This window comes from Zeus faber (genome assembly GCF_960531495.2).
Source record: "Zeus faber genome assembly, chromosome: 12".
Taxonomy (NCBI): domain Eukaryota; kingdom Metazoa; phylum Chordata; class Actinopteri; order Zeiformes; family Zeidae; genus Zeus; species Zeus faber.
The window spans coordinates 5837977-5982155 of NC_137196.1; the positions used below are offsets into that span (position 1 = coordinate 5837977).

A 144179-nucleotide genomic window follows, 5' to 3' on the forward strand; every position below is an offset into this window, starting at 1 on the left:
CACTGTTACTTTTTAAAGAAATAATTCCCTCAATCTCAATGCAGAGCTGCAGTGAAAAAAAGATAGACAAGACAGATGCGTTCTGTGTTTTACTCTGAAGCCCAATGACTGGTTTACGGTAAATTGCACTATGTTGCTGCTACTTTATAACATGTCGTGAATGAGCAGGCCGCTGCTGTATGTCGCCGCTACATGTTGGAGAGGTCACAATCCGCTTGTTATCAAATACAATGTGTATTGAGATATGGAGACTTCTCTACAAAATTGACTGTAACTTGCTTAATTTTGAACCGATTTTCGTGAAATTTGCTTTGTTATAACTGTGAGAAATTGAACATGATATTGGTTACATATTGGAATTTAATTCACTTACTGGAGGCGAGCTAATCATAATTTTTAATTCACTACCATGTTTAAAGGAAGGTATTATGCGTGCATCATATTGCACTTTAATTTAACAATTGAGTATTTTATATATTTTAAGATTTTATTAATAATTGTTAATATTGAATGTTGTTTTAATTTAAGCCCATGGGCAAAAATTACTTGGTTTTAAATGTTTTACAGAATAAATAGAAAGCAAAGTTATATTGGTCTAACTTTGCTGACCGGATCTTTTTTTTTTGATCAACAAAAAATATGTATCCGGTCTGCGACTAAAAACCATGATACGATCCGAACCGTGAGTTTTATGATCCATTGCACCCCTAGTTGTCACCGCGTCATGACTCATCATTGCCCCACACAACACCAAACGGTTATGTGAAAACACTACAGAGTACCGATTGGTCACCGACAGTCGTCACTTTGTCATTCCACTGCATCATCATTGTGCGACACGGCACGCAAGGTAACATATGACAGACTCCTGAAATACAAGGAGTTTATGAAACAGTCCAAGTAGAGAAGGGAACACCACCTTCCACAACTCGTATCACAATCTGGATCACCAACGCTGAGACCTCATATATCAGCCTGTGAGAGTACAGCTCTATTCCAACACACACCACAGTGAGTAATGACAATGACAGACGGCTTCATTTGAAAAAGGAGGAGGCATTTAAGAGTCGTGACAGGGAAGAGAATAATGTGGAAAAACACATCTGTGAAGGAGGTCACATCAATTTATATTAGTCCTTCCATAGTAAGTCAAATTCCAAAGTAATGGTAGCCTACAATAAACGTTATATTTAATGGTCAAAGCCAGATTTCATTCCATTGTAACATAAGATTGTATTCCATTACACACAATTACTTTGAGAACGTCATTCTGAATTGTAGAATTTAGTCATGTTATCTTGATTTGCAGTTACTCATAACAGAAATCTTAATGTATTCTATTCAAAGTAGTCATCATTATGCGGAGTCATTATTTTGTCAAAAGATGCCACAGCATTTCCCCATCACAGACAGCAAAAAAAACTATTGCCCTAGAAATTCCAGGCATAGATATTTCTGTAGATACATATGTCTATAACAATTCTGTCCTTTCCACCTGCAAAGTGCCAATTGCCACCACCTCATAAGTATAATATACTGTATTATGTTATAAATATAAATTCATTATTTGTATTTTTTTGTAGCATTCAAAAAGTAGCCAGGGGAAGAGCTGGACTAGGAACCGTCGCAACCCCCCGTTACGACAAGGCTCGGGGAAAGGAATGGAGGCAACTAGTCCAGAACGAGGTGAGAGCAGCGGTTGAGGAGGAGAGGTCCAGCAGAGCAGTGGGAATGAGGCAGCAATGTGCCTGGACAAGATAGGAGCAAGTTGTGGAGAGGAAGATCACCGGGACTGACCTCTGGCGGGCAGAGCCACACCGCTTCAGGTTCTTAGTCCAGGCCATCTACGATGTCTTTCCCAGCCCGTCTAACCTGCAATGCTGGGGCTTAATCGATACGTCCGCGTGCTCTCTGTGTCACAGAAAGGGCAAAGGACCCTCGAGCACATCTTAAGTTGCTGCCCAAAGGCTCTATGAGAAGGCCGATATCGCTGGTGACACGACCAAGTGCTCCACCGCTGAGAGCCTTTGTGCTGCCATCACCCGCTGCCGGAAGTCCAAACCATTAAAACGGACCATCAACTTCATCAGAGCTGGAGAGAAGCCAAGTAAAACACACAGACCAACATTAGGGCTTCTCAATACCGCACAAGATTGGCAGCTCTTAGTGGATTTAGGCAGGAAGATCAAGTTGCCTCAGCATGTTGGCAAGACTACTCTAATACCTGACATTGTCTTGGTGTCAGAGGCAACAAAGCACACCATCATATTGGAGCTTACCGTGCCATGGGAGGACCGGATGGAGGAGGCCTTTGAGCGGAAGAGAAGAAGTATGAGGGCCTAGTCAGCGACTGCCACAGGCAAGGCTGGAAGGCAAGGTGCTTGCCGGTGGAGGTGGGGTGCAGAGGCTTTGCAGGGCAGTCCCTCTGTAGAGCCTACACTGCACTTGGCATCACAGGGAGAGGAGGAGAAGAGTCATCTCTACCAGCACAGAGGCTGCAGAGAAAGCCTCTAGGTGGCTCTGGATCAAGCGAGTGGATCCGTGGGAGAGTGCTGCTAGGGCACAAGCTGAAGCTTGATCAACCTCAGCTGGGTCGCCTGAGTGAGGGTATCTGATGTTTGAAACACCTGAAACACCCAATGACCTCAGGTAACATCACTGATGATGTGACCTAGCTATGCATCAGAAGATGTTTCACTACAACCGGTACTGTTAACGGTTTTGGAGAAATTAAGATGATAGATTTTCTATTTATTTAGACTATATATTACCACATTATAACCTGCAATAAGATGGAGATATTTGTCCGAGAATCATTTTCGCTATTATCAGAAGACATCTCTCCTCTCTCTCGCCATCTCTATCACCAGAGATATGGAGATATGTGCGAGGGGGGGAGTGGTTCCCCCTGCCTGGCTCTCACACACGAACGAGGAGTCGAAGGTGCATATTGTGCCCTGACCGCCCCTCTACATATGTAATGTGCAGAAAATAAAGCAGTCTTAATTCTGTTCTTAATTTGTCTTAGTTTTTGCCTCTTTAAAATAAAAAGAACCGATAAGAGTACCGGTAAAGTAACGGATTGATAAGCAGTATCGTTATGAGTACTGTTAAAATTTTAGCGATACCCATCCCTGATTGTGCCCTGTGTGTCCAAATAAAACAACTAAAAACAGTGTGCCGGGGCACGGCGATGCCTGGGGAGCCATGTAAAAATATATTTATGATTCCCCCTTTTAATCTGTTTTTTTTTTGTCAGCTTCTATTTGTCTATCTATTTGTTCGGCTATCTATTTTATCCTGTTACTGTAATGCACATTTACTAACCAAAAATAAAAACTCTCTCTCACCTGCTGCAACCTATATGGTTGTCTTTCACGAAATCATAGTCCACGCTGTAAAGAGGAGCGCTGTCTTTCAGGACTGACTTCTGGACACTGTACACATGGACACTGACTATCAAGCTCATTTTGGACTTGACATCTGCAAAAATAAATAAACAAGGGTTAAACTCGTCACTCATTCTGGTATTAAAAAATGAAATTCGTGGACTTTCAAGTACTTTTTTTAAGCACCATTTTTTTCCAACATTTCTCAACACAAAACAAATATAATAAATTTTCAATGTGATCTTTATCAATTAAAACATAATCTACTCTTATAAGTGTCCAACTTTCCAACCATGCTGGATTCAATTTACATTGCCTGGATCTGGGTGTGTCTATGTCGTAAGAGCGATTCTGGAAACATTTTTATAACATTACTTACTTAATTTAATAACAAAACCAGAGGAAATATCACAGGTCTTCAACGATAGCTTTTCTTTTTCAAGGACTTTTTAAGCACTTCAGCAGAAATGCATCTATTAGAGATGGTATTCTAGTACTTACATTTCTGAGGAAAAAATTCAAGCACTTCAAGGACCCGGTAAGAACCCTGTTCACTGGTCATCAATTTAAAAACTGATTTCCTAGGTATAACTAGTTCCTAGGTTTCCTGGCTTGCATCCAGCATTAACTTACCTTCCAACTTTTCCTCTCTGACCACAGAGACCTTGTGACTCTGAGGGAGCAGGACAGAAGTCAAAACACAAAAATATGATTCATTAACATATCGTGGAAAAGTTGGAGGATGGGGCTTGTTGTGTGTTGTGTTCCTTTGCTTACCGTGTGGCCATTTTTAACACACTTGCCAGACACGAGATACGTTGCGTTGAGCTGAGCCGAGCCCTCTTTCCTCTTGTGGTCCAGGTAATGGTAGAGCATCCTACAACATCAAAGGATAAGTGTTTTTAGGGATTCAGTAATGTCGTTATCATATTAGACATTATTATTATTGAATAAGAACATGGCTTATAATGTAGACCTACTCTTACACTTGTATGTATTACATTATTATCCTTTATTCAACCTGCACCGACTATCCCATCTCTATTCATATTTGTACCCAGAGCCAATGCTAGTAACCACATTGTGACAGACTTTTAATTTGTCATGTGCTTTGAACACATTGTGTATACTTAGTTTTTATTTTTCATGCCAATTGTCAGTACAAAAACGCACTAACCCTAGACCGATTCCTTACACCTGAAAACGTACTTTGCCAAACAAACAAATTCTTATCATGATTATATGATCTAGATAGATTTCTCGGTATCAAGGAAACTCCAAGTGTTCTTCCAAATCAAATCAATTCAAAGCAACTTTCATTACACTTACTGTTTCGCTACGTTGACATGGACACCCAAAGTGAAACTCAACCATTTATAGGTCACCTGAAAAACGTCAATCTCAGTTTAATCAACGGCTTAAATATGTTTTAACACGTGGCGGCTGGTGGTGTGTCATTTTTTTTTTCATGTGTACAACCAAAATCAACGGATAACGAAAGCCACTGTTAAGGTTATGAGTGGTCCGTTGGTAACGTCGCCAGATATATATTACATACATAGACTATTACGATACATCAAATATTACGATATTAACAGCAAATATAACAAGTAGGAACAGTCTGCGAGGCGACAGGAGGTCCTCGGACTTACGATTTTGTTGTGGTCGTTGACAAACTCATCGATGTTGTCTAAATACAGGTCGTCCATGGTCGCCGTCCGGGCGCTCGGTTGTGACGAGCCAACTGCGCGGGAAAGTGGATCTTTATTTACTTCCTGGCAGAACGTTCCGTTTCCGGGTAAGCGTCACAGCGCCCTCTAGCGACAACGAATGAGTTCAAGTCAACTCGGAAACGGTAAAAGTCCGAGTCGGTAGTGTCCACTTCCGAGCAAAATGCGTTCCGTAGCCTAGACGCCCGCCTTATGCACAGTTAAATAAAGTAAAAAAATAACTATAATTGCAAGCTTATGGATTTTTAAAGCTACAGATCTTATGTTAAAATAACATTTGAACTACAGAGTAGTACAAATCAAATTTGGTTGTGTTTTAAAATAATAATCCTTGCAAAGGGAACTTTGTTCACCGTTAACAATGTGTGTCAACATTTTGTTGTGATAATGTCAAACTCGGGCAAGAGCGATCTTCGCCAAAATTCCCACTTGGAATTAATATTTTAATGGTCGTTCCTTTGAAGAGTGTAGCCCGAGTACGCAATAAAGAATAATTTAAGTGTTGAAGTCTCCCTTTTCCCAAACCCAATACCTACTAGTATATCATTAAATACACAGATCATTAACAGACACAATGAAACCAATTTTGTTCTTGTATAACATGCATTGAAGCTCTTGTGTGACATGATGATTTTCCTATGCCACTGTTAGTTTGTGATTATTTCATGTCTTTGTTTTAACGTTGTGCCCATGTAATAGAAAAATACTGAACTCCGAGATGATGAAACATGTTGAAACTGCTGAAACAATCGCAACTTTCTTTGTGAATTATGCATATTACTACACCCTCAGCATCTGCCTATGTGACACCCTCACAATAATGGTCCATGTGACTTATGTGATAAAACTCGCCTGTAACGTAATCCAAATGGAAGGAGAAGCAGGCGCCTGAGTCAAGCCGATCGGACAGATTCTAGGACATAAGATCCATGAACAAACCACACCTGTAAAGGTGAGATTACGACAAATATAACAAGATAACGTCTGGGTCGTATTTAAGATTTCAGTGTCTAGGACACAAAAGGGCTAAAAGGTCGTTTGACATCGATTGTACCGGGGACAAGATAAACTTCCCCCTGTCAGGGTCGTTAATTTAAGTATTTAGGTAGCAAAGGTTTCAGTGTCTGCGACACGAAACGGCAAATATAATCAATACGGGGAAGCGCTGTAAGTGTTGAGCGGTAAACGGACAGACAGTATGGGAAAGTCTGGGTCAAAATAAAATGGCCACTCCGAATGGACAGGTCCAGCAAAAATTGTGATTGATAAACATGGTGGGACAGTGGTATTACAATTGGACTTCTGGGAGAAGCTTGGTTTTCCCTCGAATAGTAGTTTTAGCACAAGACAAATGGATACAGTTCAGAACTAAGTTAGAGGAATATGATTAGGTTGAAAGGTGCAAGAAACAATGCCCCGATTGGAAGATTTTTAGTACGTGGGAGAAAGAAGCGATAACAAAACAGAAGAAATGTGTCCATATATCTGCAGAACAAAATAACCTTGGCTCCGGCCAGTTTCCCAAAGTTCACCCAAGTTTAGATGGGCTGTTGCCCCTGCCGGCTATAGTGCTGGGCCCGCTGCCCCCTATACCCAATGCTCCGGTGCTGTATCCATTGATCACACCACCGCCCCTGGCACCGTCCTACAACACCTACGTCCGCGAACCCGTCCTGACTAGAGGCTGTGCAGCCCGGGAACAGCAGACAAGTAATCCAGATGACCCGGACGCCCCATTCACTGTCCAGATGCCCATGGTTATTTGTCCTGATCCCGCCGGCTCAGCCAGGGACTTCATGGATATCTCCCGCCCATACAAAACTGCGGAGGTGGGAGTGATTGTTAACAGCCCTCCAGCCCAAAGAAAAACAGCCCCAAAGACTTCATCAAGATTTTTGCGCCCTGATCCGTATGCATCAACTCACCTTCACAGAAGTGAATGTGGTTTTGCGCCACAAACCTGGCGCAGATTGGGACCGTTCCCGGGGTGATTTCCCACGGGAATTTCCTGGAGGACGGTCTGAGGGTCCAAGAGGGGGATTCACCAAACAAAATCTACACAAAAACATAAACATTGAACGGCAACATGAAAAACAGTTAATCAGGTCCAGGAAAACTGGAACATAAATTGGGCACGTGGCTTCTTCCTGTCATATTTATGGCAGTAAATTAGGGAGGAAAGAGAGGGATGCTAGCAGGAGGGTGTGGGGTGCGTTCAAAGCAGGTGTTGGTGGTGTGTGTGTGTGTGTGTGTGTGTGTGTGTGTGTGTGTGTGTGTGTGTGTGTGTGTGTGTGTGTGTGTGTGAAAGCCCCTGAGCACCCTGCCCTGCAACCACAGATGACCCCCTGCCCCAAGAGATGGTGGAAGCCTGCGGAGCAACCCCCACACCTGGATTCCAAGAGCATTACCGAGTCCTAGGGAGCATGAGGAGACCCCGCACCACTGAGGCGCACACATACAGCTCACCCCCATGTGCAGGCACAAGACGCAGCCGCAGATGCAGAACCCGGGCCGCTGGCGGCAGGTCGTGCACCGACAGATCGACACCCCGCCCGAACCATCCGAACCCGACCCGCAAGCGCCCGACCCGAGGCCCACCCCACCGCAGCCGACCAGATGCCCTACCCAGCCGCGAGCCTCGAGCGCCCATCCACATAGCCGAATGCCGAGTGTGCCCAGCGCAGGGCAGCCGAATGTTAGCCCCCCCCCTGCCGCCGCCAGCAGGCCGCCAGCAGGCAGCCAGATATATAGGCCCTCCACCACCCCCGGCACCCAGGGCACCCGCTGCAGATAGGCCACACAGATGGAGCAAAGGCTAACAGCCGGCCCCCGCACCCCAACCCACAACAGCAAGCGGCCCCCCAGGGGCCCCTGTAGCACACCAGAAACCCCCAGGCGCAAGCTGTCAGAACTTGAGCCCAGTCGACAGGGGGCCCACTCGGTCGCCCCCTGGCCAACCGTGCCCCCACACCAACCCACCAGCGACCCGCCACCCTGGAAAACCCCAGTACTCAATATGTGCTGTTGGCAATTGCAGTTAAAATTGCGGGGTTTAAGGGTACGAGTCCTCCAAGCCAGTTAGGCCTGAATCACTTGCACCTCTCCGGCCCCGCAGACCCTGGTCTGGTGGAGTGTTGTTTGGAGTAGGATTTGTGTGCAAGTGGATGTGTTCTAGGTCAATATGGTTGAAGTTAAAATTTCGGGAAGGATCAAAAGCACGTCAGGGCAGGAGCATGACAGGCAACATTGCAGCCGCCCGCCACATCCCCACCCACATAGCTCACACCCCACCTGTCCCTCAAACCCTAGACCCATCCCTAGGCTTATTGTGTGGTGTATGTACAGAGTATGAGTTTTGGCACTTGGAGAGATAGACGAAGCACACCCAGATCAACGTAGGCTTGCAGCAGGCCGGGGAGGGGACATCAGGACCCTCCCAGACCTGACCACGCCATAGCACACCTGGGTGCCTCCCGTACCCGGAGGCACCCAACCTATAGCAACCAGCCATGGTTGCCGGGCAGCTCCATGCCTCGATCAGGGCCATGGTCAGCCCCCGGCCGCTGCGCATGTGGACCAAAGAACAGAGGGCGGCAGACGGCCCTCCCACTTACAGCCTGCACCCCCCACTGACGAGCACCCTGTGTACTGAGAGCACCAGATGATAGGTATCCAGGCAGCCCGGTGCAATGATAGGAGTCCAGCATTCAGCCCCCACCGAAGGAGGTCACATGGGGAGTGCCGCGCCGAGCACACTCGGCCAAGTTAAATTCTTCGCCCGGGTCACAGGACCAGACGGAATGCCTAAATTGCCCCAGGATGATGGGCCAACCCCCCCCACAGGACGCCGAAGGACACGCAAGCCCCACCAACCGCCGTCAACCCGAGCCTCAAACCCGAGCCTCAAACCCGCAACCATGCATCAAACCAACACACACACACCAGCTGCAGGCACCACCCGGAAGTGCCCCCCATGCACGTAGACAGGCCAGCTCAACCCAGGGACAAGAGCGGACACCACCACCCGGCCCCTCTAACACCCCCGTGGGCCCCGGGACCCCCTCCCCCCATGACCACAGGACTTAGCGCCACAGATGTCCCTGCAGCCGCCAGGCACCCACCCAACTGTAGAACCCTGGTGTTGATAGCTTCTTGGTGATGTTGACCAGCATGTTTGGATAGGTGGGCAGAGCCAGATGGCAAGAAAGTAATCATCTCGAGTATTAAGGGGACAGTGAGAGCAAATGTCTTCATCCACAAAACCCATTTTGAACATTTTGTGTTCCGTGATATGAGCTCTGTGCAGAATCTTATTTTGGATGAGTTGCATTTTGGAGTTGCATATACTGTACCTTCATAGAAAAGGTGTTTTTGCAAATTACCTTCCACAGGTTGATATTGGTGGGAACAGCAAGGTCTCCTTCCCATTCCATGGTCGGTGAAGATAAAGTGTCATCTGTTTATAATAAAAGTTTGTATATTCTGGAAAAGGGATTTTTCAAATGACCTACATGATTTAAGATGTTCAATCATCGGAGTTGGTTGTTGGATGTTGTTCGTCAATTTGATTTTAGCTTTTAGAGACTGCTGTAGTAGAAGGAATTAAAGGAAGCTTTGGCCACCAATATTAAACCTTTGGATTAAGGTTGGGAAGGATATAAGCAAATAGTTTTCAAAAATGTGTTCCAGATGAGTAATTCCTTGTCTTTTCCAAGACGTGAAGGTTAACCAGAAAATCCGGGTTGTGCCAGATTGGGGTGGATTTGTATGGAGATATGTAGAGTGTGACAACTGAGTTTGAGGAATCTCCACCAGAGAGACAGAGAAAGTTGTTGCGATGAATGGGTTTTTAAAGCAATTATGTTTCCTACCTCCTATATATGAGGCCTACCAATGTCTCTTGGTAAACACATTCCTGTAAAATTTTTGTTTCCTTAAGGAACATCTCTAGTGGCGAGCAGTGAGAGGAAAAAGGTTTATTAATGACTGACATATTTTGTTTACATTAGAACGCACCATTGTGTAAGTTTCCTTTTTATTTTTTGTTTACTGTACAAATCAACCTAAATATGCACTTCAGTTCAAACTTTAATATTGAACAATTAGATAGTATACAGCTATCAGCTCTGGAAATAAAATTCTCAATCTTTTGGTACAAGTTAATGTTGTAATTTTGTTCTGCAGTACCAGGTTACATAACCATTTAATTTAAATTGAAGATGGTTTGTTAAATAGTAATATCTGAAGTTTGGGGCTGCTAGGCCTCCACAGTCTTTGTTTTTCTGTAATGTTGCTAGTTAAATTCTTGCTTTCTTGTATTTCCAATATAATTCATTGATTATTTAGTCTGGAGTATTAAACCAATGTACTGCTAGTTGGACTGGGGTCATCGACAATATAGTTTATTTTTGGTAGTGCATTCAATTTCATTGCTGCTATCCTACCAATTAGTGAGATGGGTAGGTTTCATCGAGTGAGGTCTTCTTCAATGGATTTGAGCAATGGGGTAAGGTTAAGGGTAAACAAATCTGACAGATTGGTGGAGATATCAATACCAAGGTGTAACGGGTGTGGTTAGGACCCAATTGCAGCACAAAGACAGGCAGGGATATTTGGTAATGTCCTTTATTTGTAGAGCAGACGGAAGACCGGCAGGGGGCAGGCAGGATACATCATCAGGGACAGGCAGGTTCGATAACAAGGAGTACAGACAGAAGACAGGCGGGGGGGGCAGGCAGGATACGTGGTCGGAGCGAGGCAGAGTCGGTAGCGGGTAATCAGTCCGGAGAACGCTGGAGAGTCTGGTGCAAGCAGCGAAGACAATCTGGCAATGGGTGACTGGTGAGAGAGGCATATATAGTGGTTTGATTACAGATCGGGAACAGCTGTGTGCGCAGGTGAATAGAGTTGGGCTAATGGGACAGGTAAGGAGAGGGAGGGGAAGGTAGAAGAAGGTGGAGATCATGACACAAGGTATCTAATGTTGCCCATTGTGATGGTTAAGGGAAGTTTCTGGGTTACAGGATTCCAGCCCCCCCCACCAGTGGTAAGGCCGTGGTTTTAGTCCATCTAATCAAATTTATGTTTAAAGGAAGAAGGTATCATGCGTGCCTCATACGGAACTTTAATTTAACAATTAAGTTTTGAATATTTTATATATTTTAATTCCTTGCTTTAAGGGTTTTACAGAATAAATGGAAAGCAAAGTTATATATGTCTCTCTTTATTATAATTTTTTTTTGCTGATCTGAAAAATGATCCGATCAGTGACTCAAATCCGCGATACGATCTGAACAGTGTGTTTCTGTCATGCCATTTTTTCCTGCAGTTCTGAATTTGTTTTTTGTAATCGATGAACAGCAATTTCACGCATATATACTCAAAATAATCACATGACAATTTAAAAAATATTTAAGAGTGAATGTTTTATTATGAACATGAAATTATTATGAATGAAAATCAGAATCGGCCAAAATCTGAATCAGCAGGTCAGATTTTATTTTAATCGGATATCTGGTTCGGCCAAGAAAATTGCAATCGGTGCATCTCTATTTGGTAAAGTGTTCAGTAACTTTACAAGATCATGCAAGTTAAGGGGTATATCCTAATGAGATACATTTATATAAAGTTAGCCGTAGTAGCTTGCATATGATGTGATTAGCCTCGTTAAGAGACTGCTACAGTGTGAGTAATTTAGCTGCAGTAACTCAAAACACCACGGTGACTCCCTGTTACACTATTGTGGTACTCAAAATATTTTCTCAAGGTTGGCTGGTCTGCCATTGTCATCCCATAAAAGTCATATTAATGAAGACCTGCACCCCTGCTGTGAGTCCTGCCTTGGACCGGAACACGCTGGTTGAGCACTCACCCCTCAAGCGGTGTGCCCCTTTTGCAACCTCCTTCCTCTAGCGGAGAAGCAGCGCTGGGTGGATGCTTTTGCTGCTGTGGCCAATTCGGAGGAAGATGTTCCTCCTCCCCAGGACCACTACTCCCTGAATGAAGCGCTGGAATTCTTCAGCGCTGGAATTCTTCAGCGCTGGAATTCTTCAGCGCTGGAATTCTTCAACGTGAGGTTGGACGACTTCACCCCCTAAATGGAATCTCCATTCTAGTTTGCCCCCTGCTCTCCCCCATCAGAGGGACAGGAGCCCGGATGACGACCTGCCGGGTTTAAGCTCAGCTCTCCCCCATCAGAGGGGCAGGAGCCCGGATGACGATCCGGATGACGAGGTCCCCATCTCGGCGGGGAGATGGGGATGCTCTGTGTAGGCGCCCTGCTCTGGGAGCTCCCTGGAATAATAGAGAGGGCGACTGAGTATAAAAATCTGGCTGTTCCTCTGGCCAAAGTCCCACCTCCACCGGACGGCATGGCAAGTGTCCTTGCCTCGGCCCGGATGGCCCGAGGTGACCCTTTCTGACCCTGTTTCCCTGCCATCAAGGTGTACCAGTCGGGGGCAGCGGCTGTGCCCGTGGAAGACTTTAGGGAGCATTGTTTTCTCCCATCCCTCCTTTCGATCCATGCCTGGTGTTGGTATTCGGGGTGAAAACCAACATGTTTGCGGGCAATGTTGGACCATTACATTACATTTAGCAGACGCCTTTATCCAAAGCGACTTACAATTGTTCAAACACCGACGGACGCAGCCATCAGGAGCAATTAGGAGTTTAGTGTCTTGCTCAAGGACACTACAGCATGCTAGCAGGAGGAGCCTGGGATCAAACCAGCAACCTTTAGAGCACTAGACCACCAGCTCTACCGCTTGAGCTACCATCCCTGGCAGACGGGGTTTATCATCTGAGTTTTATTGAGAGACACTGGGCGTGACGGAGGGTGAGACCCGGTCGGGCTGGATCGGGCGAACGGGTCATGGAAGGCGGAACTACCGGACCGGATGAGGCAGGACAGGACAGGGATGGTGTGGATGAGAAAGGAGGGATCCAGGTTCCGGACAGATGGACAGGAAGCCAGGCTCGACAAGGCAGGACAGGAACGCTGAGTTAGAAAAGCTGACGATCTGGCGATGAGTGGATGGAAGGCTGGGGAATAAATACTGCTGGCTTGATGAATGATGAACCTCAGGTATGTGGGACGTGCAGGAGGAAAGGGTGGCAGAGGGGACGAGGAAGGAGTTAGTGTCTGGTGACCCGTCAATGATAAATGACAAAGAGACAAACGGCTCAGAGTGCCCCCCCCCCACCGCTATGGATGAGCCCTGTTAAAGTCCCTGATGAGGGATGCATCCCAATTATGCCTACGGGGAACTAAACACCCTTCCTCCGGACCGTACCGCTCCCAGTCAATAAGATATTGCACATCCAACAGGCACCAAACTGTGAAGGGAGGGTGGTCATTGATGGCGCAGGGGGGCGGAGGGGGACTGGAGGCCACTGGCTTGATTTCGGAGACATGAAAGGTGAGGTGGACACGAAGGGATGGGGAGGCGAGGTTGGCTTGGACAGAGGGATGGGTAGGGGGCAGAGTAGGCCAGAGTTGGGTGGGTGGATGTCTTGTTCCGGGTGCAGGTGGAGCAGGCTGTGACGAAGGCCCTGGTGTCGAGGACCAGAGTAGGCTACCAGAACCATTGTCGGACGAAGGCCAACATACGAGCAATCCCAGGGTGGCAGGTGAGGCGGGATGAGTGGGCCCACTGGAGCACCTGGGAATGCAGAGAATTGGGGAAAAACAGGCAGTTAAGAGGTCCGGTACCTGGGTCAGGCTGATGTTACTGGGCCTGCGTCACCAGAGACTCGACCTCCTACGTCAGGGTGGAGATAAAGCAGGTGGGTTTCCACCCACCTGCTTGGGTCCATGGTCCGATATGGTCCAGGACCATGCTGCTTTCCTTCACCGCAAATTGGCGGGACAGGACATCAGGCTTTGTATTCTGGGAGCCTGGATGATAGGACAGGGAGAAATTGAAACCACCAAAGAACAGAGCCCACCTGGCCAGACGGGAGCTAAGTCGCTTTGCTGACTGAATGTAGGCCAAATTCTTGTGGTTCATCCAAACCACAAACGGCTGGTCCATTGCCTCCAGCCAATGCCAGCATTTCTCAAGTGACAGTTTCACTGCCAGGAGCTCCCTGTTGCCAACATTGTAATTCCTCTGTGGGGGAGTGAGCCTATGGGAAAGGAAAGCACAAGGGTGGAGCTTACCATCTGATGGCAAGCTGGGACAGCACCACTCTTACCGCTGTTTCTAAGGCGTCCACCTCCACTGTTGTCGCCTAAAAGATTTGGGGCGCAATGTTGGATTTTATCATAGTCAAAAAGATTCAGGTCAAGACCTGTAGATTATTGTGGTCAAAAAAGATTCAAGCCGAGGTCTGTGAATTATTGTCGTCGGTTAGATTTACAGTCAAGCTCTGTGCAGGCGAGAGCCTGCACCTCGGGCTCGTTAAAAAAAACGAAGTTTGAAAAAACTGGGCCTCGGCTCGGCACTCTTATCTTGCTCCGACTTTCAAACTTTAAAATCATTGGAACAAAGCAGAAGCTGATGTGTAAAAGTTGATTGTGTATCAGATAAGAGCAGACAGAGAAACAAAACTCGGAGTTGATTTCTGGAAACCTAAACTGATTTGTCCCTTGGTTCTCATATCTTTTATAGTCATGGTGAGGCGTTTGCTCGTTTACATATCTCGCCTCTTTTTGTGTCAAAAAATAATCAGAAATATATTTTGAGCTAATCGTAGTCTTGTTTCTTTGTTTTACTGTTCTCTGATGTCGCTTCTCAGCTAGCCAATCACAGTCTACATAGCCACAATTCTCCTTCTTTGAAGATGGCCTTCATTTGTAGATTTCTACCGGCAGCCAATTGTAAAAAATGGAAAGAATGATTTTTGCTGAGTCTTCAGTCAGGGCTTGTCCCTTACATGACCTTGGGAGATAGTGTCCTTTGTTGCTCATACGTGGCTCCATCTGGTGGTTTACAGAGTGTACTACTTTTCAAAGGTATTTTTAAGGGATAGTTTTATAATCAATTTGGTATTAAATTTGGTTGTTCTTGCATCGATTTTAGTATAACATATTGAGGGTTTTCAGTGGGGTGACTAGATCTAATCATACCAGGATACTAATTAAACCACAACACCACCTCAAACTGCAGGTTGATGTCTGGCTGCGCTAGGAGGGGAGCGGACATGAAGCGGCACTTGAGGTCTGCCAACGCAATCTCCGCGGTGGGGCTGCGATGTGGCTTATGTCCCGGGTAAACCACTGATTAAAGTTGATGAAGCCGAGGAAACACTGGAGTTGTTTCCTGTTGGTGGGGGTTTGCCATCTGCCACAGCAACCATCTTTCCAGGATCCATCTCCATCCTCCCGTGGCCGATGATAAAAGCCAGTAAAAACACGGAAGGAACATGGAACACACACTTCTCTGCCTTCACATACAACCTGTTCTGAAGGAGGCGTTGCTGGACCTGGAGTACGTGTAGCTCATCCTCTGTGGGGGACTGGGAAAAAATGAAAATGTCGTCGAGATACACAAAATGATTTAACATGTCCCAAAGAACATTGGTAATCAAGGCTTGGAACACCGCCGAAGCATTAGACAGACTGAAGGGTGTGACCAGGTACTCAAAGTGGCCTAAAGGGGTGTTGAAGGTGGTCTTCCACTCATCCCCTTGCAGACAGGAACTAGGTGATAAGTGTTTCGGAGATCGAGCTTAGTGAAGTGTGTTTGTCCTCTGGCTTGGTCGTGCTGACTCAAGAGGGCTCCCTGGCTCTGTACTGCACGACGGAGTCCAGGAACGTGGGACTTCCAGCAGGACAGGACAGGGACAGTGTGGACGAGGAAGGAGGGATCCAGGTCCTGGACAGGTGGACAAGAAGCCAGGCTCGACGAGGCAGGACAGGAACGTTGAGTTAGAAAAGCTGAGGAGGAAGGAGTGGCAGAGGGGACCGGTAAGGGGTAAGCGCCTCATGACCTACCCATGATAAATGACAAAGAGACAAACGGCTCCGAGTGGGCTAGAAGACTGTGGGAGTGACAGAACAAAGGCAACCAGATTTTCAGACCGGTCTCACCAATGCTCTTTTCAAGCATCAGCGGCAGCGAAAACCATTGCACTGCTGGTATATTCCATGATGAAGATGGCCGCAAACCCGAACACCTGCCCGGATAAGCAAACGGGCTCAGCAATACCGCCAGTGCTGTCCTTAATTTGTACGCCTCTGTTGCAGTCTCCAACGCCCGCATTGCAGCATGGCAGCAGATGATCCCTCGGAACGTCTGGCTGCACCTCTCCTCCTCCATCCTGGACTCCATGCCGAAGGAGAGCACCATCAAGCGAGACGGCTTGTTCAGGTCCCATCTCCAATCACTCTTGGAGCACATGCAGAGGATGTCAGAAGAGGCGGAGAAGATACGACGGCATGTGGCCCGGTTGCAGCATGAGGCACACCCTCAACGCTCTACTGGTCAATGGTTGGCTCGCCAGTACCGACAACGGCTTGCATCTGGTCCAATCCACCCCAGGAGCTGCCGAGGAAGCAAGGGAGACGCCAATGACTCTTTGCGGGAGGCTGATTGTATAAATGCGGGAAATGCTCTTTATGTACACTGTTTTGATATAGAACACAAACATCAATTGAAGAGCTGTCTTCCCACAGAAACTCAGTATGTTGCCGAGTCTGTCGTCTCAACCACAGCTGGTATAACTTCATCTCCCACACTGCGTGAGCCGGCGGCCATTAACCTTTTGGTTAATAGGCAACACGGATTCGCGGCACAAAGCGACAGGTTTCCCTGCCATTCAGTCAAATCTCCCCCACACACATTTCTCTGCAGTGATGAATCCACAAGCACTGTTAAGCCTTGTGAGGACAGCGCACACAAGGCCCTCTTGCCTGCACTCGGCATCTCCTCTCCGTAAGAGAGAGGAGTCCTCTCTCCGTGAGAGAGAGGAGTCTGTGCATAATGTGTTCAACAGAGACTTCTGCTCAGCCCTTTCGGTCCGAGCTCCCCATGGGTCGCCCTGGTGAACACTGACATGGGCAATAGTGGCAGGGGCCCTGGCCTGGCTTGTCTCAATGACAACTGCAGCACATCAAATAAATGCAAGCCCGCTCTCTTTGCATTACTCAGAGTGGCAGCGCGTATGTATACTGGACAACTAGATGGACAGGCTGATCAGCAGAGGTTACACACTGCAGTTCACCTCCCCCCCTCCCCGGTTTGACGAGATTCTGGAAATAGTCCTGTCATCCCAGGAACAGCGCCTCGCTCTTCAAACAGAGCTACTGGAACTCCTGTTAAAAAATGCAATTTCCAGGGTCCCCCAAAGGGAGACAAATCAGGGGTTTTATTCCCATTTTTTCCTTGTTCCCAAAAAGACAGGAGGAATGAGGCCCATCCTCGATCTATCGCTGTTCAACAAAGCGATATTGGAAAGGTGCTTCCACATGCTGATGATAAAACAGGTGTGGGAATGTGTTCACCAGGGAGACTGGTTCATTTCCATAGGCCTTTAAAATGCATATTTCCACGTTTCCATCATCCCAAAGCAAAGAAAATTCCTGTGCTCATTCCGAGGGGATCCAATACCAGTACAACTGTCTACTGTTCGGTTATTCCCTGGCTCCACTCACCTTTTCCAGATGTGTGGAAGCGGCTCTGCAGCAGTTATCCAGGACAGAGAAAAGCGTTGTTTTTTTTTTGGACAACCTGCTTTTGCTGGCTCGTTCCAGGGAGGAGGTGGCACTACAGACGAGGACACTGGTAACTGTTCAACAAAGCGATATTGGAAACGGACATTTGAACCTGGATTTCGCCATGAACTAGAATCAACTCCCCTCTGCCCTCCTAGTTGTTGTGTACTTGGGAGTGGAATTAAACTCTGCTGAAATGAGAGCATGCCTCTCACAACGGAGGGTGGAGGGACTGGCAGCTCTTTTCCGCCGTGTCACACCCACCAGGGTGTTGACAGCTCTCTCTGTCATGCGGCTGCTGGGAATGATGTCAGCGGGTCACATGGTGATACCCTGGGTCTGCTCCACGTGAGACGGCTACAGAGGTGTTTTATCTGTCTGCGTAATCCTTTGCCCCAGCGGAGACCCATGCTTTCCATTCCTCCCTTGGTGGCCCCTGAACTGGTACACTGGAAAAACCTGCCTGTCCTGTCAGAAGGCGTGCCTCTGGGCAGAGCCGTGTCACACATCTCAGTTTTCACAGACGCGTCTCTTACAGGATGGGGTGTCTGTCTCAGGTGATGGAACAGTGGCCAGCCCACATGTCTCCACATAAACGCACTAAAACTCCTCACAGAGTTGGAAAGTGATCCAGCATTTTGCTTTGCTGCTGCAAAATCAGCATGTTCCGATCCATATGGACAACAAAGCAATGGCAGCCTCCATAATGCTCAGAGACTCCAAGAAACTGAACAAACTGATAAAGAAGGCTAGCTCTGTGGTGAGGTCTGCTCTGGAGCCCCTAGAACTGGTTGTGGAGAGAAGGATGTTGCATAAGCTCAGAATAATGGACAACACTGCACACCCCCTACACAACCTACTGGTCAGACCTTAGTGTGTCTTCAGCCGGAGGCTCCTTCAGCTCCTCTGCAACAAGAACCGTTACAGGAGGTACTTCCTGCCCACCACAAACCTACAATTACTCTGCGCTGTGCCAGGAGAGGAAACTGCACAAGGCACACCTTTCATTAAGTTAAATTATATTTCATACTATTTATTTTTGTACGATACAGTAGTTATTTTATATGTATACTGTATGTATTTACATATACACATATGCATATGTGTGTGTATCTGTATATATGTATATATGTGTGTTTGTGTTTATATTTATGTGTATATATATTTATTTAGTAATTGATTCAAAAAACACATTTTTGTAAATTATGTTTGTTTTGTCATGTATGCTGCAACCTTGGAATTTCCCTTTGGGGATTAATAAAGTATCTTTATCTTATCTTAACTTATACACTGCCAGGGGAGAGGTGCGCTCAGCCCTGCTGTGCTGGGCGCATACACACTTACTCTCCATCAGAGTAGTGTATATTCCTGGTGTACTGAACAGGGAGGGGTCGACATTTTGTTGGGGGGGGGGGCCTCGACAGGGGCATTCATCCAGAATTGGTCACCTAGATTTGGAACTGGTTCGACAAAGCAGAGGTGGATCTGTTAGCCGCACGCGGAATCACACGGTACGCTCTCTGGTTCTCACTGAGCCTGCGAGAACATCCTCCGCTTGGAGTGGTCATATTTGCGCACTGGCCGGGGCCCTGGATGCTCCTTAATGCTTTCCCACCAGTCCCGTTGGTTCTATGGTTCCTGGGCCGAGTGCAAGAAGAACCACTAGAGGCTATTCTGAGTGCACGTCATGGTTCCCACAACTGCAGGGCTGTTAGCAGGCTGGCCTGTGGCGCAGAGACGCTCTCTCCCAAGCAGAGGTAGTGATCAGGAATTACCCAGTGATGGGCCAGTGCCTGTGGGCTTGGCCGCTGAACAGGAACACCTAGAGAGGCTGGTTTTATCTCAAGATGTTATGCGCACTTTCCAGGGCACAAGAGCTGGTTCCACCAGAGCGTCATATTCTGCCAAATGGCTAGCTTTTCAACACTGGTGTGTGGGAAAACATCCTTAGCTCCTTCAGATCGAGAGTGATATCTCTGGATTGATTCTTTCCTCCCCCTCACAACTTGGAGGAAGAAGCCAGGTCTCATCTCCTCTGCCCGATGCCTGCGCTGTCCTGCAACATTTCCAGAACCTGTTTGTGCACTACAGAGAGCGATCTTAAGGCCTCCCCCTGTCAGCACAGCGCCTGTCACACTGGCTGTGTGAGATTATTTCACAGGCATATCTCTCCTCAGGGACGGATCCCCGGAGACCATCAGGGCGTACTCCACCAGGGGAATTTCACCATCCACGGCGTTGCACGGAGGAATGTCAGTGGAAGACATTTGCTCTGTAGCTTCTTGGCCTCCCCCCTGTTCTTTCATCTCCCATTTCTCTATGACTCACTCTGTGTGTTTTGTCAGAGTGATTAATGTTTTTCTGTGTGCTCTCCCTTCTGGCTGTTGGCATTGGAGAGGCACCTGCCTCCTTCTGCGCCTTGTGGACTGTTACAGTGTGTAACCTTTGTCTCCACTCATCACAGCCAGAGGATTATTTGTTCCCAGCCCGTATTCCACCACAGAGAATTCATTATTCTGCTGTGCTGTGCCATTCAGGATCATATGGGACCTGTGGTGCGTCATTACTCATGATGCAGTGGCTGGCAATGGAGCTTGAGTGATTCTTTACTTGAGTAAGTATGGTTGTGCTTATGGTACTGGAAGGACCCAGTGAGGCATAGACTATCTTGCTCCTCCTTTAACCCACTAGTGATAGCCTTAAAGGGCAGAGCTTATACAAAATAAAATGTGAGTTACTTATTGTAACTTCACATTCTATGAGTATTAGTGCAGCCCTTAAGCTATGGGCCCCACTTACGGACGCAAGGTGCGTCCGTAAGTGGGGCCCACAGCAGGTGGCCATGGACTAAAAGATTTCAATGCTGTGCATGCGCACCACTGCAATAGCCTTAAAGGGCTGTGCTTATATTCATATAATCTTGAGTTACAATAGGTAACTTAAGTTCTTGAGTCTTGACTCTGTTTCAAGGCTGCATTTTGAAAAAGTTTTGAAAATAATTTGACTTTTCTAAGTCCAAAAAGTACACCAACCTGCTTTAACCCTTTGACAATAGAAAGATTACTTTCAGTCAACGCATTCAATTTGAAGTTCATGGTTCTGGTTTTGGTATTTACTCTGGTCTGGTCTTGATTTCAACTCACTGTCTCAAAGATTCTGCCTTAACATGATTTTTACTGACTATCTCAGTAAAAATGCTCTTGCTATAAAAAGATGGCGAACACCTTGAAAAAGGGCTCGTAGCGGAATCTCCCTTTCCACCCAGAATTGTTTGGCAAGTATGTTAGATATAACATCGTCACAGAGCCATTGAGCATGTCAGGGAAAAACAAAGACTTTGTTTCTATTCAAAGACAAATAAACCTCTTGAATCTTGAATCTTGAATCTTATTGTTTTTTTTTGCTTCTGATAAAATACAATAATTTTATAATAATAACAAATGACAAGAAATTGCTGAACTTAAATTAGAAGTATTTAATCTTTTATTGTCTGCATTGTCTCTGCACTACACTTATTTAAAATAAAAAATGTATCAACCAAATTTAATGTCCACGGATTATCCAAAAACTAAAAAATAAATTAATTAATAAGGAATGAAGTAATTTAAAAAAATAATTGGCATAATATTAAAGTCTGGTCAGAAATTGAGACTGTCCCTGTTTCAGAAGTGCAGGATTTATTGTTTACAATTAAAGTATTCACACAAAAACATCCAGTTTTTACTAAATTTAGTCCCATAGCAACGGAAAGCAATGGGGAGCTGGTGTGATCCGGCACAGGACATTGGAGATCCAAGGGGGTTTTTGTTTGTAACAGGACGGAACGGGACTGTTCCTTAACACAGGTGTGTTTAAAAATGTCTTTTCATGCAAGTTAGGAAACACACTCAAATTAATAGATCTAAAATAAAAACACCGGAGGGAATATCTGGAGGGGGAAAACAACTCCAATCAAATTCTTAGAGTTAGGCTGACATTTTACCTCAAATGCGGATATTACAAACCCCAATTCCAATTAAGTTGGGACATTGTGTAAAATGTAAATAAAAACAGAATACAATGATTTGCAAATCCTTTTTAACCTATATTCAATCGAATACACTACAAAGACAAGATATTTTATGTTCAAACTAATAAATGTTATGGTTTTTTGCAAATATTCACTCATTTTGAATTTGATGCCTGCAGCACATCCCAAAAAAGCTGGGACAGGGGCATGTTTACCACTGTGTTACATCACCTTTCCTTTTAACAACACTCAATAAGCATTTGGGAACTGAGGACACTTATTGTTAAGCTTTGTAGGTGGAATTCTTTCCCATTCTGGCTTGATATACGACTTCAGTTGCTCAACAGTCCGGGGTCTCTGTTGTCGAATTTCGCGTTCCATAATGCGCCGCACATTTTCAATGGGAGACAGGTCTGGACTGCAGGCAGGCCAGTCTAGTACCTGCACTCTTTTACTACGAAGCCACGCTGTTGTAACACATGCAGAATGTGGCTTGGCATTGTCTTGCTGAAATAAGCAGGACGTCCCTGAAAAAGACGTTGCTTGGATGGCAGCATATGTTGCTCCAAAACCTGTATGTACCTTTCAGCATTAATGGTGCCTTCACAGGTGTGCAAGTTACCCATGCCACGGGCACTAACACACCCCTATACCAACACAGATGCTGGCTTTTGAACTTTGCGCTGATAACAATCTGGTCCTTTTACTTTTTGGCCCAGAGGACACGACATCCATGATTTCCAAAAACAGTTTGAAATGTGGACTCCTCAGACCACACCACACTTTTCTACTTTGCGTCAGTCCATCTCAGATGAGCTCAAGCCCAGAGAATCTGGCGGCGTTTCTGAGTCTTTGCATGGTAGTGTTTTAACTTGCACTCGTAGATGTAGCGACGAACTGTGTTTTCCGAAGTGCTCCTTAGCCCACGTGGTAATATCCTTTACAGAATGATGTCGGTTTTTAATGCTGAGGGATCGAAGTTCATGGGCATTCAATGTAGGTTTTCAGCCTTTCCGCTTACGTGCAGAGATTTCTCCAGATTCTCTGAATCCTTTGATGATATTATGGACTGTAGATGACGAAATCTCTAGATCCTTGCAATTGTATGTTGAGAAATGTTGTTCTTAAACTATTGGACTATTTGCTCACGCAGTTGTTTACAAAGTGGTGAACCTCGCCCCATCCTTGCTTGTGAATGACTGAGCCTTTCAGGGATGCTCCTTTTATACCCAATCATGACACTCACCTGTTTCCAATCAGTGAGTACCTCCTCTCCTAACCTACAATTACTTAGCACTACATAGCAGTATTTATTGTTACACTAATGTCTCTGTCGCAATGTAGCTTTAATGTTATTCTCCCTTGTAAGTCGCTTTGGATAAAAGCGTCTGCTAAATGACTAAATGTAAATGTGCAATTAACCTGTTCACCTGTGGAATGTTCCAAGCAGGTCTTTTTTGAGCATTCCTCAAGTTTCCCAGTCTTTTGTTGCCCCTGTCCAAGCTTTTTTGGGACATGTTGCAGACATCAAATTCAAAATGAGTGAATATTTGCAAAAAACAAATTTTTTTATCAGTTTGAACATTAAATAGCTTGTCTTTGTAGTGTATCCAATTGAATCAAGGTTGAAAAGGATTTGCAAATCATTGTATTCTGTTTTTATTTACGTTTTACACAACGTCCCAACTTCATTGGAATTGCAGTTTGTCGTATTAGTAACAGCAGCCCTGCTGTTTTCTTTCCAGATTGGTCGAGGAGGCTCTGTACTTGCCATCTTTAATGAGCTAAAACCATAACAAACTTGAGCGCATGAAACAGTGAAGACAGTGAGTGAGAGGAGGCGGGGCTATGTGGACGCTGTAACAGTGTGTGTGTGACTCACTGTATGAGAGAAGGGAGAGCAAGAAAGCGCAGCTGCTACTGGTATATCGATAGTGCAGAAAATTAGTATTGAAATGGTTTTAGAATCAATATGTATAGAAACATAAATATTTTTGACAACACTACTCTGCAGATGTTTTTTTTGCCGATGCTGATTATCTCAAAATGTGCAAATATCGGCCCAATTAATCGGCCGACCGATTGGTCGACCCCTAATTGATAGTAGTCTATAATTTTAGAAAAGGGCAATATTGCTTTTCACCCTGTTTATTTGGGCTTTTTGCTACCTCTGGAGGTTATATTTCCCCCCAGTGTTTTTGTTATTTATCTGAGTGATTGCAAATAAAATATTTAATGAAGTTCATTATTAAATATCAAATTTGAATAGCAATTGTGACTCACCGCAGCAAAACCTGCATTGTCGCACATTTCTAAAATCGCCAGGAGCAGCCAAATAAGTTGAAAAAACCTCTCTAGAAGGAAAATGAGATTTTTCCAGATTTGTGATTCGTTCCTTTGTGGGGTTTTTTTTTTATCTCTCAATGTATTTTCAAAACCCAGTTTGATTTATAGACAGTAGAAAAATGTTACACCGTGGAGTAAAATTTTCCTGTTAGATCACATGGGAAAACACAGTTCACTTAAGGAGATGCTTTGGCCATTCAAGATGAAGTAGTAATTCCTGCATACCTGTATGTTGAAATCCTTGTGTGATATTGCTTCAACATCCATCCAATGCCAGTGAAATGAAGTCCACCTCTCTATGGCTCATCTCCCTGTATTTACTCAAAACACACACACACACACACACACACACACACACACACACACACACACACACACACACACACACACACACACACACACACACACACGCACGCCTGTACAGGATGGTTAATTAGGTGTATATGCATCTAGTTATGATGCCAGTTGGCTCCTGGCTCTCTTCGTCTGTCAACCAACACTAGGTAATAAACCAATAATGATGATTATCTCCATATTTTTTTCCTCGATGTCTAAATAAAATAGACTATCAATGCGATAAAATAAATCCACAGATCTGTTCCATTTCCGCATTCGGCAAGTTGCAATTAATAGGCAGTCAGTTTTTCCAAACCGTACAAATGGGAGTATAATCTGTATGCTATCGTCTTTTTGGCCTCCTTCCGCCGATGCAGCTGCAAGAGCAAGAACAGCACCTCACTGTCCTTGGTGTGTCAAGACTAATCTTGAACACGTATAAATCTGTGACATCAAAGTGACCATGACCCTGACCCCCTGAAAATAAACTGTTCGACTCAGAGAGCTGCTCCTGAGCACATCTCTGACCTGACCCTTGTACAAGTAAAACACAGCGTCTGTCTGCCTCTTAAATAAAACCACTGACTGACAAACTGCAGATTAAAGTGACCCTTTAATTTCTGTAACAGTTTGACCCAAAGTAGACAGTAAATATTCATTGTGGTGTAAAATATGTCAACGAAACGTCCCAACAAAGACGAACAACACTGCACTTTATTATTCATTTAGACCTAGTAGTCATATTAATATTGTTTTTGATTTTATCAAAATTTTATTTCAGTAAAATGTTAACTAAAGCAGCTGTACTTCTTGTTCACAAACGGAAATTATTTGATTTCAAGTAGTAATATTCAGAAATGTTATACATTTATTTTTAAAACAGTGTTTATTGACAGGACTTATTTTATTTTGGTTATTCAACAAAAATATTCGCTGTAACCGCTTTGCAGTGGCGGCGCTGGGCTAGGGCTTGCAGGTGCTATAGCTCTCAGGATTTTGCATAGCACCGGCGCAGCCTCCCCAAAGTAATACCCTCCGGTGTCTTGAGAGACTCTTCAAACAAGCAAAATCAACTTTGTAGCGTTTTCATGTTACCGTATTAATCATAATGACTGAACCTCTTCCCAAGAGTCAGATAAGGAGTGTCACTCCATAGAGAACACTGGATTAAATGACTAGACGAGGTGCTACACTAATCTGTCAATTTACTAATGGGCTGATTAAGGCAAGAGAGGCGGATCCCTGCCATGTCCCGACATGCGGTTATTAATCACAGGAGAACACATTTTAACTTTTTTTTCTTAATAAAGGGATCTATATGATGGTGTGTTACGTATAGACACCACATATGTTTTTTCCTTCGGCCATGCCTGCAATTCTTGGAGCAGTGCAATTGTTCTGACAGGAGCTAGGAGGTACCCAAACGCACGACAGAGATGGGAGGCATACAGGGGGGTTAGAAAAAGGATGTTTATTAGACAACACTGTCGAGAAGGCCGGAGGGACCTGGTCGGGTAGGGATGGAGCAGGGCAAGGCAGGGATGATGACCGGGCAGGAGGGGTCCAGGATCCGGGTGGAGAGACGGGGAGACGGGCTGGATAGGCTTGGTTGAGGAGACAAATAGGTTAGGGCAAGCTGAAACAAGGAGACATCCACTAGGAACTTGCCAGTAGCAGTACAAGTTGGATAAGCTATTTGACGGTCTGGCAATGAGTGACTGGGGAACTGATGAATAAATTCTGTGTGGGTGATGAAGGTAATTGATCCCACGTGTGTGAAATTGGTCTAAGGGAGGAGGCGTGGATGGGTCAGGAGCCTGGCCTCTAGTGACACTGGGAGGCCATGGGCCTAACAGTAGCCCCCTAGTAGGCGGACAACCCTCCAACTACCGAAGTACCACAGGCCCCTCCTCAGGTGACGCACATTCAGCAGGCGCTGGACTGTGTAGGCGGGATGGTCCACTGGCTTGAGCTGGGAATGAACTCTGAACCAGGACTGGGACTCGACGATGGAACCGACTCTACGACCTGGCCTCATGGCAGATGAGCAAGGCGGCTCCGGAGGGTGACCAGAGGACCGGGTCTCAGGGCAGAGCCGTGCTGGACCTCGGATGAGGCGGCGGGCGGCTTGGGGCCTGGAACGGCTCAACCTCGGGGGAGGCAGCGGAGCCGGGCTGGACCTCGGGGGAGGCGGCCGGCAGGTCGGGGACTGGGACCGGCTCAACCTCAGGGGAGGTGGCTGGTGGCTCGGGGACTGGGACCCTAGACCCCGGAGTGGGGGGAGGCGGAGGACACGTAATTTCTACTGATTGAAGGCCAACATACGACAGAGTCAGGATTCGACTCCCAAAAGGTCGCGGGTAGCCGCAGGAAAGCAGGCTCCTCCCCTTCCAACATGCTGAAGTCATGGTAGGTGAACGGCAAGAGGGGCCGCGGCGACTGGGGAGTGCAGGGCCGCAGCGACCGGGAGCCAGAGGAGCTGGCGGCGACTGGGGAGCTGGCGGAATCTGAAGGCTATTGACGACTGCCGAGATGGTCCGCGATGTCCGGGAGGGCCTGGTCTTGCTGATCTAGCAACACTCCTTGCTCCCGGAGTGTGCGGTGGATGCCCTCTGTGTCGGCTGGGTCCATGTTTTCTGGCCAGACGTACTGTTACGACTGGAGCTAGGAGGGACCCAAACACACGACACAGAGATGGGAGGCAGACAAAGGATGTTTATTAGACAACACCATGGAGATGGCCGGAGGGATCCGGTCAGGTAGGGATGGAGCAGGGCAAGGAAGGGATGATTACCGGGCAGCAGGGGTCCGGGATCTGGGTGGAGAGACGGGGAGCGGGGCTGGATGGAGAGGGACGGACAGGCTTGGTCGAGGAGAGTAACAGGTTAGGGCAAGACGAAACAAGGAGACATTAACTAGGAACAAAGCGTTAGGAACTTGGAACTTGCCAGTAGCAGTACAACTTGGGTAAGCTAGTTGACGGTCTGGCAATGAGTGACTGGGGAGCTCGAGAATAAATACTGTGTGGGTGACGAAGGTAATTGATCCCAGGTGTGTGAAATTGCCTAAAGGGAGGAGCCACGGATGGGTCAAGAGTGGTCTCTAGTGGCACTGGGAGGCCGTGGGCCTAACAGCAATGTTCTGGATAGGTATCTTGCTTAATCCAGAAACAATACAGAAAATCTTTTCATGGATAGGATAAAACCTGTTCCTTTTAGTTAAAGAACCCACATCTCTACAATCGATCATAGAAGGTTTGTTCCTTGTTCCTTAGACACATGTAATATAAAAGATAAGATAAACCTTTATTAGTCCCACAACGGGGAAATTTACATTGTTCCAGCAGCAAAAAGGGGACTGCAGAAAATAGAGAGCATATCAAGTACACACTATAAACAATATAAAATATATAGAAACACAACAAATAAAAAAATCAATAGGTTTAATAGGTGAATAGGTTTAATTTCTTTATTTTGTAGGGAGTGTTGGGCGGCCATTTTGCGACACCCATGCATGGGGCCCATAGAATATCGAATGACACACCGGGACTGATGATTGTGAAAAGTTTTGTGAGTTTTTGAGTATCTTAAGGCCCCCAAAAAGCAGACTTAAAAAGCCTGAAGAACAAGAAGAAGAATCGAAAGAATAAACGGAGCAATAACAATAGGGTCTTTCTATGTTGTTTCACAAACCCATAAAGGGATCAATTCCTAAGGTCAAGGAGGAGTTAAATGTTGGGTCGGATCAGTGGACAAAACAGTGATGTTTTCAGCTTGGGAATGATTTTTATATTCTGGAAAAAAGCACACACATTGTTTCAGCCTCATATTCTGTTTAGCGCTGCTTGCTGTGAATGCTTCAGTCACTCGGAGGAACTCACACTGAGCCCCAATAAACCCTTGAGTTTCAGGCCCACGTCTCAAACTCTGAACAGTTGGACCTTGTGGGCACCACTATAGGTGATGGATGGCGCCATCACTATTCAGGGTCTCCCTCCATCGTGAACTCTGTGCTGTGGGCGCTGTGGGTTATTTCTGATAAATGGTGAACTGGGCAATGCAGATGGGTGGGCTGGAGGAGAGGAGAGTGCTTTATCTCTCCTTTTCCCCTCTTTCTCTTTGTCTTTCTCCCCTGTAGAGCTGGGACAGATGTCAGCACAGAAATCCGTCAGCATTCTGTCCACAACATATCTGTGGTGATTAAACATGTAGGATGGCGCTTGAACTTAAAAATGACACTGTTATTTCAGAAAAATGGTAAACGTCTAGCTGGATGCATGGGTGGATTGGATGGATGAATGGATGGATGGATGGATGGATGGATGAATGGATGGATGGATGGAATGACAGATGGATGATAGGATAATAGATTGATGATTGGTGGTTAGATAAATGGGATGATAAATACATTGTTGTATGGGTGGACGGATAAACGGATGGATGGATGGATGGATGGATGGTTAATGCACAGGTGGGTAAATAGATTGATGTATGGGCGGATGGATGGATGGATTGAGTCATAAATGGTTGGATGGATGTATATAACAATGGATGAATGGATGGGATGATAGATTAGTCGACGGATTGATAAATTGGACAATAGATTTATGGATGGTGGATGGGTAAATAGATGGGATGGATCGATATAATGATTAATGAATGGATGGGATGATAGATTGATCGTTGATGGATGAATTGATAAATGGGATGATGAATGGATGTGTGGATGGAAAAATAGATGGATGGATAGAAGAGTTGATAAATGATGGATGGATAGATCAATTCTGATATGGAATAATTCATGGATGGTGGGTAGATGGGTAAATGGATGGATGGGTTAATTGATGGACAGATGATGGATGGATTTGAGGCGAGCTGTTTGACTAACTTAACCTCCCTCTTCACTCATTGATTTTTTACTATCTGTTTTATCTTGCGTCGTAGCACTTACTCACATTTTAGTCTCCTATATACCAACAGTGATGAACGATTTATTTGATGGGTGTCATGGAAGGTTTTTTACTAGGATTAAATAATCCATAATCCTTTCCTCAAAGATCAAGACAACAGCGACCTTCCAGTTTGTAAAGTTTCCGCTCCGGGATGACAAATGGGAAAGCAGCATTACATTTAAGTTTAAAGGTAACTTCATTAAAGATTTGAGGGACATTTTGTGTTGGCAGTAGCAGAACTGTTTGGGTAAAAAAAAATCAATCAATCATTCAAGTCAATCAACGTGGATTTATATAGTTGCAATTCACAGAAAATATCCTGCGTGTGTATGAGTGATCCAACGATATGTCAATATCCACATTCCACAAATATGTATTTTTTATTTGTGCCACATCAGGACACAATGGCAATGTGGCTAGAACAACAGAGGATGGGATTGGTTAAAAAACAAATTCAATTACAGTATTAATGTCCTGGAGATGCCAGATGCCAGATAGCTGGAAACCTCTAGCCTAACAGTCTGCACCTCAATAAAACCCTCCACGTGTATCTTCCATCCTCACCGAATGGTGAAGGATGGAAGAATCAAGAATCAAGAATCAAGAAATACTTAGCTCTTGAATTATATTTCCCTTTTCCCATATGTTGCTCCTCCCTTGATTAGTGCATGCCAGGTTTGGTGTGTGTAGGAGGCTAATATTCCACTCATCGCTCTCAATTACTTTGAAGTGCTGTTTGAGTGGTGGAGTTGAGCGGTTGGGGTATTCAGCAGGTATTGGGTATTTACCTCTTAGCTGTCTGTGCATGTGTGTGTCTGTGTGTGTGTGCGTCTGTGTGCTCTCCACAGGATGCCATCTCTTAAATGCCGAACTGTCCACTAAGGGAAACCTAATGTTCTGGCTTCCCTCTGCTCTCTCTAGAAACTGTCAGTTGCTGCCTGTCTTCCGTCTGCTCTACAAATAAAAGACATTACCAAATATCCCTGCCTGTCTTTGTGCTGCAATTGGGTCCTAACCACACCCGTTACAGCTTTTCATGTTGAGGGCTCTCAAAAATATGTGTCTGCCATAAGCTGGTCTCAATTTAATGCAATCTCCAAAGGCAGATTGACTATAAAAGCTCAAACCATTTTACTTATGACTTCTAAAAAGTTGAAAATATTTTTTTAAGGAAATGCAATGTTGAACCTGTAACATATGAAAATGTGATCTAACAGTGCAAAATACATATTTATACTTTCACCATCACAGGAAAAAAAAACCCTCAGGAACATATGATATATTTAGACTGGCAGCCCGATAGTCTCTTAGAACAAACAATGGATGGTAAAGCAATATGGACAGTGTCGCATCAATGGGATGGAATATACAGTATATGCACAGATGAATATACAAAGGTTTACCATGGTTCTTGTTTAAACTAAACAAAACCTCAATGTAGGTTGGAGAACTTCTTTGAACCTTCTCAGCACTCTCTGTAAGTAAAAGAAAGACCTGACGGAGAAAGTTCTGCTGTGGAGAAGATGAAGAGGCGCACTGTTGACAGAGTAACGTAAACTAGGGCCTTGTTGTAAATAGAGAGGCCAGGTAGGCCAGCAGCGACTGAATGTGAATCATAGTAGTAATTGGTTCTTGTCTCTGCGATTGAGAACAACATCCATTAGCAGAAAGGGCTTAGCCATGGCTAAATACCCTTCAAAGGTAGCCGAGGTGCATAACAGAGAAACCTTTCGAATTAATATCTTGCTCTGTCTGTCTGTGTGTTACGTGCGTCTATCTGAGTGAGGATACTTTTATATCTGTCTGTGTGTGTGTGTGTGTGCGCGCGCACTTAGGTCTTCTTGTTTGACAGTGAAAGACTAATTAAACATTCACAACATTATGTGTAATATGATTTAACTTCCACAGTGGCCCAACACCACTCTCCAAACACCCGTACCAAGCATCACGGTCCGTGAAGCATGACAGATCTCCTGCGTCTCTACCGGCTTAAACTTGTTTAATTAATGAACCGCTCTCTTCGGCACGAGGGACGCCATTCACATCTCCCAATAGGACACCATCGCACCAAAGGACGTGATTATAAAAATCATTTAACCAGGGGAACAGCCTAAAGGCATAATTTTTGTTTGATATCCTGACTCAATCTGATGTTTTCTGATTTCTGATAACTTTCAATAAATCTGTATTTCACATGAACCCAACCATGATATAGATGAGATTGATTCCTCTGCAGCGATCCCTTCAGTTATGGGAAGTAAAGAGGGCCAAGCTCGAGCTATATTATCTGTGGACCTATATTCTCTATATGCCTCAAAGGGCTGTACATCATCTTAAAATATTAGTAAATAGAAATACAATAAGCCAAGACATTCAATCTCTGTAGCATAGATGCATAAAGACACACACACACACACACACACACACACACACACACACACACACACACACACACACACACACACACACACACACACACACACACACACACACACACACACACACACACACACACACCAGTGGCTCAAGGAGAGAAAACCCAATGGTTCTTCAGATCTTTTTGTTAATCCTTGGAAGCGTCCTGAAGCCTGCATTTTGGGATAAGAGTGGTCTCACTGGTGCTTTTAGGGCACCAAGAGGTAACAGAGAAGATGGTGCAAGGCCATTTAATATTTTGCATGTCAGCGGTAGTCCCCTAAAATCTGCCCTGGCATGGATTTGGGAGTCAATGCAAGGAGGTCAAGAGAGGGGTAATGTGTAATGTGTCTTTCTAATTTATTTTAGTCCCACTGAGAATTCCAGCGGCCACATTATGCACATCCTGCCGTCTGTCCAATGCGAGCACCACATTTGGATAAGCCAGGAAAGCAGGCATTGCCATAATCAACTCCAGAGGAGAGAAATAAATGGGACAAGCATTTAGGCATCTCCCATAGCAATAATTGGACATATGTTTAAGGTGAAAGGCAGACTTAACTCATGTTATTAATATGCTTATCAAAGGAAAGGTCAGGAAGCCAACGTGATACCGAGATTTTTTTAATTCACCACGGCTGCCTTTGACTTCTTGCGTATGCCCTAGCTATGCATTCTTGCTGGGAAAGGCAGACCAAACCACCAACAAGGGAAACAGCATACTGTCTAGAATAAACAGTGCACACAGAGGGAGGGGAGTCTTTTATATAATGGGCTTTATGTTCAGTAATCAATACACTTAGACAAGTATTCATGGGGCTGTACTGCCAATGCTAGTGTGTGTCCCACTATAACCCAGATCTGAACGCTCTATTTCTCACTAATAAGTTATAAAACAACCCTAATTGTTACTTTTTTACAGCTGCTACTTTCGTAAGCTGCCCAACCTTTCAGTCTCAAAATGTCTCTCATATCCACCAGACCACTTTTGCAACCATTTTAAAAAGTATGGAAAAAAAAATTATTCAGCCAAATGTTTTTTTTTGGTTGTTTTCCTGAAACATTTTGTTTGTTTATTCGTTGGTTCTTTGGTTCATTCTATTTGCTCCCTCTCCTTCTCAATCTAATATTCGGTTCCATATTGCGGTATTGGACGGTTCATGGAGCTGTAGAGAGGAGGGCTTTGGGGCTATTTTACAACCAAAATTGTAATGTTAACCTAATTAATAACCTACTTAATAACCGTTAACTCGATCTGTCCTAATGGCGGTTAGAATGAACATGTAATTCAATTGAAGACTTCATTACCTGATATTTATGAACATATTGGAACTTCCATTAGTTTTATCCGGCAAATAGTTGCCACGGACACATGATTAGTCGTGTCCCCAATGACCACTGACACCGCAATTATCCAGTCGCCACTGCCACCTAAAAAAAGAAAATCTCCATTTCGCTCTCCATTACCACCTGTTGGGGGCCAAACATAACGCTAAATTCATTCTTCCAGTGATTAAGTAGAGGCATTAAAGTCCTTCACTTGGGTCTTTTACTTTACTCGCCCCCCTGCTGGGGTGTGATCTAGAGACCATTAAAACTCCTTTCAAAGTGAGTTCCCCAACAGGAGCTGAACTGCTCAGCATCCAGAACGCGGCCTTTTGACGGTGCTCCAACTCTGATCGGCATCAGCAGCACAAGGGTTAAACGGTGGAAGGAACATCGCCAGCGCAGCACCAATGTACGTGGCAAGAATAACCATGGGTTGGAAAATAATAATACAGTGGCTGGAAAAATAATTAAAATAATCACAATAAACAATATTAACTGATTCCCAAAATAAACAAACCAAAGAACATGGAAATGACAGATTGGTTTCTTTGCCTGACATAACAGAGTCTTCTGTCAGTATCAGGATCGCTTTAATGGGCCAAATGTACAGTGCGCTCATCATGAAATACAATAGAATATACAAATTATGCTCTACACTATGTACCGGTGTAGTTTAGTTTCTTGATGGGTGTGATGTGCTGAAGAATGAAGGAGTGACCGCTGACACTGACTTGAATAAAATAATAGTTTTATTACACAAATCAGCATCAAACCAGACTTGCCATGGATGTCCTGGGAGAGACCCGAGCCAGATGGAATCTCTCCCAAGTGACGCTCAGCATTCGCTTTTAAAGCTTTACAGAGATAACATACCACATCTGGTTCCAACGCATAGGTGCCTGCTCAGCCTATGTCCTGTCATAAATCGAAACTTTTCCTCCTCTGGTCGAGCTGGAGGAATAAACAAAATTCCTCTCCCATAGGACCTCTAAACAGAACCTTGACGTTCTCGTTCTTGAGCAATAAATCTAATAATAACATAGTTAATATTATGACTGCACTATATCTCAGCTTTGGGAGCTCAGTGACCTATTCACCTCAAACCTTCCAGACACCTCACCAGATAAAGATAATTTTACAAGTAATTTGAGTTCAATAATAATGAATAAATATACAAACAAACAAACAAACAAAATATGCTGAAAGGAGTTATCTTTTGGAAAAAAATAAATAAAACTAGCAGTCGGAATAGTTGCAAAGTTCACAAGCGGCACACTACTCCTTGTAAGATAAAAAATGCTCTCTCAAGTTTGCAAAAAAATAAAAAATAAAACAGAGACAAATGAGACACGCTGTCAGTAATAATAGTTAATTAATTCCATAAATGAATTTAATTATCAACACAAATTTCTTTGAAACAAATGCGTTTCAGTTATCCTTGGAAATGCTCCTGCTTAATTGCAAATCCCACAAAGATATCACAGAATTATTGAATGCACGTCCATTTCCGATATGCTTTATTTAATATATTTCAGAAAGTTTTTATTTTAAACGGTAAATTGAAACTGATATTATTAAGGATCCTGGACTGGAACCCTATTTTTTTTCCTCAGGTTTTTATTATTAGTTTTCTACTTGGCACGTTTACGGCTAAAAGTGCCTGGTGCAAAGCAACCACCGAACCTACGGGCAAGAATTGTGGGCAACCCAGACAGTTTGTGCTTCAAGTTTTATCCAAAGCGATCTATATTTGGAGCAGGAATCTGTAAAAAACTGTTGCTGACATACAGGAAGTAGCCCAACGTTGGTGGAGCGGGGTGAGCTGGGGTGGTGGAGCTGGCTGGGGTTGGGGAAGTGGGGCGCTTTGTGACATTATCATCCAATTTGTTATGTGACCCACCGCAGCAAAACTCGCTGTCTTGCGCATTTCTAAAATTGCCAGGAGCAGCCAAATAAGTTGAAAAAACCTTTCTTGAAGGAAAATCAGATTTTCCCAGATTCGTGTTCCTTTATGTTTTTTTTATCTCTCAACAGATTTTCTAAACCGAGTTTGATTTATAAATAGTAGAAAAATGTTAAACCATGGAGTTAAATATTCCTGTAAGATTACATGGGGAAACACAGTTCACTTACCGAGACCCTGAATAGCGCTGAACAACGCCGATTGATCATTTCCTTTAAAGTAACCATCCAGGTGAAGATTATTCCTCTATATTCCATGTGATGTGAAGTCACAATGTGAAAGCGTTTTGATAGAATTCAACCTTTTAATCGTACTACTTTTACACACACACCGAGACATCATTGTGGAGGGGGCGTGTACCAACGTCTACCATCGAAGAAGAAATCCTAACATCACTTCCGTAAACAAGACGAGAATCCTTCGGTTTCACTTGTCTGTGAAAGCTCTGTGTTGTTATGGATTACGAGAAGCGGGTGGAGGAAGATCTAAAACATATCGCAGACCTTAATCTGACGAGTGCGATGGATCCAAGTCAGTGTCAAGCAGCGCGTACTGGACTTAATTTTCCGCGATGATAGTCAGTTCTCCGACAGCGCAGTATGCAGTAACCCAGAACAGTGATACAGTATTCAGTACAGTATGCTACATATAGTACAGTGGGCACAGGGGCCTTTGTGTGTCTGAGTTAGGACCCCTAGTAAGTTCAGCATTGACAGTCCTTATAGCTTGCGGGAAGAAACTATGTCTCAGTCTCTCTGTCCTCGCTGTGTGATTGTGGAGGCACTTGCCCGTCCGCAGCAGCTGGAACAGTCCATTGTTGGTGTTGTCAGGATCTTTCATGTTCCCGCGTGCTCTGCTTTTACACCTCCTGGTGTATAAGTCCTGCATGGAGGGGAGGGTGGTTCCAGTGGTACGTTTGGCTGAACACACCACCCTCTGCAGGGCCCGCCTATCCCGAGCAGTACAGTTCCCAAACCAGGGAATGATGTTGCCTGTCAGGATGCTCTCCATTGCTCCAGAGTAGAAGGACTTGAGGATCCTCATGGGTCACGTCAGCCACCTCCTCACGGTCGGCCTTATCATCACCGTCGTTGATCAGGCTCACCATGAGGGTGTCGTCAGTAAACTTGATGATGGTGTTGGAGCTGGACCTGGCCACACAGTCATGTGTGTATACGGAGTAGAGTAGTGGGCTGAGGACGCAGCCCTGGGGGCATCCTGTGTTCAGGGTGAGGGAGCTGGACATGTGCCTCCCCACCCTAACCACCTGGGGCTGGGCTGTGAGGAAGTCAAGGATCCAGGCACACAGGGGAGTGTTCAGTCTTAGCACCCCGGCTAGCTGGTTAGCACATGTCTTCAGTACTCGCCCAGATATGCCATCTGGGCCCGCAGCTTTCCTGGTATTCACATGCATCAGAGCCCTCCTAACGTCATGCTCAGACACTGAGAGTGCGCGCTCATCCCCAGCAGTGTAATTCCAATTAGCCAGCGAGCTAGCGGAGTTGTTTCCAGCCTCAAACCGCGAATAAAAGGAGTTCAGTCTGTTTTCTCGGGAGGCCTGCACACTCATGGCTGGGGAGAAGCTGCTATTGTAGTTTGTAATAGTCTGCAGCCCCTGACACCAGCATCTGGTGTCCTGTTGCATCACCTGTCACTCCACTGTGTCCCTATACGTCTGTTTAGCATACCTACCTCATACCCTCTGCAGATTGTATAACACCGCTTTGTAATTGTTCATATTTCCGGATACAAGATCGTCGTTGTAAGCGGCCGTGTAAACATTCAGAGTGCCGCGGATGGATTTATCGACCCACGGTTTCTGGTTAGGAAATATCCGAACTTTAACCATGGAAACGATGCTGTCCGCTAACGTAGCTATGAAGCTCACAGCTACTTTCGGAAACTCGCTGACGTCACTGGAACTTGATTGGAACATGTCCTGTAACAATATAACCTAATCTATGTAATCACATAAACATATATGCACACACATAATGAATAACACAACCTCATATAATCTCAGTCACATGTCTCAATTTTCAGCACGGTGTAAATTCCCAGAGACATTCCAATCTTGGGAGTCCTGCCGCTGCTGTTGTTGTTTTTGGCCTAACCGCGATGCAGCTGCAAGAGCAGGAACTACACCCCATTGTCCTTCGCACGTGACAGAGTTTGCCTTATCTTGAACAGGTACGAATTTGTGATACGAACTGACCATAATCTCTGACTCCCTGAAAATAAACTGTTCGTCTCAGAGAGCTGCTCCTTAGCACAGTTCTGACCCGACCCTCGATCAAGTAAAAACCAACGTCGTCTGCCTCTTTATTTAAAACCACCGACTGACAAATTGCAGATTAAAGCGACCCTTTCATTTCTGTAATTTCTGCTTTACGTGCCTCGTTACTACCGTTCCACCCACGATGCACGGCTTGTAAAGAGGAAGTAAAGCAACTGCTTGCCGTTGTGGGTGTGGGTTGGGGTGTGGGGGGCAGCTGTTGGCTTTTGCCTCTGGGGGTGGTGGAGGGCCTGAATATCTGGCCGCCTGCTGGCATCGACAGAGGGAGGGGGGTACCATCGAGGTGCCCCGTGCTGAGTACACGTTAATACGTGTATGGGCACTTGGTGCTCATGCCGGGTGGGGCGTCTGGTCGGCTGTGGTGGGGCGGGCCTCCCCCTTGCACGGGCCGTGGTTGGGCATTGGGGTCCTGCCAGCTCGCACGCGGGGCCGGCAGCTCGGGAGGGGGGTCGGTCTGTCGCTGTGGGGCAGGGATACGGGCCTGCAGTCTGTGCCTTGCGCCCGCGGCCCAGGTTCTGTGCCTGAGGCTGCGTCTTGTGCCTGCACCTGGGGGTTGGTTGTATGTGTGCCCCCCTGGGGTGCGGGGTCTCCTCGTGCTCCCTGGGACTGGGTAATGATCCTTGGGGCTGGGCGTGGGGGTTGCTCCACGGCCCTCCGGCTTCTCTGGGGGCCTGGGGATCTTCTGTGGCCACAGGGCAGGGTACTCGGTGCTTTCCTGCAGCCGTAGGGTGGCTACAAGGCTGTAGAGTTTGAGGCCCTTTCCGCTGCTTGAAAGCACTGCGACATAATACCGACCTTCTTCACCAGTACCAATGGGGATAAGTCATTTACACTCACCGGTGGACATCTTACATACATCACACACGCACACACCACCACACCTGCTTCGAGTGCACCCCAGCATCCTCCTGGTTGCATTCCTCTACTTTCCTCCCTTATTTACTGCCATAACTATGACAGGAAGAAGCCACATGACCAGTTGTAGTTCCAGTTTTCCTGCACCTAATTAACTGTTTTTCAATACATGTTGTCATCCAATGTTTATATTTTTGTGTAAATGTTGTTTGTGTTGATGTTTATTTGTCTCACCCGTGGTGATTCTCCCCTTCTTGGAGTAGTGATCAGTTGTGTATCGACCCAAACATGATAAATAGTTCCCCAAAGAGGGGAGTTGGTGGTGGTTCTCTATCACCAAAAACCTATCACCTGTTTTACTGTAAATTGATAAATTAATGTATTCAATCATGCTCAATCATCTTCTACACTTTCTTGTCTTCAACTCATTGTGTGAGAGGTGAACCTAACTATGACAATTGGAATGGGTTTTTTGTCCTACAGTGTGCTATGTGCGCACCTTATAAGTTAAAATTACTTATTACTACTACTAATCTAGCTACTGGGGGTGCACAAGCCAATGCATCATCAGCGCCAGTCCCAAGTCCGGCACTGATGGTTGCATCAGGAAGGGCATCCGGCATAAAAACCATGCCAAATCAAACATGCGAACAACAAATCTGATTTCCATACTGGATCGCTCGAGGCCCGGGTTAACAACGACCGCCACTGGTGCCATTTGCCAACAGGGTGCCAGTGGAAATTGTGCTACTGTCAGCCGAAGAAGAAGAAGAGAGGGAAGGCGTGTCTGGAGACAGCAGGAGAGGAAGAAGAGTAGGAGAGTAGAGTTGAGAGTAGGAACTTTGAACGTTGGCACTATGAAGGGAAAAGAGAGGGAAGGAAGGTAGATGTATTATGTGTACAAGAGACCAGGTGGAAGGGGAGTAAGGCCAGGAGTATCGGAGCCGGGTACAAACTGTTCTACCATGGAGTGGATGGCAGGAGAAATGGTGTAGGCAAAGTCTTGAAGGAAGAATATGCAAGAGTGTTTTGAAGGTGGCGAGAGTGTCGGACAGAGTGATGAGCATGAAGCTGGAAATTGATGAGGTGATAATGAATGTGGTCAGTGCAGTGTGGTCTATGCTACCCAAGTTGGGAGTGACATGGAAAAGAAAGAAGAATTCTTTATTGAGTTGGATGTAGTGGTGGAGAGCGTCCCTAAGGGAGAGAGAGTGGTTGTTGGAGCAGATCTCAATGGGCATGTTGGGGAAGGGATCAGAGACATAGGTGATGAGAAGGTGATGGGTAGGTATGGTGTCAAGGAGAGGAATGTGGAAGGACAGATGGTGGTGGATTTCGCCAAAAGGGTGGAATTGTGAATACGTATTTCAAGAAGAGGGGGGAACACAGGGTGACATTCAAGAGTGGAGGAAGGTGACATATTACATATGACATATTACACCGCGTCCGAATGAATCACTATAAAAACATATCCCGAAGAGGAGATATAGTTACAGGAAATGTTTTACCCACTGCTATTACGTGTTGCACTCTCGCAGCATCAGGAGCATTCTGCATTCTCCGTGGATCATGTTCCACAAATATACCCGCCCACTTACCGTATAACTCTGTTTATGAGTTTCATTAAGTTTCATATTACATTCGTCCTGAGTTTGCAAAGCGCAGTCGGAAGCGGAGATTTTGACTGTGGAGTCGATCCAGGTGCCCGAGGAGCAGGTGGTGGAGTCCAGCTCCAATCGGCTCAGTGACATCTACACTCTGATGGTGGAGGGATGCTACTCCGAGACCATGAACCCAATACACAAGAAGAATCTTAAAAGATATGCCCAAAGGTTCATCGTCGAAGACGGCAGATTGTACTACGTGGAACCCAAGAAGGAAGAGAAGGGAGAGCTTGTGATCAAGGCTGACAGGGACAGATCTATCTCGACTGCAACTTCAATGACATCGGCCAGCACCTGGGCCAGAAGAAGACCGTCCACAGTATTCAGAGCAAGTTTTACTGCCTAGGAATTGTCAAGGATGCGGTAGATTGGATAAAAGTGTGTGAAGCCTGTCAACGCAGAAAGGACTAAAAACATGGCAAGGACCGTGAGGCCCATCAAGGTCGATGCGCTATAGGACATCATTGGGATTGAAATCATGGGGCCCTTCCCAGAGACCCATCAAGGCAGCACTAGTGTGATTATCCTCATTGATTACTTTAATAAGTGTCTCTTCGTGCCAAAATGCATTTCGAAATAGGTACAGGTACAGGTACAGGTTTGGCGCACCTAAAATGGTAGTTTGTACACAGAACATCGACTTCTGCGATGAGGTGACAGAGCTCCTTAGTGACCAGCGGAGCATGGTGCAGATGGTGAGCCCTCTACCGCAGCCCCAGCTGGAGAACTTCTTCCCCCCTCACCAGGGCCAGGTGCTGCTGGACGGCAGGCCCATGTACACCTACGACTACCTCCACTCCATGGTGGCTCTCGTGGGTCAGGAGCCTGTGCTGTTTGCCCGCACAGTTGAAGAGAAGATCGCCTACAGCTCGACAAACACTCATATGGAGGCGGTGGTGCAGGCCACCACCAAAGCAAAGCTCATGACTTCATCAGTACTCTCACCAAGGGTACAAAACAGGTGTTGGAGAGAAAGGGAGCTGGTTATTGGGGGCCACAAGCATAGCATACATATTTTCGTGTGTGGTTATTTGTTGTGTAAATTGCCAGCTACCTGAACGAAACACTCAAGCCCATTGGAGGTCTACCAGGAGTGGGATTTGAACCCATGGAGACATCAGTCCATTGTGTCTTGAGTGCAATGCCTTAACACCTCAGCCACCCCGGTGGCTTGTGTGTGTGCTCGGATGTAAAAGGTCAGGCTGAAGCAGGCTATACTGCGACGCCTCAGATCGCATTTTAGGATTTCATAGTTTCTGCTCACAACAGTCGAAATCAAATGTTATTGTACTTTTTTGGGTAAATTGCCTTCTATCAGAAATGGGACATGAGCCCATGCAGACCTTTGTCCATCGACAAAATTAAGTCGATGAAGCATTGTTTTTGCAACCAGGGTAGACTGCTGTTCCTTAGATTGTCCGTGCAAACACACAAGCCCAATAGATGTCTAACTGGAGTGGTTTAAACCCACAAGGATATTGCATATTGCATCCTATCCTTAACCACTCGACCATCCTGTTGGCTTGTGTGTGCTTGGATGTAAAAGGTAAACTAGGTGGAGATAACCAGATAATTATTGCTTTGAGGAACCTCAGAATTAACATTACTGCAAGTATGAAATTGACAAGATTAAGTTGCTGAAGCAGGCTGTACTGGTGCTCCTGTGATTGCCTCCCAGGAAGACATTGTTTCTGCACATAGCAGTTAAGATCAAATTTATGTATGGTACTTCGTTGGATAAATAACCCTTTACCAGAAATGGGACTAGAACCCACGCAAACATTTGTACATTAAAGAAATTGAGCCGCTGAAGCAGGCTAGAATGCTGTTCCTGAGATGAGCTCCTGTCTCTGCCACAAGGACATCTGTCCACTCACAAATCATCTAGTGGTTTGCGTGTGCTTGGATGTAATGGATGAAGGTCCTTTTGGGTTCAAACCCCACTCCTGGTAAACATTTATTGGGCTTGTGTGTTTGCAGAGACAATGTCAGGAGCAGCAGTCTAGCGTGCTTCAGCAACAAAAATTGTCAATGGACAAATGTCCATTTCTGGAAGCTAGCAACTTACCTGAGAGGCTATACTATGACTCCTAAGATTACCTCTAAGGATTTCATTGTTTCTGCTCGGAAGAGCCAAGATCAAATGTTATTGTACTTTTTTGGGTAAATAGCCAGTTACCATAAATGGGACTTGAACCCATTTGTCCATTGCTGAAGCATAGCCTCTGCAAGCAGGGTAGACTGCTGCTCCTGATAGTGCACCTGCAAACACACAAGCCCATTTGATGTCTACCAAGAGTGGGGTTTGACTCCACAAGGACATTCCGTTGCATCTTAAGTGCAACACCTTTACCACTTTACCATCATGGTGGCATGTATGTGCTTGGATGTAAAGGATCAACTAGGTGAAGATAACAAGCTAATGATTGCTGAGGAAACAACATGAGTTTTAGGCACATAATTAAAATCACTGCAAGTATGAAATTGATAAAGTCTCTCTTTCCAAGAGGTAAAGACAAAATAATATTAAAAGTGTTTCAGCTATGTTGTGATCTCAACAAGGCTTAACCGAACCCATCTTGCCACTCCATCTCCCACTCATATTAGCCTAGAACACATACACTCGCACACCAATCCTACTTCGAACAACACTTTACTGACCAGGGTCTGTGGGACAAGAGGTGTGCGAGTTATTCGGGTTCGACTTACTTGGAGGACTCCTATCTCCACACTATATATATATATATATATATATATATATATATACATATATATATATATATATATACATATATATATATATATATATATATATATATATATATATATATATATATATATATATATATATATATATATATAAAAACATACAATAGGGTTCAAAATTGTAAAAAGTAAAAAGTATTGGCCAGTGGAAACCTTGACTCAGGGAACTCATGCAGAAAGGCAAACCCCGCCATCAACACTGTGAAGAACAATTATTTTTAAACTGAACAATCGTATGGATTACCACTTAATGCCACCCACATTGCCTTCCAAACAAGGTCTAGAGCATATGTGTTAGTAAAAAACTTTCACTTATATATTTGATAGCATTTCACATGTGTATGTAAGAGAGTTTTCAGAAGTATGTGAAAGCATTTTATATGTATATGTAAGAGCATTTCACTTGTATTAGTATGGAATATGGCCTATACGGCTTCTCATTGCAATCCCTAGTTATATCACTTCATATATATATATATATATATATATATATATATATATATTGAACAAATACCTAAATTCCAGGGTAAAAGTAATATATTTTATTTTTTAACATCTTTATTCAAATTATGTATCTGTGTATCTCTGAATATATACAAACACAAAGGTCTATTTTCTAGAGTATAGAGCACAATGTCACCTATAAGACAGTGGCCTGGAACTAGCCGGAGGATTCAATGTTTGACAAATTATTAGTGGTGTAACGCAACGTAGTTGATCCGTGATTCGTACGGATTGCCCCCCACAGTTCGGCTCGGATGTGAACCAAAGATCAGTTGGAAAATGTAACCATCAAAGTGAAATACAGTTTTACTGCTGCTAATAATTTCATAAATCGCGATGCAGAGTTGCAGTGAAAAGAAGATAGACAAGACAGATGCGTCCAGTGTTTTACGATGAAGCGCAGTGATTGCTGTACGGTGTAGTACGTCACGCTATGTTGCTGCTACTGTACTGCTAATGTCGGGAATAAGCTGTTGTATGTCATCCCTATGTGTCTGAGTGTCTGCCATATTGGAGCGGTCAAGAGCCGCCAATAAATACGATGTGTATTGAGAGAGCAGACTTTTCTACATAATTGACAGTAACTTGCTTAATTTTGAACCAATTTTCATGAAATGTAGTTTGTTATAAATGTGAGAAATGGGACACGATACTGGTTTCTTATTGCAATTAAATTCAGTGACTGGGGGTGGATCTAATCATATTTCTTCATCCACTACCATGTTCAAAGGAAGAAGGTATCATTCGTGCCTAATATTGCACTTTACTTTAACAATTGAGTATTTTATAAATTTGACATCTCGTATGTTGTTTTACATTTAGCAGACGCTTTTATCCAAAGCGACTTACAATTATTCAAACACTGATAGACGCAGCCATCAGGAGCAATGAGGGGATAAGTGTCTTGCTCAAGGACACTACAGCATGCTAGCAGGAAGAGCCTGGGATCAAACCAGCAACCTTTAGATTACTAGACGACCAGCTCTACCTCCAGAGCTACTGTCCCCATTTATGAAGTTTTGAATAGTAAGGGGGGAGGTCGGAGTTTGATGGCCCATTGTATGGTTGGCTTACTGTTCCCATCTTTTTAAAAAATTTTGCCAGGTACTACAAAAGGGTTTTTGTTTGTTTGTCTGTTTTTTTTTTCTTTTTGTAGTCTATTTGTAGTGATATACTTCACATGAATCCTGGATATGAGATGAGTTTGGAGTGATTTTATCAGTGTCTCACTAATGCTGTGGTGGACCAAGGGGGAGGCACCAGGCAATACAAGTCCTCCTCATAACAGAACTGTAGAGGCCTCATATTACAGTCTGGAAACTGTACCTAATTGGACTAAAATGGACCCCATGTATTGCTGCCTGCAGCTATATTTATCATAATTATTTTGATCATCATCATCATTATGCATAGGACAATAATACTGATAATAATAATAATAAATACATACATAATACAATGGTTTTACATAAAATTGAATGAAACAAATTGGACTCAGTTGGTAACTATAAATAAATGTAATTCCTCTTTGAGCATGAGTTTCTTTTTTTTCTTTTATTTTACCTGTGCTGTCAGCATGCTAGGCATACAACACAGAGTATTTGTATGCATCTAGAACAGAGTTAGTCTGCAAGTGGAGTAAGTTGTCAGCCTGCAATGCAACTCTTTATTAATTCTTAAATCATCAAGAACTGCTGCAATAACTCTGTCCTGTGGATGGCTTGTAGAATGACGAGCACAGTTTTTGGTTATAGAGAACCACCACCAACCCCCCTCTTTTGAGAACTATTTATCATGTTCGGTTCTATAAACAACTGATCAACTGATTGAGCATGACTTTTAAAATGGTTCCCAGAAAAACAGTAAAACACAAGACAAAGACGCAAGTTACACATGGAAAATCATTTAAAAACACATACATGGGTGGTGGGTTTTCACAGGATGTAAATATTGGTAGATAGTTCAAGTTCAAGTTCAAGAGATTATTTGTCACATACATACACATACGGTCGTACATATATGCAGTGAAATGTCATGACACCCGGTGATTACGCACAATAAGCTCTATAAGCTCGTAAAATACAAAAAATTCTCAAATGTGGGAAGATAGATAGATAGATAGATAGATAGATACTGTAGATGGAAGAAATATACATCTAACATGAACACACCTTGTGTTCTAGAGATCTAGATAGACTCAACAAGTTTACACTGTCAAACTGAGGTACAAGTAAATTGACTATAAACAACTTAGAAGTCAGGTCAGCATTTTTAACCCTTAACTTTTCATTTATAACTGTACATAATACCACCCCGCTGAATGCTTTTGTTAGGAGGTATGCTGAGTGAACCCAGGTGCAGAGAACAAGGCAGAGGCGAGGTGGCAAAAATAGAGGTTTTACTCAAAACAAGTACAAAAACTGGGCAAAAACAAATAAGAAGTCTCGGGAGCTTGGAACAAGAGCGTTGTCATGAGGTTAGACAAACTCAAGACTGAGCGCCCGAGGACACAAACGACAGGGTCTAAATAGGGACGACCAAACGAGACACAGGTGAAACATATCATCTAATGAGGCAGGGTAATCAGGAACAGAAATAGGTGAAGCAGAGCAACCTTGAAAGGGCAGTACTGGCGGCATCTAGTGGCTGATGCTGGTAGGACCCGGGCGAACCCTGACAGGACCCCCCCGTCTAGGAACGGCTCCCGACGTTCCTCCAGGGAGTGTCGGGTGGCGACGGCGGAAATCCTGGATCAGAGAGGGGTCCAGGATATCCCGGGCCGGAACCCAGGAGCGCTCCTCCGGCCCGTAACCCTCCCAGTCCACCAGGTATTGCAGGGCCCCGCGGACCCGGCGGGAGTCCAGGAGCCGGCGGACCGTGTAGGCGGGCTGACCGTCGATGATGCGAGGCGCCGGAGGAGGCCTCGTGGTGGGCGCCAAGGTGCTGGTGACCACCGGTCGGAGCCACGACACGTGGAAGGTGGGGTTTATCCTCATGGACCTGGGGAGCAGAAGACGGTATGCGGCAGGATTGACCCGCCGCACGATCTTGAAGGGCCCAACATACAGTGGCGCGAGCTTGCGTGATTCCACCCGTAATGGAAGGTCCCTGGTGGACAGCCAGACCCTCTGGCCCGGACGAAGCATAGGCGCTGGTCTGCGCCGTCGGTTGGCCTGGATCTGCTGCTGCCGGGATGTCCTCAGCAGGGCCTGACGAGCCCTCTGCCAGGTCCGTCGGCACCGCTGGACGAACCGCTGGGCTGACGGCACTCCCACCTCCGCCCCCTGCTCCTGAAACAGAGAAGGTACGTACCCGAACTGGCACTCAAACGGGGACATGCCAGTGGAAGAGCAGCGCAGAGTGTTGTGAGCGTATTCCGCCCACACTAGATGGTCGCTCCAGGAGGCAGGGTTGGAGGACACGAGGCACCTCAGTGTTGTCTCCAGGTCCTGGTTGACCCGCTCCGTCTGGCCATTGGATTGCGGGTGGAAACCGGAGGACAGGCTGACGGAGGCGCCGAGGAGCTGGTGGAATGCTTTCCAGAACCGGGATGCAAACTGCGGACCGCGGTCTGACACCACGTCCAGGGGCAGGCCGAACACCCTGAAAACGTGCTGCACCATGAGCTCAGCAGTCTCCAGAGCTGAGGGGAGCTTGGGCAGAGGAATAAAACCGCAAGCCTTGGAGAACCGGTCTACAACGACAAAGATGACAGTGTGGCCCCGAGACGGTGGAAGGCCAATGATGAAGTCCACTGAGAGGTGTGACCAGGGCCGACTGGGGATGGGAAGGGGATGCAGCAGCCCCATGGGACGTGACCGGGGGTTCTTGTTCTGGATGCAGATGGTGCAGGCAGCGACGAAGGACCGGACGTCCTGCTCCATGGTAGGCCACCAGAAACGCCTGCGGAGGAACTCGAGGGTCCTGGAGATCCCCGGGTGGCCAGTGAGGCGGGATGAATGCCCCCATTGCAGGACTTGTGATCGGACAGCCTTCGGGACAAACAGGTGACCCGGGGGCCCGTTGCCGGGATCCGCCTCCCTCCTTTGGGCCTGCCGGACCTGCGTCTCGATTCCCCAGCGGACCGGAGCCAAGATGCAGGAGCTCTGGAGAATGGGCTCGGGGAGTTCAACCAGCTCAGGAGGGTCAAACTGTCTGGAGAGAGCGTCGGGCTTGAGGTTCTTGGACCCGGGACGATACGACAGGATGAAGTTGAACCGATTGAAGAACAAGGCCCATCGGGCTTGACGGGAGTTGAGGCGTTTGGCCTCCTGAATGTATGTCAGGTTCTTGTGGTCGGTCCAGACGACAAATGGGTGTTGGGCCCCCTCCAGCCAGTGCCGCCACTCCTCCAACGCCAGTTTGACTGCCAGTAGCTCCCGGTTCCCTATGTCATAGTTCCGTTCCGCTGGGGTGAGGCGACGGGAGAAGAAAGCACATGGATGGAGCTTCCTGTCGTGAGTCCTTTGGGACAAAACGGCCCCCACTCCCACATCGGAAGCATCCACCTCCACCACGAAGGGTAGGGTAGGCTCTGGTGTGGCCAGGACAGGGGCAGCGGTGAACCGCATCTTGAGAGCCCTGCCTCCGCAGTCCAGGCGAAGCGGGCTGTGGATGTCCTAGTGAGGGCGGTGAGGGGAGCTGCCACCGTGCTAAAACCCCGAATGAATCGCCTGTAAAAATTGGCAAACCCGAGGAAGCGCTGCACCTGTTTGACCGAGGTGGGTGGTGGCCAGTCCCGGACGGCCTCGGTCTTGGCAGGATCCATCTGGACGTGACCCTTGGTGATGACGAACCCCAGGAACTGAACGGTGGTGGCGTGGAACTCACTCTTCTCCAGCTTTACATAGAGGCCATTGGCGAGCAGGCGGTGAAGGACCTGTCTCACATGCTGTATGTGTTCGGGAAGGGTCCTGGAGAAGATGAGGATGTCATCGATGTAGACGAACACGGAGCGGTTGAGAAACTCACGGAGGACGTCGTTTACAAAGGCCTGGAAGACAGCGGGAGCATTGGCCAATCCAAAAGGCATGACCAGGTATTCATAATGGCCGGTAGGTGTGTTGAAGGCGGTCTTCCACTCATCCCCCTCGCGGACGCGGACGAGATTGTATGCGTTTCGAAGATCGAGTTTGGTGAAGATGGTGGCGCCTTGCAGTTGCTCGAAAGATGTGGACATGAGAGGAAGGGGGTAGCGATTCTTGACCGTGATCTTGTTCAGACCACGGTAATCAATGCAGGGACGCAGGCCGCCATCCTTCTTACCCACGAAGAAAAACCCTGCGCCCGCCGGGGAGGTAGAAGGGCGGATGAACCCTGAGGTGAGCGCCCCCCGGATGTACTGCTCCATGGCTGTAGTCTCAGGGGCAGAGAGAGAGAAGAGACGTCCTCGAGGAGGGCAGGTGCCAGGCAGAAGGTCGATGGCGCAGTCATAGGACCGATGGGGAGGAAGCGTGGTGGCCCGTCTCTTGCTGAAGACCTCCCTCAGATCGGCATACTCGTGGGGCACTCGTGAAAACTCGGGATGGATGGGACCTTGAATACGGACTGGAGCCAGGACACGGACAGGAACTCCGGAGTGGGCAGGGGCTTGGGAAGGGGCCCGAGCTTGGACACGGACTGGAGACTCGAGAGGGTGAGAAGACGGACTACAATGAAGACAGGTGGTGTGGCAGGCAGGGCCCCATTCGGTGAGACGCCCGGAGGCCCAGTCCAGATGTGGGTTGTGACGGGCCAGCCATGGGTAGCCCAGGACCAGAAACTCAGGAGAGTGGATGAGGTGGAGCTGGATTACCTCTGCATGTTTTCCCTCCAGTGACAGCCAAAGTGGGGCGGTGAGATGGCACACGCTACCGGAACCCAGTGGTAGGACCCGGGCGAACCCTGACAGCTTTACTAACCAATGGGGTAAACCTTAATAAAGAGATATAATTTTTTTTTAATTTAATTTCCTTTTTTCATAAATGTGAAGCTCACAGAGAGAGATGTAAAACAGGGTAAAAGATTTTGCATTTCATCATGATTTTCAGGGTTGTATTGACTCTTTTGTACCTGGGCAAATTATTTGTTTTGGCGACAGTGATATTATTGTAAAAAACTAGAAACAGGAAGTTGTATATACGGATATGTTCAGTAAAGTGGAATGTGAATAAAGTGAGGTGGAGATACAGTCCAGTAAGCAAAAGTACGACACAGCAATACAGTAACACCGAACAGAATAGCAATACAGCGCAGTATGCAGTAACCCAGAACACTGATACAGTATGCAGTACAGTATGCTACATATGGTACAGTAGGCAGTGGGGCCTATATGTGTCTCAGTGAGACACCTGGTGAGTTCAGCATTGACAGCACTTCTGGCTTACGGGAAGAAACTCTTTCTCAGTCTCTCTGTCCTCACTATGTGACTGCGGAGGCGCTTGTCCGACTGCAGCAGCTGGAACAGTCCGTTGTTGGGGTGGTACTGTTACTGCTACTACGCCTCCTGGTGTATAAGTCCTGCAGGGAAGGGAGGGTAGTTCCAGTGGTACGTTGGGCTGAACACACCACCCTCTGCAGGGCCAGCCTGTCCCTAGCAGTACAGCTCCCAAACCAGGGAGTGATGTTGCCTGTTAGGATGCTCTCCACTGCTCCAGAGTAGAAGGACGTGAGGATCCTCACTGAGACCCTGAATATCTTCAGCTGCCTGAGGTGGTTAAGACACTGCCTTGCCTTTCTCACCAGGGTGTCTGTCTGTAAAGTCCATGTTAAGTCCTCTGTGATGTGAACTCCCAGGTACTTGAAGCTGCTCACCCTATCGACAGAATCCCCATTAATCACCAATGGTGCGTGCGTCCTCGGTTGTAATCCCCTCCTAAAGTAGGCCTTCTCGTCGTTGCCATTGATCAGGCCAACCACGACAGTGTCGTCAGCAAACTTGATGATGGTGTTGGAGCTGAACCTGGCCACACAGTCATGTGTATACAGGAAGTGCAGTAGGGTGCTGGGGACGCAGCCCTGGGGGGATCCTGTATTCAGGGTGAGAGAGCTGGACATGTGCCTCTCCTCCCTAACCACCTGGGACCGGGCTGTGAGGAAGTCCGAGGCACACAGCGGAGTGTTCAGTCCTAGACTCGCAGCTTGATAGCCAGTCTGCTGAGGACGATGGTATTGAAAGCTGACCAATAGTCTATGAACTATAGTCGACCAGCAATCTCACATAGGCCCCCTTCCGGCCATCAATGTGCGTGCGCATACCAGCTAGATCATACCTGGGAGCCTCTCGAAGCACTTCATGACCACTGAGGTGAGGGCCACCGGACGGTAGTCATTCAGGCAGGCAGGAGAGGCGATCTTGGGGACAGGGATGACGGTGGACCACTTGAAGCAGGACGGGACCACCGACTCGACCAGGGAGGCGTTGAATATCCTAGTGAGCATCAGGGCTAACTGGTTAGCACAGGTCTTCAGTACTCACCCAGATATGCCATCTGGGCGGGCAGCTTTCCTGGTGTTCACACGCATCAAAGCCCTCCTGACGTCATCTTCAGACACTGAGAGGGCTGTTGTTGCCGGACACAAACCGCGCATTAAAGGATTTCAGTTCATTGGCTAGGGAGGTGTCCACACTCTTGGCTTTGGAGGAGCTGCTCATGTAGTTCGTAATACTCCACAGCCCCTGCCACAAGTGTCTGGTGTCCTGTTGCTCCATCTGTCACTCCACTGTGTCCCTGTGCGTCTGTTTAGTGTCCTTCAACGCCCTCCGCAGATTGCACGACGCCGCTTTATAATTGTCCATATTTCCAGATACAAGACCGTCATTGTAAGCGGCCGTGCAAGCATTCAGAGCGCTGTGGATGGATTTATTGACCAACGGTTTCTGGTTCGGAAATATCAGAACTTTGACTGCAGGAACGATGCTGTCCGCTACCGTAGCTCTGAAGCTCGTAGCTACTTATATAAACTCGCTGATGTCACTGGAACTTGATTGGAACTTGTCCCAGTCTACGTCAGTCAGAGCGTCCTGAAGCGCGGCCTCTGATTGGTCTGACCACCACTTTATGTCCCACGTCACTACCGTTCCACGCACAATGCACAGCTTGTAAACAGGAAGTAAAACAATGGCAGCATGGTCCGATTTCCCGAAAGCAGGGAGCGAGACAGTCTTGTATCCGTTCTTGTATGGTGTGTAACAGTGGTCCAAAGTTCTATCCCCCTTGTGGCACATGTGATGTGTTTTTTTGTGAAATTTTTTAAGGTTCCTTTGTTTAAGTCCTCAGCCACCACCACAGCCCCGGTGGGATGTTCGTTCTGAAGTCAGCATAACACATCATACAGGCATGATGGTGCTGTGTCCGTGTCCGCTTGCGGTGGAATATAAATGGTTGTGATGATAAACGTGCTGAATTCCTGGTGGAGGTAGAATGGACAGCATGAGACGGTCAGCTGTTCCAGATTCAGCGAGCAGGAGCAGTAGACATTCTTGGTGTTTTGTGGTTGTTACACCAGCGGATGTTTATCACGAGGCAAACGCCTCCACCCTTGGATTTCCTCGACTCCTCCAACCTGGCGGCGAGGAACACGGAGAAGGACTCGGCTGGACATATACCGTGGTCTGGCACCAGTGGCATAGGACGCAACAGTTTCTCCTATCCCGTTGGAATGTAATCCTCGCTCCTCGCTCAGTCATCCATCTTCTTCTCCAGACACTGGACATTGGCAAGAATGATGCTTGGCAGAGGTGGACCATAAGGTTGCGTCCTCATTCTGACCTGAATGCCATCACGTTTCCCGCGGCACTTCCTCCAACAGCGTTGGTGTGTAAAATCTCCGGCGCCCAAAGTTGTTCTTTCAGGGAAGTTTTTACATCCACAAGTGCATCTCTGCCGTAGGCGATCACTGCCGATGAGTTTTTGGCAAACATAGTGATATAAAATGGAAAAAAATACTAAAATATGCGTTATCGACAGGAAGCACCCGCAAAAGCGATCGCAAGGTGCCGCCACGATCGCGGGAGGAGTTTGCTTTAGATGTAGTGAAGCAATTGCACAAACTCGTTCAACTTAAAATGTGGTATTACTGTTTTTTAAAACATCTTTTAAAAAATACACTCAGAACGTGGGTCTGTGATCTAAGTTTCCCTTTTTCGGCTTCAACTTTGGAGTGCATTTAATGAAGGGGCATTCATGGTGAGAAGCTGCAGTGGAGAGGTAACTTTCTCAGTGGTAAAGCATTCAGCGAGGTAGTGAGGAACCAACACTATGGCCTGGGTTGAAAAATAGCAAACCTATCCTAATTTTCTACAAATAATTCCTACAAATCTGCAGATTTAGACAACTGTGGCTACGATAATAACACATAAAAGCCCCAACCATTAAATGTCAAAATGATTCAACAGATGTCCTTCTTGGATCCCCAAAAGAATCAATAAGTGTGTGAATTAATTTCCAATATTCAGCCAATGTAAATAACCCATTAATTTCAATTTTTTATCTGTTTCGTAACATCCTCCATTCATCTTGGTTTGTCTTTATATTCCCCAATATATCTTGACACCTAGCTAGATATTGTCTAATATATGACAAATAACTAGTTAGTAAATTCGATTTGTGCCAAGTTTTTTGGTCTCTAACTTTTGTGCTGGACTAGGTCTTCTACTGGATGACAAATGATGGATAGAGGCTCAGGAAGGAAACACATGGTATGTTATTTGAATTAAACAGTGCTGTAGGCATTGTAGAGCATACACATGTACATATCTGAGCTTTCACTTTAGATTTTTTCCTTATTCGGAGGGAAATACTGGGCATCCATAGCTAAAAATGTGAGAGGTTTTAAAACATAAGTTAATTATTTGATTGTCTAGTTTATTTAAATGGGCTTTTCTTTGAAATGCTTTTGAGAAAATATGACTCTTACTGTACCCGTTGTACTATATCAAAAATCTATCTGTTGTACTGTAGATTTCTGGCTATAACAAACAGATGCCACTGATATCAATCTTAACGGCAAAGTTTGACTTCGTCTCCAGCACATTAAAGATACAGTAGAACAGCCCCGATGCCCAAAAGACTTAATCTGACATGGAATAGTTAGGTTATGAGAATTTACAAATGCACTATTGTCTAAGTACAGTACATCTGCATTTCCATCACAGTAACGTTGATAAATGTCAAAGGTAAAATATGTTGGTGTCAATAAAACAGGTCAGAGGAGTGTAACCCTTGATCATTGACATGAACCACCATATCATGTATCCTAAGGGATTTCAACTCAATAATGACAAATTACATAATGAATACACCCTAAAAATCACCCTCACCTTGTTTTTTCCAGCGATATTTCTCTCATGTAAATATTCTGTGATAGTAAGACACTTGATTTGGGGTGGAATATAGATAGATCTCAGTTAATTTTACTGCAATATGGTTACAGTATATCAAAAGATCAACTGCTGGTCTTGGTCTTTGTCTCAATCACCTCGGATCTCAGTTTTGTCCTTGTCCCTCAATTGAGCCTTGGACTTCTTCTGTCTAATACAATTCTGACTTTGAAGGAATTGAACCATCACCGTGCCACCATGTTCTAAGACTGCTTTAAACGAGCAATGGGTTGAAGATAGAAAACCAAATGGCACACACTTTTCGTGAAGATTCTTAGATATAGAAAAACAAACTGGAAAAATATGAGGCTCCCCGGAACTCTGACCTGACTCAAGGTGCCTGTTTCCAAGCAGACCTGTCAGATCCCAAACAGGCGCACCATAAGGATAGAAGACAGCGCCATAGTCCAGTCTAGAGCATGTGGTGGAGCAGGTGGTATAGGTGGTAGATATCCAGGTAAAGGATAAAGGAGCTCTTTGAAGTTGTCGGAAAATCCATTAAAGTTAATATATATTTAGATGGTTTGGCAGACAGGATTAATCTAAATCCTATATTTAAATTAATCCAGAAATGAAAAATGACCTCCTGAGGTGTTGCTTAACTTGAGATTAATCAGTTCTAGACTAGGAAGTCCTCGACTATAGTAAGATCAGCTTCTTTTGTCTAGTCTTGTGCTGGTTTTAGTCCAGATAATCAATTTTTTCTGTGGTCAAGGGGTACCTGGAGGCCCACATCCATTAATCCAGAGATAAACCTGCTTCGGGCCAGGTTCAATTCAAGACTTCACTTAGACCTAGATTATCTCTAATCTTCCTTCTGGAAATCATAAGGAAGGAATCAGACCAAGACTAAGGCAAGTCTTAGACTATTTTAAATCATGACTGGCCATTTCAGTTCGGCCATATTAAAAGTGTGATTTAGTTTGAGATTAGGCCCACACTGTGACCACAAAACCACCCCATTATATCTTTATGTAGGACTATAAAGTCTGCATTCTATTTCAGACTTGGAATGACAGGAAGAGGAATTAATTTGCCGCAAAGAATTCCACTCATTCACAGAATAGAAGGATTTTATTAAGAGGAATTATCTTCCACTTTTTAGGTAGAAGAATGTGGAATATTGATTGGTTGTTTTCCATTTCAAATTAGCACTCAAACAAAAGTTGGTCATGGAGTAAAGTCATGGTGATCAACATGGTGATCCACAAGTCATTGCTCATTGTTGGATGTACCTGTAAAAATTATCCTTGTTTTATTACTCAGATTTCAGTGTTTGTGGAAACTGGTTTCACTAAAGTCAAAGATGGCAGATTGTGATTGATTATGATCTGAACGTGGTTTTAATCCTAAATTCTAATAATATTGAATAATTTGTTTAGATCTTTGTTTTCAATATGTGCATTTTCAGCTCTCACCATTGAATATAGTGGTCTGTCAAAACAACACTGCACCTCCATCCAAAATTGTTACAGTTGTGACCTGTTATTTTATAGTTAGTGTGTCATTTTGGTTTGTCTTGTAGATCTTTCCCTTTTTTTTCCTGGGTCTTCTCATTTTCCATTATCGTTTCACCTGTGTCAATTAGTTCATTGTGTTCACCTGTGTCTTGGGTATTTGATACCCCTTTCCCACTGCGCCAAAAGCCTGGTAACACCCAGTAACATCTGGCATTTGTCATGAGTGGGAAAGGAAACACCTAGGTTTCAGTCACGGGTCAAATGACCCTTCAATAGACACAGGTTTTTATCGGCTCCAGCTCCGATCGGCTCTGATGTAAACAGGACACACGGGTCAACCCGCTAATTTTGGTCCCTTTACCTGCACAATGCGACGCGCATTGAATTTCTGGACGTTGGAGGATAAAAAGACTATCTAAGACTATACAGGAATATCCACGTGTCATTCATTCATATCCCATTTAAAATCCAAAATCCAAATCAGAATGACTTTTTTGCCGTATGGGGGACCATGAAATGTCCCCCAATTGAGTGTGGAGATCGCACCGTGGGGAGCACAGGGGAGAACCCCACACTCCCCACCAGGCTCCAAGTCACTCCAGCACCGCCCCAAGCCAGTCTCTGAACCCCGCTGCCGAATCAGCATCAGTCCTTCAGTGATCCAATATAGATATACAAACGATCCGAAGCTTTTGAACTGCTCTTTTGTAGGAACTGAGGGAACCGAAACTCACTGGGTGATCAGCCGATTTTTTGCCAAGTTTTACAGTTTTATGCTGTTGTTTTTTTAATCGATGTCTCTTCTACTGTTTTTTTCCCCAATCACACTTGAAACATGACACGCCTCTTTGCAGAGGTGTTCATGAGGTAGAACGTGACACACCAGAAAAAATGAAAAACAGCTGTGGCAGTTTCACATACCACACGCCTCCAAGTGGCATTGTCAGGGCCCTCCGGCACAGAGACACAGATGACGTGGTTTCAGACACGTTTATTGTAGAGAGTGGGCTAGTTGGAATAAGCCCAGGAGCAGATGGACTTGTGTCATGACAAGGGCTCCTCTCCTGAGTGTGTGTGGGGATGGGGGTTTTACCTGTTGTTCATTAAACCAACCAACAAATAACAGGTATGCAGCCAATCTGATCCTGGGCCTCAATTACCTAGAGCCAGGACAGGTGTGGCTGCTCAAACCACACCATCCCCACACCACAAGGGCATTTCTCCTGGCAATGGGAAATGCATCAAAAGCCTTCTTTAGCAGGTTTACGCCATTTAAAAAACCCCAGGTAGACCTGCTAAATTTGGTGTAAAAATGTATAAGTCAGCAGTTCAGTTTCCTCTGAGTCAGTTCATCTTGTCACTTGTACTGTCAGTTTGATTCAACACCTTGCCAGTGTCTTTGTTAACAAGTTTAGATTTCCTTTCAAGTTGATCCAATTCAAGGCCTGCCTGTTCTTTCGTCTCATCCCCCCACAGTAGAAGGACTTAAGGATCCTCACAGAGACCCAGAATTTCCTCAGCTGCCTGAGGTGGTAAAGACGCTGCCTCGCCTTTCTCACCAGAGGGTCTGTTAGTAAAGTCCATGTTAAGTCCTCTGTGATGTGGACTCCCAGGTAATGTAATCCTCGCCTGAAGTCCACAATCAGCTCCTTAGTTTTGCTGACGTTCAGGTGTCGGTTGTTGTCCTGGCACCAGAGTGACAGGTCAGCCACCTTCTAAAGTAGGACTTCTCATCGCAGTCGGTGATCAGGCCCATGACGACGGTGTCGTCAGAAAACTTGATGATGGTGTTGGAGCTGGACCTGGCCACACAGTCATGTGTGTACAGGGAGTACAGTAGGGGGCTGAGGACGCAACCCTGGGGGGATCCTGTATTCAGGGTGAGGGAGCTGCACATGTGCTTCCCCACCCTAACCACCTGGGGCCGGGCTGTGAGGAAGTCCAGGATCCAGGCACACAGAGGAGTATTCAGTCCGAGCTCCTTCAGCTTGACAGCCAGTCTGGTGGGGACTATGGTGTTGAAACTGAACTATAATCGATGAACAGCATTCTCACATAGGCCCCCTTCTGGCAATCCAGATGCGTGAGCGTGGTGTGCAGTACCTGGGAGACCGCATCATCCGTGGATCTGTTTTGCCGGTACGCGAACTGCAACGGGTCCAAGGTGCGGGGAAGGGAGGCGCAGATGTAATCCTTAATCAGCCTCTCGAAACACTTCATGACCACTGAGGTGAGGGCCACCGGACGGTAGTCATTCAGGCAGGTTGGAGAGGCGATCTTCGGGACAGGAACGACGGTGGACCTCTTGAAGCAGGACGGGACCACTGATTCAGCCAGGGAGATGTTGAATATTGTGGTGAACACCGGAGCTAGCTGGTGAGCACAGGTCTTCAGTACTCGCCCAGATATGCCATCTGGTCCCGCAGCTTTCTTGGTGTTCACCCGCATCAAAGCCCTCCTGACCTCGTGCACGGACACTGAGAGTGCACGCTCTCCCCCAGCGGTGTAACTCCAATTAGCTAGCGGTGTTGCTCCCAGACTCGAACCGCGCATAAAAGAAGTTCAGTTCATTGGCTAGGGAGGCGTCCACACTTGTGGCTGGGGAGGAGCTGCTCTTGTAGTTTGTTATTGTTCGCAGCCCCTCCCACAAGCGTCTTGTGTCCCCCCGCTCCATCTGTAGCTCCACGGTCTCCCTGTACATCCGTTTAGCGTCCCTTACCGCCCTCCGCAGATTGTACGTCGCCGCTTTGTAATTGTCCATATTACCAGATAAAAGACCGTCGTTGTAAGCGGCCGTGCGAGCATTCAGAGCGCAGCGGATGGATTTATCAACCCATGGTTTCTGGTTTGAAAATATCCGAACTTTCACCGTGGGAACGATATTATCCGCTAGCGTAGCCACAAAACTTACTACAACCCCCGTAAACTCGCTGACGTCACTTGAACTTGTTTGGAACATGTCCCAGTCTACGTCAGTCAGAGCGTCCTGAAGCGCAGCCTCTGATTGGTCAGAGGCCTGTAAACAGGAACCAGCGAGATTGCGGCGTGATCTGATTTCCCGAAAGCTGGGAGCGAGACGGTCTTGTATCCGTTCTTCTAAGGAGTGTAACAATGGTCCAAAGTTCTGTCTCCCCTGGTGGCACACGTGATGTGTTGGTGGAAATTAGGCAGAACTTTTTTAAGGTTGGCCCTGTTAAAGTCCCCAGTCACCACCACAGCCGCGTCGGGATGTCGTTCCCGGATGTCGTTGGATATCCGTTCTTGCAAGGTGTGTAACAATGGTCCAAAGTTCTATCTCCCGTGGTGGCACATGTGATTTGTTGGTGGAAATTAGGCAGAACTTTTTTAAGGTTCACCCTGTTAAAGTCCCCAGTCACCACCACAGCCACGTCAGGATGTTTGTTTTGTAATCCGCACAACACATCATACAGGTCCGACAGTGCTGTGTCATTATCCCCTTGCGGTAGGATATAAACGGCTCTAATGATGATCGTGCTGAATTCCCGGGGGAGATAAAATGGACGGCATAAGATGGTCAGCTGTTCCAGGTTCGGCGAGCAGGAGCGGGAGAGAAACTTGGTGTTGTTGGGGTTACACCAGCAGTTGTTTACCATTAGGCAGATGCCTCCACCTTTGAATTTCCCCGACTCCCATCTGTCGCTGCGGAACACGGAGAAGGACTCGGCTGGACGGATGGCTTCATCTGGCACCAGTGGGTTCAACCATGTTTCCGTCAGGCAGAGGATGTAACAGTTTCTCGTGTCTCGTTGGAATTTAATCCTCGGTGGACGGTAAGGTTACGTCCTCATTCAGACCCGAATGCCGCCTCGTTTACCACGGTGCTTCCTCGTGGGCCCGCTCATGGAACTCCATTTTTGTTGTTGTTGAGCGTGTTCGCGCATAGAATTTCAGCCGGCCACTCTGCTTCCATGGATAAAAAGTCCCAAAGTTGTTTGTTTAGGGAAGTTTTTATATCCATGAGTGCATCGCGGTCGTACGAGGTAACTGCCGATGCTTTTTTATGTAAATCCCTACCTAGATAACACAACAAAGAACACCTGAGCAAAGATAATGACATTATATTTAAATCTTACAATATTATTCAAAGTTGTTGCAGTTTTTTTACCTCAATGACCAAGCTCAGCTGTATGAGGAAACTTGCCAAAGGGACAATGAGAACAAAGATCTTGCGTCACCCGTCCAGCGCAACAGCCTGGGAAACAGGTCGCTCAGGGAGGTGACGAGGCATTCCACTGTCACAAACTGGGGAATGAACATCAGGAAGAAGCAGACGCTCCAGAACTGAGGCAGAGGCATCATGGGCATTGCTTGAGGGTATGCGACAAATGCCAACCCAGGACTTGGGTTATAAGCATGCAAGAGTGACTGACGAGGTTTGTGAATTGTGTTTGAATTATAATTCAATTTGGCAGAAAACAAAAAAAAATATATATAATTGAAATGAGGAATTCAACTGTAACCCAAATGGTCTGTCCATGAATACAGCTAATTAAAAATTGGGATTTCTGTTCAACAAACACAGCAGAAAGGAGTCCCTGGAGTGAGGAGGAGAAATACATGAAATTGCCATATTCACCAAAACATTGTTAAGAATAAATAATCAATCTGATATGTGGTACTTTTTTGCTTATTAATCGTGATTGCTAATACCAACAGTAATTAGTTAAAAAAATGAAGACTAGATTGTTGAATTAGATTTTTAAAAAAAGACCAGCTCTGCCATACTTGTAACGATTGTTGTTGTGCTCATTTTAGCTGCCCAAAACAATCGGAGTTCCAATCGCCAGGCTGAAAGAGAATATGATCTGTGATTCCGCCTCTACCCAGACCTGCATTATCAGAAAAACAATATCGTCCGCAATCAGTTCTTCAACATCACTACAAGTGAAATATTTTGAGTGCTTGAAGGCATTGAATATTAAAACAACATATGTATATGATTAAATATTTGTGTTTTAAATTATGGAATGTTTTGTTTAACAGTTTGTTTCTCTCCCATCCCATCATAACTATTGACAATCTGGTCGTGGGGTGTTCAAATTTTGGTTTCTTACCACCTAACAACAAGCAGGTTGCTAATCTACAGTAGTTCTGAGCGAAATTCTTAGATTTACTTGAGAATGATCTTTATTTATTATGCATCATTTGAGGTTGGCGTCTGGGCTACTGGTCATCACTCCAGACAAGGTGTACAGCAAACATAGGCATGCTTGGGGTGTTAGAGATACTGTACAAGAGCGATGAGTTCAAATTCCCCCATTGGATAGAAGAGGATAGCCCAAGCAGGCAGCAATGTAGGTAGGGCAGGAGTAATTGGACGGAACCAGCTATGCATAATTTATTCATATCAAGAGTATCAGTTCATATTAATATCTGAATTAGAGTCAGAGAAGAGAGAAAAGTCGTAGAAAATAGGAGATAATAAGCTTTTACTTTTTTCTGTATCTTTTCAGACATATTTAAATTTATTTCTTTTTTTGTGAAGAATTGCTAAATGTTTCCTTTAATTTCGTTTTTTATGTTTGATGGTTATTTGTTGCATTTCTTATCTATTTATTTCTGAAATATTTGTAATAAAAAAAGATCAATCAATCAATATGTCTGGATACAGGTAGTACTTAATTCCTTCCCAAGCCCCAGGTAGAGTCAGACCTTGGATTATTCGTACAAAAATCACATATCACATAGTGGAAAGTGGCCTTGAAGAACACTACCTATATACAATATGGGGAAATTTCAGTGTACAACATGTGACAATATCAACTTTTTTGCATAATGATGAAAAAAAACATGATTTTCACTTTGATCTACATTGTGAGTTTTCAAACATTCTCTTGCCCTGAGTTTGTTTTGGGTGGCACAGTGTATTGCACTGCTGCCTCACAGCGAGAAGGTCCTGGGTTTGATTGCCGCTGGGGCGCTGGTGCTTGATGGGGAAACATGCAGAGAAGACATTTCACGGCCTCCATCTGCGTGTGCGTTGGCTGTAGCTACATGTGTTAATCTTTAATATCAGTAATCCATAGGCTACCATAACAACTGTGTTTTAGAGAGAGACCAAACTAAATGTGATTCCTAACATGTAGATATTTGTGAAATGATTCACAGCTTAGACCAATTATGAATTGTTATTAGTCAATGGCCTCACGTAGATCAGTCTTTATTATACTTTGCTGCAGATTTCTTTAAATAAAATGTTACAACCGGACATTTCCTGATGACCTGACACCTTTCCAGATACTGAAGTAGCAGAAGACCGAGCACAAGAGAAAACACACCAGGTCCCATGTAACGCTGCCCAGCTCCTATGCCTCCAGAGATGGCCAGAGCTCGTCGTCTGAGGAAATTAACAGTGAATGAAAGGGATGAAGGATTTTCTAATATCTTATTTTGGCTTTTATTGATAAACAATTTAAGATTACATTGAACAACAATAGCTACGGTATCTTAAAGTGGTAATTCATAACAGCATCTGTATTTCACTGCAAGTCCCAGAATTCACTTGGTTTTCCATTCCATGTTTTGCCCCAAATGTTTTTTATCCTTGTCTTTCATCTAAGAAGGTCACTTTCTTTTCTCGAGAGTATGCCTCCTGATCAAATATTTTTTTATTCTTGGTCACTTGGTGGTGAGGTTATTTTTTCATCAGAGGTTGCCGAGGTTGCTTTGTAGTCTTGCCAGGAAAGGCAGACCCCTCCACCAGAAATGTTGTTGTTCCTGGACCCTGATGCCCTGCTGGTTTCCCTTGACCCTCATCCCCTTGTTTTGACCCCTGCCTGTTATGCAATTAACCCCTGTCATATTCCCTACCGTGTGTCTGCAATTGGGTTCTTCCCCCTGACCATCCCACACTTGACACTTCCCCTGGGCATACTGGTACAGGACACCAGCCCAATATGCATCGAAATTACCTTTCTTTGTAATTTCTGCAAATATCAGGGTAAATGTCAAATGGAATTTATCACAAAATGCTTCTTTGTAGCTACAGTTTATTACATAACCATATTGCTGAATGATTTGAGTCATAAATACTGTGTAAACAATAAAATCAGCGGAAGGATGTCGGGAAAGACTATAAGGGGACAACTATGGAGACACGTACATCGACAATTTCAATATCAAGCCCAGTAAAAAAATTCTAATTAGAAAATTCATAAATGTCAATATAATATTTTGCTTGTACATCCCCATTTTCTTTTGTTACACCGTTGACCAAGAAGTCACTGTATCAATGATGTAGACATATTTTGCTCTGCTGGAACATGGGATGGAGTGTGGAGCAGGAAAGCTCTGCAGACATCCTGGTTGAACATGCCATACAACTTTGATTGGCAAAAGCATATTATTTGATGGTAGAATGAGAAGGATCTGCGTCAATTGTTTAATCAACATAGAGACTTAAAACCAACATTCCTAGTTTGGGACTTGAGGCCAGGAGGTAAAGTGTGCAATGCATTTTCAGTGCAACACCTTAACCACTTGGCCATCCTGGTAGCTTTTAGGTGTTTAGTTGTGACAGTGAGGTTCGTCCACGTCATGCATGGGCCGGGTCCAGCCTGAGACAATTTAGAGTGACTGAGAAATTCTCACCGTTACAAGTGAAGGATTTATTTTTTATATATTTTATTTTTAACCTGTGCTGGCAGCATGCTGGGCATACAACACAGAGTATTTGTATGCCATTTGCATCCAGGACAGAGTTAGTCTGCAAGAGGAGTTACATTTCTCCACTTGCAATGCAACTCGTTATTAATTCTTAAATCATCAAGAACTGCTGCAATAACTTTGTCCTGTGGATGCCCTGTAGAATGGCAAGAGCACAGTTTTGGTTATGGGGAGCCACCATCAACCCCCCCTCTTTGGAGAACTATTCATCATGTTTGGATCTATAACAACTTATCACTACTCCAAGAGGGGGAGAATCACCACGGTGAGACAAATAAACATAGAAACAAACAACATTTACACAAAAACATCAACACTGGATGACAACATGTATTGAAAAACTGAATTAGGTCCAGTTAGGTCCAGGAAAACTGGACCTACAACTGGTCCCATGGCCTCTTCCTGTCAAAGTTATGGCAGTAAATAAAGGAGGAAAGGAGGGGAAAGCACCCCCGGTTGCTGGGGTGTGTGTGTGTAAGATGTCCACCGGTGAGTGTACATGACTTATTCCCATTGGTACTGGTGTAGAAGGTCGGTATTATGTTGCGGCGCCTCCAGGCAGCGCAAGGGGAAGCCCCCCGAACTCCACAGCCCCGCGGACAACCCCCGGCTACAGGAGATCCCCGGGTACCTGGACCTGGCCACACAGTCATGTGTGTACAGGGAGTACAGTTGGGGGCTGAGGACGCAGCCCTGGGGGGATCCGGTTTTCAGGGTGAGGGAGCTGGACATGTGCCTCCCCACCCTAACCACCTGGAGCCAGGCTGAGAGGAAGTCCAGGATCCAGGCACACAGCGGAGAGCTCAGTCCTAGCTCCCGCTGCTTGACAGCCAGTCTGGTGGGGACTATGGTATTGAAAGCTGAACTATAGTCGATGAACAGCAATCTCACATAGACCCCCCACCGGCCAGCCAGGTGCGTGAGCGTGGTGTGCAGTACCTGGCAGACAATGTCGTCCATGGATCTGTTCTGCCAGTAGGCAAACCGCAGCGGGTCCAAGGTGCAGGGCAGGGAGGTGCAGATGTAATCATTAATCAGCCTCTCAAAGCACTTCATGACCACCGACGTGAGGGCCACCGGGCTGCAGAGGCGATTTTCGGGACAGCAATGAAGGTGGACCTCTTGATGCAGGACGGAACCACCGACTCGGCCAGGTAGGCGTGGAATATACTAGTGAACACCCGGGCTAGCTAGTTAGCACAGGTCTTTAGTACTCACCCAGATATGCCATCTGGGCCCGCAGCTTTTCTGGTGTTCATCAGAGCCCTCCTGACGTCATACTCGTCATAGAGCTAGCGGTGTTGTTGCCAGACTCAAACTGCGCAATATGTGCACATAATAAATACATGTTCCGTAACAAGCCGGTTCTTTTTGACCTGCTCCCGATGGGCTGAGTTTTATTTGTCATTAATCAGGCTACTGTCTGTTTTACCAGGTTTGTGGAAATAGGCTTCTGCCCTCTCTCTATGGATCTTGCCTCGTTCGTGCTCTACTCTCTAATGAACATGCCTGCCGGGCAAAATAATGAAAGGGCTGTGCCTTCTTCTTCCCTGATAGTGCTTTTTATTTTTATTTATTTCTCTCTTTTTCTCTCTCTCTCTCTCTCTTCGCACACCTGCTTGTGCTGCATAATGAGAGCAACATTGAAAATGGTAGCATTTTTTGTTACTTGTTGCTGGCCAAAATTCTAAATAATTAATAATGCTAATGGTTTCGGGCACAGGAGGAATGGCGTTCTTTTCTGGCTCCTGGTCAGGTGATGAGCCTATGCGCCCATCCCCTCTGCAAGACAGACAAATATTAAGAAATCCCCCTGCCTCAAGTCGGACCAATCAGCGCTACGCGGGTGCTGATTAGGCTGATTCGAGGCAGCTTGGCAGCTGCGGGAAAGGGGACCGTGCTGTCGTCTGCCACACTTGTGTATCAAAGGCTCACCTGGAAATGCTGTTTCTCATCGGTCTCTGGCTCCCTCTTCCCCCTGATGGTGCCAGAGTGCCATTAGAGCACAGCACAGCACAGCACAGCACAGCACAGCTTCAGCTTCAGCTTCAGCTGATCAGGTAATTGATCATTTGGTAAGGTCGAATGGGAGGGGAATATAGTACTGTAGGCTAGACATTTCCCTTTCTCACCTCGCTGGGTTACAATTAGCCACAGATAAAGCTTTCACCTGTTGTGCATTCCTTACTCAACGTGAGTAGCCAGGCTTTGTTCCATGGACTGCAGACTGATGCTTTAAGGAATACCACTTTATTTTTACACTTTTTTCTAGTAATTGAGTTGTTACTGAGGATAACTGATGATCATTATTATTGAATGGATTAGGTTAATGACAGATAGCCAATGTCTGGCAACAACATTTTTGGTAATATGACTGGATTTTACTTAAGTAATTACCAGATTTTCTAGTTCAGATTATAATTACCTTATCAGCCTATTCGACCTCATGAGAGTGATTTAACAGTATGTGATGAATAAATATAATAACCCTCAAATCTTTACTTCGTTTCCTTTCATCTCCATATCTGGTAACCTGTCTCCATTGATTTTATCCCACTAATTTACAGCCACACTTTCAGAATAAAGTTTCATATTGATTTGATTAAAAATTCATATGCATATATTCATGTAATGTTTTCCTTGCACATGTTATTTCCTTAAAACTATTCCTGGTCTGCTCAGGTGGTGAACCTCTGCTCCCTCACTGGACCTGGCAGTAGGAGCATCTCTACCCTATCAGAAAAAAAGAGCAATTTAATTGTCTGGATCTCATTTCGGATTTGCTCACTGGGTGAGTGGGCTTGTTGGGTGTGTATCTCCTTTAGTCGTTGTTCGAGTTTATTTTGGCATTCTTGTCCTTTCATTTTCTTGTGAGTGGAGAATGAAAAAATACTTCTTAGATATAAGAATTAATACTTCTAATACCTCTTAGAACTGCCTTCGCCATTTCCCAAAGTAAGGTTGGTGATATTTCCGGAGAGCCGTTCAGTTCAATGAAGGAAATCCATTCTCTGGGAAAAAAAAGGTAAAATTCTTTATCTGTCAAAAGTGAGGCGTTAAACCGTAACTTGCCGGGAGGGCTCTGGTTTGTTTCATTTATGAGGTTGAAACTAATCGGCCCGTGATCGGAAATTACAATAGGGTGCATTTCAGGATTAGTGATTTTGGACATTACAGATTTACTTGTCAAGAAAAGGTTGATTCTAGAAAAGCTTTAGTGGAGTGGTGCATAACATGTGTATTCTCTATTATGTGGATATTTGATCGCCAACAATCACCAAGAGCAAGATCACTCATTTATTGTTTTATAGTGTCCGAATGCCAGGATTTGTGATTATTTATGGTTTGAGAACGTCTAAACTTGGATCCAGTACCGTGTTGAAGTCTCCTCCCAATATGATAATTGAGTGAGAGAAGTCTCAGAGTTTTGAAAATATATTGTAAAAGATATTTGGGTCGTTCTCATTGGGGCCATAAATATTAGTTAAGGTGAATTTGATGTTTACTTAAATTCCGTTAATCATTATGAAACGCCCTCTGGGTCTGATATTGTGGTTTTGGGATACTTTTATTGATCAATATAGAAACACCTATTTTCTTTAGTTTTATGATGCACAAAACATCTGATTAAACCATTTAGCTTTGAGTTTGAGGTGCTCGGATGCAGTGAGGTGAGTTTCTTGCAGTAAACAGAAGATGGGGTACATCCTGGTGAGGTGACAGGATTTTGCTACGTTTAGCAGGTGAGGCCAAGCCTCTCACATTCCAACTAACAAACTTAATGGGTGTCATTGAAGTTAGTTAGGGGATGATGGTACAGTGCATCCAAGGCAATAGCTAAACTGCCGTGCCCATGCTTTTCCACAGATAAGTCTGAGTTTCCCTCGTTTACGTTCCTTTTTACTGTACTAGTATTGCAGGACGTTTTTAGGGATACATATCGACACAAACAAATAACAACTAGACAGAGATAAACATAGAACATTGCAGAGTTAGACATACATATAGTGAGAGATGGAATAGAGTGAGTGATGGGAGAAGTAGGGAGGGGGGATTAGGGAGGTGAGTTGATGAGATAAGTAGGGAGGGGGATTAGGAGGGTGAAATGATGAGTGTGAGCTATATTTAAAATCCTGACATAGATAGCATGCTTTTTATACATCTCGCAGTGTATAAATTACCAGAATTACCAAAATACATAATTATCAGAATAACCGGGGTGTGGTGGAGGTGTGTCGGAATCACAGACCGTCTATATATAGTTTATCAACAACCAGAGATACGCGTTTATCCTTCTGCCGGTTCTCCTTCAGGATGGGGTACAGCACCTTCCGTCGGTCGTTGAGCTTGTTGTCGCTTAAAAGATTCGGGCCAAAGTGTGTGAATTATCGTGGTCAAAATATTTCAGGTCGAGGCCTGTAAATTATCGTGGTCAAAAAGATTCAAGATTCAAGAGGTTTATTCATCACATAAATATACATACTCTCATACATATATGCAGTGACATTTTAAAAGATTCAAGTCGACGCCTGTGAATAATTACAGTTGAAGAGATTCATGGCCGGGGCCTATGGAGGAGAGAGGCTGGAACTCGGGCTTGTTGAAAACACTCAGCCCGAGTTTTGAAAAAACTGGGTCTCGGCTCGGCGCTCTTATCTTACTCCGACCTTCAAACTTGGAAGAAATCATTGGAACAGAACAAAAGCTGATGCGTACAAGTTTTATTGCGTATCAGAAAAGGAAAGACACAACAACAAAACTCGGAGTGGCGAGGCTTTTGCTCGTTTTCATATCTTGCCTCTTTTTGTGTCAAAAAATAATCAGAAATGTGTTTTAAGCCCGTCCTCTGATGTTCTCAGCCAGCCAATCACAGCCTTCATCGATGAAACCCTCCTTCTTTCGAAGATGGTGCTCAGTTGTAGATTTCTACCGACAGCCGTTTCCAAAAAACAGAGACGGATTCTGCTGACTCTTCAGTCACGGCTTGTCCCTTACTAGTCCTCGGGAGATAGTGCCCTCTATTGGTCATACATGGCTCCATCTGGTGGTTTACAAAGTGTACTACTTTTCAAAGTTATTTTTAAGGGATAGTTTTATATTAAATTTGGTATTACTTTTTGTTGTTCTCGCATTGATTTTAGTGTAACATATTGTGGGTTTTCATGTGGGGCGACTAAATTGAACCATAACAGGCTACTAATTTTACCTCAACAATCTCCCGGGGGAATTGATCGTTCATACCCAGCGCGGGTCCTTTCACCTCCTGTCGTTTGCTTTTAACCAGCTGCTTGTGCTTGAAGTGTTCAAACTTGTCAATGATGGAGCGGGGATGGTTCTCCACGCGGTGTCCCAGTCGGTTAACCCAATGGAAGGTGATGTGCTTCACCGTGTCCATGGGGAGTTTCAGGGCGGTGTGGAGGAAGTCTTTCACCATGTTTTCTGGGGACTCGGTGTTGTTCTCTGGGATCCCAGAAAAGATGAGGATGCCCCGCATACTTCTGGATTGTATATCCAGGATAGCCTCTTTCATTATTTTATAAACTTTTTTTAGAATTCCACCTCCGTGGACCAAGCACTCGGGATTAGATCTTCTGTGTTTGTTGCTGAGTCTGTCTTCTTTCTTTCCGCCGGATTATTGCGGTCCTGATCATCTTCCATGACGTACTCATTATAAAAAAAATCGATATCCTCGACGTCCTCCAGTTTGGTTTTGCGCAGTGTTACTTTTTGTGTGTGTGTGTGTGTGTGTGTGTGTGTGTGTGTGTGTGTGTGTGTGTGTGTGTGTGTGTGTGTGTGTGTGTGTGTGTGTGTGTGTGTGTGTGTGTGTGTGTGTGAATAAAAATAAAGGTCAGCAATACGCCTTTGCTGCATCTAGCCTGCCACAAAATCATTATTAGAAGAAGTTGCAAGCAGGGTCGGTCTGATGTGAGAGAGAGCTGTGGTACGGAGGAGGAAAGTTTGAATTGCTGGGACTTAATTGTTGTAGGAGTGGCTATTGTGTGGGACATTTTGTAGGGATATCAAGTGACGGCTTGTATAGGCCTGGAGAGATATTCATACACTGTTCCTTACAAACTCTGACAGGACGGCAGGGAGGGAGTCAGATGTCAACAGCATGGAGTTTAGTGAGAAAGCTGTAGTGATGAGAGGAGGTAGATTGAGTGGTTGTGGTGAAACATGAAGGCGACTAGTCAGAAGATGGAAAAAAATGATGCAGCTAGTTCAGGTGGAACGGAGATTGAATGGTGAGAGCGTGAGGAGAAGGACTCGAAGGCAGGATTGCTCAATATAGTGGTAGGATTCAAGGGAGATGGGGAAGTAAAGAAAGTTGATCCGATAAAGTTGACAAAAATCATTAGAGGGCAAGTTGGAGAAGTGAAATATGCAAGAGTTTTGGGAAATCTAAACTCGCTAATATTCTAGGCCAGCGGTTCCCAACCTTTTTGGACTCACGGCCAACTTGAAAATCTCAAGTGGTCGCGGCCCACATTCGACCAAAAGTAATTTGGGAGCCAAACAGTGTGTTCTCAGAGGACGCATATTTTAACAGTCATATGCATTCTCATACATACAGTACAGTAGTGGTAAAACAAAAAAAAGAGGTGGGTTAAAAATTACCTTATATCTATGGACCTTTCACGTAACGTTCGTAACAATTACAGGAGCACATTTATATTATCTCACCTAATGAGAAGGCTGATGTTGCATGGCAGACAGAAAATTCTTGATTTCTGGCTGAAGGGACGACAGTCAACATTCAGTTTATTCCTGTATTTGTCTTCAACGCCACAAGCCCTGAAAAGCCAGTCTCACAGAGACACGTTGTTGGGAAAGGAATATGAAATCGTATAGCTCTGTTGGACAGATTGGGATACTCAGAAGCAACATGAAGCCTAAAGTTTGTCAGTTACTTCTGTGAAAAAGCCAGTTTCAATGGTTACTTGACACCCTGCTGAATGGGGCAGTCTCTGCATTGTTCTTGTGTTTTGAGGGAATGTTGAAAAGAGTCATCGACACACAACATCTTTTTGTTTTCAAAATGGCTTTTATTTAACAGTAAGAATATACAGTACATGTGTTTATAAAAGTGGAATTATTTAGGAGTTTAAAAGTGCAGACAACACAACAAAATGTAGAGTATCAATATTATCAGTCTCTGTGTATCAGCCTCGGTGTGTCATTAAATATATAAATGTGCGTATGCCAAATATCTTCAAAGTTCTTGGAGTAACGTGGGCTAACACCAACTCTACATCAGTTACACTCTGAGAGCCTGTTTGGTGCCTCTTTTTATTTTATTTTCGCCCCTGGCTGCATTTGCAGGTAAACTTGAGAATTTTTTCCATTGCTACTTTTTCATAATTCGCATCACCGACCTCAACGGACTTCATCTCGTCATCAACTTCTTCTATTGTAACACCAACAGGCGTATCGACTGTCTCGTCTGGTGGTTCTTTTAAATATTCCGTTTCATCGTCACATTCAGGTTGAAATCCGCTGTTTGAAATGTTCTCCATGTCCGTGATAACGCCGGTATCAGATTCAGCATCGCGGTCGGAGAACTATCATCAAGGAAAATTAAGTCCAGTACGTGCTGCTTATACTGACTTGGATCTATTGCACTGGTTAGATTAAGGTCCGCGATATGATTTAGATCTTCTGCCACCCGCTTCTCGTAATCCATAACAACACAGAGATTAAAGTTTTCACAGACAAGTGAAACTGAAGGATCCTCATCCTGTTTTCGGAAATGACGTCAGCATGACCTATTAGGTGGTATACGTTGGTACAGCCCCCTCCACAATGATGTGTGTGTGTGTGTGTGTGTGTGTGTGTGTGTGTAAAAGAAGTAAGATTTCAAGGTTGAACTCTTTCAAACTGGTTTCACAGTGTGACTTAACATCACATGGAATATGGAGGCATGATCGTCACCTGGACGATTGCTTTAAAGGAAACGATCGATCGGCGTTGTTCAGCGTCTCAGTAAGTGAACTGCGTTTCCCCATATATTCTAATGGGAATATTTTACTCCACGGTTTAAAAATCCATCTCGGTTTAGAAAATACATTGAGAGAAAAAAAAAAAAAGTAAGTAACACGAATCTGGAAAAATCTTTTTCAACTTATTTGGCTGCTCCTGGCGATTTTAGAAATGCGCAACATAGCGGGTTTTGCTGCAGTGGGTCACATAAAGATTTGTAGAACAGAATAATTCATAGTTCATTCATAGAACTCATAGTTCAGAGTTAATCAGGAAGATCTATTTCCCAAGTGGTGGATTATTTTGCTTGACTATGATGTCCTGCAATCGATGTGGCCGTTGGGACTATTAAATAAAACCATCAGTCTACTATCTACATCTCATAGTCCGTACTCGTCGGAGACCCCATCCATCTCCACGTCCTCCGCTAAATGGACCACGTGATCCTCATTGGAGTAGTTGGAGACCCCCTCCATCTCCTCGTCATCCGCTAAATGGGCCACGTCCTCATCGGAGGAGGGACCCCCAGGGTTGACATCCTCCGCCTCTGAAACATCGCTGGAGGACGCAGACAAGAGAGGTGGTGGGGTCTGCGGTCGGGAGGGTTGACCTGGTCAGGATGGCGCTGATGGAACCTCCTGATGAGGGTGTGGTCCAGAATGTGCCTCGCAGGGACCCAGGACCTCTCCTCCGGGCCGTAACCCTCCCAATCCACCAGGTACTGCAGGCCTCTCCCACGCCGGCGGGAACGTAGGAGAAGGCAGACAGAGAAGGCAGGACCCCCGTCAATGAAGTGCGGAGGCGGGGGAGGCGCCAAGGGGACCAGAGCACTCTCCCGGACTGGCTTGACCTTGAACACGTGGCAGGTGGGATGGACGCGCATGGACCTGGGGAGCTTGAGCCGCACTGCCACCGGCTTGACGACCTTCTTGATCTTGAATGGGCCGATGAACCGAGGAGCCAGCTTCTTAGAGTCCACCTTCAGGGGGAGGTCCCGGGTGGAGAGCCAGACCTTCTGGCCGGGCTGGTACTCCAGGGCCTGGGAGTGGCGACGGTTGGCGGCAGAGGCGTTGCGGCCAGCGGCTCGGAGGAGGGCGGCCCGGGCCCGGGTCCAGGTCCTGCGGCAGCGGCGAATGAAGGCCTGGACAGACGGACAGGAAGCCTCCTTCTCAACGGCAGGGAACAGAGGCGGTTGGAAGCCGTAAGCGCACTGGAAGGGGGAGAGGCCTGTGGCCGAACTGGTCAGGGTGTTGTCGGCATATTCCACCCACAAAAGCTGCTCAGACCAGGACGACGGGTGTTGTGACGTCATGCAGCGAAGGGCCGTCTCCATCTCCTGGTTCTTCCGCTCTGTTTGGCCGTTGGACTGGGGGTGGTACCCTGAAGAGCGGCTGACGGTGGCCCCCAGGAGCGCACAGAACTCCCTCCAGAAGACAGAGGCGAACTGGGGACCCCGGTCGGATACAACATCTACCGGGATGCCTTGGAGGCGGACGACGTGGTACAATAATAGCTTGGTGGTGCCCTTGGCTGACGGAAGCTTCGGTAGAGGGAGCCATCTTGCTAAACCGGTCCACCACGGTCAGGATGGTAGTGTTGCCGCTAGACGGTGGCAGACCGGTAACGAAGTCCACGGAGATGTGAGACCAGGGGCGTTGAGGAACCGGCAGTGGGTGTAGAAGACCAGCAGGAGCAAGAAGAGAGGGTTTGTGCTGGTTACAGGTGGGGCAGGCATTGACGAACCCTCGGACGTCCTCACCCAGGGAGGGCCACCAGAAGTGATGCTGGACGACCTCCTTCGTCTGCTGGATCCCCGGGTGGCAGGTGAGTCGGGAGTTGTGGGCCCACTGGAGAACCTCGGACCGGAGGTCAGGCAGGACGAACAGACGCTGGGTCCAGGTTGGTCCTGGGTGGCGGCTCTGACCTTCTCTTCCACCTCCCAGGTGAGTGTGGCAACTAGACAGGAGGACGGTAGAATGGTGTCAGTGTCAGCAGCGTCTTCCTCCTCCTCCTGGAACTGCCGGGACAGGGCGTCAGGTTTGATATTGCGTGACCCCTGCCGATAGGAGAGGGAGAAGTTGAACCTTGTTAGGAAGAGCGCCCAACGGGCCTGACGGGAGTTCAGTCTCCTGGCGGACTGGATATACTCCGGGTTCTTGTGGTCGGTCCACACCAGGAACGGCAGCTGGGTTCCCTCTAGCCAGTGTCGCCACTCCTCCAGGGCCAATTTGACGGCGAGAAGCTCCCTATTCCCGATGTCGTAGTTCCTCTCGGCCGGGGTTAAACACTTGGAGAAGAAGGCGCAGGGATGAAGCTTCTGGTCGGAGGCAGTTCTCTGGGACAGAACAGCTCCGACTCCCACATCGGAGGCGTCCACTTCAACCACAAACTGCTGTTCGGGGTCAGGCAATACCAGAATGGGGGCTGAAGTGAACCGTGCCTTCAGGGCCAGGAAGGAGTCGTTGGCGGCAGCGGACCACCGAAACGGCACCTTGGAGGAAGTTAGGGCTATGAGCGGGGCAGCCACCGTGCTGTGGCCTCGGATGAACCTCCAATAGAAGTTGGCAAAACCGAGGAAGCGCTGGAGTTGTTTGCGGGTGTCCGGGGCGGGCCAGGTGGTGACGGCGGAGACCTTAGTGGAGTCCATCTGGATGGTCCCCCTCCCTACGACGTACCCCAGGAAGGAGACGGACGGGACGTGAAACTCACACTTCTCCGCCTTCACAAAGAGTGAGTTCTCCAGGAGGCACTGCAGGACCGTCTGGACGTGGTGGACATGCTCAGCTTGGGATCGGGAGAAGATCAGGATGTCGTCGAGGTACACGAAGACTAATTTGTTGATCATGTCCCTGAGCACGTCATTGACCAGGGCCTGGAAGACGGCGGGGGCGTTGGTGAGACCAAAGGGCATCACCAGATATTCGTAGTGACCGGAGGGAGTGTTGAACGCCATCTTCCATTCGTCCCCCTCTCGAACCCGGACCAGATGGTAGGCGTTGCACAGGTCGAGCTTAGTGAACACCGTGGCACCCTCCAGGAGTTCGAAGGCTGATGAGATGAGGGGCAAGGGATAGCGGTTCTTGACCGTAATGTCGTTGAGACCGCGATAGTCAATACAGGGGTGAAGCGACTTGTCCTTCTTCTCCATGAAGAAGAAGCCCGCCCCCGCCGGGGATGAGGAGGGATTGTTAATATAGGTGTCCATGGCCTCTCTCTCCGGGGCGGACAGGAAGTACAGGCGGCCTCTGGGGGGGGTGGAGCCGGGCTGGAGGTCGATGGCAATATCGTACGGTTTGTGCGGGGGAAGGGATTTCGCCTTGGCCTTGCTGAAGACCTCCCTGAAGTCGAGATACTCGGCGGGGACCCCCAACATGTCGGGTGCGGAGCTGGAGCTGTTGGGTGGCTGAGGTGCGGCGGCTTGCTTCAGGCAGACCTGATGGCACGCAGGACTCCATCCCTCTGGCGTGAGGCTGGACCGGCCAACCCGCATGGGAGAGGCCTCACTCGTGGGTTGACGGGCTGGAAGAGCTGGCGGCCCGGAGGAACCTGGAAGAAGGGTTGCTGGGCGGCGCTCCACTTGCCTCTGACGCCTCTCTCGCTGGCGGGCCTGGATGCGTCGGTCGATACGGGAAGCAAGCTCAATGATGCCATCGAGAGAGGTGGGCAGGTCGTGGGAAACTAGCTCACCCTTCACGTACTCTGCTAATCCCATCAGGAACGCGTCAATCTGGGCTGCCGGGTTCCACTCGCTCAGTCGAGCCTAGGTGCGGAAGTCAATCGTGTAATCGACCACGGAGCGGGACCCTTGAGTGAGACCCAGGAGACCACCAGCAGCATCAGGACCTCGTGATGTCACCCCGAACACCTTGCGGAGCTCGGCAGCGAAGGCGTGGAAGGAGGAGCAGGCTGGTGTGCGTCGTTCCCACTCGGCCGTTCCCCATAGCTGAGCGCGGCCCGTCAGGTGATTTACGGTGAACGCCACCCTGGCTTCTTCGGAGGCGAGGGTGTGGGGCTGCAGAGCGAAGAGGATGGAACAGTTCGTAATGAACGGACTACAGCCGTCTGCGTCTCCGGCATAGCGTTCTGGAACCCCCACCCGGGGCTCCAGGGAGTACCCAGGCTGGGCCGGTGCAGGTGGGTCCGGGAAAGCAGGCGGCGGGATGAACTGACCAAGGGCGAGCTGCTGGACCTGGACAGCTAGCATGGCGAGCCCTTGCTCCTGGCTAGCCGCTGCTAACCGAATGTCCGCTGAGGTGGAGGCTCGGACAGCCTCCTGGTGTTGGAGCTGTGACTCCACCATTCCCAGGCGTGCCAGCAACTCGGCGTTGTGTGCTGGGTCCATTGTTGGCCAGATTGTACTGTAACGGGTGGGGTTAGGACCCAATTGCAGCACAAAGACAGGCAGGGCTATTTGGTAATGTCTTTTATTTGTAGAGCAGACGGAAGACAGGCAGGGAGCAGGCAGGATACATCGTCGGGGACAGGCAGGTTCAATAACGAGGAGTGCAGACAGAAGACAGGCGGAGTGGCAGGCAGGATACGTGGTCGGAGCGAGGCAGAGTCGGTAGCAGGGAATCAGTCCGGAGAACGCTGGAGAGTCTGGTGCAAGCATCAAAGACAATCTTGCAATGGGTGACTGGTGAGAGAGGCATATATAGTGGTTAGATTGCAGATCTGGAACAGCTGTGTGCGCAGGTGAATAGAGTTGGACTAATGGGACAGGTAAGGAGAGGGAGGGGAAAGTAGAAGAAGGCGGAGATCATGAAACTCCCTCCTTAGTAAGTTACATAATAGCTGCTTTGTCTATCCAAACCACACCTGAATTGAAATCAAAATTTGTTTTTGTTAACAGAAAAACGTATCCAGGTATGGATTCAGTTTGGGGTTGTGGAGGATGGGACACCTTTACCGATGTAGTTCCTATGGCTTCCTTTAGCACTCCATTTTTACTGTTGGCCCCTTGAAGAAAGGTCCTTTGAATAATATAAATAAAGATTTAAACTACTTATACTCCCACCCTCCACCCTACAAGTTCCAACATTGAGAGTCATAGAAACAAAGAGTTGAGGTAATTTATGTCATGCTCAGCAGTTCAGAAAACTGGTGGTTAATTAACATTATGAAACCTCAGTCAGAGCTAAACAATCCTCACATTGGCTCAGCTACTCAGCTACTAATGGATTTAAGCCTTTCTTTCTTTAAAATCCAATGTGTATTAATCAGTGAGTTTAAAGAGAGAAATCCTGTCTGCGTAAATCCATTCGGTTTGCAGAGCCTTAGTCCAGACCACAGAACTGTTTAATGACTTTGTGACTTTAAGCTTCTCAATATGAGAAGTTCATAATTACTTTGGGAGATGGTCACTAAGGCTCTCACTGACCTGAACCACACTGAACAATTCTACAAGTATACACTGCTATTACCTACCAACCGTAAAACTTCTGATACTTTTTTCTGCCATCGGATGAATGTAAATATATAGCAATAGTGTGTGTTGTGATGAAACATACAAGTTCAGTAGTGTGAAATGGTACATTTTGCGAATAAGAAATTGTAATTACAGTAAATAATTGTGTTGTGGTTGTTAAAATTTGTAGATCAAAATGTTGTTCACCCTCAATGTTATCCCTCATCGATATACACGTATATGGACTTTTTTATACAGGAAAGCTTTGGTTAAATATTTCCTATGTTAACACAATCACAAAAGAAAAATCTGTGCATACTTCAATGTTTTTATAAGCTAGGGTTATACGGTATGGTACTAAACTTCCATATGTTATTCACGGAGAATTATAATATTGTTGTATGAAATTTGTCCATTAATGTGTAATAGAACATGTTGTGTGTATATATACTAATCAGCCACAACATTAAAACCGCTGACAGGTGAAGTGAATAACATTGCTCTTCTCATTACAATGGCACCTGTCAAGGGGTAGGATATATTGGGCAGCCAGTCTATTCTTGAAAATTATGTATTGGAAGCAGGAAAAATGGGCACGCGTAATGATATGAGTGATTTGGACAAAGGCCAAATTTTTATAGCTAGATGACTGGGTCAGAGCAACTTCAAAACAGCAGGTCTTGTGTGATGTTCCCAGTATGCAGTGGTTAGTACCTACCAAAAAGTGGTCCAAGAAAGGACAACTGGTGAACCGGCGACATAGTCACTGGCGCCCATGGGCTAAATGATGCGTGTGGGGAGTCCAGCCAGTCTGTTCTGATCCCACAGAAGAGCTACTGTAGCAGAAATTGCTGAAAAAGTTCATGCTGGCTATGATAGGAAGGTGTCAGAACACACAATGTGTAGCAGCTTGCTGCGTATGGGGCTGCATAGCTGCAGACTGGTCAGAGTGCCAATGCTGACCTCTGTCAAACACCGAACGTGCCTTCAATGGGCATGTGAGCGTCAGAACTGAACTATGGAGCAATGGAAGAAAATGGCCTGGTCTGATGAATCATGTTTTATTTATTTATTATGTATAGGTGCCAGATACCACAGGACACCTTCAAAGGTCTTGTGGAGTCCATGCCTCCAGGGGACAGAGCTGTTTTGGCGGCACAAGGGGAGCTACACAATATTAGTGGTTATTAGTGATGGTTTTAATGTTATGGCTGATCGTTGTATGGATGGATGAATGGATGGATGGATGGATGGATGGATAGAAAGATAGATAGACACTTTATTCATCCCTGGGGGTAAATTGCAGTCTCATATCAAGTCCCATGAAAACAATAGGCAATGATAATAAAGAAATAAGAATAAACCTCTTGAATCTTGAATAATACAAAATAGAAGGAAAATGGGAAATATGAAATTATCTAAAGAATTTACTCTACTACTATACACTATTTAGTCAAACACCAACAAAAAGCAGCAGTGGAAAAAAATCTGCTTATATTGACTTAGTTACAATATGATAAAAAGCAAGAAATATAATATAGGTGAAGAAAAATCATACAAGAAGTCAACAAAGTCCAATGTTTAGAGTAATTTTGTGCAGTGGAAATTAATGGAATTTTTGGCTTTCAATAAAAGTTCTTCTGTGTCTTGGTGAGGGGAATTCCTCAGTGTTCTGCGAGTCGGTGGGCAGGCACATTGGAGCAAGTCTTTTCGACTCCGAAACATGGAACTGAGGGCTCTAGGAGGTACTGACTGTGACCTTGCATGTACAAAAATAGTTGAAATACACATAATTTGCGGGATTTCTGAGTATTCTATCTAACACATCTGGACTAGGGTGGATTTCCACTCGCATTCCCTAACTATTTTTTGATTCGTTGCCTTCAGGCGAAACAGAGGAGGGTTGGTAATGTCTCTGAGTTTCTACAACGTCCCGAGGCACAATAACCACTTCCAGAAGGCCTGAACGAGGCTGCAGGACAAGGTTGCCGTGTGAACTATGTTTACCCCATTCACTAATCAGATGGAAAGACTCTCTTTAAGACTTTTTTAAACTGTTAAGAGAATTTTATATGTTAAATATTAATGTTTCTAATAAGGTTTTTTTAAATTAATAAACTACAGAAATACATAGATAGCGAACAGTTTTATTAATGTATCTTTTTTACAGCTAGGATAAGCTATATTTTTTAAATTTAACACAGAATATTTCCGGTATTCCAGTAGGTTTACTCTCGCAGTTTGGGTTATGGAGTTGGAGCTAAATGTTCAAGCGCAGGAAAAATGGCAACACAAATGCATAGCAATCATCCATTGATTAGTTAAGTTTTAGACAACAGTGAATATCTACAAACGCAACTCATAGAGTGTGAATTGACATAGCTGGGGATGAAGAGGGTCTCAGTAACTCTCTTAGGGATATTTAAATATAGTTCCTGATGAAAAGTACAAAGTGTATCTCAGCAACTAATTTTTTCTATTTTTCTGTTATTGATTTTCCTCAAACCACTTGGTTAGCCACTTTTAATGATAAAGGGGTTAGCTTTACTTCAGGTTTTTCCAAACATTGCAATTACAAGCCGGCAGGGGCAACAGTAGTGAAAGTCTGTTAACAATGCAATTCAGGGATAATATATGGTTCAATTGTGGAGAGTAACACACCCTTCATGATGATAAAGTATTATTGTGGTGTGAGCTGGACCACATATGGCTGGACCATCTGACTCTGTGGTCAAAACCATGGTGTCTGTGTGATACACGGTGCACATAGCCAAAGAGCTGATTCTTATATCCTGATGTACCGGTACGTGTGTATATTCTATTAATCTGCACAGGCCTCTCTCTATATCTCTAAAACCAACAGGTTTCAATAAAGTAAGTCCAATCTGCCCTGATTGGGCTTGTGAAGGTTTGCAAAACAAACCTTTACAAGTTTCTGTATTAAAATGTTATATTTCAATGTATTCATTGAAACTGTGCAATACTCAGGCCAATGCTAGTTGTGCTTGAATGGCCTTGGACTTCCTTTGACATGCGTTAGGTGTTGACAGGTGTCCTCAGCCAAACTCCAGTCTCAGCATCTGATCCCGGACAGGAGACATGTTCCTGACTGATAAGTGTTTTTTACTCTTCCAGCAGGTTTTCCTTTGGTCCACCCAGACGGTCCCATTCCATCCATCTGTTGTTCTGTGGGGCTGTAACTCTGGATAACATGAATGAACCCCTGACAAGAAGTCCACATCAATCAGGATTCATTCCCTCCTCCTCCACCTGAGTTACAACCCAGTGCTGATTACCTGGCTGCCAACATGCAGCAGAATGGTTCTGTGGGAAGAAACCGATATCAGCTGATCCCAGATCTGCTGTCTGCCCTCCAGGAAGCCAGAGGGGTGTTGTAGGGAGCCACAAACAAACGTCTTATCATCAGTGCGTGTCACTGTGTGAAGCTCTTGTTTTGTTTTTTCATTTCAGTATCCTATTTTAATTGCACTGGCGTATTGTGAAAACATCTGTCTGACATTTCTAGTGAAGCAAAAGTATATAAGTACTTTTATCCTAAATAAAGTAAAAGTTGTCATTTTCAAAGCCCTGATACAACTTTGACTATAATACGGCATAATGTCTTTCTTCTTCCTGCAGATGACGCTCATCCCGATCCTTATTAGAATTGATCAAATAAATTGTAGGTGGGGGGGGGCAAGTTGTTTATTGGTAATGTACAATAAATCATTATCTTTTGATTTTTTCTGTTAAGGTTGATTTTTCTGTTTTATTGGTAATGATTTAGGTTTATTGTACATTGTCAATTATTTCTCATTCTTTATATTTCTTTGTATATTTGTTTATTTTTATTCATTTTAGATTTTAAGGTTTATTGTATATTTTTTGAAATTATGATCCGAGTAAATTTTGAGGTTTATTGTATATTGTCATTTTTTCCAGCCAGTTCTTGCACACACAAACACTAATTTGTCGCACTAAATAGAAAGCTTTTTTGAAGCTGTTCTCATGTTGGTCCATGTTTTGTGTCTTTCTCCAACCCGTCCTTAGAGATCAACTGATATTTCTTGCTTGCTGAATATTTTTTCTTTAAAATCACTACACATCCACTGAGACAGATCAGACAGAGCCATCTTTCCCCATGGTTACTTTGCAATGCCACACGTCTGGCAAGGTGGAGGAGGGTCTTATCTTCTTCTGTGGTGCTGTTTTACATTATTGGTTTTGTGGGGTAGTGGGATAAAGGCATAATCATTATTCTTATTTTTATCTGTGCGTGTGTGCCAGAGTCATGCTGTTTTTAATCTCCAGCTTTAAGGCAGACTTTCTGTCCAAAATATTATCGATTTGTTAAACCTTTTTGAAAGGCCTTGTGCAATTGAGACTAGAAATGTTTTCATCCCTGGTGAGAGAAACACAAGCAATTGCGTATTGAAAAGCTGTAGACAGACAACATACAATAGCATACACCCATCCAGTTTTAAAAAGGTGAATATAAAATATAATAAAAACAAAATAAATAACACAGATGAGGCCATGGGTTGAGCACCTGAGAAGCAGAGTGGAGTGGGGGGGGGGGGGGGGGTTGATAGCTATGCGGAGTCTCCCTGTTACAGAAGTACGGGCTTATTTAGAAGTAAAGAGTCCTCACACAAAACATCCAGTTTTTATGGAAATAAAGTTCTTTACCAACAGAGACCACGGTAAAGTTTAGAGTGCACATGTTTTCTTTTGTTCAAGTAGGAAACCAAATCAATGTAAACTAAAAACCAAGCCCTGTCTCCCGCACAGAGACTTAGCGCAGTGGAACAGCCTCTTAGATACGTTGACGTTTTGTTTCATACAAGTAGGAAAAGAACGCGAAATAAATTTTTTCTAAAAGACAGCTCCGTCTCCTCGCCATTCAATGTGGTGCTAGCTCAACCAACCCGCGAGTTGCTGTTCAAGTTCTGTTTCCCACAGTTAAATGATCCAATAGTTAGTGAACAACGCAAATTTTTACATTTCTCACCTTTGACTCTAAGTGTGCTTCCAAACACTTCTCACATTCCTTCGGATGTTCTTTTTGCTACCTTTTGTTAAAAAATGGTCTCACTTATCTTGCTGCTGGAGAAACAAGGTATCTCAAGACAGAGAATACCATACAATGATCTGACAGAAACAAAGTGAACGGGGAACAGGTTAAATACAAGAGGAGGGTCAGTTTTGTCTTATAAAGACCCTGGTTAGAACCATGGTTTGAACAGCCTTTTCTTTGTTTCCCTCACACTATTCCGTGCCACATTATATTGTAATCGCTACAGTAGAACATGAACATTACTTTCATTAGTGACATGCGGAAAACATGCCAAAATGAAATTATCTTTCATTATATTGTTTTCACATTGATAGACCTCTAAACTGAAAAAAATAGTGGCAATTAGCTTTGTACCAATGAAATGCTGGATTTGTGTCAGAATTGAAGATTAAATGCTGATCACATTATTGCATTTTCAGCCCAACCGTGCCACATTGAAATGTCATCACTGGCCGATGCTCTTGTGATTTTGGTGGTGCGGTTACAGACTTGATGTGGTCATAGGGATACAGAAAGTACTAATTGATCACTGATCCATGATCTCTTGACATAAGCCAGCTCACCATTTCCAAAATCGCATCAACTTATGCAATCTATGCTCAAGGACACTCTGGCAGGTCACATGGCTGGGAAGGGAACTGGAGCCTCTTCCTATAAATGTGCGCAGGGGTTAAATTTGAATTAAGGAGGTGAATGGATGATTATTTAATATATATCCATGCATATTACCTATCTAGAACAAATGTGCAGAAAAACTATAATGGCAGATGGTGGAACTGGTGACTTTAATTTGTCGACAAGGGAACCCCTCCTATATCATTTTTATTAACTGATATATTAAACGTATTATTTATTCATTTATCCCTCCATCTGTAGAGACGAGGTGTAATGATCTATATCTTTCCATCTGTAGAGCAAAGCTGCTTTATCTATCGTGTTGATGCTTTGTAATCATTTAGGTATATTAATGTATTGTACAATCTTCAGTGTTCTTTCACTTGAATCTGTTCCCACTCTTTTCATTGTTTTTATGATCTCCCTGGTTTGTTCACTTATCTTCTCAATCCTTTTCTCTGTTGCTGTAGTGACTAGGTTTTACCTCCAGTATCATTAAAAATGGATTATTTCATTAAGCCTAACCCTCACCTTCCAAATAAGAATAGAACTATGTTTTACATTTATTTAATATATATTACATTTTGTACAGATTAAATTTAAATCTTGCTATATTTCTATTGTCATTTAGGCAAACAGAATGTACAAACACTGTAAAAAGGACTGGAGAAACCCTGTTTAAAGCTTTGTACTGTTGTAATGTACTGTTTGGTGTACAGTATGTTTTTCAATGATGTCTAGTTCAGTTTGATTTGACTTTAAAATGCTTCTGTGGTGGACAAAAGGGGCGTGGTCAAGCATCGGACGACAGCACGGTTCCCTTTCCTGCGGCTGCCAAGCTGCCTCGAATCGGCGCCGATTGGTCCGACTCGAGACAGGGAGATTTCTTAATGTTTTTCTGTCTTGCAGAGGGGAGGGGCGCATGGGCTCGTCGGAAGGGCGCATGGGCTCGTCAGCAGGCCAGCAGCGGAACGCCAGTCCTCTGAGAGGATCATTATCAACCTCATTATTATAATAATCATCATTTGTTCTTTATACTTGTGGCCAGTGTACCTTACTGTTTAAGGTTACAATAAAAACTCTCGCCATGTTGGCGCACCATGGCCAGAAAGACTCCGTCTCCCTCCCCACACCCTTACCTGTGGGCAGAGACCCCCACAGCTTCATCATTATGTGTTCTTCTTACAGTGATAACGGTCGAACTGTTATGATATGGCAGGAGAGAGATTCAGTTAAAACGCCAATGGCTTTGCATTGTGGAATAATTTAGCGCTGTTTAGAATTAGTTGTAGCCCTCCGATAGTCTGGAATGAGAAGGAAGGAAAGTGACTATAGTTTTGTGGTTGAGAAAAGGACCATAAAGTATCTATAGAGAGATTAAAGTGGCTATAGCTCGGTATTTATACAGAGTAAAGTGACTATGGTTTTATATTTAAACAGAGACTAAATTAAAGCAACTTTAGTTTGGTATTCAAACAGACAACCAGGTGTTGGTCTACTTCAGTTTTAATGTCATCATTGGAATTCAGAACAGGTCTATATCAGAGCTGACATAGAGATGACTCTTTTAACACAGAGCAATTAATTAGCTGCATACATCTGCTCAAAAACTCAGAGGGACAAAAGAGACTGTGGAAAGTGTGTGTGTGTGTGTGTGTTGTGTGTGTGTGTGTGTGTGTGTGTGTGTGTGTGTGTGTGTGTGTGTGTGTGTGTGTGTGTGTGTGTGTGTGAGCATTTATGCATCTTGAATCTTTATAATGAGCAAAAGTGAAAACAGACAGAAATAGATATCTTAGTTGTTTTAAATGCAGTTACATTCTGAACTGTTTTTGATATGTAACAATTTATCCATCAGTTAGGTGCAGTGAAGCTGTGCTGCTTCAAGGGAGTTGGGGGATGCCAGGTACAAACTGCCATGCCTCGCCATGCCACGTTCTTGGTGATTTAGAACTTTCAAGTAAGATTTCACAAACCCCAAAGATGTCCATGTCGGTTCAGGTCCCTCTTCTGGGATTTATGCTGTTCTCTAGAGCCAGAGATATTGTGGACAATAGTTTGCATATTACCAATATGAATGGACACAATATCGAGAGGGTCTCTGATTATAAATATCTTGGTATTTGGCTGGATCAAAAAGTTACATTTAAATTTCACAATTACACACTTGTCAGCATCATGCAACAATAAATTGGATGTAAAGAAACAAATCAGATTTTCTTATTTTCAGTAGGAAGTGGATAATTGAGCCTGTCTTCTTGTCTGTTTTGGATTATGGCGAGGTTATCTACAGACATGCCTCTGCCTCCACTTTTAAACCCCTAGATTAAGTTTAACACTCCGGCCTCATATCTATTACCGGTGACAGTTATTCCACTCATCATTGCATCTTAGATAATCGGTTATGTGGGAATTTCTGACAGCAAGACATTACAGTATTGTTTTTTATTTATTTTAAAGCCTGAAGTGGCAAGTTGCCATCACCCCATTATAAATTAATTTGCAACGTACTTCGTTTGGTCGCTGTTTTGGCTGTGGCTATGGTCACTCAAAGATTGTGGGTGGTGCTTAATCAGTGAATTAGCATTTCCAGAATATGTTATGCCTTCCCTCCGCTCAAATATATATATAAAATATAAGCTCTGGCGAAACCTAATATTGTTTTAGTATTTATAATGCCTGTTTTGTTGATGGGCAATGCTGGATTGTATTATATTATCTTATGTTGAGTAGACACAGTGGTGTTTTCTAACCCAGAACATTATCTATTGTTGGCGGAAAAAAGCAAATAATGTCTTTACTGTCATTCTTATCTATTTTTCTATTGAAGTATTATTGGAAAGAGATTGTAGATGTAATTTTAGTTTTATTTAATTAGGATCAATAACCAATATCAATTGTATTCTGCGTTGTATTTATCTTGCATGTTTTTGATCATACTACAGTATATAGTAAAAACCATTTGTTGTTTTGAATGTCAAGTAATAAAATATCCTACCTACAAAGTTCTTAATTATAGCATCTTATAGTTCAATATAGGTCTAAGCATCACTGTATATGCCAGTATGGGGGCATTGGTGTAAGCAGTAGTGAGGGAGCCCCTCAACCAAGAGGTCCTGACTATGATTCCTCACACATGATATATTTTAACTATTATAATCCATTTTATCAATGGAACATTGATAAAATGGATTATAATAGTAATAATAGACATTTTAACATTTAGTATGATTTAATGCAGTTTATGATAATTATTGGACGTTATAATGACCATTGACTCTGCAGTGACCAGCCACATCCTCCGCTGGCAGTGGCTGTCTGGCTGTGGTGTTGAGTGGTTGCTTCGGACCATTTAACTATGAACTAAGAGTGGTCAACACGTACCCTCAAAGAACAGTGTTTTGGCAATCTGAGTTGAGGAGCCACCTTAACCAGGATGGCCGACTGGGTAAGATAAGATCCAATGGACATTTTTTATTTGTGGTTTCTTTTCCGTTTTCCATTTTCCATCTTTTCAGTGCAACTATATCATTTTAGAACATTTTTAAAATTCTTCCAACTCCAATCCGTCTTTGGTTATTGCTGCTATATCCAGCAAACATTGCTGGAATAAGGAATTAGCTACTGAAGTTGTCAAACTAACCACTAATCTCATAAGTAAATTTTCTTTCTATTTCTGCCATTCTAACTTAATATTTTGACTTGGAAGTGGTGGTGCAGGTCTCATGAATGATTAGTGCTGTTTTTGGTATTCATGAGTGAAAAGATTTGTTAAATTTTCCGACTCTTCGTTTGATTCAATCTGTATCGCAAGTCAGAAGATTCGGTTCAACTCTGAGTTGGAAATAGAATCCTCAGAAGAATAATTTCAATTCTGCCAAAATAATAGTGTATATCAATCACATCTGACAGAGTCCAACATCATTTAAATAAGTTCAAGTTTATTTTGCTTGTTAACAGAATCTCAAACCAAAGAACTGCAGCTTCAAAAAGACCAGAGGAAACATTAAACATTTTTTTTCTTAACATACTGACATAACATACTCCCTTTTATTTGTCTGGCAGCTCTCACAATTTCCTGGCAACTAGGACATTGATGTGAGAGCTCTAATCAGAGTCTCTTTTTCAAGTCGTTTTCCAGTGATTCCATGTTGGCACTGTTTGGAGGAAGGCATTGCGTGTGCAGTACATCATCATAACAGAAGATTATGGTGAACTTTTTTTGCTAAGAAAGTATATTTTTTAAGCTGCCTTAAGTTGCAGATTGTTTGTACAATCTCGCTTTAAAAAAAGTGATAATGTAAAAGACATCCTTTGACAGATGGCGATCAAAGCCTCGGTCGGGACACAACAGAAGCTTCTTCTCCATTCCAGTGGCCTTTCAGAGAGGCTTTAGCTTCTCTTGTCACACTTTCCGGGTGATCCGAGGCCAACGCATCGTTTTGCTACACACGGCTGCGCTCAGGCTTTTCAGATTAGCGTGTTTAAGAAAGGTTGGGGCTAAAGACAATGTTCTAAAGATGGCCAGTTCTCCTGCTGTTTTATCACTTCGCACTCTCTTGACTGGTTTGTGCACCTTTGGGTCATGCCTGGGTGTTGCATCGCGGGCTCCGGGCTTGTCTGTAGGTTGGGGGGTCTTCGGTGGCTGTGGTGCATTGTGCTCTGAGCTTTATTGAGGTTGTGGGGTGTATATACAGTTGTGGGACTTGTGGGTGGCTGCAAGATCTTTATCGCTGCTTGGAGGCACAACAATATAGCTCTGACCTCATACACCAGAACTAATTGGATCAAGTCACGTGCACTCACCAGTGGACACACGTCACAGTCACACACACTACCAGCATTTGCCTCGAACACCCTCCTGATTACATCCTTCTCCCTTTCTCTTCTATACTGCCATATTGATCACAGGAAGAGGCTATGTGCTGTAATTGCTGTTCCGATTTTTTCTTCTTCGTCTACTTAATTAATCATGTTTGGTTAAATACATGATGTCTGATGTTTCTATGTTTGTTTTTCCAAGTACACATTGTTATTTGTATCTATGTTTATCTGCCTCACCCATGGTGATTCTCCTTCCTGCTCTTGGAGAAATAATGATGATTATGTAACAATATATATAAATCTACTTAATCACATAAACATATATGCACACACATAATGAAGAACACAACCTCATATATCCTCAATTACATATCTATATTTTCCCATGGTTTTCCAAACCGTACAAATGCTGCTCCAGAGCACATCTCTGACCCGACCCTTGTACAAGTAAAAACCGGCGTCTGTCTGCCTCTTTATTTAAAACCACCGACTGACAAACTGAAGATGAGAGTGACCCTTTAATTTCTGTAACAATGACTTGTTTATAGATCAAAACATGGTAAGATCTTTCTCCAAAGGGATTGGTGGCATCATGTTAAACCAAACAGTTGTGCTCTTGGCATCCCGCAGGTCATCCACAGGACAGAGTAATTGCAGAAGTTCTTGATGATTAATAGAGATTGGCATTGCAGGTTGAGAATTTAAACTCCACTTAGATTAACTTTGTTTTAGTTGCAATGGCATACAAATACCCTGTGTTGTATGCCAAGCCTGCTGACAGAACAATAATGTTTTTTAAATAAAATAAAATAAGAAAGGTCTGCGCTAAAGGTGACGTTCTAAAGAGGCTCCTGCTGTTTCATCATCAACAGAACAGAACGTCAACAGAAAAAGTTTGACTGACCTTTGATCTCTTGGAGGAAGCATGGCTGATTTCCAGGAGGATGAGCAATTAAAGAGATAACTGCACCAAAGCACACAGACAAGAAACACATCCTCCTTCTCCCTCTCTCTCAGACACTCTAATAATAAGCCCTTGTTAGTTGGATCACCACATGCTGCACACACAGTGCAATTAGATATCAGCTCTTGCCTTTCAGCCAAAACTTCCTAAATTGTTCAACACAACGGCTGAGGTTTGGTATTTGGCGGTGGTCTCCAGCTGGAATCCACCTTTCAAAAGGAACTAAACTACCCTGCTTAGGATGTGAGGAGGTCACTCAACCCAAGCTTCCTCAGATAATTGCTATATGCTGCTGAAGGCTTACCGAGGACATTGAAGAGAGTCGAGACAAGCCGCCTCACTGCTGTGATCTTCCTGCTGCCGCCCTGTCAAACGGTGGCTAATTGTGAATTTCACAGAAGCTCAGACTCTTGTGGGGAGAGAGAATCCAGTCCAGCTCAGTTTCACTGGCCATCGGACGTTATGGAGGGAAGCTTTTATGGGATGGCTTCACGAAGAGAAGTAAGCAATTGATTATTGTCTTCACTTCTACTTCCACTGTATAGCTTGTTACTGCTGTCGTGGGTGGCCATCTGGAACTTTGTACTGATCATCTCAGTTCAACTTGGTCATTAAGTGACGAACCACTCAATCTGTCTCTGTGGTGAAACTGTCCTCGCAGCGAGCCAGATGATCTGCTATGCTCCAATAAAAGCAACAAAGAGACTTTCTTGAGGATAAATCTGTAACATTTTTTTTTTAAGTGCAGAGAGTTGAGCGAAATTTTGCGCCCAAAAGTGAGTGTGCTTTAAAGTTGACGATTTTCATGTTTTCAATTGGAGAGTCCCAAAATTTGACCAGGTTTGGAAAAGTCACACAGCCACAGCAAAGACCATGACAAATGGTTTATATATACATCTGTTTTATATATATATATTCATAAGAAGAATACCATGTGTAAATCAGCCACATTCAATATGAATTATGTTAAATGCATTCACTCTTTTTTCGCATTAATTTAATAAAACACTCCCAGATTCTCAAATTCTCACATTTCCACAAATTTAGCTGGAAGATATTTAAGACAAGAAAAAAAAATGTGATGTAGAAATTATCAAATATATATAAAAATAGAAAACAAGATCCAAGGACAAATGTCTTGAAATCGATTATATTAAAGTGGAGATCACCAAAAGTCAGTTCCTTTTGGAGAGTTCCCCAATCGACATCATGAAGAACCCCCAAATTTGTCTAATTTTAAGCAAGCTTGTTGAAGACATATTCCTTAAAGCAATAGCGGAATGATCTCATACACACGAGTCAGTTTTTATCTCATAAGCCTTTTAACAATGCCTTGTTGGGATAAAAATTTTCACAAAACAAACCTTTTATCCGCTTTTACCTCAATCTCGCAACAGGTGAAGAAGGGCCACTTCACATTCCGCTCACACTTACCTGTGACAGGAATCTCAGAAGAGGGACCAGACAATATTGTGGTCTCAGCTTGAGCAGCAACATGAAAATTTGAATAAGTCAAAGGCTGGGAACCGCCTACAATGGCCAATGATATTTCACGTCTTCTTTTTTCAGCCATTATCTTTCACTTTCATCACTTTCAATTTCACTCACTTATTTCCACGGTGGCCCGGGTGGTGAGACGGAGACAGGGCCAGCAGTGGTGTTAAAAAAACAAACATTTAAAAGACATTTAATCACTGTACACACCGTACACAGTATTTCATGCAATTACAATCAAGGCTAAAATAAGTTAAAAGGTGAGGTAACAAGATCGCGTCCTTCTGAAGTCATTTGTATTTCAAAAGTCTTACGATAGTAGTAGTTCAATTTAAAGGTTGAACTCTAAACTCAACTCAACTCTCAAAACTGTTTCACATTGTGACTTCACATCACATGGAATATGGAGGAATGATCTTCAACAGACTTCACCACCGACAGTGGTGGCGTTGTTCAGTGCTATACAGCGTCTCAGTAAGTGAACTGTTTCCCCATGTAACTCAACAGGAATATTTAATTCCATGTTTTAACATTTTTCTACTATTTATAAATCAAATTTTTGAAAATACGTTGAGAGATTAAAAAAATCCCCACAAAGGAACACGAATCTGGACAAATCTCATCTTCCTTCTCTAACTTATTTGGCTGCTCCTGGCAATTTTAGAAATGCGCGTAAAAAGTATTGGCAATATCGAAAAGCAATGTTGATTGATTTAATGATATACAGGCTACTTTATCACGGACATAACTCCATCATTTAATACTTCCTAAGTCTTCCTAAGTCGGGGCAATGTCGTGGTGTTTTGGGGCATGTGGGGGTCTTTCTGGTCTTGCCGGGGCTCTGCGGTTGAGTGGGTGCCCGGGCGGCTCTGGGGACATCTGTGGCGCATAAGCCTGTTGTCATGGATCCGGAGTTCGGGGGGCTGGGCGGTGGTGCCTGTCTCTGGGGGTAGGGGAACGCTGTGCTCCTGGGGAGTTTATATATTAAATGACACACCCAGGCTGATTTTCCGAGACTCATATTATTGATAGACTCTACATTTTGTTGTGTCGTCCTTACTTTTAAATTCCTCACTAATTCCACTTTTATAAAACATTCATATTCTTACTGTTAAATAAAAGCTTTTTTAAAATCAAAAGATGTTGTGTGTTGATGACGCTGTTCAACATTCCCTCAAAACACAGAGATTGCCCCATTATGCAGGGAGTCAAGTCCCCATTCAGCAGGGTGTCAAGTAGTCATGTGACAACTAGCTAGGCTCCTCCAACCATTTGCATTCTGGGAACTGTCTGAATGAACCAAGTGTGGGGAAAACTTTGAAGGTGATTATCTCAGAAACACGGTTTGCCACACCCTTGTCAATAACAAGTCATAGCTTTAAAAAATATTGGCTTAATTTTCACAAGTGACACCTTGTTTGGAATCTCTGATTCTTCACTTTCAAATGATGTGAAAAAAAAAAAAGTTGAAAGCCACCAAATTACCTTAAAGTCTGCGGTGGGTCACATATTCTCTATTATGTGGATTATTTAATCGCCAACCATTGCCAAGAGCAAGATCACTCATATATCGTTTTATAGTGTCCGACGAACGCCAGGATTTGTGATTATTTCTGGTTTCAGAACGGTCTCAACTTAGATCCAGTACTGTGTTGAAGTCTCCTCCCAATATAATAATTGAGTCAGAAAATATTAAGAGTTTTGAAAATACATTGTGAAAGAAATTTGGGTCGTCCTCATCGGGGCCATAAATATTAGCTATGGTAAGTTTGATGTTACGTAAAATTCCATTAATCATTATGTAAGGCCCTTCTCAAGATTTTAATTTTTTTTATTTGTCACATACATATACATATTTTCATACATATATGCAGTGAAATGTAATAAGGTCTGGGTCTGATATTGTGGTTTCATTTTGATATGGGATACTTTTATTGATCTATATAGAAACACCTCTTTTATTTGAGTTGTATGATGCAGAAAACATCTGATTAACCCATTTAGCTTTGAGTTTAAGGTGCTGAATGCAGTGAGTTAAGTTTCTTGCAGTAGACAGAAGCTGGTGTTCATCCTGGTGAGGTGACTGAGGATTTCGCTACGTTTAGCCTAAGCCTCTCACATTCCAACTAACAAACTTAATGGGTGTCATTTAAGTTAGTAAGGGGGTGATGGCACAGTGCATACAAGGCAATAGCTATACTACTGTGCCCATACTTTCCCATAGATAAGTCTGAGTTTTCGTCCTTTACATTGATTTTTACTCTTCCTGGTATTCCAGGATGTTTGTAGGGATACAAATCTACACAAACAAATGACAAATAGACAAAGATAAACCTAGAACATTGCAGAGTTAGACATAAATATAGTGAGAGACGGAATAGAGTGAGAGTTATGTAAAGTGAGGGAAGTAGGGAGGTAGCGATTAGGGACTTGAGATGATGAGAGAAGTAGCGAGGGGGGATAAGGGAGGTGAGAGTGAGCAATATTTTAAATCTTGACATAGATAGCGTGCTAATTTCTACATGTCCCAGTATATAATTGCCAGAATTATCAGAATACATACATAATAATCAGAATAACCTGGGTGTGGTGGAGGAGTCTCGGAATAACAGACTGTCTATAACTGTCTAAATATAGTTTATCAACAACCAGCGATAAGCGTTTACGCTTCTTCCGGTTCTTATTCAGGATGGGGTACAACACCTTCCATCAGTTGTTGATCTCCCGGGGGAAGTAATCGTTTATACCCAGCGTGGTTCCTTTCAGCTCCATTCGTTTGCTGTTAACCATCTCCTTGTGCTTGAAGTGTTCAAACTTGGCAATGATAGAGCGTGGACGCGCTGTCCCAGTCGGTGAACCCGGGGGAAGGTGATCTGCTTCCCAGTGTCCATGGGGTGTTTCAGGGCAGTGTGGAGGAAGTCTTCCACCATGTTTTCTGGGGACTCGGTGTTGTTCTCTGGGATCCCAGAAAAGATGAAGTTGTCCCACATACATACTGGATTGTATACCCAGGATAGTCTCTTTCATTTCGAACCTCCACCTCTGTGGTGAGACGCTTTGAGGAGGTTTTTAGATCCACGTTGTCTTTTGGCATCTCGCTGACTCTGCTGTGCAGGAAGTCAAGGCTGGCTTTGATCTCGGTAATGTGTTGGAGAAGTGGACCTGGCATGTCCAGCTTCTTGTTAATCTCATCCAAGACACTAACCTTTACAGCACTTTAGATTAGATTGTCTGTGTCCATTGCTGAGTCTGTCTTCTTTCGTTTTCGCTGGATTATTGCAGTCCTGATCATCTCCCATGACGTACACTTAATTAATAAATTTGATATAATCCTCGAAGTCCTTCACTTTGGCTTCGTGCAGTGTTCCTTTTTATTTACATATAAATCATTTTCACGATTCGCTTTATTTGTCTGAGTTAGAGTGGATTGTCTGTGTTTTAGTCAGTGCAGCAGGGCTCCGCCATGTTAGATCTGTACTCACTTCAGTCTTCTCGCGAGATCACAGCATGGTCCCCCACGAGATCACAGCCTGCTTGTTTGTCTCAGTGCAAAGGAAAAGGAGATTGATTTGGAAAAGGAGAATGATCCTCATAATTTTAACTGCAATTGCCAACAGCACACATTGGGCACTGGGGTTTTCTGAGGTGGCGGGTGGCTGGCGGGTCAGTGTGGGGGCGTGGTTGGCCGCGGGGCGGCCGGGTTGGCCCCCCCCGCCAGTTGGGCTTGAGTCCCGGCGGCTTGCGCCTGTTGCCTTAAGGTGTGATGCGACCTGGGGGGGGCTGCTTGTTGTTGTGAGTGCGGGTTTGGGTGCGAGGGGCAGCTGTCAGTCTTTCCTTCCACTGCATGGCTGCTTTGCGGTGGCTGCTGGCCGCGGTGCGCGGGGATTTCCGGCAGACGTGTCCACGCAGCTGTTGAGCTCGGTGGGGGGGGGCTTCGGGGCCCTTTCTGCGGCTTGGAGGCTCTACAACATAATACCGGCCTTATACACCAGAACCAATAAGGATAAGTTCTGTACACTCACCAGTGGACACCTTACACATACACTCACACACACATACAGCCGGTCCCATCACACACACACGCACACACCTGCTTCGAAAGCACTCCAGCACCCTCCTGGTTGCATTCCTCTTCTTTCCTCCCTCATTTACTGCCAAAACTATGACAGGAAGAGGCCATGTGCCCAATTGTTGTTCCAGTTTTCCTGGACCCGATTAACTCTGTTTTTCAATACATGTTATTGTCCAATATTAATATTTCTGTGTAAATGTTGTTTGGTTCTGTGTTTAATTGTCTCACCCGTGGTGAATCTCCCCCTCTTGGAATAGTGATTAGTTGTTAATAGACCCAAACATGGTAAAATAGTTCTCCAAAGAGGGGGATAGGTGGTGGTTCTGTATAACCAAAATCTGTGCTATTGTCATCTTATCGGTCATCCACAGGACAGAGTTATTGCAGCAGTTCTTGATGATTTAACAATTAACAAAGAGTTGCATTGCAGATTGAAAACTTGAACTCCACTTGCAGACTAACTTTGTCTCAGATGCAATGGCATACTCTGTTGTATGCCCAGCATGCTCACAGCAATGGTTAAATAAATAAAAATAATAATGCTGCTGACATTTCTTTACAGAGACAAGATAAGAAAAAAACAAATTGAGTCTGAGATCAGTCAAATAATTATTTCCATGGCGACAAAGAGGGAATATGAATTATCCAATCAAGGTGAATACTAATGAATGTAAATTTAAAAAAAAGACCCGCTGAAAAATTGTGGCGTAAAAAAGGGTGTTTAATAGCGTAAGTTTTCATCCATACAAGAGAAATTTGAGGAGACAGACAGAAGATGGTGGTAAGAACAGAGGAGAAAAACAAATGCCTTCTGTTGTTCTTTGTTCTTTGATGGTTCACAGTGGTCGACTCATCCTGACTTTCATGCTGTGTTGGAGCCAAGAACGTATTACACTCTCTGTGGCAGTTTTGCTGACCAGACGCCACCCAAGTGGTATTTTCAGGGACCTCTGGCACAGAGACACAGACGATGGGGTTGTAGACACACCAGTTTTTTGTAGAGAGTGGGCTAGGTGGAATAAGCCCAGGAGCAGATAGACATATGTCATGACAAGGGCTCCTCTCCTAAGTGTGTGTGGGGATGGGGATTTTACCTGTTGCCTGTTAGACCAACCAACGAGCAGCAGGTATGCAGCCACTCTGATCCTGGGTCTCAATTATCTAGACCCAGGACAGGTGTGGTTGCTCAAACCACACCACCCCTACACCACACGCTCCTCTTCCCTTCTTTCTTCCTCCTAATATCTGCTCTTCTCCACTTTCTTCTCTCCTCTCCTTCTCCTCCTCAGATATCCTGAACTAATGTTTTGCCGTCACGGACCCAGAGTAGAAAAAAGTCATTAACCCACTGAACTTGAAAGCCACTGAAGCTCAATCAGCCTCTCCCTCCTTCTATTGTGTCTTTCAATTCTCTACTAATTTATATTTTCTGTAGATCTGTCCCAGGAGGCTGTTAGTACTTACTGAAAAGGATCTCATAAAAAATGTATTCAGCTCACAATAACGTTAAGCTCAGAGACAAAGCTAAAGGCCCAGCTAAATTACACAGAAATGCAAAATAAATAAATATTAGATGGCATTTTGAATAGAGACGGAGTGAGATATGCTTTGAGGAACGGCTGGACTTTCCCATACAGTGTTACCGTTTGCTGTGAGCTATTAGCATTATAAAATGAGAGAGAAAGAAGAAGAAACAGAAAAGCTTGATATATTCAGACTTGTGGGGAAATGAGAAGCTTGACCTGCTGCTGTGACTCCGTTTAGAGTCTAGATTGCAAAGTGGACTTGGTGGATGACATACAGTGGTTTACACCTCGTCCACGTCTTTCACTCCATCATAAAGATACATATAGTACATGGGAAGTGTATGAGAGGAGATTCCTGTCTAGGTTAATGAGAAACAACACCAGGGAATACAGGGAGAGAGAAGCAGCAGAAGAAGCAGACTGCCAAAAGTGGAGGCCAAGGTTACATACGCTTTCTTTAGTCCAGGAAATGTGAAGCGCGTGACCTGTGTGGGAAAGGTAGAGAGCGTGAGAGGGGTGTCAGGGTAATGGATAGAGACAAAAAATATTAGGCAGGTTCAGATAGAAAAAGAGATATAAATAAATAAAGCGAGAACAAGTTGTAGGTTTTGTCTGGGAAAATTTTATTAGTGAATAGAGAAGGGAACAGTTAGACAGACATCGAGGAAGACAGAGGGATGATAGACTGATTAGTAGAAAGAAGAGAGGTTTTCTTATTATTAATCAATTGTTCCTTTAAAAGTTGTATTCATTGTAATTATTATAATGTGAAAAATGTATAATGTATTCATTATATTTGGTATTAGTATTGTTGTTATTATTATTAATTGTTATTAGAAGTCCAGCCCGCAGGGCTTGAACCCAATTCTTAATGTTCCGCAAGAACTTTATTTTTAAACCAAAAACTATCAACACCAATTTCGGCATAACACACGGACATGGTTTACAACATCTCTTTTGAACCGCCCAGTCACAAAGACCTCGTAGTTGAAGTGTCATCCAAACCGACCCACATACTGAGCAGATATTTACGAAAATAAACCAAATTTTGAGGGATTTCAACACTGACAAGCCAGTTTATCTGATGCCTAAATATGCCCTACCCGGCTAAAACGATCTGCCATAATTTACAAACATGGTTGAGGTGTTGTTTAAACCTTTATTTCACAAGCATCTCGTGATTTAAATTTCATACAAATAAATCCATATACGGAGCAGATATTTGTAGAAAAAACGAACAAATTTGACTGGAAATATTCAGTTGGTCTTTGTTAACTGACAGGTCAAATGTCTTGTTTTAAAATAAACGAGATGAGATTTACAGTAAGACGTTTTATGACATTGTATTATTTACTATAAATGTACAGATACCGATTGAGAATGTCAAGTTGGACCTTGTCCAGTGTACTCTGTGGACCCTGTCAAATTTTAATAGTTAAAAATGACCAAACTATTGATTTACATATGTGTGACTCAGTGATGTGTTCAAGATCCAGTGAGGTGTCCAAAAGCCATGAAGCCGTGTTATGGTAATTACCCACAGAAATACCACAATATTTTTGTATTTCATGGAAACGGAACTTACTAAAAATTTTATGCGGATGAGGCTGATGGGGCGCCAATAGGGCTGATCAGGCCAACTCGGTATAGCTGTGCTGGTGTGGTAAGAAGCCTGCACTGTAACCTGAAGATTGTGGCTTAACAACACCCCCCTGTCTGTCACAATTATATTATTCATGTATTATTATTATTATTTATTGAAGTCCTTCAATGCACACAATTAAAACAGAACTACTGTAGTAGTAATAATAATACTAATAATACTAATAATACTAATAATAATAATAATAATAATAATAATAATAATAATAAAAACAATAATACATAAATAATAATAAAATAAGGTAGTGTTAAAGAGAAAAGGAATTTAATTTAAACCAACAAGTTTAGCCTGAGGTGGCTCTGAACGCATTAAGGACTAACTCAAAGCGGGAAATTATGTTGTTACCAACGAGTGGTTTATGTGTTATTTTACGATAGACATTCTCCCTCAGCGACTTTCCACTGCTGAGAAGTCATGTCATGAAATTATGTACCTTGTCTCTCAGACTGGACAAAGTGTACTATATTACATTATATTGTGGCAATCAGGCATTTTCGGGCTGAAATAACACAAAAAGAGACTTCCCCATGTGCCGATCCAGGGATGCTACAGAGCCCCCACATAGGTGGTTAGCTGTCCACAGCATCTAAGTGTCTATAACAGTCCTGCAGGTGCTGGGGAAGGCGACGCTGTTTTGAGCCTGTCTTGAGAGTTCCCTTGTGGTGTCAGGGGAAGGAACGGGAGTCACGCGAGGGAACGACTGGGTGCAAGCCAAGTCAGTCCCGGTGGAGCCGCACCCTGTAGACAACATCCAACAGTTATTCTAGCACTGTGCAGGATCCCACCCATTGGCTCATCAGCTTGGGAGAGAGACCCTTTTCCTGTCGGGGCTGGAGACCCATACCTGGGGCCGCGGATGAAATCCTCTCCCCTGCAGCGGGAGTCGTTGGTCCGCATCTGCTGGGCCCCAGTGTACATAAGAGCCTGCCCGGTCAGCTTGTGCACCTCCCACAGCCTTTACCTGCGACTTTACCTGGACCCCAAGGCATGTAGAGCTCATGCCCTAACATGAGGGCTGCACTTGGTGGACTCTTGAACTGCCATTCAGTACACCCACAATATCAGGGGCCAGTGCAGGTGCCAGTTCATTGCCTTCCCCACGCACCTATCCCGGGATGCTACAATATGCAGGTCTGTGGAATACTCGATTTTGTCCCCTATTGTTAGGATTTTTATTACACTCTTTTTTGGCTAAAAGTGTCTGGGACAGGATGATCGCTAAACGTACGGACATGATTAAAGGGAATTTGGAACCGGGACATCGCATACAGCTTGTGGTTCAAGTTCCGTCCAAATCAATCCACATCCAAAGCAGAAATGATTGAAAAAACGATTCAATTTGACCAAAAGATTGTGCCTCGTGCTTCACTGAGTCGCCAATGTTTGAAAACTTTAATCTAATTGGACGATTTGTGACATTATCATCCAATGTACTATAAATGTGCACGTTCTGGTTCTCAACGTTCATTTGTGTCATTTGAGATGTGTGGTGTAGACTCCATCGCTCTGTAGTGGTGAGAGATGAAAAACTAGGTGTGTGTGTTTATGTTCCTTCTTACATGGTTGATGTCTGCGGGGCTGTTCGAAAGGTAAGTAAATCATCTTTTGTTCTGTAAAATGTCAGTGTGGCGATTTGCCCCAGAAGACAGTGGGTTGTAAACACCAGTTTATTGTAGAGAGTTGGCCAGTTGGAATTAGCCAGGAGCAGATATACATGTGTCATGACAGGGCTCCTATCCAGAGTGTGTGGGGATGGGGGTTTTAACCTGTTGCTCATTAAACCAACCAATGAGCAACAGGTATGCAGCCACTCTGATCCCAATCACCTAAATCCAGGTCAGGTGTGGTTGCTCAAACCAGACGGCTTGGAGGGGTGGTCTGGCTGCTGGGCTGCTGGATGGTCCTGGCGGTGGCTGCTGGGTGCAGGAGCTAGCTGCAAGCGGTTATCCGTGGTGGTTGCTGCGGCTGCTTCTCTCCCGGTCCTACGCCAGACACCATGGATGCTGCTGCTGCCAGTTGAGAGAGGGTTGGTTCTGGGGCCGCCGGGGCACAGCCCCTCTGTGTCCCTTCCTCATGACGGGGAGTCCCTGAGTGTGGCAGTTTCCCCTACCAGACACCACCCAAATGCCATTTACAGGGCACTGATACCCAGAAGAGGGCTGGTTGTAAACACCAGTTTATCGTAGAGAGTTGGCCAGTTGGAATTAGCCAGCAGCAGATAGACGTGTTATGACAGGGCTCCTATGGTGTGTGGGGATGGTGGTTTACACCTGTTGCTCTTTAGAACAACCAACGAGCAACAGGTATGCAGCCACTCTGATCCCCATCACCTAGATCCAGGTCCGATGTGGTTGCTTCAACCAAACCATCCCCACAACACAGTCAGAAAACAAGGTGACTTTTACAACTTGCTTGTTTTGTCTGGTTGACGGAAAACCTCAAATATATAATTTATGATAATTTAACACAACAGAAAAGAAGCAAATTCTATTCTATTTATCAATATTTACTTAATAAATGACTTAAGTCTCATACGATTACAAGTGTAAGTGGTTGTGAAGAAACTGAGAATCAGCCACTAAATATCATAATTATTTACTTTACTTACCAATTCTCTCTTCCGAAAAATTCAGCCACGTAACAAACCATTGATGAAATGATATCGCACAGTTTAGGATCATCCTCATCCCAGGAATATGCATCAACATCTCTGTTTTGTAAGAGTAGCATGGAACACCATAAGGGACAGGCAACAGCATCTTTTACTCCAAGTTGAGAGGGATTGTTTTCAAGGGTAGCACCGCTGCATTCAAGGCCTGTCGGAAATGCTACAGTGCTGCCTTCAAGCATCAGTAATATGAAATTTAGATATTATTTATTATTTATGGACCAACACTACTACAAATATATAAAAGCTGCTGTTGTTTTGATTTAAATATTATTTTATTGTTTGTAGACCAGCAATACCCAGGCCAGGAGTAATGGTCTGCACCCGGGGAGCAGCAGGCCAAAAAATGTATAGCGCTTAATTTTTGTTAAATTTTAGATATTGTTCTTGATAGAGTTGATAGTTTGTTTGTTTATTCAGTATTTACTGATTAACTGCACATTTGAAGTACAAATGTGTAGAGTCACTACCTGATGTTTGTAATTATTTATTGTTTATAGACCTGCCCTGAAGTCCTCAACCCAACTACTGTATTTACTTATGTTGGGATTTAGCCTTAAAGTAGAAGAGGCAAAAGCAACCTGGGAGTTAAGAATTGGTCAGCACAGGGAACCAAGACCTTGTGCTGACCAATTATATATATATTTTTTAATTTTTTGCCTAGTGGAAAACAATTGTGTCTTTACACTCTATTCAACATTTTCTATGGCAATAGGGACTTAAATTTGACCTGCTGTCATCGAGCTGGCAACACAATTATATATTTTTAAAATATCTTAAGACAATGGCTCATAATCCGGGTTTAGGCTCAGTTAGATTCATTAGTTGTATCATTAAGGGGATACAAAATTCTATTGAGCACAATTGCGGTTCAGACATGTATTTTTGTCATGATCTCCGCCTTCTTCTACCTTCCCCTCCCTCTCCTTACCTGTCCCATTAGCCCAACTCCATTCACCTGCGCACACAGCTGTTCCCAATCTGTAATCTAACCACTATATAAGCCTCTCTCACCAGTCACCCATTGCCAGATTGTCTTCGGTGCTTGCACCAGACTCTCCAACGTTCTCCGGATAGACTCTCCGCTACCGACTCTGCCTCGCCCTGACCACGTATCCTGCCTGCCCCCCAGCCTGTCTTCTGTCTGCACTCCCCGCTATCGAACCTGCCTGTCCCTGACGACGTATCCTGCCTGCCCCCTGCCTGTCTTCCGTCCACTCTACAAATAAAAGACATTACCAAATATCCCTGCCTGTCTTTGTGCTGCAATTGGGTTCTAAGCGCACCCGTTAAAATTTTCAGGAAACCCATCTCTGAACCAGTGAGCACACCAAGCTGAAGAAATGCTATATCCGATTGTTTACTCCAACTATGGAGACACACATAAGAACCCTCATTTCTTCTCTCTCCTAATAGCAAAACACCCAATCTTAACTCAAACATGCTAATATTATGGGGAGATTCCAACTGCACACTATAGCCGGCGTTCTAATCCCAGACAAAACAAAACTGTCCAAATCAGGTGCATCTTGCATCAGGTGCATGCAGGTGCATGCTTGTTCATGCAAATCTACAAGTGGCTCTATACTTGGAGACACTCAAATCCCACTACCAGATAGTTTTCATTCTTCTCGCCAGTTTACCTTTCATACTCAAGAATATACCTCTTCTTGATTGACCATGGGACCATTTCCTTTTCAACTAACTGCCAATACCATAGTATAGTGATCTCCGACCACTGCCCCATCCAACTCAACATGTTATTTCCAAACAGCCCCATACCTCACCGCTCATGGCCACTTGACACACTATTACTAACACATAGTTCATTCAGAAAGCTCATCTCCAACCAAATCCACTTGTACTTGGAGGTCAGTAGCACCTCTGGAATGTCATATACATGTACTATCATATGGGAGTCACTCAAAGGCCACCTCAGGAGACAGATCCTTTCATATGCAGCCCACAGGAAAAGAGAACCAACTAAGTGCCCTACGAACTAAACCAGCACAGTGGAGCACAGATCACAGGCTTCTCCTCCCACTGATTTGCGCTCTGTTTGACAAGAGTGGCAAAATGCCTAGAATCCGAGCCGGGGGTCCAAGTGACTTTTCTTTTTTTTTTTAGCACCTGCCCCTCACAGTTTCTGTATGGGACTATAGATTGGAAAGGAACATCCGGAGTAGTTTCTCAACAGCACTGAGCAGACAGGGTGAGAGCGTCTGCCCCTTTCTCCCTGTCACCTGCTCTCCCTCTCCGCTCCAGTTTCAGAACAAGGTAAATTGCACTAACACTGTTTCAATTCTCTGAATTTTCCTGTCATCAATCTCGATCGTCATCGATGGAGTTGATCGCTGATAGACGATTTAATCGTAAATTGGCCCAAGCCTACATTACACATCACAAACCTCCACAAATACTGCTGAAATCCAAACATTTCTAGATGGCTTTCAATTACCGAACATTAACACAGAGGACCAAACCATTCTTGATGCCCCTTTAATAAATTAAGAAATAATACAGCCAATAAGTTCCATGCAGAGTGGGAAATATCCCTGTCCAGACGGATTCCCTACAGAATTTTACAAATTATTATCATCCACACTGACACAATTTCTTATTTTACAAGAGGGCAACTAACATGTCAAAATGTAATTTCTGGTTTTCAATGTATGGAAACAAAATAAGGAACAACATGGACCTCTATGGAACTTATATCCAATTCTATACCCTCACCTATTTCTATCCTTAGTTGCTCTTTACCTATCAGTTTAAGTCTCTGATAGTTTTAAATGCCTTTAAATGCCTGAGCCCAGTTATCAAAAACACCCTTAAAATATTATTTCAACACAGGAAACATTTTCGCTTGAACCAGGCAAACATTAGTTTCATTCAAAACACTGCAGAAAAATCACAACTCCCAAAAACAATTTTTTTCAGATACTTACAGGTGTGTAGTTTTTCTCTGAAACACTTCCCGTTTCCCTCCTTACCACCTAAAAATGCAATAGATACTATACTGGAATATGACCCTTTTGGAAAAGGGAAGGTGTTAAAATCTATAAAACAATATAATATATCACCCCCCCCCCCCATGAGATACTACTAAACTGGCATGGGAGGAGGACTTGGGTGTTATATACTCTGATGAGATGTTGCAACGTAGTTCAAAACGTATACATACAAACTCTTTGTGAATAAGACATGGTCTCATCCAATTCAAAGTCATACATCGATTGAACTGTTATGCGACAAATTTCCTATACGGTTAAAGAAAATGTAATTATTATGTTCTGTACATATAAATAAAGTCAATTAACTATCTTGCCTATATTCAATATGAATGAAATATGTGTGGAATAAAACATCTCTGGGATCAACCTAAAATATAGGGAACATGTGTATACGTTTTCACAGAGGCGAAACATAAACTACAGCCATGTGCAGAGCATGCGTGTACATTTCACAGTGGCAAAAGATAAACATGTGCCTAAATAAGGTAAAAATGCATGGGATGTTATGATAGTGGCTAACAGATGGATCTTCAGGGTAGGGAATAAGGCTGAACGAATGGGATAGCATTTCTGTAGAACTGGTCGGCCTTTATATTACTTGGGACCCGATTTGTGACCCACTGCAGACTTTAGGTACATTTTTGACTTTTGACTTTTTTTACGCATCATTTGAAAGTGAAGAATCAGAGCTTCAAAAATAGGTGTCACTTGTGCAAATCAAGCAAATATTTTTAAATATTTTTAAATGACTTGTTAATGACAAGGGTGTGGCAAACTGTGATTCTGAGATAATCGCCTTCAAAGTTTTCCCCCACACTTGGTTTCATTCAGCCAGCTCCCACAATATAAATGGTTGGAGGACCAACAGAGCCTGGCTACTTCCGCATGGCTACTTGACACCCTGCTGCATGAAGACTTGACACCCTGCTGAATGGGGAAATCTCTGCATTGTTCTTGTGTTTTGAGGGAATGTTGAACAGCGTCATCGACACACATCATTTTTTTTTAAAAAGGCTTTAATTTGATAGTCAGATTGTACATGTTTTATAAAAGTGGAATTATTTAGAAGTTTAAAAGCGTGGTCAACACAACAAAATGTAGAGTCTATCAATAATAATAGACAATAAATAAATCAATAATATGAGTCTCTGTATCAGCCTCGGTGTGTCATTTAATATATTAATGTGCGTATGCCAAATATCTTCAAAGTTCTTGGGGTTATTATGTGGGCTAACCCCAACCCTAACCCAGCTTCACTCTGGGAGCCTGTTTGGTGCTTTTTTTCATTTACTTTTCGCCCCTGGCTGCATTTGCAGATATACTTGAGAATCTTGTGCATTACTACTTTTTCATAATCACCAACCTCAACGGACTTCATCACGTCATCAACTTCTTTTGTTGTAACGACAACGGGTGTATCTTCAGTCTTGTGAGGGAAAAATGATTACGATCAACTATTTTGAATGAGGACAAAGGCCTCTACCTCCAAAAGGGGGTTTGAAAACATTTGTCTGTCTTCCCAGGAACCCCCCAGAGTTCATGTAAAGAGAAATGTTTTCCACCTACAATGTCAATTGTAATATGAAAGAATCAGATCACACGTGGCCTGTTTACCTTCTATAGAGATGGGGGACACCTGGAAGTGCATTGTCATGCAACCCCCATTCGGCCAGGTCAAGGTTGCAAGTACCTGTTATTTACATTCTAGGAAGGGGGGGCACCCAGGAAGACAGTTAGAGGGGAGGCAGACTCGTCTGAGACCTCTGACCCAAACCACACCCTGTTTCTACTGTATAAAGCCTCCTGTCTTTGTCTGTGATATCAGATTGATCCCAGCGCTGCTTTGGAGCAGTACTGAATCTTTCTCTTTATTCTGCAGAATAAACAATCTTGGATATTCTCAGTTTTGTCTTCTTGTAGCGGGCAGATTAACCTCACCGATCATTGCGGAAGAATTTCCTTAACAGTTTGGCGTTGTCGGCAGGATCTCTGCTTGCCTCTGTTGGACCTCTTCATGCCCAGGTTGTGTGCACAACGGCAGGCAGGAACTGACCGTGGAGACATCCGAGAATGGAGTCGTCTGGCATGACTGGCAGATCCAGCAGAGAGCAACACGAGATCTTGGAACAAATTAAGGTGAGGACTAACTGAGATATTGTCGATCGAGACGATCGAAGTAGAATTTATTGTTTGAAAATAGCCCTGAGTAATTGATGTTTTTTTTCTCAGAAACCATACCCCTCACATAGACGTATGGCCTGTTACGTGCGTCGTAATCAGGAAGGGTAGTGGAAATATCAGTCTAAAAAAACTGTGGACGTGGCCAATATTGTATCAATCGAGTTGATCGTGGTCTTTTTGTTTGTTTATCTTTATTTTTTTTTTAATATATATAATCCAGCTATGCGACTTGCCTTCTGGCTAGTTTCAGTGGGTTTTGGATAGTTACGAGGAGAACGGAGTTCAAGGGCCCACTGTGTGACTCCATTTGCAGTATAAAACACTTTCACATAAATCCTGTGTGATCAAATTGGTGTCTGGCCGATTGATCACACTGGAACACGTATGGATGAGAAGTCAGTTCGGAGAGACAGTTTCTTGGGTTTTGTTTAGCCTCCTGGCTGATAGAATCTCAATGAAATGAGTGAATGTATAAATGCAAGATAAGCGTGGTATGTGTGCTGTACATAACATGTTAAACTAGTTTCACACATCCTTGGTGTAAAAGTAGCATTATAATCTGAAATATCTGGTAGGATTGTTAGAAAGGATACCGTAAGGTTTTAAATCAATTAGGACATTTTTATTTTTTATTTTTTAATCTTGACAATGAAAGTAAGAAATTTTGCCCATGATGCATTTGGGATTCTTTGTTCAGGATGAAACTTGGAGAAGAGTGCGCGTAAAAGTCATTTTAGTAAGATATGGGTTCAGCGGAGGAAGCTGCAGAACTGAATAATTTAACTAAAAGTCAAATGTTTTACAACAGAGGTCTATGCTGTGGTAGTATGATTAGATATTGCACAGTTTGAACTGTTGGATTGTGTTTAGAGAGATGATTGTGATGTTGACAATAGTGTTGTGGTTTTAAGTTGCTGGAAAGTGTTTTTTGGTTCATTAAATTGTTTTGGTAAGGTTAGGAGTATGGTGATTTTTGTTTTTTGAGAACCATAGTTGGTGCTTTGTTAATAGATTTTATGGAAAGCATTCCAAAATTGGTTGGTTTATAAAGAGTTATTTATTGATTTTTTTAAATTTACTTTATTTTTCCCTTTTGTGTTCTTGTGTCAAAGTGATCTGCTGGTTGAGATAAGATAATCCTTTATCTATCCCACAGTGGGATAGTCTGCAGTGTTACAGCGGTAACAAATTGAATGGCACAAAGCATTAGTAAATTGGTAATTCTATATCAAAAGATATGATAAATAACTAAATGGTATAGATTGAACACTATACATTAAATCATGATATTGCATCAGTGAATTGTTAGTTTTGGTGTGATATACAACTGTGTTTGTATGTTTCAAATCCTTACAGGTTACTTTTTGTTTTTCTCAGTAGGGCTGGTGATTTTAAGTTGATCGAACGACATAATTAATACTATTAATTTTTATTTTTGTCTTCCTCTAGAAGTAATCTCGATTTGACATTGAATAAGGTAGATGTTGATATACAGTATAACATTTAACAAGTAGTTTAACAAAGAGGAATAATTGTTTTGTTTTGTATACAGGAGAGGTAATAGATTTTGTACTTTGCTTACTAAAAATTTAAACGCTTGAATAAATGTCAAGTACGTTGGCCATTTAGATGTTATTTATTTATTATCATTATTTTTTTAATTTGGACATTCAAATTTTTTAAGTTTAAACATGAAAATATCTTGCGATTCGAGTATTGTTGTAATTATATATTGATGAATTAACTAACCCATCTATTCAGTGTTTTATTTCCGCAGTTTTAAGCAGAAATCCACTGACTGCATTTTTCAGTTTTGACCAGTGCAGATGTGACTGCGTCTGATTGAGAAGACTTGAGGGACTGACAAAGAGATCAGATCAAAGAGAATTGCTCTACAAATGAGTAAAGGCCATAACATGTCCAGCATTCAAAGGTCCTTGTACATTATTAATTATTACTATTTGTATTTAACTGATTTGCAAATTTGATTACTTAATAGGCTCAATAGGAAAATTTGAGATGATATGCATGCAAGTATATACAAGGAGAGACCTTGATTGAATTGAGCTCTATATCCCATATTGAGCTCAATCGTTAAAATGTATAAAAGCATCAAATATTATAGAGTGCATTATACAACCACAATAATTCTTGATTAGTTCTTATTTTAATATGACATTCTAGTTGTCTAGTCTAGTTGTTGAAACAATCTTCAGAAGCTAAGTTAAGGATTCCAGTGTTAACACTGTTGTCAGAGCACCCTGGAGTGACTATCTCTATGACACTGCTTCTTACAGTGGTAGACTTTTCCTTTCATCTTATGATAATGTATGAGAACAATACATTAAGCACCTTAAGGGTTTTTCACACAAGACCAAAAGCCTGATATCCTGCCGAGAGACTTGCCTACTCCTGCATTTCCGAGAAGGTCTGTGAAAAACCTTGTATACGAGATCCAGTTTGGCCAACGTCAGGCTGAATAGAAAAAGAAAAAACTTGGGACATTTTCTGAACAACGAAAAGCTTCTCTTATGGAAAATCAAATGCAAGCGTTGACTCCTGCCGATCCTCTCCTCCACCAACGAACATGAAGTGTTTGGCCTCCAAGTTCAGCAGACGCACAATTGGAAAATATGTTGTGCACAGTTGAGGAGCCTAATCAACTGTGCTTCTTTGGAACTGGATTCAATGATGTCACTGCATCAGACACGATGAAACTGAATGACTGCAATTGGAATTTCTTCTCCAGCTGAAAGCTGTGGAATGACTGAGCACCTGAAGTCCTGCTGGAAATGCTATCTGTGTGATTACCATAAGGACTGCTTCTGTGTTTTCTCAGCCATTGTTTTCTCAATCTGTCTATCGTGATAATACACAGATTATTTCTAAGAAATACTACATTCTACTAAGAATATTGCCAAATTTAAACTAAATAATTTTCAAAAATTTTAGAAAAAGGTTTTGAATAGTTTGTAAATTCAATAATTAAGTAGAGACACAATTAGGCACAGATTATAGATGAAAGTGATTTTTTCATTGACTGACAAATATGTTATTAATAGCCCTTCAAGGTTTTAGATGGTCTCAATTTGAATGCTGGCTCTGTTATTGTCATTATACATATATTTTTGTTTTAAAAAGGTGTTAACTTGATTGAAATGCCAAATAACCTCTCCATTTTTCAAATTAGACTGCAGAATGATGGGACTTATAATTGATTACTCTCTGTCCAAAAGGTAAGACTAGCAGTTCAAAGCTTAGCACATAATATATGTACTTTTTAGGAGTTGAGTAACATAAATTAACCATGAGAAATCGATAGCTGATCAATTGTTTTATCAACACCAGTCAGGCTCCTATTAGACTGATGATGTTGGGGTTCTATTAAATTGGTAACTGCTGACATCCCAGGCTTATTGTTTGCAGTTATTAATTGTACCTTTAAGGGTATAAGTAAGAATTATACAAATAAATAAATAATAAATTAAAATGGGAATATAGTATTGAGTGCTAAATATTAAAATGTTTTAGTATGTGCATCACATTTTTTCTTCACCCTCTCTAGTTGCTTAACTCGTTGTTGAAGTTATGTGGAGCCTCCAGAAATGTTTTCTTCTGCCACATTACGGAAATTTTCTTTTGACTGATTTTGAATTTATCAATGGCAGCACACTTATTAGAATATTGTAGTTTATTGATCTACTTGTGTCGTAGATACACAGGAAATTCCTAAAATACTTGGAACAAGATGTTTACAGTTTCTATTTTTTTTTTTCCCTTATAACTCCAGCCGGCACAAAAGAACGTTCATTATTTGAGTCATGACATTTATTTTATTTTAATTTTGTCTCCTCAGGGTGGCCTTTCTTGGCTGTTGTGGTTATTGTTGTTTTTGGATCATGGAACGAGGCAATGCTTGCCAAGCCATTACACGGTAGAACCTTTTGTTGTTTTTCGAAGTTTTTTACACTAGCTCCATGTTGGGTTTGCTGGATTACTTTAACTGTGGATGAATAAGATGGTTTAATGTAAGCTGTGTTGTTGCAATCTTATGGAAATGAACTACGTCTTGTTGCATACTATGCTCGGAAAACTTGGTGCTGGGGTCATTGGGTTGATTACACGCTGTAGCCTTTATCTTGCTACGAAGCAGAATGGAATCCCAGTAAAGGTAAGCTCTACTGAGTTTTCATTCCTGCCATTAGTGATGATGGGAATCCGAGGACAATCACATGGTGCGACACGACTGTCACTGCATGAATTTCTGACCAGGAGACCAATGCGGCTAAGTATGTCTTCTGTCGACAAAAGAATCACGTAAACCAGTAGTGATCACATTGTCCAGTTCAGTATTTATCATTGTTAGATGAACTTTATTAATGGATTGTGTTGATGGGATTATGTTCAGACAACATTCGAGAAATCGTTCTAGGAAAATTTGAAAAGTGTTAGTTTGATAAGCATAATTTACACACTGTCGGTTGTTTTGTTGCCTAATCGAGATTCTATGGACATTGTCTCCTACATATTAGACATTGTGATAATATTATTGTTGTCACACTAGGGTGCATACATAAACCTTTGTGCGGAGTCTGTAGTCGGTTATTCAACATGACTGTTTTTGAGAAATTACAGAATTATTCCACGTACCCTATTTTTACATTCATGGCACTAGACGAAACAATGTTGTCGAAATGTGTGTCTCTCACCCAAGTGTTTAAGTCTTTGTGCCCAGGTCAAAGCAGCCCTACCCATCCCACTCGAAGGACCACTACACCACCTCTGACCAGGTAACTGGGTAGCGACTGCCGGAGGAAAAGCTGGAACTCCGCCAGATTCCTGGGACCGTTCCAGATCCTCCTCACCATCGCAGTGGCAGTTAAGATGGCAGAACGACCAACGTGGGTACACGCATCCCATTGCAAGAAAGTCTGCAACCTTCCAGAGGACCAGATCAACGACAACAACGGAGGATCATCGGACGTGAACTGAGATCACGATCCTTGCGGGATATGTGCTAGTAACCTCTGTCCCGTGAAGAGGATATGCCACTACAGTATTTCTACTTGAAAAGGATGATGCCCCATCAACAGGAAAATATTGGACACACCTGTGTGATCATCTGTTTTTTTATGCCAATTTAATCTGTATGTATAATCTGACCAAGACCCATCAAGATGTACGTGTAAGACGATCAGGAACATATATGTCCGTGACATCGGTTCCAGCTGAGTATAGGATTGTAGGTGGAGCAGAACAATTTTTTTTTACGTCTATATCAGCGCCCGTAGTTACATCTACAGCTTTTAAGTGGTTAAATATCATACATTATAGGTTGTTACTGTTCATTAGCAGAAGAAGCGGTTAAACAAGAATTAACTTCGATCCGTTTGATAGTTCTCCAGAATCGCATGGTAGCAGACATAGTGAGTGAGGCTCAAGGAGGTGTATGTGCTATGACAGGTGAGTCATGCTGTACATGCATTCCTGCCAATGATGTAAAGTCAGAAAATTTGTCTTTAGCCATACAAGCTATGAAAGAGTTACGTGATGATTTAATGAACGATCAAGCTAACACTTGGGATCCATTTGCTTGGCTAAGAAATGCACTGGGGCCAGAAATGTCTTTATGTATCAGTGAAATCTCTATGTTTGCTTTGTTTATTTCATTATGTGATTCATGATAAATTTCCTTCTGTGTGTGTTTTCTAGTTAGAATTGTAAAATGGCCACACGGGATTTTTCCTCTGAATGACCAGGGGTTTTTGTCCTGTGCGTTGTCATAGTATAGTAGATAACCCTTACTGGTCTTTTACTTTTCTCCAGCCAAATGTGAGAAGAAAGGTTTGGCCAATTTGAGGTGGAGATATCCTTGAATTATATCTGGAATTGGTTACGAGTTCATATAGTTACATTTAGTATTAGATGCGGTTATTTTTTACTAGTAGATTCCAATAAGATAGAATTGAACGATATCTCTGAAGTATAATTGTATTGTATCCAAAATACATTATAAGGAATTTTAGCATTATTACATTTTTCTCTATGGTGTTGTTCCAGTAGGAACAAGAGGAGGAAGTGTGAGGGAAAAATGATTACGATCAACTATTTTGAATGAGGACAAAGGCCTCTACCTCCAAAAGGGGTTTTGAAAACATTTGTCTGTCTTCCCAGGAACCCCCCAGAGTTCATGTAAAGAGAAATGTTTTGCTCCTACAATGTCAATTGTAATATGAAAGAATCAGATCACACGTGGCCTGTTTACCTTCTATAGAGATGGGGGACACCTGGAAGTGCATTGTCATGCAACCCCCATTCGGCCAGGTCAAGGTTGCAAGTACCTGTTATTTACATTCTAGGAAGGGGGGGCACCCAGGAAGACAGTTAGAGGGGAGGCAGACTCATCTGAGACCTCTGACCCAAACCACACCCTGTTTCTACTGTATAAAGCCTCCTATCTTTCTCTGTGATATCGGATGGATCCCAGTGCTGCTTTGGAGCAGTACTGAATCTTTCTCTTTATTCTGCAGAATAAATAATCTTGGATATTCTCAGTTTTGTCTTCTTGTAGCGGGCAGATTAACCTCACCGATCATTGCGGAAGAATTTCCTTAACAGTCTCCTCTGGTGGTTCTTGAAAATATTCAGTTTCATCATCACATTCAGGTTAAAATCCGCTGTTTGAAATGTTCTCCAAGTCTGGGATGACGCCGGTATCAGTCTCAGCATCGCTGTCGTTCTCTGCATCGCTGTCGGAGAACTGACAATCATCGCAGAAAATGAAGTCCAGTAGGCGCTGCTTACACTGACTTGGATCTATCGCACTGGTCAGATTAAGGTCCGCGATATGATTTAGATCTTCCACTTACCGCTTCTCGTAATCCATAACAACACAGAGATGAAAGTTTTCACAGTTTTGCCCGTTTTTTCCATCTTATTTGGCTACTCCTGGTAATTTTAGAAATGCGGGAGATAATGGGTTTTGCTGCGGTGGGTCACAATTGTTTAATGTGTCTCACCACAGCAAACACCGCCATCTCGTGCATTTCTAAAAACACTCTTTTTTGTTTTGTGTTCTTTTGTCAAAGTGATCTGCTGGTTTAAGTAAGACAATCCTTTATCTATCCCACAGAGGGGTAGTCTGTTGTGTTACAGCAGTAACGGATTGGCACAATGGCAATGAACATTAGTAAATTGATAATTCTAAATTAAAGGATATGATAAATATGTAAACAGTCTAGATTGGACACTAGACATTAAAGAGTAATATTGCATGAGTGAATTATCAGTTTTGGTGTGATATACAGTAGCGTTTGTGTGTTCAAATCCCCAACGGTTACTTTTTTTTATACAGTATAAAAGTTAGGGTTGGATGAAATTGAAACACTAAAATCAATGTGAAATACATTGAGTGTTTTAATTGGTTTAAATTTGGGCATTCCAAAATTTTAAGTTTACATTTGAAATTATCTTGTGAATTGATTAATGTTGTAATTGTGTATTGACGTCTGTTCAGTGTTTTATTTCCGCAGTTTTAAGCATTTGAACAGGAATCCACTGGGCTGCAGTTTGACTTTTGACAAGTGTAGATGTGACTGCGTCTGATTGGGAAGACCTGAAGGAATGACAACAGGTTTGATCAAAGAGAATTGCTCTACAATTGAGTTAGGCCATAACATGTCCAGCATTCAAAGGTCCTTGGAAATTAATGATATTATTGCTATTTGTATTCATCTGTTTTCAAATATGATTATTTAATAGGCTCAATTGGATTTATTGTGAGATTAAATGCATGCAAGCATATACATGGAAAGATCTTGATTGAATTTTACTCTATACCTCATATTAAGCTCTATCATTAAAATTATTGTCAGATATAATATTGTGCACTATAGAACCAGATAATTTTGATTTGTTCTTTTTTAAATGTAACATTCTTCTAAATTTAGCGAGTTGCTGAAGCAATGTTCAGAAGTTGAGTTAATGATTACTGTGATATCACTTAGAGACATTATTTTCAGAAAACCTGTGGGAGTGATTTTCTTTATGACACTGTCTGTTACTGTGATAGACCTCTTCTTTCATCTTCTAACAATGTCTGCAGCAAAAGCATTCAGCACCACAGGGCTTCACTGAGGCCCGAAGGACATTCCTATTTGCCTGATATCCTGCTGGGAGACACTTCACTCCTGTATTGCCGAGAAGGTCTGTGAAGACCTTGTGTACAGAGATCCAGTTTTCCCAACATCAGGCTGAATAATAACCTGGGATTTTCTGAACAACGAACAAGGTTCTGTTATGTGAAATGAAATGCAAGCGCCAATTTCTGCTGCTCCTCCTCTGTTTGACCTCCGAGTACGACAAATTCACAACTGAAAAAGGTGTTGTGGACAATTGAGGACCCTTACCAACTATGCTCCTATGGACCTGCATTCAGTGATGTAACTGCAACAGACAAAACATCAAACTGAATGATTGCAATCTGAATGTTTTTCTGCTCCAACTGGGAGCTGTGGGATGATTGATAGCCTCATGTCCTGCTGGAAATTATATCTTTGTGATCCCAGAGGCATTGCTTTTGTGTGTGTTCACAGCAATTGTTTTATCAGTCTGTCTATCCTGATTGTACACATATAGATGTTCACTAAGAAAAACTACATTGTAGCAAGAATATTGGCAAATTTAAATTCAATAATTTTCAAAATTTAGTAGTAGGAATAGTTAGTAAATTAAATCATTAAGTAGAAACAGAATTAGGCACATAGATGAAAGTGATTGGCTCATTGATTACTATGTAAATAGTAGCCTTTCTACGATTTGAGATAAAATTTTAGTCTAAATTTGAATGCTGGCTATGTTATCGTCATATATACATTTTTTTAAGTAAAAAAAGGTATTTTAAGTGTTTTTTGGAAATGCCAAATAACCCATCAACTTTTCTCTAATCAGACTGAAGAATGATGTGACTCATAGTTAAATACTCCCTCGCCAAGAGGTAAGAGTAGCAGTTCAAAGCTTAACGCATAATTCATGTGATTTTTTAGAAGTTTGGTGACACAAATTGACCACGAGATAATGGATATATGATCAAATGTTATTGATCAACACCAGTCAGGCTTCTATTAGCTTGATGACTGCTGGGATCTCAGGCTTATTGTTTGCAGTTATTAGTTGTACCTTTAAGGTTGTAAGTTAATATTATATTTTAACTTTAATTTAATTATATCAATAAATTAGGAATATAGTATTAAATTCTTAATTTTAAATGTTTTATCCATCACATAATTGTTTCCTTACCCTCTCTAGTTGCTTAACTTATTGTTGAAGTTATGTGGAGCCTTTGGTAATGGTTTGATGTCATAAACCTCCCATTCTGATCTACCAATTTGTGTTATATACATCAATGCACTTGACCGATCTTTATGGGAAATATTGGAGCCAACGCAGCCAACAAAGCCGATGTACCTGATACTGTTCTTGTCAGATAATGATTGTTTCCTCCTCAGATGAGGACACAGGATTCCTAACTAATCTGGTTTTTCCCTCTACTCACAGGCATTCTGCACTAAACTATTGTTGCGACAAGCTAACGTTTATGGTTTTAGAGCCACTTGTTACTGTATGATCTGCAGGGGGAGCTGTATCTCCTCCACTAGATATTCATTGCTTTGTTTGTTTGACATATGGTAAGTACCATTCTTGAAAAAGGAGGGATAGTTAGAGAATTAAGTAAACATAATGATTGTGCATAGAACAATGCAGGAAGAGGTGTTTCTATTGCCAGTTTTCTGCATTATATTCCAAGTGCTCCTTTCAAACACCTCATGATACACTTTATTGAGCTGATTCCCTGTCATGGTTACCATACCGTTTGGTGATAATTTACATGTTTTTCATATTGGAATCCCGGTGAAGGTAAGCTTGACTGAGTTTCATTCCTGCCATAAGTGATGATGGGAATGCAAGGACGATCACATGGTGTTACCGGACAGACCCCACATGAAGTGCTGACCAGTAGACTGATGCAGTTAGGTCTGTGTTTTGTCGACGAAAGCCACATACAAATTATATCACGTAAACCAGTAGTGATCAGATCGTCCATTTAGTATTTATGACTTTTAGATTTGACTTGACAGAATTATGTTCAGGCAACATCCGAGAAATGCATTTGAGGAAAATTTGCAAAATTGCATGATTTACACACTGTCGGTTATTTTGTAGCGTAATCAATATTCTATGAAAATGATCTCCTACATATTAGACACTGTGATAATAACATTTTGTTGTTACACTAGGGTGCATGCATTTACTGCATGTACTGAGACTGTATTCGGCTATTCAACAGAACTGTTTGGAAATCACATAATTATTCCACGTTTGCCACTTCAACAATCATGGACCTAGACCAAACAATGTTGTCATAATGTGTGTCCCTCACCCAAGTGTTTAAGTATATGTGCCCAGGTCAAAGCAACCCTACCCATCCCACTTGGAGGACCACTACATGACCAGGTGACTGAGTGGTGGTCCACGACTTCTGGAGGAAAAGCTGGAACTCTGCCCGATTCCTGGGACCATTCCAGATCCTACTCACCAACCGCTCGCAGCAGATCTTACAGTTTTTCTGGATGGCTCCTGCTTCAGAGATGTGACCGATAATCATGGCATATGGCTACAACTGGAAGGACACCTATGATCACCATCCCACCTGTAGCAAAATAATGTCAAAATATTTACATATATAAATCTATGTAATCACATAAACATATATGCACACACATAATGACGAACACAACTTCATAGAACTCCAGTCACATATTTTCCATAATTCACATAATTTTCACAGACATCCAAGCCTTGGAGTCCAGACGCAGCTATCAGTATTTAGGCCTCACTGTGTGCGACAGACATTCCCAAGCGTTGGAGTCCCAGACGCAGCTGTCATTGTTCAGGCCTCACCTTGACGCAGCTACAGAGAGCGAGAACAACATTCGTCACATAGTTCACCAATGACCAGAAACGCCAAACTGACTATATTTCCCATGGTTAATCAATGGCCCCAGAACCCCCAAAGGTTACACTCAGGCGAGTTCACACCCATGCAGTCTCCATTCGCCGTAGGCCTACAACCCATGGCCCAAAGTGCAGGCTCCACCTTTTCAGGCCGACCACCAGGGATCCCAACAGCAGCGCAGAGCCACATGCTACCAAAACCATCCACCTCAGCCACGCCATCTCACGACTGAGACCGCCTCACCACCTCGACCCTCACCACGACGTCCTACCACTCCGAGGACACCACTGCATCCCATACATGGCTGGCTCCCCTCGCCTCTACAACTCCAGCCCCCGTGGACTCGTTCTGTATCATCATCGACCAGGAGGACTGGATGCGACCCCTCAGTCTCAATCCCAATACACCAGTCACCTCCAACACGTCATCCAGCTCCTCGTCAGACACAGCCACTCCAGACAACTCCGGGAGGGCCCACAGTGGACCCGCTCTTTGCTCACCCTGCCACGGTGGCAGCTATGTCTTTGCCTGCTTTCCCTTTCCCTTCTCTCCAGGGTCCCACAAGTTACAGCCTACGTGAAATATGCATCAGGGAACAACAGCGGCTCCAGACAGTAAAGGCTCGCCGCAAAACTAAGGCTCACCTCGATCAGCTGACATCATACAAAGATCACCTGGACGTACTCAATTCCGTCATCAACAATCTGCGCTAGCAGGTGACCACCCTCAATCAACAGCTGCTGCGTATTCAGTGGCTGCGAAGGGGGACTTGGTGAACTTCACCGCCAAAGGCTACCGCAGATGAATGGTTTCTTATGTACCCGTTGTATTAAGGTTGTTTTTGTATTGAGGTTGATATTTGGTCATCTTTTTCTGTTTATATCACAGAAAAAATGGTTTTGCATATATTTATCCATCACAAATATTGTCGAGTATAAACAATTTTTTTCTGATAACCAAACATGACCGCTCTATTGTTATGCATAAAATGCAAAACTCCATACCTATATTTTCTCACATAATTCATTGCATATAATTGGACCACCTACAGTATATCCTTGTAGTATTGGTGCACTCACTATAGTTTTAGTATGAATTTGCTGACAGGTACATCTATGATTTATGCTTGTTTGCGTGCAATATATTCAGCGTACTCATTGTTACAATCTAAAAGCCATATGTTATCCAGCATATTCATTGTTATCATTTAAAGCCAAACAGTATGTTATCCAGCATAACCAGGGTTACTGCTTAAAGTCATCCTCATAGACTTAGATTGAGAATGTGACTTTAGAAGTCACAACGGAAGGAATATTGTGGTTAATTATTTACCCACACATGACAGGAAACTGATAACATGTTATGCTAAACCACCAATATTCAAGGTAAATGTATTAAAAAAAACAGTTAATAATGTATGCTATAAAGCCCAAAACTAAGGGAAGTAATACCATAACAGAAATAACTTGGTCTTCTCCAAAATAGGCCTAACATGGTAACAAGGTTGTGATTGGTTCACACCGCACAAAACAAAAGAGGTCCAAAAGTACAGTTAGTCAGGCAGGCCGCGGAACTGTACTCACTGTTTGTTGCTGTACTTGATGCTCAGATACACAATAAACTTTTTTGCATTACACTTTCTTTGATTCCCGTGTTTTTTCTTCCAAGTTTTTGAGGCCAGAACAGATAGAAACGTTGTCCTGAGATCCAGACGATCTTGATCATGACAGTTTATTGCTGATAGTTTTCGAAAATCTCTGTAGTTTATTGCTGATATTTCCGGAATCGTTGCGATTTATTGGTATTATTTTTGAAAAGCTCTGTGATTTATTGTTGATAGTATCTAAAAATGAATAAAACACATATATAATAATAATTATAATAATAATAATAATAATTATTATTATTATTATTATTATTATTATTATTATTATTATTATTATTATTAATTAAAAAATAAATACATTTACATTTACATTTACATTTAGTCATTTAGCAGACGCTTTTATCCAAAGCGACTTACAAGGGAGAATAACATTCAAGCTACATTGCGACAGAGATTAGTGTAACAACAACATTAGTGTAACAATAAATACTGCAAGGTGGTGCTAAGTAATTGTAGGTTAGGACAGGAGGTACTCACTGAAGAGCTGGGTCTTCAAGTGCTTCTTAAAGACAGAGAGGGAGGTCCCCGCTCTGGTCATTTTTGGCAGCTCGTTCCACCAACGTGGAACTACAAATGAGAATAGCCTGGATTGCCGTGGCTGTACGGCCGGCAGAGCCAGGCGACGCTCATTTGACGAGCGCAGCATCCGGGGGGCAACATGTGCTCTTACAAGAGCATTTAAGTAGGCGGGAGCATTCCCAGCAATCACTCTGTAGGCCAGCATAAGAGACTTGAACTTGATGCGGGCGGCTACAGTTAACCAGTGGAGCTCCATGAGCAGCGGAGTGACATGTGCCCTCTTTGGCTGGTTGAACACCAATCGCACCGCCGAATTCTGTATAATCTGTAGTGGCTTCACCGCACAGGCCGGCAAGCCTGTTAAGAGGGCGTTGCAGTAGTCGAGACGGGACATCACCAAGGTTTGTACCAGCAGTTGAGTGGCATATTGGGTCAGGTACGGCCTGACTTTTCGGATGTTGAGTAGTGCGAAGCGGCAGGACCGGGAGACGGCGGCAACATGGTCCGAGAATGTCAGTTGGTCATCAATAATGACACCAAGATTCCTTGCAGCCTTGGTAGGAACAAGAGATAGAGAGTCGATTTTAATATCAATGTTGTGATAAATACCTTGTTTGGCCGGGAAGACCAGCAGTTCCGTTTTCACCAGATTTAGTTGAAGATGATAATCCTTCATCCATGCGGATATGTCAGCCAGACAATCCAAGATCCGCGTCGAGACAGTAGGGTCGTCGGGCGGGAAGGACAGATAGAGTTGAGTATCATCCGCATAGCAGTGATATGAAAAGCCATGTGAGCGGATGATCGGGCCCAGTGAGGTGGTGTATATGGCAAAGAGGAGGGGTCCTAGCACCGAGCCTTGGGGCACCCCTGTGGTGAGGTTGTGAGGCACAGACAGCCGGCCTTGCCATGTCACACTGAACGAGCGCCCAGTAAGGTAAGATTCGAACCAGGAAAGTGCACTGCCCGTTATGCCCATACTTGAGAGTATGGACAGGAGTATGCAATGATTGACAGCGTCAAAAGCAGCTGATAAGTCTAGCAGAATGAGAACCGAAGATTTGGCAGCAGCTCTAGCAGTTTTTAAGGCCTCTGTCACAGACAACAGGGCTGTTTCGGTGGAGTGACCACTTTTGAAGCCAGATTGAAGTGTATCAAGAAGGTTGTTTCTTGACAGGTACTCTGTAACCTGTCTGGAGACCGCCCTCTCTAAGGTTTTGGAAAGGAATGGGAGGAGAGAGACCGGCCAATAGTTTTCTACTTGATTGGGATCGAGTGAGGGTTTTTTGAGCAGTGGTGCGACCCGAGCCGCTTTGAAATAATAATAATAATAATAATAATAATAATAATAATAAAACCTGTGGATAGTACTTTATGGGTACAAATTAGAGGAAAGGTACTATAAAGGACTTAACGGCCAGGTCCCTAAGATACTGTCTCAGAGAAGGGTCTCTTGAGGTTCTGAATGATTAGGGTAAGTTGTACTTCTGATATTCCTCCTCTAATAGAGAGGGATTGCTTGGTCAGTAGAAAACTGAAGTCTACGAAATGCCTTAAGGAGAGATATCTCATAGGGGTCTGCTTGGATAGACTGATATATTATGCCATACTGTCTCAAGATGGTGCACTTCTAGAGGGTCTGCCTGGGTAGAACCAAACTCTGCAGATACCGCTTAGCAAGAAATGCTTGCTAAGGTCTGAACGGGTAAAGTTAAAAATTTGGAAATAAACTCTGTGGATACCACTTAGCAAGTTTGCCCAGGTCTGAACGGGTAAAGTATAAATTTAGAAAATAAACTATGCATATATCGCTTAGTAAGTTTGCTAAGGTCTGAATGGGTGGAGTATATAACTAGGAAATTAACTCTGTGGATACCACTTGGCAAGACTACCTTGCTAAGGTCTGAATAAGTAGGGTACAAAAATTCTAAATTAATCAAGTTGTTGAGAGTAGGAGCTCCGGGCAAGTGCCAGAAGCAACACATAGAACAATAAAAAGTATAGACAGATATTTATAACACAAACTGGACGCTGAGAATAAACAAAAAAGATGTGCAGAACAGAAGTTAATGGAGGCAGGTGATCCCCTGTGGCGACCCCTAACGGCAGCAGCCGAAAAAAGAAGAAGAAAGAAGAAGAAGAAGAAGAAGAAAATGGAAGAAGAAGAAGAAACTAGGAATAGGGTACGAAGATATTCTAGGAAGAGTAAAAACTGAAGTAATTAAGTCATTGAAGAATATAAAACTATCCGTTGGAATTAATAACAATATGAAAAGAAGGGTCTATTTTAATTACATTAATATATAATGGAGGGTTACGCTGTGGAATTGTTTATTTAGTAATTCAAGTAGAGCCTTGGTTTGACAGAGGAGAGCAGAGGAGATGAAAAAGGAGGGAGGGACCTGGCCCAAGTTGAACCGTTGTCAAACACAGGAGAAAGAAGGAACTAAAATAAATAAATAAATAAATGAAAATAAATGAAAAGGGATTGAGGAGAGTAACAATACACCCAAATGGCAGAGACATAAAAAAGAAAAGATCCAAAGCATGAAAATTTGAATGTTTCGGAAAACAACCATGCCCGCAACAGCAGTACAAATCTTGATTAAAAAGAATCCATTGAAGATGAGATAAAAAAAGATATCAGGGGAAAAAGAATAGTTATGGCAGACACAAAATGGTCAAAAGAAGGAATGTTTGATACAGCAGTCTGTGAGTAGATGGAAGTAATGATGAAAAATCTAAAACTTAATAAAAAAGGGAATGAGACAGGAGAAAAAAGGGAAAGAGAAAGGATAGTACTAGTGTCATGATACTACCCCTGCTGTGTCTCCCCTCTAGCTCACCCTGTCTGCCACTAGCGCTCTCTGTCTCCCTCTAGCTCCACCTGTCTGCCACTAGGGCTCTGTCTCCCTCGAGCTCCCCCTGTCTGCCACTAGGGCTCTGTCCCCCTCTAGCTCCCACTGTCCGTGTTTCATGTCACTTCAGTTCCCTGTCACTACACACCTGTCCAAAGTCTGTTATCACACCACCTGTCTCCACTTCCCTTGTCACTCCAGTTTATACCTAACCTAGTACTCTTCAATCTGTTGGTGTCGGTTTGTCCTTGTTCCTTTTTCCTTGTTGCCGGTCTCTGCCTACGTTTCTACCTAGGTTGCTGCATGCACGTTCCACGTCCCTGCTGGTTTCCCTGTGTTTGCCCTGGACTCTCGACGCCTGATTACCCGCTGGCCCCTCTGCTTCTGGTCGTGAGTTCTCCTATTTTCCCCGTCACAGTCCTGATCCGCTGTCTGCTGCCTGTTCCCCTGGCCCCTGATGCCCTCATTCCCTTGTTTTGACCCCTGCCTGTTCTGCAATATTCCTGTCGTATTCCCGACCGTGTATCTGCAATTGGGTTCTTTTCCATTACCATCCCACACTTGACAACTAGCCATGTTAAAAAAGGAAAGGTGAAAAATGGAGGCTGAAAGAATGGGTCACAAGGGAAATGGTTTGTGGGGATAAAGAATTAGAATCACCACCTTAGAAGGCGCAGCCACCACCTGATTACACAGGGTTATACCTGCTGATATAAGGAACAGTAGACATTAAAAGAGAAGTAAAGTTGGACAAACCAAGAATCATGGATTGTGGAACACAGGGAGGGAAAGCCCCACCCATACACATGGATTGTTACAAAGAAGGGGAATTTGTGAAACTTTCACAGACAAGTGTTTTACAGATTACGAGAAGCGGGTGGCGAAAGTTCAAAATCATATCGCGGACCATAATCTGACCAGTGTGAAAGATCCTAGTCAATGTAAGCAGCGCGTACTGGACTTTATTTTCTGCCATGATAGTCAGTTCTCAGACAGCGATGCTGAATATGATACCGGTGTTATCCCGGACTTGTAGCAGATCTCAACCTGACTGTGACGATGAAACTGAATATTTTCAAGAACAACTTGAGGAGACGACATGCCCATTGTTGTTGCAACGGAAAAAGTTGATGACGTGATGAAGTCCATTGAGGTTGGTGATGCAGATTATGAACAAGTAGCAATGGACAAGATTATCAAGTTTACCTATAAAAGCAGAAAATGAAAAGAGGCAGCCCCAAGCAGGTTCTAGGAGTTTAGCTGGGGTAGGGTTGGGGTTAGCCCACATAATAACTCCAAGAACTTTGAAGATATTTGGCATACACACATTTATATACTAAATGCCACACTGAGTTTGATATTCAAAGACTAATGTTATTGACAGACTGTACAGTTTGTTGTGTTGTCCGTGCTTTTAAACTCCTAAATAATTCATCAAAAACATGAATATTCTTACTGGTAAATAAAACCTTTTTAAAAACAAAGATGTTGTGTGTCGATGACACTGTTCAACAATCCCTCAAAACACAAAAACAATGCCCCATTCAGCAGGGTGTCAAGTGGCAATGTGGCAGGTAGCCATGTGGCTTTGTTGGTCCTTCATTTGCATTCTGGGAGCTGGCTGGATGAATTGTTAGGGAAACTTTGATTATTTCAGAAACACTGTTCAAACAGAACCAAATGTACCTAAAATTGGCGGTGGGTCACAAATGTGAACACTAATCATTTATCTAGCAGTATGGCAAGCAGCCCTTGAATATTTTAGATCGTCAAAAGACTGTTAACGTTACGACAAGGGCTAAGGGGACCCAAATGCACGACACAGAGACTGCTGGCTGACTGGGTTTAACAACAGAGTTTTATTGAGAGACACTGGGTGTGACGGAGGGTGAGACCCGGTCAGGGTGGATCGTGTGGACGGGTCCTATACAAAAACAAAATGATTTAACATGTCCCAAAGAACATCATTGATAAAGGCTTGGAACATCGCAGGAGCATTGGACAGACCGAAGGGCATGACCAGGTACTTAAAGTGGCCTTGAGGTGTGTTGAAGGCAGTCTTCTACTCATCCCCCCTACGGACCCAAACTAGGTGGTAAGCGTTGCGGAGGTTGAGCTAAGTGAAGTGTGTGGCACCACAGAGGGGAACAAAATCAGAATCAATCAGGGGCAGGGGATACCTATTTTTAAAAGTTATATCATACAGGCCCCAGAAGTCTATGCAGGGGTGGAGGGTCTTGTCCTTCTTCTCCATAAAGAAAAACCCAACGCCCAATGGTAAAGATGAGGGACGGATTATCCCGGCAGCAAGAGAGTCCAGAATATAAGCCTCCCGCTCAGGCCGAGAGAGGTTATATAATCTGCTGCAGGGGATTAGATTAAGGGTAGAGGTGGAACGGAGACAGTAGCTGTGGCAATGGCAACTCCAAGCGGTAATTCCACCTGAGGTCCAGTCTATTTGGGGGTTGTGAGCCTGGAGACAGGGATGACCCAGCACCAGGGGGGGTTGGGGTGAGTCAATGAGGTGGAAGACAATTGACTCACAGTGGTTCCCAGAAAGCAACAGTTCAAGGGGAACAGTCTTGTACTCTTCCCAGGCCAGACGTGTCCCAGTCAGGCCCTTGGCCTCCAAGGGTACGAAAAGGGGAATGGGCACCAAGCCCAACTGGTGCACCAGTCTCTGGTCCAAGGAACTCTTGTCCGCGGCAGAATCTACAAGAGCTGAGAGCTGCAGATACCTCTGCATTGTGGCATGAACTTCACAGACGCAGCGGGCATGTGGCCCGGAGATGTCCAGTTGGGCCGCAGTACAGTCAGGACCCGGTCCCTAGGCCCTCAGCGCTCCGCAGCTGAGCTCGCCTGAGTTGCATGGGCTTCGGCCCGGAATGGCTCGGAAGACTACGAGGGTACTCCGGGGTTGCTGAAGCCGGCGACCGAGACATACACGACGGAGCAGGAAGTACGGGCTGGGTGCCTGCATTCCTCTGACCCGGCGCTCTCAGAGCCGGTTGTCCAGCCGGGTCCCCAGGGTTATTAGCTGGTCCAGGTTTGCGATGTGTCCCACAGTGCTAACTTGTCCCACAGATTGTCATAAAGAGCGTGCTGGAATGCATCCTGTAGTGCATCATCGTTCCAGCCCATGGAGTCCATAACTCCACAACAAGCCCAGAGATGCTGTGGGGACTCTAGCAGAGGGAGAGGAGCCTCTCCGCCGCTTCTCTTCCAGGGACTGGGTGATCGAATACCTTGACTTTTTCACATTGCCGAAGCCCAGGCGAGAGCTGCCCCCCTCAGAGAAACGATGAAGTAGGCGATGCGGAAGCTCTCCGTGGTGTAGGACAGCGGCTGCTGCTCCAACACCACAGAACATTGAACCAGGAAAGCCTGGTAAGTCACCGTAATATGGCGCTGGGGTCAGAACGTGGGGCTCCTGGTGGACGGGGGGAACGCTGGGAGTCAGGCTGGGAAGTGATGCAGGAGACGGTGGAGATGGTTGAGCTGGCAGAGCATGGAGACCACTCACGGCCACTTAGATGTTGCTGAGGGGGTTCGTAATGTCCCAGAGGGCTTGGTCATGCTGACCCAAGAGGGCTCCCTGGCTTGACGGAGCGCCTCTGTGTCGGCTGAGTCCATGTTATGGCCAGATCGTACTGTTGCGACCAGGGCTAGGGGGACTGAAACGCATGACACAGAGACTGCTGGCTCACGGGGTTTAACAAAGAGTGTTATTGAGAGACGCTGGGCGTGACGAAAGGTGAAACCCGGTTGGGCTGGATAGGGCAGACCGGTCCTGGAAGGCGGGGCTGCCGGACGGGACGAGGCCAGACAGGACAGGGAGGTTGTGGATGAGGAAGGAGGGATCCAGGTTCTGGACGGGTGGACAGGAAGCCAGGCTCGACGAGACAGGATGGAAATGGCTTGTACGTGGAAGAGAGGAATGCAGGTTAGCACAATGACTTGCATACACAAATTCTAAGAACTTAAGAGGAGCCACGAGCGTTACTAACTGAATGAGAAAAGCTGCAGGCTTGATGTATGATGAACCTCAGGTGTGTGGGACAGCGCAGAAGGAAAGGGGGTGGCACTCTGGGATCAACCAAAAACACAGGGAACGTGTGTATACGTATTCACAGAGGCAAAAGATAAACTACAGACATGTGCAGAGCATGTGTGTACAATTCACAGTGGCAGAAGATAAACCTGTGCCAAAATAAGGTAAAATGCATGGGATGTTATGACAGCCGGTAAGAGATGGATCTACAGGGTACGGAATAAGGGTCTAAGTCTGAGCAAACGAGATAGCTTTTGCACTTGGATTTTTGACAGTTGTGTGTGTGTGTGTGTGTGTGTGTGTGTGTGTGTGTGTGTGTGTGTGTGTGTGTGTGTGTGTGTGTGTGTGTGTGTGTGGTCTACTGGCTGCGCTGTTGGTTATACAGTCTAACAGCCGCAGGAAGGAATGAACCTGCGATGGCGCTCCTTCCCACACTTTGGGGGGCTGTCTTGGCTGAAGGAGAGCTCTCCAGTGCCATCAGAGTCTCATGCATGGTCTGGGATTCATTCTCCATCATGGATGACAGCTTAGCCATCATCCTCCTTTCTTCCACCACCTGCACTGGGTCCAGGAGGCCCCCCAGTGATCTAGTGATCTAAAGGTTGCTGGTTCGATCCCAGGCTCCTCCTCCTAGCATGCTGTAGTGTCCTTGAGCAAGACACTTAACCCCTAATTGTTCCTCATGGCTGCGTTCGTCGGTGTTTGAACAATTGTAAGTCGCTTTGGATAAAAGCGTCTGCTAAATGAAATGTAATGTAAAGCTGTGGTGAGGCTGTTGCCCGTGAAGTGAAGAGGAAAAGTGCCAAGACCCTTCCTTTCCTAGCAATTGAAATCCGTCCAGGGAAACAGCCGCGTCTGGAGTTAGCGTTGTTAGCCATGTCTCGGTAAACATCATGATGCTGCATTCACGATATTCCTCTTGTGCCCGGTCAGCGCCGTTAACTCGTCCATCTTGTTGGGAAGAGATCTTACATTCCCCATGAGAACGGGCCTGTAGCGTCTCCTTCGGGAAGGACACAGAGCCCCAGCCTGGCTCACCCGCCTCCTCCTCCTCCTCAGCTCGTGGGGGATATCGGGTCTGTCCCTGGGCAGCGCCGCTGTGTTGCGGAAGGCCAACAGCTGATCCCCACTGTTAACAATAGGGATGCTCATGGAATCTCCCGACACGGTAGTTAATAATGTTATAAAAGGGGAAAGAACCAGGGCAAAACGTGCAATTTTGGCCTCTATTAGTGCAAACAGTGTTTAGAAATAATAACACACAAATAAATACTTAAAAAATAGAATTAAAGACTTAAGAAGTTAAAAGAAGCTCATGAGTGAGCAGGAGCTGCTGTAACAGGCTCCCATTTTACAAATATAGTATATTTTATATATATATTTTTTTAGATATTTTAGATATGGTATATGATAGACAAATTGGTGATGTTTAGATGTTGTGGGACGTCATAGTCAAAGGACAGAGAACAAGAAAATACCGCATGGTGACCGTATAATTGGTAGAATTCCCATTTCGGAACAGACGTGTCAGATATGATCTCTTGCAGACTGACTGTGCAGAGGTAGTGAGGGGCATTGCTGCGTATGTCCTACATGCCCCACCGATCTCGACAGGTGCAGTGTTTGCCCAAACGTCCTTCATGTTTCCTCCAGCATCTAGGTTTATTGTTCAAATTGTGTGTGAAAAGAGAAAGACATCCTCAGAGATAAGAAATAGTGACATGTAATTGAAGAGGTAAAGTGCATTTTAGTGACATATAATTGTAAGAATATTACAGGGGATCAGCCGAAGAGTGTCAAAAAGGCCTCACAGGATTGTATGTCCTACGAGATGCAGTGAAATCCCGCGATCTTTTGGCCTGACTGTGCAGAAATAAATGGTGAGAGGCATGGGCACAAATGTCCTATGGTCCCCGTCGCCCTGTCTCTCTACCTCAGGAGAAATCTTGACGGGTGTTTGCCGTACCGACCCTACGTGCTTCCTCCAGTGTCTTGGTTTTTGTTATTTAAAGTGTTGTACCTGCAATCTTCTGATGCGAAGTCATACGTGGCCTGCCAGCTCTCCACCTAATAATGGGTCTGGGTTACCCATCCATACGAGGAGCTCGTATGGATATACGGCAACCTCTGGCTGCCGTATGTCCATACGAGCTCCTCCGGTACCCCGGTCCCAGTGCTATTTGGTGGGGGACACTAATAGCACATGCAGGGCGATTTAGTGACTGTGGTTTGGAGAATTGCTGTATCAGGTGTTGTGAGATTCATTGCTGTGTTTTGTGTGTAAAGTGTCTGTGAGAGTATGAAGGTTTGTTGTATGGTTTAAACTGTGGACTATCGTCTGACCCCCCACATAGCTTTGAAAATATTTTCAAAGCTATGACTTGTAAATAACAAGGGTGTGGCAAACTGTGATTGGACTGTTAAAAGTCATGGATGGAGATACAAGGAAGTTAGCGGCGAGAGGGTTGGAGTGTAGTAAGAGAAGTTTCCAGAAGAGATTCCAACTTCATGTGCTTTGCTGATGACATGTGACTGTGTGTGTGACTAACCCCGCCCAGGATCCACAGCTCAACCACCACACAGCAAGATTATAGTTCACTATTGACTTCCACCCACTCCAAGATACACACATTTGGCTTAGACAATAGCTTTAATTATTTACTGATACCCACACATAACCACAACAAACTCAACCTTAGCAACAATGAACCCGACTGAACCCGACTGAACCCAACAGAAGCAATTGAACAAACTGAACCCAACTTGTCCAACTGAACCAAGTGACCCAACTGAACCAACTGAACCAACTGAACCAACTGAACCCAACAGAACAATCAGAACCCAACTGAACAGTCAATCTGGCTGAAAGAGCCATGTTGCTACGGAAGGAACCCCACATGAGTGTGTGACAGAGGAATAATCATTCATCCTCCCAAGACCTGACCTCCATCGAAACCCCATGCCACCTGCAAAAGTCAATCTGAATCTGTATGTGGATGGCTCGTGTTCTCGGGACAAATCCAGAACCCGCTTTGGCTATGCAGGAATCAAACAGGTACACGACTCAAATGCCGACATGATCAGAGCACAAGTCACCCTGGATCACCCGCACTCTGCTCAGTTGAACAAGTTGAAAGCGTTAACCGCCGCCTGCCTACTGGCTACAGGCCTGTCCCTCAATATCTACATGAACTCAGCATATGCTCACGGAGTCTGCCATGTCTATGTTACCTTCTGGATCAAAGAGGCTTCAGGAGAAGGACAGCACATTTAGAGCACATGCAGACGCCATCATGGATTTCGTAGATGCCATGATACAGCCACGTCAGATCGGCGCAAGATAGAAATGCGCAAGATAGAAATGCGCAAGATAGCGGGTTTTGCTGCGGTGAGTGACATACGCTCTTGGTCATCGATGTCCTTCTAGATGGATCATTGGCATGTCACGCCTCGCCGGCGCGACATGCCGATGCTTGCACAGTAGTCAAATTCCTCTGCAGAGAAGTCATCCCCGATTCAGAATCATCTCAAGATCATCTCAGACAATGGCACACATTTCGTCAACCAACTCATCAAGAATGTGTCTCAAAAACGTCATTTTCACCTCCACAAAGGATGCGTCTACCACCCCCAGTCCCAGGGAATGGTAGAAAAAGCCAACAGCACCTTGAAAGCCAAAATAGCTAAAATCTGCAGCAGTACCAGCTTCACCTGGACAGATGCCCTACCTATCGCTCTGATGGGAATGAGAAGCCGAACCAACCACATGACCCATCTGACGCCCCATGAGATGATGACGGGATAACCAGTGCCAGTCCCGTACCTTCGTGGCCCCCATAAAGGACCACCGCTTGAACAATGTTCAGTGAAATTTCAAGATAGACGTCCGGTCTCATGTGACCCACTGCACCCTGGCACCAGAACCTTCTCGCCCGCTCATTGATATCTCTGCCAACCTGTGGAAAAACGACACCAACCACACCAACGTGATCAGCGCTGCATCCACCTAGGAAGCCAACACCACTGCTAAAAGCATAGTACTCGCACCCATTGATTACACCGAGCAGAAACCATGAGTCAGCAAAACACATGGCACCCACTGCACGAGTCAAAGGCACACTCGCATTCATACTAGTCACAACATTATTAGCAGTGCTCCCGATACTGCGGCATCATCACTAAAGTTTCAATCAGTCTCTGCATTGTCCTAGTTGTCCTAATGCTCATCAGGTGTTGTGTGGCTCTGCTGGCTCGAGGTTTCATTATGAAGGCTGTGGGGGTGCAACAAATGGCATTATTGGGGCAACCTGAGTCTCCCCCCATTGCTTCCATCCTCAGATACGGACCTTACCACTAACCAAGCTGGAAATTGGGATCAACGACTGGCTTAAAGCTAGGCAGCGAGGCAGTCCACTATGAGCAAGGAGCTCCTCGGAGTTAGAAGTCGAGGTGGTGAAGAACTCAATATCCTGCTGGTTGACCCTCTGGTCCCTCACCCCTCCGGTCTGAAACCCCTCTGGCCCAGCCACTCCCCGCATTGTCATATGGTCATATTTTTCGGTCCAAACTTTCTAACCATCACAACATAGCCAACTTCAATGAAGCCCTGGTGTACTATACATACAATGCAGCTAAGACAATAAACGTCAGAATATCCCATTCAACCCCAAACCCCCTGAGTCACTGACACAAAAACTTTTCAACTGAGGACCGTTTTATAGTTTTTGTGTCACAGTCTGTAAAGTTCTCTTCGGGACGGCAATCCAGGTTATTCTCATTTGTAGTTCCACGTTGGTGGAACGAGCTGCCAAAAATGACCAGAGCAGAGACCTCCCTCTCTGTCTTTAAGAAGCACTTGAAGACCAAGCTCTTCAGAGAGTACCTCCTCTCCTAACTTACAATTACTTAGCACTACTTAGCAGTATTTATTGTACACTAATGTCTCTGTTGCAATGTAGCTTGAATGTTAATCTCCCTTGTAAGTCGCTTTGGATAAAAGCGTCTGCTAAATGACTAAATGTAAATGTAAATGTCAGCATGCTGGGCATACAACAGAGAGGGCGACCAAGAGGGCGGGGCAAAGCCGCCACTGCAGAGAGGCGGTGCAGTCTCCCATCCCAGGGCCGCTCAGCTGCTGGGGATCAGCCTAATCAGCAAAGGAACTCCGCTGATTTGCCTGATCCCAAAAACAGGAATTTATAATTGTGTGTGTGTGTCCCCGCTGTAGGGATCGGCGTGCCCGGGAGACGGGAAGCACAGGGGGAGATCCGCGATACACAAGCCACCGGACAGATTGATAGGTCAATGTAATTATAGTTTCACGTTTATTGTCAAATACTTGATAACGATGCAAACATCATTACCAGTAATGAGATTCATAGTCTCAGAGCCAGCTCAACTTTACATATTATGTAAAATAAGGGTAAGTAGTGATTACAATATAACAGTATTTAAAAACAGAATTCAAAGAGTATTTAAACAGTTAATTTTTAAACAAAATGTTTTAATCTAAAATGGAAAGAAGTAGTCTAGTATAAGTAATATAAATATATATTGCTGAAGTAATGAAGTTTGTTGAAGTTTGTGATACAAATTATGATCAAGAAGCAATGGACAAGATTCTCAAGTTTAACTGCAATTGTGGCCAGGGGCGAAAATTAAAATGGCAGGCTTGACCAGGAATCATGCACAAAGAAACTGGCTCCTGATTTTATCTATAGATCACGTTACATGATAAATGCCTTAACAAAGCAGGAAACAGACATGTTTATCATGGGGCATCTTTTCTGCAATGGGAGACGCAGTGAAATGACTTCAGACAACAAGAAAACGCCAACCAAAAGAAAGAGGCAGTGGGCCCAGTACTCAGTGGATGGTGTACAAATCTGCAGAGCTTCGTTTCTCTTCATTCACGGGTAATTATCATTTTATCACAATGCTGGAATCCTGCTTTGGGCTTAAGCCTACATCTCTAGCTAACATATCAATGTGCATATTTCCTGCTAAATGTGATTTTATTTCACACCGAGGTTGATATCCAGAGACTTATATTGTTAAAAGACTGTACATTTTGTTGTGTTGTCCGCACTTTTAAACTCTTTAATAATTCCACTTTTAAAAAACATGTATATTCTCACTGTGAAATAAAAGCTTTTTTTTAACAAAATATGTTGTCGATCATGCTGTACAACATTCCCTCAAAACACAAAAATAGATGCAGAGATTGCCCCATTCAGCAGGCTGTCAAGGGACCAGTCAGCAAGGTGTCAAGTCCCCTTTCAGCAGGCCATGTGGCAATGTTGGTCCTCCAAAACCATTTTCATTCTGGGAGCTAGCTAAATGAAGCCAAGTGTAGGGGAAACTTTGGGGGTCATTATCTCTATCTCTATCTACGTAGATGGCTGGGATTGCCACGCAGCCTGAGCAACATTGGGCTGTATGGGAACACCAATAAGCTCAAGCTCCCCTTCAGTTCAGTCAGGGAGGAGTTCATTGTGGCATGGGCACGTAAACACCTGCAGTACTCTGGATCCAGAGATGCCAAAGTGTCTGGAGCAAGGATTGTTGTGATGACAGGGAGGAAGTGGAGGGCAGCCGATGCAGTACAGCAAGCAGAAACACGACTAAAGCACAAGGCTATCCTAGGAACAGTGGCGCAAGGCAGAGCTGGACTTTGCCAGTGCCAGCGGAAGGGAGAGGCAGAGGTTGGTGCAGGAGGAGGTGCGAACTTCAGTCGAGGAAGAGCGAACCGGCAGAGCAGTGGCCATGCGGCAGAAAGGCACCTGGATGAAGTGGGAGCAGGCAATGGAGAGGAGTGTCACCTGGAAGGATATCTGGCAGTGGAACCCCCCGAGGATCAAGTTCTTGATCCAGGGGGTCTGTGATGTCCTCCCAAGCCCATCCAACCTGTGCATATGGGGCAAAATAGAAACACCTGTATGTCCCCTGTGTTCCAAAACAGGGACACTGGAACACATCCTGAGCAGCTGCTCCAAGGCGCTAGGTGAGGGTCGGTATCGATGGAGGCACGACCAGGTCCTCAAATCCATCGCTGAAGAAATCAGCAAGGGGATCAAGGGCAGCCGATACACCCAAGCCAGAGCCAAGGCCATTCACTTTGTCAAGGAAGGACAAAGGCCTGAAAAGACGCCAAAGAACTACTCTGCTGGTTTGCTCTCCACGGCCCAAGACTGGGTGATGACAAATTCCACCGCACATCACCCAGTCCAGATTGAGACCTGACATCATCTTGGTCTCAGAGGCCACAAAACAACTTTTCTTGCTGGAGCTGACGGTTCCCTGGGAGGAGAGGATGGAGGAGGCTCAAGAAAGAAAGAGGGAGAAGTACCAGGAGCTGGTGGAGGACTGTCAGAGGAAAGGCTGGAAGACCAGGTGCATGCCAGTGGAGGTGGGCAGTCGGGGATTCATGAGCCACTCCCTGAGCAAAGCCTACTGCACACTAGGCATAACAGGTGCCAACCGGAGAAAGGCCATAGGCAACAACGTGGAGGCAGCAGAAAAAGCCTCCAGATGGCTCTGGTTGAAAAGGGGAGAGCAGTGGGTGCAGTGGGTGTAGCATGCTACTTGTACACAGGCCGGGATTTGATCACCCCGGTCGGGTCGCCTGGAGGAGGCTGTCTGTTGTAAGACCCGAAACACCCAGTGAATCCAGGAAACAACACTGAGGATGTGTCCAAGTTTTGTGCATCAGTAGGTGTATTGTTCACTCTCAGAATCACAGTTTGCCCCACCCTTGTCATAAACAAGTCATAGCTTTAAAAATATTTGCTTGATTTGCACAAGTGACATCTGTTTTGAAGCTCACTTTTAAATGATGTGAAAAAAGGTAATAGCCACCAAATGTACCTAAAGTATGCGGTGGGTCACAAATGCAGACAATAATGACAGTGAGTCAACTTGATAGTGGACCTCCTATATAGCTGTGGGCCACAACAATGCAGTGTCATACTGAATGGTAAGATAGATACAGTGTTGTAAGACACCCCCCCCCCCCATCTAATAGATTGATTTTCTGAATTCCAAAAAACAACAATGGCACGATCAAGTGTTAAAAATCGATCAATAAAAGTCGATCCAATAAAATCAACTAAAGATATAATAATTATTTGTACAAACGTTATAGAGACTAAACAGTATATGGGTCCTTCTCAACACTCAAGATTGTTTTGCTGTTGATACAGTTTAGACTCTATGTTTTACTTCACGGATTAGTTGCCAACTATTAAATTAATTGCCATATGATAGTAAACTGGATATTTGATCCCCCTCTACAGAGATGGGGTGGATTGCTACATTGGAGTGTGGAGATTTTGGTCAATCGGTCTGCATTTGCATATGTATGGGTAGGTATTAGGGCTTACAGACCTTTTGGGTGACAGACAATGTCCGGCCCTTAAGTGTAAACAATGAGATGGCCCAAGGCCTTGTCTACGGTCTGCTTCATAGTCACTCAAAAATGTGTACTGTGGCAATTAGAAACAAGTACTCCATACTTGTGTAAAAGTTGTAGACTGAAAGGCTATGATACAGATGATTATTTTTAAAAAAAATACAAAGTAGGAAGCATAAACATTAAACGGTGATGCAGCAAAACAGATCAAAATGATCTCATATAATCAATAGTCAAAAGCCACAGATGGTTACACTTGTGTGTGTGTGCATTAGTTGTCGTTATGAAAAGCAACGGGGATCGATAGATACTAAAAATGTACTTCAAATAAGTATTTCTATAGCATAGTAGTAATATGAATAAACAACTAATAAAGTGCTCACACAGCACACTATAGGACAAAAAAAAACCTTGCTCCAATTCTCAGAGTTAGGTTCACCTCTCACACAATGAGTTGAAGACAACAAAGTGTTGAAGATAGCATGATTGTATTCATGAATTTACCAATTTACAGTAAAGCAGCGGAAATTTACATTATGCTTAACAGGCACTGGTAGTTCATCCTTAGATTTTCCCCTAACCCTGGTCTAAATCTGAGGTAGGGTTTCCGCCTTTATTTGTTTGTTTTTGACTACACCCCCCGCATTTTTTAGAGGCCCAGTATTTATTTGAGTAATTTATATTTGAGGAAATATGGTAACTCAAATACATGAATTACCTCATCTTCTGAACCTTACATTGCTATTATGCACATTATCATGTCAATGCTTCATCTTCTTTCGGCTGCTCCCGTTAGGGGTCGCTACAGCAGATCATCTGCCTCCAATACCTTCTGTTCTGCGCATCTTCCTCCCTTACACCAACCACCTGCATGTCCTCCCTCACCACATCCATAAACCTTCTCTTTGGCCTTCCTCTTTTCCTCTTGCCTGGCAGCTCCATCCTCAGCATCCGTCTGAGGATGGAGCATCCAGCCATCTGCCTTTTTGTCAGTGCCACTGCCTCTAAACCATACAACATAGCTGGTCTCACAACTGTCCTGTAGACCTTCCACTTCACTCTTGCTTGAACCCTTCTGTCACAGATCACTCCGGACACCTCTCTCCCATACTCTCCGCTGCTTTGGATGGTCGACCCCAAGTACTTGAACTCATCCTTCTTCTCCACCTCCAGTCCTTGCATTCTTAGCTTTTCGCCGCCTATTCAGGCACATGTATTCTGCTTTACTCCTGCTGACTTTCATTCCTCTTCTCTCTAATGCATGCCTCCACTTCTCCAGCCTATCCTCAACCTGCTCCCTACCCTCGCTACAGATCACAATGTCATCCCTGGACATTATAGTCTACGGAGACTCCTGCCTGATTTTATCTGTTAACCTGTCAACCATCACCATTGCAAACAAGAAAGGGCTCAGAGCTGATCCTTGATCCCACCTCCACTTTGAATGCCTATGTCACGCCTTCGGCACACCTAACTACTGGCTGACTGCCCTCATACATATCCTGTACCACTCTTACGTACTTTTCTGCTACCCCCGACTTCCTCATGCAATACAACACTACCTCTCCCGGCACCCTATCGTATGCTTTCTCTAAATCCACAAACAAGCAGTGCAACCCTCTCTGGCCTTCCCTGTACGTTTCCATCAGCATTCTTAAAGTAAATATTGCGTCTGTATTAATCTTTCCTGGCATGAAACCATACTGCTGCTCGCTGATCCCCACCTCTCCTCTTAACCTAGCCTCTATAACCCTTTCCCATAGCTTCATGCTGTGGATGATCAACTTTATTCCCCTGTAGATACTACAGCTCTGTATGTCTCCCTTATTCTTGAAAATGGGTACCAGTACACTTATTTTCCACTCCTCCAGCATCCTCTCCCTTTCCAGGATGGTGTTAAACAGTCTCGTTAGGAACGCCATTGCCATCTCACAGAAACACTTCCATGCTTCCCCAGGTATGTCATCTAGGCCAACTGCCTTTCCACTCTTCATTTTCTTTAATGCTGTTCTCACCTCATCCTTGCTATTTTACTTCACATCTTGATCTACTATCCCCACATCATCCACTCTTCTCTCACACTCATTTTCTTCACTCATCAACTCCTGAAAGTACTCCTTCCACCTTCTCCACAGACTCTCCTGACTAGTCAGCACATTCCTATCATTATCCTTCATCACCCCAACCTTCTGTACATCCTTCCCAGCTTGGTCCCTTTGTCTTGCCAATCGGTACAAGTCCTTTTCTCCTTCCTTGTTGTCCAACCTCTCATACAACTCAACGTATGCCCTTTCCTTTGCCTTTGCCACTTCTCCCTTCGCCTTGCGCCGCATCAGCTTGTACTCCTGTCTACTTTCTTCATCTCTGAGTATCCCATTTCTTCTTTGCCAACCTCTTTTGCTCTATGCTCTCCTATACTTCCTCATTTCACCACCAAGAGTCCTTGTCTTCCTTCCTCTTCCCTCATGATACAATGAGTATTTTCTTGGCCGTCTCCCTCACCACTTCTGCAATTATTTCCCAGTCATTTGGTAACTGTTCATTCGTACCTATTGCCTGCTTTAACTCTTCCCTAAATTGAATGCAACATGCCTCCCTTTTCAACCTCCACCATTTTCTCTTTGGCTCTTCTCTCTCTCTTCCTTTTCTTGGCCTCCAGAGTCATCCAACAGACCACCTTTTGATGCAGCATAGCAACACACTCACCGACCACAATCACTAATCTCTTTCAGATTGCCCCTCCTGCATAAGATGTAGTCTACCTGTGTGCACCTTCCACCACTCTTCTTGGTCACCCAGTGTTCCTCCCTCCTCTTGAAATACGTATTCACAACAGCCATTTCCATCCTTTTGGGGAAATCCACCACCATCTGTCTTTCCACATTTTTCTCCTTGACACCATAACTACCCATCACCTTCTCGTCACTTATGTCTCTGATCCCTTCTTCAACATGCCCATTGAGATCTGCACCAATGACCTCTCTCTCTCCCTTGGTGACGCTCTCCACCACTACATCCAACTCACTAAAGAATTCTTCTTTTCTTCTCTCCCATCTCTCCCATTTCTTCTCTCCCATCTCACACCCAACTTGGGGAGCATATGCACTGACCACATTGATTATCACCCCATCAAATTCCAGCTTCATGCTCATCACTCTGTCCGACACTCTCGTCACTTCCAAAACACAGTTTACATGTTCTTCCTTCAAGACTATCCCTAGCCCATATCTCCTACTATCCACTCCATGGTAGAGACAATTCGTACCCGGCTCCGATACTCCTGGCCTTACTCCCCTTCCACCTGGTCTCTTGTACACATAGTACTTCTACCTTCCTTCTCTCCATCATGTCAGCCAGCTCTCTCTCTTTACCCTTCATAGTGCCGATGTTCAAAGTTCCTACTCTCAACTCTACTCTCCTACCCTTCTTCCTCTCCTGCTGTCTTCAGACGCGCCTTCCCCCTCTTCTTCTTCTCCAACCGACAGTAGCACAATTTCAACTGGCACCCAGTTGGCTAACGGCACCAGTGGTGGTCGTTGTTAACCCGGGCCTCGACCGATCCAGTATAGAAATCAGATTTGTTGTCCGCATGTTTGATTTGGCATGGTTTTTATGCTGATGTCCTTCCTGACGCAACCCTCTCTATTCATCCGGGCTTGGGACCGGCACTGATGATACACTCGCTTGTGGATCTCCAGTGGCTAGATTATTATTATCTCAATTCTAACCCTGCCATTTGTTGTTATTTTTATGTCATTCATTGTCTCAAGCTCATTCAATCGTCACAGAGAACACAGAGGACATTATCTGAAAGTTTGTTTTATACCAGCACAGTATGGAACCAGATGCGAATGGCACACCACTTTATATATATATATATATATGCATACATATATAGTAGCGAGCTAGGGCTTCCTTGAGCAAGCAAGAGGCAGGAGATTTGATTTCACAACCAAGCGCGATCTTTATTACTCAGAGTGCTCAGCCATTTTAGTGCTCAACACTTATCAGGGCAGGCAGGTTACTAACGGCACACACACACTCTCACTTCTGGTGTAACAATCATAACATAATCACAACACATAAAAGTAATAACAATCTAACACATGTAACCTGGTTAACTAACGCGAACAACGGCATAACAATTAACATTACTGTAACTAAGAACACATAAAACAATCCCTTTCCCCGACAAGCCCAAAACACACAATAAACAAAGCATGATGGGAAATCCCGCCCCACCTCTATTCCCCAACAAGCTACATTGCCCCCACCTAGCCGGTTAGCTGTCCCCAGCAACCCATGTCTCTACCACAAAGTCTCTGATGTGTTGGGGGAGTTGACGCTTTCGCCGTGCCCACCCAGGGGGCCCCTTAGCTGCTTCCCGTGGCAAGGCACAGACTGGAGGCTGCCCGTCTGCCCCTGACTCACCCTCAGACTGAGCCAAGGGGGCAAGTCGATTGCGATGAAGAACCACCACCCGGCAGACAGTCTCTCAAGGATCGTAAAGGGTCCCACCCAGTGGCTAGTCAGCTTTGGGGAGAGGCCTTTCTTCCTCTCCGGGCTGTAGACCCACACCTGCGCCCGGAGGCAAAATCCTCCCCTTTGGCGCGCTGGTCGTAAGCCTTTTTCTGACGGGACCCAGCGTCGGTGAGAGCCTGCCTGGTCAGTTCATGCACTGCCCGGAGCTGCTCCCGAAGGTGGTGAAAATAGTCCATGCCCGGCTCCCCGGCCACCTCCGGTTCGGGGGGGAGGGCCAAACACCAAGTCCACAAGGGTGTGGAGCTCGCGGCCAAACATGAGGGCAGCCAGTGTGCACTTAGTGGAGTCTTGCACCGCTGTCTGATATGACAGTGTATATATGTATATATATATATATATATATATATATATATATACATATATATATATATATATGTGTATGTGTATGTGTATGTGTATGTATATATGTATGTATATATATATATATGTATGTATGTATGTATGTATGTATGTATGTATGTATGTATATGTGTGTGTGTATATATACATATATATATGTGTATATATACATATATGAATGATAACATCATCTAGGTAGGCCACGGTGTATGCTACATGCAGACGCAAGACATGGTCCATGAGTCTCTGAAAGGTGGCTGCGGCACTGAACAACCCAAACGGAAGTCTGCGAAAGTGGTATAAGCCAAATGGCCAAACGGTAATGCTGGACACCCATGTCCAGCATTGCCTCTAATTCCGATCTTGCGTTTGTGTTCAGGCAGGCGATATAGCCGAGAGCGCCCCTCACCCCCGGGGTTGTCTCCACATGGTGGTGTATGGGGGACTTGAGGCCTGGCAGGGAGGAGAAAACATCAGAGAAGCAACGCTGAAGTGTAGCTACCTCCGCCCTCTGGGACGGAGAGAGATGGTAACTTAACAGGGCTGTGGTACAATCAGCCGCTTTTGAACCTCCAGGCCCACCTCATCCAGCTCGATGACCGGCGTGACTAGAGCCACGGACGCCCCCTCCCTCCATTCTTTAAAGAGGTTAGGTGACAAAAAATAAATAGGTGATAAATGTGTCACCCTCTGCCTGTTAGACCGTTCAACCTCATAATCAAGCTCACCAATTTAGAGCTGAACGTAGGGAGCAACACTAACACTAAAAGAGACGTTCCTAGGCCCCCGGAGCAAATTCTCAGCGCATCAGGTTTGTTGTTCTTTGATCCTGGGCTGTATGAAAGAGAAAAGTCAAAATTTATTTAAAAAATGTATTAAGTATTCGAGGTTCTTGTGCTCAGCCCAGACAATGAAAGGTTCCTCTCCTCCCTGTGTTGCCTCCACTCCTTCAACGCCATCTTGACTGCCAACAGTTCCCAGTTCCCAATATCATAGTTGTGCTCTGCAGGGGATAACTTCCGAGAAAAAAAGCACAGGGGTGAAGTTTTTGGTCGACAGTAGCTTCTAAGAGAGTACAGCCCCTACGCCCAAATCTTAGGCATCCACCACAAACTGATGTGAGGTGTCCGGCATAGGTGAGGAATTGAACCAACTCTTTAACCCATGAAGGCCTTGTCTGCCGCAGCTGACCAGAGGAAAGGAGAAGGTGGAGAGCTCAGTGCAGTGAGTGGTTGGTGCCACCAGGCTATAGTTCAGCATGAACCGTCTGTAGAAGTTAGTGAACGCCAAGAACTCCTGCAATTTCTCCCTGGAGGCCGGTACAATCGATGACTGCCTGAACTTAGGCTGGGTCCATCTGCAAGTTCTCTTCATCAACCACAAAGCCCAAGAAGGAGACCTTCGTTACATGGGATTCACATTTTTCGGCCAATTCATTCAATTTATCTTATTCTCCAGAAGCCTCTGGAGAACATACTTGACATGCCGGACATGCCCCTGCTCAGATCTGGAGTAGATAAGGATATCATCCAGGTAGACATAACAAATACATTACTTAGGTCAGAGAGAACAGGAGCAGGAGCATTGCTGAGACCAAAAGGCATGACAAGGTGCTCATAATGTCCCCTGGGGGTGTTGAAAGCTGTTTTCCATTCTTCTCCCACCTTGATTCAGACCAGATGATAAGCATTCTGGAGATCCAGCTTGGTGAACATGGTTGTCACCTGCAGGGGTTCAGAAGAAGAAGATATGAGTGGAAGCGGGTACATGTTCTTAACCATTATATTGTTCAGACCATGGTAATCGATGCAGGGTCACAGTGACTTGTCCTTCTTCCCCACAAAGAAGAAGCCTGCTCTGGCTGGAGATGAAGAGGGTCAAATAATACCCGCTGCCAATGACTCCTGGATGTAGGCCTCCATGGCTTTTGTCTTGGGGATCGACAGGGTGTATAGTCCACCCCTCGGAGAATAGAACCAGGAAGAAGCTCAATATAGCAGTCGTAGGGCCGATGAGGTGGAAGCGAGGTGGCCCGAGATTTGTTGAACACCTCCCTCAGCGGCAAGTACTCAGGATGTACTCCAGCGAGGTCAGATGATTCTGTGGGAGAAGGAGAACTAGGGACATGTGACAGAACGGATCTGAGGCATACTGAGTTGCAATATGAACTCCATTGTAGAATGGAACCCGTTCACCAGTCCATCTGTGGATTATGTGTCAGGAGCCAAGGGAAACACAAGATCACTGGTACTTAAGAAGAATCTATCAGGTGGAATGTAAGAGTTTGATGATGTTTACCTGATATACAGGAACAGCAAGATGAGTGACGTAGTGGAGAAGGTGACCATCGACAGTTCTGGCATCGATGAGTTTCAACAGAGGCTCCCAGGGATTACCCAGTTGCTCTGCCGGGAGGAAGTCCAAGAAATTTGCATCAGCTTTAAAGTCAATGAGAACTGACACCAGGTGAGACAGCTCCACCAAGGCCAGCTGAGCAAGGAGCAGGAGACGATTGGGTCATTCGGAGTGGATTGCACGCTCACCAGCGCCCTCTGGATGATGGAACCCCTCCTTTTACCTGACAGTTGGACACAAAATGGCCCCCCTGGCGACAGTACAGACAGCTGTTCTCCCTCCGGCAGCGCTGTCGTTCATCTGACGACAGCCTGGTCCTGCTGAGCTGCATGGGCTCCAGCAAGTCGCTAAGGGTGATCGATGTAGGATCCAACAAGGAAGGAGAACGCAATGCTGGTGGCCCCAGAAGACTTCGAGAATGACTGGTCAGTGCCCTCTCATGCCTATGCTCCAGGAGTCGTCTGTCTATGTGGATGGCTGTGGCGATGAGAGTGTTCAAATCTGCTGGCAGGTCCCGAGCCACCAGCTTGTCCTTGATGATATCAGAAAGTCTGTGGTCTTTTTCAGAAAGTCTTGTCTTTTATTACTGCCGCTTTTATCTTTGAGAATCATTTCTGCTCACTCGGCTTGCAGATGTGCTCAGCTAGTTCAAAGAATTTGCGCCTAAATTAGTTATATCGTATCGTCTCGTGACTCATCACATGATCAAATAGAGACTTGACATTGGATAACATAAACATACATATTGCCCATCAATTATAATTGCATATCTGTATATGACAAAAATACCAAAGAAAATAAGAAATTATTCATTTAATTGAATTGTTTTCGTTTGTTTATAGTTTTTAGAGTTTATGTAGAAAAAGCATCTAATTTTCTTATTTCCGAGGTGGCAATCGGAATCATTTGCAAAGGCCTGTTTTCTGCCCAAGAAATTTTGGAGGGCCTGCTCTGAAGGCCCCCACACCTTACGGGCCCTAGTGCAACCACGCTGCCTGCACAGTCTACATTTACAGGCCTGGCCCTCCCTCCATTGATTGAATAGACGTCAGTTCTTGCGTTAAAGTCCTTGTTAAAGTTAATTTAAAGAAGCATCCTCATAATGCTAAAGCAAAGGCACAGTTTTGCAACTCTGCCCAATGTTCATCCTTGCTTGCACAAATTGAAATGAAACAGTTTGAGGATTGAGCGGAGATTGATAGGCCTGTGGGCGATGTGCATTTCCTCCAAAACACAGAGTCCAGTGGAGACCACATGTTTTGAGAGCTAATAGCCATCGAGGTAACAGTAGACTGACTGGCATTGATCAACAACATCCGCAAACCCCCGCTGTTATATTATATCAGTGAGCAAAGAAAACTTTGCATTGTTTTTGATTTATTTTTCATTTAATTAATCATGGCTGAGTTTATCTATTTATTACCAATTTATTACTCAGGAATATTGCACTATCCAAAGCAAGTTACATGAAAAGGCCATGAAGCCTTTTCATATAACTGGGAAAAAAAACGTTTTTTAAGGATTTTTTAAATGACCGATATGAGTGAGATGTTCAATCATTAGAGGTGGTTTTACAATGTTGTTTGCAATTTGATTTTAACTTTTAGAGACTGCTGTAGTTGAAAAAATTGAAGGAAGCCGTGGTCACCGATATTTGGAAGCCGTGGCCACCGATATTATACCTTTGGGTTAAGGTTGCGACGGATATAAGCGAATTATTTTCAAAAATGGGTTCCAGATGAGTAATTCCTTGTCTTTTACAAGACCTAAAGATTATTGCATTTACATTTACATTTAGTCATTTAGCAGACGCTTTTATCCAAAGCGACTTACAAGGGAGAATGACATTCAAGCTACATTGCGACAGAGATTAGTGTAACAACAACATTCGTGTAACAATAAATACTGCAAGGTGGTGCTAAGTAGTTGTAGGTTAGGACAGGAGGTACTCACTGAAGAGCTGGGTCTTCAGGTGCTTCTTAAAGACAGAGAGGGAGGTCCCCGCTCTGGTCATTTTTGGCAGCTCGTTCCACCAACGTGGAACTACAAATGAGAATAGCCTGGATTGCCGTGGCTGTATGGCCGGCAGAGCCAGGCGACGCTCATTTGACGAGCGCAGCATCCGGGGGGCAACATGTGCTCTTACAAGAGCATTTAAGTAGGCGGGAGCATTCCCAGCAATCACTCTGTAGGCCAGCATAAGAGACTTGAACTTGATGCGGGCGGCCACAGGTAACCAGTGGAGCTCGATGAGCAACGGAGTGACATGTGCCCTCTTTGGCTGGTTGAACACCAATCGCGCCGCCGCATTCTGTATCATCTGTAGTGGCTTCACCGCACAAGCCGGCAAGCCTGTTAAGAGGGCGTTGCAGTAGTCGAGACGGGACATCACCAAGGTTTGTACCAGCAGTTGAGTGGCATATTGGGTCAGGTACGGCCTGACCTTTCGGATGTTGAGTAGTGCGAAGCGGCAGGACCGGGAGACGGCGGCAACATGGTCCGAGAATGTCAGTTGGTCATCAATAATGACACCAAGATTCCTTGCAGCCTTGGTAGGAACAAGAGATAGAGAGTCGATTTTAATATCAATGTTGTGATAAATACCTTGTTTGGCCGGGAAGACCAGCAGTTCCGTTTTCGCCAGATTTAGTTGAAGATGATAGTCCTTCATCCATGTGGATATGTCAGCGAGACAAGCCGAGATCCACGTCGAGACAGTAGGGTCGTCGGGCGGGAAGGACAGATAGAGTTGAGTATCATCCGCATAGCAATGATATGAAAAGCCATGTGAGCGGATGATCGGGCCCAATGAGGTGGTGTATATGGCAAAGAGGAGGGGTCCTAGCACCGAGCCTTGGGGCACCCCTGTGGTGAGGTTGTGAGGCACAGACAGCTGGCCTCGCCATGTCACACTGAACGAGCGCCCAGTAAGGTAAGATTCGAACCAGGAAAGTGCACTGCCCGTTATGCCCATACTTGAGAGTATGGACAGGAGTATGCAATGATTGACAGTGTCAAAAGCAGCTGATAAGTCTAGCAGAATGAGAACCGAGGATTTGGCTTATTGGTCTCCTTGTAACAAGAACATCTGGGTTGTGCCAGATTGGCGGGAATTTGTTTGGAGATAGAGTTAGACCAGAGTTTGCGGAATCTCCACCAGGCTGACAGAGTTGTTGCGATGAATAGGTTTTTAAAGCAATTATGTTTCCATATTGAATCAGTAAGGAAGGGTAGCTCTGATAATTATAACTCCTGACATTCTGTTTGTTCAATGTCTCGCCATCCATGCTCCCAACTGTGCTCTGATTGTAACCATTTAATTATAAATTGAAGATGGTTCGATAGATAGTAATATCTAAAGTTTGGGGCTGCTAGGCCTCCACAGTCTTTGTTTTTCTGTCGTGTTGCTAGTTTAAATCTCGGTTCCTTGAATTTCCAACACAGTGTATTAACTATTGAATCTAGAGTATTAAACCAATGTACTGTTGGTTGCACTGGGGTAATTGAAAATATATTGCTTATTTTTGAAAGTATATTAATTTTCACTGCTGCTATTTTACCATCGAAAGAGGTTTTCTTTAATGGATTTGAGCAATGGAGTAAAGTTAAGGGTAAACAAATCTTACGGATTGGTGGAGATATCAATTCCAAGGTATCTAATATTGCCCATTATGATGGTTAAGGGAAGTTTCTGGGTGGTAGCATTGCAGTCTGAGTGGTAAGGTTTTAGTCCAATTCATGGGATAGTCTGAGATAGCTGAAAATTTTGATATAAGATTGAACACCTCCAGTCGGGATGATATTGGGTTCTGTACGTACAACAAGATATCGTCTGCATACAAACTGATTTTGTGAACAGAGTTTCCTGTTTTTGCCTACGATATTTCTGTTTTGATGAATGGCTGCCACGAGGGGTTCAATGAAGATGGCAAATAGTAAAGCTAAGAGCTGACGTCCTTGTCATGCTGTGTTGAAACACTGTGAAGTGTAACCATTGGTGAAAACAGAAGCAGATGGGGAGTTGTAGAGGATTCTGACTCTCCAAAGCCAAATTTGTTGAGGATTTAAAAGAGATATGTCCAATTAACTTTGTCAATTGCTTTTTTGGCATCTAATGAAGCAATAACAGTATTTAAGTTGTTCCTTTGAGATATACTGATCAGACTGAATAAACGATGCATATTGCTGGATGAGTGTCTGCCTTTGACAAAGCCTGTTTAGTCTGGCTG

At 44.2% G+C, this 144179-nt stretch overlaps 1 protein-coding gene and 1 pseudogene across 3 annotated transcripts in view; one reads left to right on the top strand and one right to left on the bottom strand.

The window, feature by feature from the left end:
* pold3 (polymerase (DNA-directed), delta 3, accessory subunit) overlaps nt 1-5123 on the bottom strand; it is a 13481-nt gene extending 8358 nt beyond the window's left edge. For both annotated transcript variants that reach the window (XM_080011425.1, XM_080011424.1), the window contains exons 1-5: nt 5042-5123; nt 4719-4774; nt 4167-4266; nt 4023-4062; nt 3351-3483 (exon numbers count right to left, since the gene is read on the bottom strand). In XM_080011425.1, coding sequence (XP_079867551.1) covers nt 3351-3483; nt 4023-4062; nt 4167-4266; nt 4719-4774; nt 5042-5098 — 386 coding nt within the window. In that variant the 5' untranslated portion in view covers nt 5099-5123. The remainder of the gene's footprint in view (nt 1-3350; nt 3484-4022; nt 4063-4166; nt 4267-4718; nt 4775-5041) is intronic.
* Nucleotides 5124-27196: 22073 nt separating this feature from the next.
* LOC307238298 lies at nt 27197-115923 on the top strand (annotated as a pseudogene). Its single transcript has 3 exons — nt 27197-27224; nt 39926-40888; nt 115765-115923. The product of its transcript is annotated as an uncharacterized misc_RNA (transcript).
* Nucleotides 115924-144179: the final 28256 nt, after the last annotated feature.